The following is a 124,826-nucleotide window of genomic DNA, read 5'->3' on the forward strand; positions in this document are numbered from 1 at the left end:
GGTTTATGTCTAGGCTGGCAACGATGGTCCGCCCCCATTCCTCATCCTCGGCCGCCATGAGACTCTCCTGCCTCGATAGGCGCTCTGCGAATACGTTGTCACTATCCTGCCAGGCAGACAGCCCCCCAACGCCACGGGCCTGGACAATCCAGTACCGCGTATACCGCCCTCGGCACAGCGACTGCACCTGGACCGCCCCCCACCCTGGACTGTCAGCATGAGCCGCGGTAGGGGTAACGGCAGGCAAGCCGGCTTCGTGTACGTCCCGCTGCGCATGCAATTTGGCTAGCTTCCGGCTGCTCGTTCGGAATGGGCACTGCGTGCATCCGTACCCGTCCAACAAAGGCACCTGCTGAATAGGCGGCGTGCCGTCCGGCGGCAGCTCGCAGGTGTGCGGGTCTTCGAGCGCGCCGTCGGCGGCCGTTACCCAGGCCTTGTCGAGGACGCCCTGGAGCAATTCGCCCTTCAGCCGGTGGGCCCGGCGGAAATGGGCCTCGATGGCGCCGTCCGGTCGGAGTGCTTGCTTGCAGTGCGTACATACCGCAACACGGGGTCGCTCAACAAACACAAGATACGCGCTCGGGTCGATCTTGCCTACCAGGCCCTGGCTGCTGCTGCTGCTGCTGCTGCTACGCCTAACCATGATGAGATGGCGCTCGGGGATGCTAGTCACACTAGGGAAAGAGCTGCAAGCTGCTGCCTGTGACCTATTACCTGTTGCTGCTCTATATAGCACTGTAGGGACTGTATGCGCCTTGGTAGTGCTTAGGAGCTAGATATAGAGTATATCCTGGTATTCTTGTCGGTGGTTTGAATAGCATGCCTACAGCAATGTCGTTGGTTTAGACGTTCGGTGTCTAGGTTCTCTGTGTTAAATTGGGTGGATCTGACGTTGCTAAGGAAACGGCTGGCTATCAATACATAGACCCTAGTACGCATGGCAAAATCAATTGCTACTCCTATACTCCAGTAGAACTTAACTAATATGGAACAACAAGGACCTATAAGTACGTAGTATCTATACGGACTATAGGGTTTACTACTAGCTGTTAAAGTAGTTTATACCTGAAGTGTAATGTATTTAAGCTACATAAATACTTATTACAATAAACTAGAATTTAAAGTGGATAGTGTAAAGCTTAACAAGTTTTAAACTAACGTACATGCATAGTGAGCGGATCAACATAGTGAGCGGATCACCTTTCTCTACCTTCCTACTATTATTGTAAGTTAATTCAGCAGCATCGTACGAAATCAATTAAAACTACTTATCATCCTCTTCTTCAGAGGTCTCCCAAACTACCTGACATGTTCGTACGTTATGTCCAGTCTTTCCGCAATTGCCACATCGCCGACCGCGCAATTCACCCCCCTCTGTACGAGCTCCCTCCTGACGCACATTTTCGCCTCCAGCATCAACAATACCCTTCTCTACCCGGATTGCCTCTGCTTCAGCTGCATTAAGGGACCCTCCAAGACGTAGTTGGGTTTTTTTAGCCCTCCGACGCTTGCTTAGTATCTCATTTGCCGTACGAAGCCCACGGCACTCAGCTTCAACAAGAGCTAGTTTGTGTGCTAACTTGCTAATACCTTTAGCCTGCAAGTCAACTACTTCGTACAAATGGGTTGGTGAGCTATGTTGATGACTAGTAATCCTTTTCTTAAGTGATGCAGAGCTTCGTACGGCGTCATGTGCTGTAGTTGGTGTCTTTGGGTCCCAGGAGCCCTGGCTGCTTGGGCGTGAGTTGGATGGTGTTGGCGTCTTTGGCTTGAAATCCAGCCGGGAAATAACTACTTCTGGGTTAAAAGGGACAAGGCCAGCCTGTCTAAAGCCAGCTCGTACGTTTTCTTCACCCATTGAAGTAAAAAAGGCTGCCTTAAAGGCAGGAAAGAAATCGTCCTTAGTAATGTGCGTAATCTGCATCCGCATCATTTTCTCAATTTCCTTGCCGTACGACGCCTTTAGTGGACTAAAACAGCCAACATCAAGAGGCTGGAGCTCGTGCGATGAATGGGGAGGCATGCAAAGAGCAATAATGCTGTGTTCCTTGCAGTAATCGTCAAACTTGGTGGACTTGTGGCTGTTGTGGCCATCAAGGATTAGGAGCCGGAAAGCACCCTTCGTACGAGACTTTGTGCACTTTTCAAAATGCTGTAGCCAATCTAGGCCAATCTCATTTGTAGTCCATCCATTTTCGCTAGGGTGGACGCGCCATTGGGGTGGGAATTGGCCATTGGTATACCACGAGAGGAGGTGATATTTGCCCTTGACGATGACGTACGGAGGCAGCGCCCAGCCATCTGCACATACGCCCTGAATGACAGAAACCCATTCGCGATTGCCAGGCTGCTTCGTACGAGGCCTTCCCTTACGGTCGGAAGTTGTAACAACCTTTGCGTGCGACAGCATTCCCATCAAGAAGCCTGTCTCATCAAAATTGTAGATATCGTCATCGTGGATTCCGTACTTTGCGATTGTGTTTCGTACGAGGGCAAACCAGGCCTGCACAATTGCAGGATCCTCAGCTAATGCCCTCTGATAGTCGATTCTACGTCGAAAACGCGTCTTTAGTTGTGGTTGACGTCGTACGAAGTTCTCTGCCCATCGGGGTCCAACACGCGTCGCGTCGCGTTCGTCAAGGAGGCAATCAGCCATATCTCGTACGTCGTCAAGTCGCGGTGGAAATCCTCGATCGATTAGGTCAATAACTCGTTCAAGAATCACTGTTTCTTCTAGCTCAGTCATCTTCATTGATTTCGATCGCGTTTCTTGTCGTGGTAGTCGTCCGATGCGTCGGTAGTTAAGGGTTGAGAATGGGATCTTGTAGATAGAGGCTGCTTTTCGTACGGATAGTTTTGGGTCTTTTTGGATAGCTTTAAGTGCAAGAATAATGCGGCTTTCATTTGAGGAGGATTCCATAGTCGTGCGTAGAGGAAAGTTGTTGTAAGGAGGAAAGGTAAGAAAGAAGGGGAAAGTGATCCGCTCACTATGTTGATCCGCTCACTATGCATGTACATTAACTATAATTAGAATATTTAACTGTTAAGCTATATCCTAGTATAGTAATATAGAGTAGTGTCTTATTTATAGTAAACGCCTAACCTACCTCCACCTTAACTATTACAGTAACTTACATCTTTTCCCTTTTACTACATAGACGTTAGTAATTACTATTATAAGGAATTTACCTTTACCTTCTTTTATAGTAATAAATAAAATAATCTTCTTAACTAGAGTATAGAAATAGCTACATAGAGTAGCAGTAAGTTGTAGGTTAGCTATACTCTTTAGTATAGTAGAGTACTTTACTACAAAATGTGTTGAATAGATAATTAATCTCGTCTTAGATAGGTCTACATAAGGCTCCTATTAGTCTATCCTTTTAGAACAATTAAAGACTAAAGAGGACTCTATAGTAAGATGTACATTATTAAAATAAAACATTGTACTACTATTTCTCTATAATTACTTCCTTCTATAGTGCTGTAAATTATCTAATTGTAGACTATAATAGAGACTACTACTTCTTTAGCTACTACTACAACTACTAGGAATAGATGAGGCTGAATCTAAGCCCTTTTGCAAGTAACCCTAACCCTATCCTCCTCCTTCTCCTTTTCCTCCTCCTCCTCTTGCCTCTCTATCTTCTTCTTTAGTATACTTATCTGCGCATCTGCTTACTACACCTGCTGTAACCCTAACTGGTACACATCTACTTACCTCCAGCCCCCTAACCTACCTCCCTATGTTGCGAATTCCCTTCCCTACTGGCTTGCTTACGCTGCGCCTTCTCTAGACAGGCTGCATACGTGGAGGTGTGCATCTCTCTCTCTATCTCCAGGCAAGAACCTCTGTTTTGCTGCAGTATGCGGTGCACCTTACCGCCCTGCTGGGTGCGGTTGGCAGCGCTCGCTCCTGGCTTACGCTCCATCCTCCAATTGGCATAGGGTTACTATTTTGGCAGTTTTGGCGTGGGGTAAATGCGCCGACCCCAGGGTTGCCGTGCATGTGGGGCGCGTTATCCTTATTTATCCTTTGTTTTTTCACGCCGTAATCTGCGAGAATCAGCCTGCGACAATGCACGGACCATGCCCGCCCGTTTTTGCCCGCAACCCTCGACCCTAACCCTGGTATTCTGCCAGAACGCCGCCCGCAATGACGACTAGTCTTTATATACTAATTAAAGTACTATAGCTAACGTGGCTGATAAGCGAGTCGATCAGACAAGCGAGTCGATCACCCAACCACGACTACATTACAAACCCAAGAAGACATCAATATCAACACCACTAGATCAATTAACGCTACTAAGAATTCTCTTCCTCAGTCGTTTCTACATCAAACTGACACGTTCGCGCATTGTGTCCTGTGTTTCCGCACACGCCACACCGTCGTTGACCCGATTCAGTCCTTGGCTTACGACCACTCCTCCGACGCGTTTCCTCATAAACCTGTGCTGTTGCGTCCCTCTGCGACTGTATATCCTCTGCATCAGCTACAGTAAGACTTCCTCCTTGCTGGAGACGCATTTTCTTAGCTCTCCGACGTCGGCTTAGTGTGCTGTTTTCCTCTCGAAGAGTTTTGTTCTCCGCCCTCAGGAATGCATTCTCATGCATTATTCCTAGTGTTCCTTTAAGAATATAGTCAACGTCGTTATTGATAGGTGTTGGGGAGCTATTTTGATGACGGGCAATTCGATCCTTGATCAGTGTTGACTGAGAAGTTGCTTCTGTTGGGTTGTTTGGTGTCCTGGAAACCCAAGGGAGCGGTGTTGTTGGAAGTGATCCTGGAGGCGTTGGAGTGCGTAACTTGACGTCCAGCTTTGATAATACACTTTCTGCACTCAGAGGGACAAGCCCGGAGCCTCTGAAACCTCCCTGGATATTCTTTCCCGTAAGTGCTTGTGTAAAGGCCTCACGAAACGCTGGAAAGAAGTCTTCCTTCGTAATATGGGTTACACCTCGCCGCATCTTATCCTCAATTTGTCGACCGTACGCCGTTTTGAGAGGCCCAAAGCATCCTACATCTAAGGGCTGAAGTAGATGAGATGAATGAGCCGGCATACAGAGTGTGACGATGTTACTCTCCTGACAATATAGCTCAAAACCTGCGGAGTGGTGGCTTTCATGCCCATCGACGATGAGGAGGCGATGAGGACCTCTTGCACGTGGCTTTGAATGACAATCGAAGTGTTTGACCCAATTTAGGCCTATCTCGTTTGTTGTCCATCCGTTTTCAGATGTTGCGATAACCCAGTCGTGTGGGAGATCTGTTTCAGTGTACCAGGTTGAGAGGTGATAATGGCCTGCAACGATGATGTATGGCGGGACGCTGTAGCCTGACGAACTTATGGCTTGGATAACTGTAACCCATTCCCGATTACCAGGCTGCACCATTTTCGTGTTTGATCGCCTTTCAGCACTCGTTACAACCATGCCAGCTGCGATCTGGCCCATCATGAAACCAGTCTCATCAAAGTTGTAGATATCAGACTCTTGGATACCGTACTTTACGATTGTGTTCTTCACAAGGGCAAACCAGCTGCAAATAGCCTGTGGATCTTCGCATTGGGCTCTCTTGTAGTCATACTTGCGAAAAAAACGCGTCCGAAGCTGTGGTTGTCGTTTGATGAAGTTCGACGCCCAGCGCTTCCCAACCGGTCGCGCGCCACGGTCGGCAAGCAGGTGATTGGCCATTTCTTCAACACCACTGATCCGGGGAGGAAACGATCGGGCATCTAGGTCAAGAATGTACTTAACTAGCTTCTCTTCTTCAAGCAGCGTCAAATTCCGTAATTTCGGCATGATGTCGCGTCGCGAAGGTTTTCCATTAAGTCGGTCGCGTAATGTTGTGAAGGGTACTGAATAGATCCGTGCTGCAGCTCGAATACTAAGATTTGGAGTGTTTTTAATCGCTTGAACCGCTAGGATCAATTGCGCTTCTTTGTTTGATGACGACATTCTTTATGGTCGATGGACGTGTGTTGAAAGCGGGAAGATGGTATGATCGCGGTTGGGTGATCGACTCGCTTGTCTGATCGACTCGCTTATCAGCCACGTTAATTTAAATTAATATTATTTATTATTTATTTATTTTTACTTAAATAAATATACTATATAACTAACTAAGAATTAATTATTAGTATACTAAAAGAAGAAGTAATATTTTATCTTTATAATAATATATAGAGGTATTATTTAACTATTTATATATATACTCTAAATAATAGAAATTTATTCCTAATTATTAGACTACTTTATATAAGGCCTTTTTTTATAATTAAATATTAGAATAATTTATATATAATAGTATTTCTATTAGAAACTTAATTTTATTAAAATTATAAATATTATTATTAAGTATTCTATACTTTATAATTATATTTTATATAAGTGCAAATTAGCTTTATATAATTATAGAATTCTTAATTAAAGTTCTCTAATAGTTAATTTAATATTAAAATTGCATTTTTAATTAGAGAATATATTATATAAAGTTCTCTATTTATTAGAGTTTTATATATATTCTATTATATACATTTAGGAGTTGATTTATTATTTCTTATATATTTTCTTATTATAGAGAGAATTCTTATTATAGAGAGAATTCTTAATTAATTAAATTAATAACTTATTTAAGAATTACCTCCTCTTTAGTTATAATTACTTTTATTAATTTTAGTTGCATTTTAGCTTATAGGAGTATACTAGTGTATTGTATATAAAGAGTTAATTTAGGAACTTTAAAAGTAGAAGTAGCTCTTTATATAGATATTTTTAAGTCTTTTTAGATAGTTTAGAGAGTAAGAATAATACAGCTTTCTTTAGAAAAAGAAGTTATATTTATATATAGAGGAAAATAGGTATAAAAGTTTAAGAAGTAGAAAGGCAGTAGATATATACAACTTACTATAATATGCAGCTTACTATAATATGCAGCTTACTATATATATATATATTAATTATAATAAAAGTATTTTTAATAGGATTATTTTCTCTCTATACTAAGAATCTAGCCTTATAGAGAAATAAACTATTGCAGTTAATATAATAAGACTTATATATAATTATTACTATACTCTAAGCTTATACTAATAACCCTATAAAACTATTTTAGCTATAAATACAATATTAAACTAGGCTTATACTTAATAGTATTAGTAATTAAAATTTGTAATAAAGAGGCCTTAACTATAGAGGTTTTAAACTATAGAGGTCCTAAACTTTAAAGCTATTAATAATATAGATTTTAATAAATGTATATTTGAAAGAGACTATATATCTTACTATAAGCTAGTATGTATTTTCCCTATTATACTATTACTAACTACCTATAATATAGAATAGTAATTCCCTTTAGAAAAATAACTCTAATACTTAATATAATTAACTTATTCAGCCTTCTGCAAAATACTACTTTTAACTCTATTAAGGTTATTATATACTTATACTAGCTTAGGGCCTTAGGAAGCCCCTAGATCCTATTAGGTAAGCTAATTAGGAGTATTTTATCTAACTAATCCTTGCAGGCAGAATATAGCTTTATTTTCTATAAGGTATCTATATATATACATTCCTAGTATTTGTGTATTATTATATGTTTATTTATTATTTTACACTGTAGATTTCCTTAGTAATATTTAAAAGCGTCTGTGCTGGCTTGCTTGTAACTCTGCGCCTCTACATACAGTGTAATTACTCCTTATAATCCACTTTTTCAGAAGCCCTTGAGCAGTACAGGCGATGTTTTCTGCGGGGACCGGGGTGGAGCATCAGGTAATAAGCGTTTTGATACGATGTATTAACTTCCTACCTGCGTCAAATACTAGGAGGAGGCGGGCGGAGTGAAATGCGCTGTATTCCATTGACATGAATTGCAGCTGCTTTTTGTCTTTTAGCCTGACGACAGGCATATTGCTAACCCTACAGGGTACGCGTAGAATGAGGCTGTTGTAGGTTATGATTGAGGATCCCCCTTGCTAAGGTGGAATCTTTTACTGAGAGCACTTTATTGAGCGGTTGAGTAACCAGACAAGCTGACAATGTTGAGTACCTTTTTCAGACGAGAAGCCCCTGCACGTAGCGCAGGGGGAAGCGCATGCCCTATGGGCCGGTGTGACAGGCGGAGTGGATATGCCATTGCGCTATGTAACTCCGACTGCCAAGTCATCAGGTGGATTACATGGATGTGGATGTGGGCACTAGCGCGCTTATGTATGTTCTCTCGACCGCCAGCTCCATCAACGTCTGATTCTTACGGATCACACTGGCGCCGCCTTTTCACATTGTCGACTTGTTTCGGATTAGACAGAACCTCGAACTCTCGGAATCCGATTCTAGGCTCGTCAGACCTCGAATGCCCGCCATGAACCTCCCAGCTTTACTCTTAGCATGTGTGTACTCCTTGAGCGTAGCAAGAGGAGCGCCAACGTCGAGCGCAAGCTTTGATATCAACGCAGATTGGGTGTCTTGGGACGATGCCACGTGGACTTTGAAATCTACCAAGCCGCTGCCAGGGGTGTTTACTGCCTGGTTGCCGCAGTCGAACGGGTATGTACACTATGTTCTGTCAATGTCATGGTTGCCGGCGGCGCCTCGCACTCCTGTCGTGCCGTGTACGGGCGCTAATACGCACATGCCATGTTGTCAATAGCTATTTCGGCCTCGCCCAAGGTTCTTTGGGGCCCTTTTATGAGCGCAGCCGTCGAAACGACTCGGAAGGATGGCCGTCTTATAGCAACCCTCGAACAACATTCGCCACTGTCACGGGGTTCTGGGGCAGTGAGCCCAGCACGCTTGAGCCCGGGGAGCTGGGCGAGAGCTTCATCTCCGGCGTGCCGCACTTTACCGATTTGCTCGTTGAAGCATGTGGCAGTGTCCTCGATGGAGATGTAGACGTATCCGAGATCACCGAGTTCGAGTCAACGCTGTCTTTGTAAGTAAGCGTGTGCGCACCGGCTGTCCCACAAGGCAGAAGAGTATGGGCACTAATGCGGGACGTCCTGCTACCAGTAAGACGGGGATAATTACATGGTCGTATGTCTGGAGCCCTCGAACGTGCGTAGATGGCCGGAAGTTTCTGGTATCCTACGAATCCTTGGCCTCGCTGGCCGAACGACATCTGGCAGCTGTGAAACTGGTCGTCTCAAGCGACCAGGGCCTCGATGACGTGCACATCCTCGATCTACTAGACAGCCAGTCAGCTTTGCGCACGACAACCGTCAAGACAGGCGTGAATCAGGCCAACAGTCAGATCTTTTCTGCCGTCTCACCAAATAAAGTTGACCATGTCATGGCGTATGTGCTGTCATCGACGGTTGGGGATGACTTGTTGTGCCTTGAAGGCGAAGAAGAATACACCAGCGACTTCTTTTCCGGCCTCGTTGACCTAGCAATGTCGGGTTCGGCCAACTCGTCCAACGCCAAGTCCGAGCCCGTCTCCTCGACGCAGCGGTATCGGGTGCAATCCGGCTTACAATCCACAACGGTTTACAAATACGCAGCCATTGCCTCATCAGAGCATTATGGGTCGGACACAGAGACGGTGGTCTCGGACGTTGTGTCATCTGCCCTCAAGCGCGGGTATCATGCTCTACGCGAGGAGCACAGCGCCGAAGTGGGCAAGCTCATGGGTGCAGACTTCGTGGCTGATTTTGGAGATCCAGCGACAGGGTCGCTCCCAACAGACGGCAGCGGCGGCGACATAGTAAAAGCCTTTCAGATCACAGCCATTTCCTCCGCTTACTATCTCTACACGAGCCTCATCCCATGGAGCCCGACACGTGACGAGAGCCCAAGCACTTGCATTGCGTGCAACTCTCTTGCCGTTGGCGGCCTGGTTTCCCAAACATACGGAGGCAAGATCTTCTGGGACGCTGATCTCTTCGTGGCGCCCGCCATCCAAGGTGTGCATCCCAAGTTGGCGAGGCAGTTCTCGCTGTATCGTATCAACAGGGCGGAGCAGTCTCGCAAGAACACCAAAAGGCACGGTCTCAAAGCGGGGAGCATGCTCTATGCATGGACGAGCGGTCGACACGGGCAATGCTACAACATCTCCGCGCCCTGCATCATGTACCAGTATCACCTCAATGCCGATATCGCCTTGAGCATGGCCATGGGCCGGAACACGAGCGGCGACAGGAATTGGTTTGAAAGGCACGGGGCCGTGGACGTCATCGACGGCGTGGCCATAGGCCTGGGCGATATTCTGACACGACGAGAGAGCACTGGTCACTGGGGCATCGACGTGATGGCCGATGCTGACGAATACTACATGTGGATTACAGACGGCTCATTTACCAGTACTGCAGTCAGCACTCTTCTACAGCTCGCCTCGGAGGCTCGTCACGAACGAGGCATCCCGCTCGAGCCAGACTGGCTTGACCAGCTCGAGCACATGTCAATACCCACCTCGGACGACGACGTTGTGCTCGAGTTCCAGGGCATGACGAACGATGTGTTCCCCAAGCAGGCAGACGTCATCCTGTCCCACTATCCCTACGACTACAAGCGGAATTTCTCACTCGCCAAATACCGAGCTGCCATGGACTTTTACGCCGTCCGCACGGATCCGCACGGCCCAGCCATGACATGGAGCATGTATGCCATCACGGCCAACTCCCTGGCCACTTCGGGGTGCGCGTTCTGGACGTACCTAGTCAAGTCGTTCCAGCCTTATATTCGCGGCCCTTGGTACCAGTACTCCGAACAGCAAGACGACGAGCCCGGCATCCCGGACCCGCTGACGGGGAACGCCATCAACCCAGCGTTTCCGTTCCTCACCGGCCACGGTGGCCTCCTGCAGACTTTCACGGCGGGGTTCCTCGGCCTACGCGTCACGCACCGGAACCTGCTGATAAACCCATCCCTCCCCCCGCAGCTCCGCCACTTCAAGCCGCCCATCCAGTATTACAACGGCGCCGTCGTCAGCTTCCGCATGAACCGCACGCACACTTCGATCACGCGGCGCGATGCATCTCGTTTCGACGGTCTGGTGCCAGACCAGTACGGCAAGGAGGACATGCCCGTCACCGTCGGCCGAGACGTGGACGACCCCGACGCGCGGACGGTGCTCCTGCGCGTCAACGACACCGTGGTAGTGCAGAATCGGCTGTACGATGCCGAGGTTTCTGTGCCGGGCAACATCGTGCAATGCCGCCACGCGAGCTCGACGCATGGCGAGCTAGCGTTTGCAGCCACGGATGGATACGGAGGCACCGTTTGGCAGCCCGGCGCGAGTGATGTCACGGCCGCTCTTGTAGTGGAGCTGGGAGCTTCGCAGGCGCCGCGGCTTCTGGAGGCGATCCGGCTGGACTTTGCCATGCGACCGCCAAAGCATGTCAGGGTTTCGATCTCGAACAGCTCGGATTTCGAGCCCGGCACGGTGCTCGCGGACCAGGATATCCGCATCACGAAGCCGTGGGTCGCGGACTCGCCTGTGCTGAAATATGCGGGAAACATGACCACCATCCGGCTCAGCGACGCGGTATGGAGTGGTGCATTTGCGAAACTCGAGGTTACAGGCTGCTGGATAGATGATGGTGCTGGGGCAACGGTTGCCGAGTTTGGGCTCCTGGCCGCAGATGTCTCCAGAGAGCGATCAGGTACAGAGTCTTGAGATCAGGCGTGGGTAGATAGACTGCTTTGGGACAATCACAGAGTGGCATTGAATGGAAACTGGGTACGCTATAGCTACATTCATAGAAAGAAGCTGTGAAAGCTGCCGTGTCCGTTTTGGACTTTCTACAAGGCTCTATCCGCCAGCGCCATTATCGAACTGGCAATCGTCTTGTTCATATCCAGCCCTCGCGGGAAGTCGTGCCCAAACACATGCCCAATCAGCTCCGCTTGACCGGGTTCGGCAATATCAAACAGTTGCTGGCCGTACTCTGGGGCGTCGCCCAGGCCGGTAATGTGCAGCGAAGGCATGGAGAGTGGGTGGCCGTCCCAAGCCTTGTCGAAAAACGTCATGTAGTGCGTTTTGCTCACGAGAGCCTACAGAGGTCGGTTTCGGCATCGTCAGTCGGCAACCGTGCATTTCAAGCCAAGTCCAGTCTCTCTGTGCGTACCTGTCTACCGTTGGCAAGCTTCGCCGGCCGCACTTTGTCCAGGTGATCGGCGGGGTTCGCCTTGAAGACGTCGAATAGCATCTGCAGCTTTGGCGCCTCCTCAATCGGTAGGTCCGTGACTTCTTGCTCATCCAGCGGCATGATGAAAGGCGGTACGGCGCTGTTGATGAGCACCAGGAACTTGATTGGTAACTCCTGGGGTGTGGCGTATGGGTTCTCTATGAGGAGCCTGATGGCGATTTGAGCGGCCATCGATCCACCCTGGCTGGTTTAAGTTAGGTTTTGTTCCAGCGACGAAAACATCAAGTGTTCAGGGTATCATTATCCCCTTTGATGAGCAGAGAGCCTTCGTCGACTTACGAGTATCCTAACAAGCCATCGAATGGACCATGGTCCTCTATGACTTGACGCAGCTCGTTCTCGGTGGCCAGAATATCATCGATATCCAACATGTTGTAAAACCCATACAGCTGAAGCGCATATCATCACGGTAGCTGTTAGTAACCCCTTCTTTTCGAGGCCAGACTAAAGCAGGCACTTTGGCAGGCAAAGACTCCAGGAAGGGGTCTCGGCGGCCTCCTGACCCAGCTAACCAGAATAGAGCCCCTGAATACTTACATTTGACTTTGAAAAGTCGACTGTGTGTAGAGACCAGTTCCCCTCCAAATGGGGCCACCGGCCCTCCACAAATTCAAATTCGTACTCTGGCTCCAGTAAGCTGCGTATACCTGCCGTTTGCATCCGGAAAATCTTAAAGGGCGACGAAGTATCAGTTGGCTGGTTTCATTGTAGTGCTGGGTTATCTATACGCCGTTGAAACTAATAAAAATTACCTACCTCGGTGTTAGAACCCCTGCCGTGCAGACATAGAATTCGTATAGGCATATTTACAAAATGCCAAGCACAATATGAGTATAAAGACTTTGTTGCTGTTTGGGAGTGTATTTGCAAAGGTTTCCAAAGGTATTGAGGTTCTAAATTTGTGGTTTGTAGCCAGTAAGATTGATTCAATGATGTCTCGCTATGACGAAGAGCCCCAGAACAGCAAGTGAGAACACCGCACTTAAATAACCTTCTTTACTTGTACCGCCATGGCAAACCACACCTTGCTGCAGGTAATTAGGATCCTGCAGACGCGATAGCTACCCAGGCTGCATGTACAGATACACTCTCTCGCTTTGTATTTCGCCCATAAAAGCTCCCTGTCCATCCAGTCGACTCAAAGGGGGGGGGAAACAAACACACCGCCGTTTACAGTAATTACCTGGTTGGCCGTGTATGCCACGACTCGCGCTCATGGCGCACAGCTAGCGCCCGCGAGTCAATTCAATAGAACTAACAAGGATAACAAGGTCACGAGCACAGATCATCATTCCAGCGACTCCCCTCTTTGTTCAGTTGCAAAAATAAACGGCCAAAAAAAGCACATCATGGAGTGGAGTGCGGACAAAAAGTCCACATCGAGAGACCACTTATGACAACACAAATGCGGAGCGAAGAATCCATATGGATCAGGGTTGCAGTCCGGCGATTCAGGGCGTAGGGGAAGTCTTGACTCTACTCTGCATGAGAGCAGGGTAGATAGGTAAAATCGCTCAGTCTAGCTCTAGGGGAGTCCAGTAAACTTGTACGAAACTCCAACTCTACTGTAGACAAGTGCGGAGTAGGTAAATTAAATCTCTCAGTCAGTCTAGCTCTAAGGGAGTCCATTCTGGCTATGGGGGAATCAGTGAGTGTTATGAAGAGAAACTCTTGGCTCACACGGTCTGGTGTCGCGATGGCCTCACGAAAGTGGAGCCCGGCCGCTCCGCAGGCATAACCCATCGCGGGTGTGGCTGGACCCCATTTTTGCCAAGGGCGCGGGGTTTCCCATTAACAAGCTTTGCCAGTAATATATTTTGGCCCAATTAGAAACTCGCGAACCGCCCATTGTGGAATACAACTGGAGGATCTTGGGGACAGGGGGGGAAGCGGGGTCCAGCCGCACCCGACGGGATACCGACGAGACACATAGGGAGACCTCTACCCGCCCCCTCCATTTCATAGAATCAAATCACTTTCGACTGATGGTCCTGTTGCCTAGATGCCCCATGAACACAACCGCAATGGATGCATATCTTGACTTGAGGAGGGTGAAGTCTGATTAAGATGAATTTGTGGAACTGCGTGTAAGGTGTTGCCAAAGCGTCAAAGTATTAGGAGACGGAGGACAGGCGTTTGCAGTTGGAAAAGAAGTACAAAAAGCAAACTCGAGTGCGCACGCGTGAGATCCAAATGCGGGGATGCCCAGGCCGTATTTTCATAACTTGGTATTGTTGGACGCAAACGAAGAAAAGAAGCCTCTTTGGGGAAAAAACCTCTAGTAGTCTGTCTGCTCTGAGAACTCTCGCCGTCTCCTCCTGATTCTAATCTTTGCACTCATCGGCGGGATGTGGTTCGTCCCAAACCACAGATTCTCCGGCCTCTTCTCTTGGAACTCAAAGTCGTACCGCTGCAGGATGTTCGCCATCAGCACCTTCAACATCCCAGAAGCAAAAAACCGCCCGGGGCAGCTGTTCAGGCCGGCCCCGAAGGACAGGTAGTCGGCGGACGTGGTGGCCCACGCCTGCCTCGCCCCCTTCAAGTTGTCCCCGGTCCCCCGCGCGTCCTTCCTCCTGTAGTAGAAACGGAACGGCTTGAACTCCTCCGCGTCGGGTCCGTAGATGTCAGTGTCGAAGTGGATCGAGTACGTCGGGATACCGACCTGGTAGCCCCGCGGTATCCGGACGCCGGAAGGCGTCGTGAGGCCGTCCTTCCCGACGATGCGCAAGGGGCCCAGGCTCAGGATCGTGTTGATGCGCTGGCTTTCCCGGAAGCTGCTGTCTAGCCTCTCGAGCTGGGCCAGCGACCGCTTGTTCCAGCCTTGGTCTTCGCCGTGGGCGGCGCGGACCTCGTTGATCTCTTGACGAAGTTGGGCCACGATCTTCGGGCCCTGCTCGGCGCCGGAGCCGACGATGTCGAGGACCATGTGCATGATGGCAAAGACGTTGGTGTGCAGCGCGAAGGCATTGAGAAGCAAGATGCGCGCCGAAAGGACTTCTGGGTCCAAGAGGTACGGGTCGCCCTGCGACTCCCCGTACGCAATGAACCAGCTCAGCAAGTCATGCTTGTCTGCCTCTCCCTCATGTTGCCAATCGCCTGTCTCGGATCCCTTGCCGTGTTGCCGGTGGCCTCTGGCCTCCAGCCTTCTGCGGACCTCGTCGATGGTGAGCCTGAACCATTTTCTCTCGCACCAGCGGGACGGGAGGGTCACCAGAGGCGCCAGAAGACGCCGCAGCGGGGTCGGCAGCAGCCAGAGCAGATTGGCCTCGAGGGGGATGACTTTTGAATAGTAGAAGCCGGTGTCAAGCACCTCTTCATCCCGGCAGTGCGTCTCTCCGATGAAGATGCGATTGATTGCCTGGCTCACAATGGGCCGCAGTGTGTCGTAAACGCCCACCTCCTTCCACTCGTTGCCGCCGGAGGCGGCGTCGTCTTCGTCGCCCCAGTGCTTCGCCAGCGCAAGTTCCAGCTCCTCCGAGAGGGCCGGGATCAGGTTGCCCATCTCCCGAGTGAGCTTGGTAGCCACGATGTGGATGGTGACTTCGTTGTGATCTCGCGTGGGATAAATGGTGCCAAGATCCCATTGGAAATGGTTGATGGTCTGCTCGTGCATGCTCGCTACGGAGTCGGGCTGACTCACGAGCCATTTTCTTTCGGCCGAGGGCAGCAGGATCAAGTTGTTCTGGCCTGGGCCAAGGATGGGGACGCGGACCGTCTCATTTTTGTGCTGCGTGTGGTGCAGGTGAAGCGTCTTCTTCAGATCCAAGGTGTTCCGGTAGAGTGCCCGAAGATGGGGCGCCCATTCGCCGGGCTCGCCGTTGAGGAACCTTAATTTGGCGATTGAATGAGGGGTTGGGAAGATTAAATAATTGTACACTAGGTATACGATCAAGAGGGCCGTCGGCATGAGCACCTGCGGCGGTACGGGCCATTCTGCGCTCTGCATTGTGGCGTGAGTCCGACTGGAGTTGTTGAAAGCCTGGCGTGGAACTCGGATACCCGGCGAGAGTAAGAACAGAATATGAATGAATGCATTATATTGTTGATTTATAACCCTTCCCCCCCCCTCTGCTGAAGTGTAGCAACCCACATGCCATGCTCAAGTCTTTCCCCAAACTTTGATAATCCCTCCCCTGTACGGAGTACTTCGTATTGTGATAATGCATGGGGCGGAGAGCATTGCTGCCCGAGCCGTAGTGAGTGCCGGCCTCTTCGGAAGACTTGAGAATGAAAGCAGATCGTGTGGGATGGGTAGTACTTCTGGGAAACACTGCACTGTCAGGGAGGCGCATATGCGGCTTGCTAGAAGGCCCGCACACTTGAAATCACCATGACCACGATGGCACCTTATTTGTCCTAGGACTGCAGCATGGAGGTTGTGACATTTGATTCTGATGATAATTCCTGAAGTGCTTCCAGTATGGGTTTGGCTTCAAAACGTTGAGGTATTCCGTCTACTAACTTGCTTATAGTTGGGATAATTCTCGAAGTCCTTCTAGCATGATTCCGTCTTCAAAGCGCCGAGATAGCTTGTCTGCCAACCTGTTAACAACTAATTGTGTGGTGTGCGGGATTTTTGCCAAGTCGCGCGATTCGCTGAGGGGTTCTGCAGGTGGAACAGTTGCCAAGTTTTGGGATCGAAATTGCCAAGGTGCTATATAATTGTCAGGGTACTATATGCTAGCTGGGGGGGTTCAGCCTGCACGGTGAAACTTTAAGTGAGTAACTACTTATATCTCTATTGACTATATGTGCGCCGCTAGTATGTAATCCGTCCGTAAAGCTAATCCATGTAAGACACCGCACTCAATTCCAGGCCCAGGGACCACGACATAGCGGATAGTTAATTGTATTAGTTGTTGCATTTATTGACAGGCTGCCAACTAGTTTCATGGCAACAACCTATGTACTATTTATTCATGCATTGGACCGACGCTTGCTATTGATAATTTATACCCTTCGGTGCTCAGCCGACTTAACTACCTACCTGCCTACCTTCAGCTCCTCAGCTCCTCAGCTCCTCAACCCCTTGCATAAAAGATATTATTCTTTACTTCCACAAGACGCCCACTATGGGGTCCACCGTTCCCGGCCTCGACGAAGACATCGCCATCATCGGCATGGCCTGCCGTTTCCCCGGCGACGCTACGAGCCCCTCGAGGCTGTGGGAGCTGCTGATGGACGGCAGGTCGGCCTGGTCCGAGATCCCGGCGTCGAGATGGAACCGGGACGCGCACTACCACCCGTCGCAGGAGCGCGCGGGGAGCAACACCGTCAGGGGCGGGCACTTTTTGCGCGACGGCGAGCAGAACGGCAAGCAGTTCGACGCGGCCTTCTTCAACATCACCCGCAAAGAGACGGAAACGATGGATCTTCAGCAGCGGATAGTCCGTAGGTTTTTTTTTTCTTTTTCTTTTTCTGTGTGCAAAAGATTCGTTCGTATAAAAAGAAAACCCAGTCCAAAAAAGCTCATCACACAAAAACAAAACTACAGTGGAAAATGTCTACGAGGCAATGGAGAGCGCCGGCCTCCGGCTCGAGGACGTCAAGGGCAGCAACACCAGCGTGTTCGCGGGCGTCTTCACCGACGACGTCCGTTCCATCCTGCAAGAGGACCCGGACCTATCCGTCAAGTATAAGCCCATCGGCACTAGCGCCGCCATCCTCGCGGCCCGGGTAAGCTGGTTCTACGACCTGAGAGGCAGCAGCTTCACCTTGGACACGGCGTGCTCGAGCAGCATCGTGGCGTTGCACACGGGAGCCCAGGACCTGCGCGCCGGGCTCAGCGATATGGTATGTAATGATTATGTCCCCAGAATCCATCCACCACCCCTCGTTTACCCAGAGCACATTGATTCATCAAACTGATATTAATACACAAATAGTCTATCATCACCGGGGTCAATATAATCGAGTCCCCCGAGTTCATGTTCCGCGCCAGCGGCCTCGGCATGGTGTCGCCCGACGGCAAGTGCTTCTCGCTCGACGCGCGCGCCAACGGCTACGGCCGCGGCGAGGGGGTGGGCACGCTGATTCTCAAACCCGTGCGGGCGGCCATCCGCGACGGCAACGTGATCCGGGCCGTGGTGCGCGGCACGGGCGTCAACTCGGACGGCCGCGGCACGGGCGGCATCACGCTGCCTAACAAGGAGGCCCAGGTGCGCCTCATACGGGACGTGTACGCGCGCAACAACCTCGACCCGGACCACACCGGCTTCCTCGAGGGCCACTTCACAGGCACGCCGGCCGGTGACCCGATCGAGGCGAGCGCCATCGCGGCTGTGTTCCAGCGTGGCGGACCGCCGAGAGGGGCGGCGGCGGCCGCCGCCGCCGCCGACAGGCCGCCGCTGTACGTGGGCGCGGTCAAGGCCAACATTGGCCACGTCGAGGCGGCGTCCGGCATGGCCCAGGTGATCAAGACGGTCTTGGTGCTGGAAAACGGCATCATACCGCCCAACACCAACTTTGAAAAGATCAACCCCAGGATACCCATTGACAGATGGGGCCTCAAGCTGCCTCTGGTCCCGACACCGTTCGAGGCAGGGCCCTCGGGTGTCCGGCGCGCGAGCATCAACAGCTTCGGGTTTGGCGGCACCAACGCCCACGTCGTGCTGGATGACGCGAAAAGCTATCTGGACAGGTTGGGTCTGGGTGGTGAGAGGGGCAGCCTCTTGCACGCAACAAAGCCGGGCACAGGGGCACCACTCGCAAGCCCCCCCGGAGAGGACAAGAGCCCGCAGCAGCAGAAGCAGCAGGCCGTGGCAGGCCACAAGATCTTCTTCTTTTCGGCCAACGATCAAGACGGCATCTCGCGGGTCCTCACCAGCCTCGCAGAGTACCTGCAGAAGAAGCAACAGCAGCAGACTGGCGAGAACGAATCAACCTCCCCAACAGACATGGACGACGCATACCTCTCCAGCCTCGCCATGACGCTTTCGGAACGGCGCTCACGCCTAGCCTGGCGCCTCGCCGTCACCGCCGACTCGGCCACGTCTCTCGTTGCCGCGCTCGCCGATCCCACCACCATCACGACCTGCGCCGTCCGGCCCGGCAAGGCCTCGACGCCCGCTGCGGCCTTCATCTTCACTGGCCAAGGCGCGCAGTGGTTCGCCATGGGCCGCGAGCTGCTCGTCTTCGACGTTTTCCGCGCGAGCGTCGCCGAGGCCGACAGGTTCATCGCCGGCACGCTCGGCAGCGGGTTCAGCGTGCTGGAGGAGCTCGCGCAGCGCAGCGCCGAGACCAGCAGGATCGACGAGCCGCTGTACTCGCAGACGTTGTGCACCGTGCTGCAGGTCGCCCTCGTGGACCTGCTGGCCAGCTGGAACCTGGCGCCCAGGCGCGTGGTCGGGCATTCGAGCGGCGAGATCGGGGCGGCGTACGCGGCGGGCGCGCTGGATCGCGAGTCGGCGTGGAAGGTCGCGTACTACCGCGGCGTCGTCAGCGCGAAGCCCGCGGCCGACAACACGCGCGGCGCCATGATGGCCGTCGGATGCACCGCCGACGAGGCAGGCCCGCTCATCGCCCGGGTCCACGAGGAGCTCGGCGCCGACGGGGAGCTCGTCATCGCCTGCTACAACTCGCCCCGCAGCCTCACCATCTCAGGAGACGAGACCAAGGTGGACGCGCTGATGAAGGTGGCGAGCGGCAAGGGGCTCTTCGCGAGGAAGCTGCGCGTAGCCAAGGCGTACCACTCGCGCCACATGATTCCCGTATCCGACGAATACCGGTCGCTAATGGGCACGCTCCGAGCTGGTGCCGCCACTGCTGGTGCTGGTGCTGGTGCTGGTGCTGGTGCTAGTACTGCTACTATTCCTGCTGCAGTCTTAGGGTTAGGGTGTAACCCCAACCCTAACCCTACGCAGTCGCCGTCGTCCGACGATGTGCAGGTCATGTCCTCGGTCACGGGCGGTCTGATGGCCGCGAGCGACATGACTGACGCCGACTACTGGGTGCGGAACCTTGTATCGCCGGTGCGGTTCTCGCAGGCGCTTGTGGCCCTGTGCACCTCCAACGTCGCCAAGAGGCAGCTCAAGGTCGGCGGCGGCGCCGAGCTGCCCGTGTCGCACCTCGTCGAGATCGGCCCGCACGGCGCGCTGCAGGCGGCGGCGCGCGACGCCGTGCTCAGTGACCCGAACCACAAGGCCCTGCGCTACGTCTCCGTCCTAACTCGAGGGAAACACGCGTGTGTCACTACGCTGAACGCGGTCGGCGCGCTGGCTGCGGCGGGCCTGCCGGTCGACCTGGCCAAGGTCAACAGGTACAACAACAACAACAACAACAACAACAACAACAAGGCCATGCTGGTCGATCTGCCGCCGTACCCCTTCCATCACGCAAAGGAGACGTATTCCTGGCTGGAATCCCGCACCAGCCGCGCGTGGCGGTTCCGCAAACACGCCCGGCACGACGTCCTCGGCGCCCCCGTCCGCGACTGGGACCCGGACGCCCCGAGGTGGCGCAACCACCTCCGCGTGTCCGAGGTGCCGTGGCTCCGCGACCACAAGGTCACGGACAGCATCGTCGTCGCTGGCGTGACGTACCTCGTCATGGCCATCGAGGCCGTGCGCCAGCTGTACGGCGACAGGGGCGAGGCGCCGCTCGGCTTCAACCTGCGCGACGTGAGCATCTCGCGCGCGCTGCAGGTCAGCGAGGGCGAGCACACCGAGACCGTGTTCTCCATGAAGCGCGTCGCCGAGTCGCGCCAGTCGGACAGCAGCCTGTGGTGGGAGTGGAAGGTCACGTCCTTCAGCGCCCACGACGACACCTGGCTGGAGCACAGCCGCGGGCAGATCGCCGCCGAGACCGAGGCCTCGACAGCCACGGGCGTCGTGGACGACGGCCGCGAGGAGAGGGCGCAGCGACGCCACTACAGCGAGCTGCTGTCCACCGTGACGCGGGCCTGCGCCGCGCCGCAGACGGAGCTTCTCCCGAGCAAGTACGCCGAGCTCGAGCGCATCGGCCTCGGGTTCGGGCCCCTGTTCCGCAACATCGCCAGCATGTACGGATACTCCAACTCCAAGAGCGGCAGCGGCAGCGGCAGCGGCACCAGCAGCGACAACAAGACGGGCGGCGGCCAGTCGCTTGCCACGATCCGCATCCCAGACATGGCCACGGCCATGCCGGCGCACGCGCTCGCCCCCTCGGTGATCCACCCGCCCGTCTTCGACAGCATCCTGCAGTGCTTCATCTTCGCCCTGCAGGCCTCGGCCGAGCGACTGACGGAGCCCATGGTGCCTGTCGCCATGCGCAGCGTGTGGATCAGCGCCGCCATCGAGGCCCAGCCCGGTGCCGAGCTCACGGTGCACGCCGCCGCCGGCCGCGTCGGCCACAAGAGGGCCGAGGCAGACATCACGGCCTGGAGCACCGACCTGGGGGCTGAGAGACCCGTGAGAGTCGTCATGCGCGGCATCGAGGCCGTGCCTTTGCAGCATAACGCCGCGGCGGCGGCGGCGACCGGCAGCGGGCGCGAAATCTGCTTCACTCTGGACTGGAAGCCGGACGTGGACATCCTCGAGGCAAACGGCGAGGCCGAGGCCTGCATACGCCGCGCCCTGCAGCCGCTGGAGACGCCAGCGCTCGAGGAGAGCGCCGCCGAACAGCTCCGAGACGTCCAGTTGGCGTGCGCCATCTGCATCACCGAGGCTGTCAAGGAGCTCGAGGCGCGGCCGCTCGTAGACGAAGAGGCGTTGCCCGACCACCTCAAGAAATACCTCGGCTGGCTGCGCCTGATCGCCGACGAGTACGAAAACAACAACGTGCTCCGCCAGGACGCCTCGTGGCCGGCTATCGTGGAAGACGCCGTGTCACGCGACAGGTTCCTCGCCGAGTACGAGGCGTCGGGCCACCCCGAGGCCGTCATGATTTGTCGGATGGGGCGTAACATCGCGCCCATCCTCCGCGGCGACGTCGACGGACTGCACCTGCTATTCGGCATGGACGACATGCTCGAGCGCGTGTACCGCGTCGCCATCGGGACCCAGAAGATCCACGCTCTGATGGGCGAGTATGCCAGGACGTTGAGCCACAAGCGCGGCGCTGACCTCAGGGTGCTGGAAATCGGTGCCGGGACCGGTGGCACGACGACCAGCATCCTCGAGGCCGTCTGCCCGACGGGCACCCGCGTCATCGGAGACTCGCGGCTGCTCAAGTACACGTACACGGACATCAGCCCGAGCTTTTTCGACACGGCGGCAACCAAGTTGGGAAAGTGGAAGGCCGGCGGCGTCATCGAGTTCAAGACGTTGGATATCGACAGAGATGTCGAAGAGCAGGGCTTCGACCTGGCCTCGTACGACCTGGTCATCGCCGCCAACTGTCTCCATGCGACCTCGGACATCACCAAGACCATGGCCCGCGTCAACAGTCTGTTGAAACCCAGCGGCAAACTCTTCCTCCAGGAAACTACCGAGCAACGGTGCCTCGAGTCTCCTCTGGTGTTCGGCATGCTTGCAGGCTGGTGGGCTGCCAAGGAGGACTTCCGCCCCTGGGGTCCGCTGCTGGATGGCCAAGGGTGGCAGCGAGTGCTGCGCGATGCCGGCTTCTCCGACACTGTGCTGGAGCTCAAGGACTCGCCGAGAGAGGAGCTACACGTGCAGAGCATGGTTGTAGCGACGCGGCCAGCGGAGGGGGAAGAAGAAGAACAACGAGAAGAAGAAGCCACCAGCAACAAGCAGCAGCAGCAGAAGCAGAAACAGAAGCAGAAGCAGCTCGACGAGGACGATGTTATCCGCCGGGTGTTTGTCATTGCGCATACGACGCCCGAGGACGTCGCCCTGGCTACGTCTGTGGCTTCTGCCGTGTCCGAGGTGACCAAGCTCGGCGTGAGCGTCGTTCGGTTCGCCGACCTGGCCCAGCACAAACTGACAAACACATGCTGCATCGTGACGATGGAGACCACCGCGCCCTTCCTCTCGTCGTCCTTCAGCGAGGCCGAGTTCTCCCTGCTGCGCCACGTGCTGACCACGGCCGGAGGGCTGCTTTGGCTCACGCTCGATCCGCACGAGAACCCACACATGGCGTTGATACCAGGCCTGCTTCGTACCGTCCGCTGGGAGAGAGACCTCGACGGCTCGGACCTGTTGCTTCTGCACCTGCCCTCGTCTGCCGAGGCCTCGCTCGTTGCCTCCAGCGTCGTCAAGGTCTTCAAGCATCATTTCGCCGGACCCTTCCTGTCGCCGGATCGCCATGCCGACTACCTCGTCAGCCCGGACCATGGCGGGCTAGGCTTCATCCAGACGGCCCGAATCGTCGCCGCTCCCCCCGTCAACGACTTCATCGCACGGAGGACGACCGTGCTCCAGCCTCAGCTGCAGGCGTTCGGTGCCGACCCGGGCCGCAGCCTGAAGCTCCACACCTCCGGGCCGGGGAATCTGGACAAGCTGCACTTCGTCGACTGGCCGGGCGCGGAGCAGCCCCTCGGGGGCAACGAGGTCCAGGTAGACATCAAGGCGGCGGGCCTGAACTTCCGCGACGTCATGGTGGCCATGGGCGAGCTGGCCAACAACATTCTCGGCTACGAGGGCGCCGGTGTCGTCACGCACGTCGGCGCCGAGGTGACGGATGTCAAGGTCGGCGACCGCGTCATCGCCGTCTGGAATGGCGCCAACAACTGCCTCCAGACCCGTACGAGGGTGCCCCGGGACCTCCTGGCCAGGATCCCCGACACCATGTCGTTCGAGGAGGCCGCCAGCATCCCCGTCGTCTTCGTGACGGCCTACTTTTGTCTGTACGAGGTGGCGCGTCTCAGGGCCGGCGAGACCATCCTCGTCCACGCCGCGGCGGGCGGCACAGGCCAGGCCGTGATCCAGCTGGCCAAGCATCTGGGCGCCAAGGTCTACGCAACGGTTTCCTCGCGCGAGAAGAGGACGCTGCTGATGGACGAGTACGGCCTTGCCGAGGATCACATCTTCAGCAGTCGCGACTTGTCCTTTGCAGACGGCGTTATGCGAATGACCGATGGCAAGGGCGTCGATGTGATTGTCAACTCTCTCTCGGGCGAGGCACTGCGTGCCTCCTTCGGCTGCATCGCCATGTTCGGGCGGTTTGTCGAAATAGGGAAACGCGACATCATGGCCAACAGCAAAATCGGCCTGCTCCCCTTCAGCCGATGCGCCACCTTCACGGCCGTCGACCTCGCCCAGATAACGACCCTGGCGCGCCCGCTGGCCTCGCGCATCATGCGCTCCGTCGTCGACCTGCACGCCGCCGGCACGCTCCACGCCTGCAGGCCGCTCAACGTGCACACCTTTGGCGAGATGGAAGACGCCTTCCGCATCCTGCAGCAGGGCAAGCACACGGGCAAGGTCGTCCTCACAGCGCACCCAGAGGACCTCGTCAAGGTCGTTCCCAAGCCGCCTGCGCCGACGCGTCTGAGGCCCGACGCGACCTACCTGCTGCCCGGCGGCGCTGGCGGGCTCGGGCGGTCCATCGCCAAGTGGATGGCCGGGCCGGCGCAGGGCGCCAAGAACCTGGTGTTCCTCTCGCGCAGCGGTGCCGACGCCGCGACGACGCGCGAGCTGCTCGCCGAGCTGGCTGCCGCGGGCGTGCGGGCGACGGCGCTCAAGTGCAACGTCGCCGACGAGGCACAGCTGGTCGCGGCGCTGGCCGAGCTGGCTCGCCTGGGCTTCCCCCGCGTCGCGGGCGTCATCCAGGGGGCGATGCAGCTCCGCGACTCGGCCTTTGAGTTCATGTCACACGCGCAATGGGAAGAGTGTCTGGGCCCCAAGGTGCAGGGCACGTGGAACCTGCACAAGCACCTGCCCGCCGACATGGACTTCTTCGTGATGCTGGGCAGCGTCGCCGGGCTCGTCGGCAACCGGGGCCAGTCCAACTACGCGGCGGGCAACACGTTCCAGGATGCGCTCGCTATACACCGGCGCGCACGGGGGCTGGCGGCGACGTGCATTGATCTGTGCAACGTCATGAGCGTCGGCTTTGTCGCCGAGAACCAGGAGACGCTGAACAAGAACCCGCTGTTCTTCTACGCGCACGACGGGATCCGCGAGGAAGAGTTCCTCAGTTTGGTCGAGTTCCACCTCGACGCCGAGCGGGCGGGCTGCCGGGGCCGGCCCCAGATCGGCGTCGGCCTGGCGCCGCTGTCCGTGTTCAAGGAGCGCGGGCTGCCCGAGCCGACGTTCATCAAGTCGCCGCTGTTCCGGCAGCTACGGTCGACGAGCGGCGAGTCGGGCGCCGCAGCGGACGCTGTCGCGGGGGCGGATCAGAACGGCGCCGTCACGGTGAGGCATGCTCTCAAGTTTGCCGAAAGCCCGGAGGCGGCGGCAGACATCATTTGCGACGCGCTGGTGAAGAGGATCAGCCGCACGATGCGGATTCCGGAGCCGGACATTGACGTCGGCAAGCCGATTCACGTCTACGGCGTGGACTCGCTGGTGGCGATGGAGATCCGGAACTACCTCGCTAGTGAGTGCGGGTCTGCGATTGCCGTCCTGGAGATCATGGGCAACAAAAGCATTGAGGTTCTGAGTGGTGAGATTGCGAAGGGAAGCAAGTTAGTTAGTACCAAGTGCAAAGAAAGAAGCCTGAGTAGGTAGGCAGGAATTAGCCCCCCCCCCTAAAATAATAAAGTATAGGGTCTAGATAAGCATTAAAGTGTCAAAAAGATTAGTTGGCTATATTATATTCCGCCCCCTCCAGTTTAAGTTGTTGAAGTTATTCCTGGATTTCGTAACTCGGCTAATTATTACTTTAGTAGACTAGAATAATAGAATTAAGATAATCCCAGTAGGCTACATTCCTATTACTTTAGATAGAGTTTCTAATAATACTACTACTAGTATTAATTAGCAGTATCATTAGCTATAGTTAACTAGTTATTCTCCCTTTAATACTCTAGTATGCTAAAATATTATTTAGTACTCTTAAAAGTGTAAGTTAAACTCTATTAGGTTGCCTATATTAATAAGAGACTTTATTTACTTTAATTTAAATCTATATAAACTCTAAAAGTATTAAGCTTTTATAAGTAGTTGCATTTATTTATTTATAAGGGAAGTTTTATTAACTAGAGACTATATAATTATTATAGTTAGCTTTCTATAGTAGTATTCATTAGTAGAAGCTAAAGTAATAAAGCTAAGGAATAGTACTATAAGTTTTACTAGAAAGATTAAGTCTTTAGAGAATACAGTAATTAATTATATACTTAATAAGGGGCTTATAATTTTAGATACTAGTAAAGAGTACTAAGAGTATTTAAGAGGATAATTATAAAGTTAATTACTAAAGAGCTATAAAAGGTAATTTATCTATATAGAATTAATATTCTTATATTCTTAAGTCCTATTATTAGGACTAATATTTTAAAATTAATTCTTATTCTAGGACTAATAATTTAAGATTAGTCCCTAGTATAGACTACTTATTATCTATTAGTCCTTTTTATTTGCATATAACTTTCCCTAGTTCTTCTATTCTGAGGAGTTACCTGTGTAACTCTATCTCTTGTCTATACAAATGCTGTACTGCCTGCGCCCTGCCTGGCCTAGTGGGGCTGCGTCACCTGTAGTTTATTAGGTTGTAATAGTCCTTTATTACTACTAAGCAGCCCGTTATACTAGCTAATAAGTCCTATCTCTAACGCCCTCTATAGCGCCCTTCTTGTGCGTTACCCTCTAATTTAATAGAAGCAAACCCTAGTTTGTGAAATATTAGACTAGGAAGATGATCTTCACTAGGTCCCGGATGTATTACACGAGATCTAGGCGAACGCTGGGGCAACTTCCTGGGGAAATCCTCGGACTTAACATGGCCGCCAATGACCTGTCCCAAGGGTACGGCGCCATTCTTCTCTGCCTTCATCAATGTCAAGCTTCCCTGTTTGGCATTGTGATTGCGCAATAGGTGGACGAGAGACTGGTATTTCCGTGAGACTGCAGAAGCCAGTGCCGACTTGTCGTTGTTGTCGATATTGACAAACGCTCCCGATTCCCTGAGGGACTGTAAGATCTTACCGTAGACCTCAGTCACCTTGTCATTGTGGTTATCCATATCCTTGGCGGTACGGTACAATGATCCGCGGAAATGAAGCTGGGTCAAGGCAAGATATGCACCCTCAAATGCTGCCAACAGTGGTGTCGGGTCGCTTTTGATCTCAAAATTGCCATTTTTGAGCATTTTTTGAACCACCTCCACGAGACCGTAAAATGCCGCCTCGGCGAGGGCTTCCGTCCTGGCAGCGCAGGAGTTTTCGCGACGGTTTCCCATGGAATCAAACCTGGTTATTAAATCGTGCATTTTGATGCCGAGCGTGATATTATCGAGCTTTGGGGATGTGGTCAAGAACTGATCTCGATAATTTGCAAGTCCGTCACGATCTTGTATCCAGCAGCGCGCATGATGTGCCCACCACCGATTCGCGTAGAAGTAGAACGGGAATCGATCTGACCAGACAGAACGGTCCGCACCCGGTGAGCTCTCCAGACAGCGCTCCAGGTAGAGCACACAGACGCTGACCATGTATATGTCTGTGTTGGAAGGCAATTCATGGGAAGAGGGACTGCCCCCAGGGCTGTCACGAGTGATAGTATCGAAGAAATGATGCATTGAGTCGTCCCGGAGTCGCACGTGGTCTCCCTTCCCAACCGGATCCAGAAACTCCGGTACACTGGCTAGAACTTGGTCCACGTCGGGGATATTCTCCGGGTCGACTACATCATTGACATGATGGTTTGTTTCCACTGCCAAAGCATGCTGAAAAGCTGTCATCGACAGGCCACGGGGCGCATCAAATATCATAGCTGTCCAGCAGAGTGCCTGATAGGCAAGTTCGCGGGTTGCCTGATCTGAGTCGGCTATCCTGGCCATTGCATTTTCGTAAATGCCTATCAGTATCTCATTAGGTTTGGATTCTATTGCTCCAAGAACCGCGCGGATTCGTTTGGCAGCCGGCTGCTTTTTGACCCTGGCAAAGAGTGCTGGAGCCAATGAGAACCTGACAGCAACACGGTAAGTGGAAGATCATTCTCTCACGAAACAGCAGTGTACTTGCCTGCCGCATGATTTCTCCGTGATTGCAACAATGATATCCTCTCGCAGCTGAGCATTCTCGCGGAAGCCTTTTGGGAGCTCAACCAGACGTCTTTCAATGTACAAGTTGATGTCCCGTTTGATCGCCTCTTCACAGGAAAGGATGTCAATTTTGAGAGGCTTGATCAGGAACTCTGTGATATCCGGTTTCCTGGATCCCGGTATGTCTTTGAAAGTGAGCATCAGGTTTAAGCCCGGGATTTGTTTCAGCCAGCGGGCATACGTGCTCACTTCATTGATGAGATCCGCATCGTCAATGACCAGAAAGAATTGCTCGGAAGCTTCCATTGCTCGTTGGAGAAGGTTTTCGATTTGGTCCTTGGGTGGTCGTGGGTCGTCAGCATTACGACAAGTTTGGTACAACTTTTTCAGATCCTTTTCGATTAATTCGTAAGGCGGTTGACCGTGAGCGAATTGTTTGACAAGCCCGCAGACCAAGTCTTGGATGGATAGTTTCTCAGTGCTGCCAGTACTGCAGTATGCGTATGCCACACCAGTTGTCTTGGGCTCAAGCCTTCGTGTCTTGAGATCATTCACAACCATTGACATCAGGACCGACTTGCCTGATCCCGCTGGACCCGTGCAAATGAGAACTTGGCCTGGTTTGCTCAACCAGTTTTGATATTCTTGTGAGTTCAAGAACCAATGACCCGTTCCGGGCTGACGTTTGAGAGAATAATGGCGCTGCTGTCTGTTGAAACTGACTTCAGACAACCATGTCAGAATCTCGCTGCTATCCTGCTCTTCAAACCATGACTCGAGTCTTGAAACTACAGAATGAATTAGCTACACACGCTCTATGAAGATATGCATAGCCACAACTAACGCTGTTCTCTCAGCCTCTCAGAGTTCTCCGCTGTCGTGGGCGCGATCTCGAGCAGTAGATCTCTGGCGTACAAGGCAGCGGCCAAAGCTGCAAACCCTTGCCACTCGGAGTTCTTGTGGCTATCAGAATAATCGCAAATGCCCCGTACTACCAACGTAGGAAATTGATTCATCAACCCGGCTGCCTCCATTTCGAAGCAAAGGATGTCATGATTCTTCGCTAAAACGTCTCGTGTTTCAGCGTTCTTCATCAACTTGTTGCCAGAGGCGATGAGTCCGTAGTGGATGATGGGTTCTTCGCTGTGACGCGCAGGTCTTCGGACAAGAAGAGAGCTTTCGTCTTTCGGACTCTCGTCCAAGTTCTGGCAACAAGGAGTCTTGCGACTCTGATCATCGTGGATGACATTTGGCATGTACAGCCTGTCGTTTCTTGGGCGAGAATACTTCGAATGAACATCTGGCGACAGACGTTGAACTTTGGCGGCGATTTGCTCGACGAAACTCATGCCCTTGAACTCATATTCTGCTCTCAGTGCATTCGCGGCGACTAGAAGCTCCAGGGGAGGCTGATTCAAAGCTCCGGTAGGCTCAAAGGCCTTATTTTGTAGGGTCTTGCCATAATCATACTCGTAAACACCACCTCTGCCGTGATCCGGTGCACTAACAACAACATCACCCAGCCGGATATCGCGTTTGGTTGGAACCCCTCCGCCGATGCCAACCATAAGACAGAACCTGAGGTTGGTAAAGGTTCGAATCATGTGGTTGATAACGGAGGCAGCATTAGTCGTTCCATACTGCCAGAGAGCCATGTTTGCGATAACGACATTGTGTTTTCCAATTCGACCAAGAAGGTATTTGTTGGCATCGCGCGATGGTAGGGAGACAACAGAATCGTGCTCCTCGTCCAGGAAAGACCGAGCGGCGACGATCTCCGTCGTCACAGCGCATATCCAACCGACCGTGTAAATCGCTGGATTAGACATTGGTATCTGGATTATATGCGCCAGAATGTGCTCTAGAGCTAAGGAAAAGAGTGTGCCCAGATGATGGGCGCTGGATTTGAATAAGAAAGGGTCGACGGAAGAGATCCCAGAGACGCAGTCGAAGCCTCAGTAATATCAAGGGCTTGAGATACGGTTGCTGACCACCTACCTGGCAAATTAGGCATAGTAAATTGTAAAAACGTCAGGGGTATGCGCCTGTGCGATATACTGAGAGTGTTGCTGATTGGGAACTACCCACACCACGTGTCGACTGGGCGTCATATAATGTGCAGCTGACGGCCTGACCCACTGCATGCATCTAAATATAGAGAGATATCGCCTGCATAGTCTCGGCGCAGTGCAGTAATGGATGATTAATACACGTGGAAGGCTTCTCGCAAGGCACTCACTTCAACCTTATTTCCGGTTAGGCTCATCTGCTTGTTGAATAACATTGGCGAGGCTTCTCCTTGGTTTTTCTAGATGACCCAGCTTTCAAAGGGAATTATTAATAGGGACCCAAAGCTCTCTCGGACGTATGATTTTCTATCTAATTAATCAGTCTACATCCTAACATACCGTCCACACGATGAATTTGAGTTAAATTCATTAAAAACTCCTAGAGGAGACGGGAGCCGGGGCGCCCCGCCCCACCTCGGATCCCCGTCCAGTGAGTGCTCGCGCGCGCGCACCCCTTCATGGCTATAAATGCCTTGCCAGTGCGAGTGGGGCAAATTCATTTGATGCCCTGCCCCAGTGGCTTCGCGCTCGTCCTTTGACTCGGGCGGGAAGAAGCGGGGACTCTGAATGGAGTAAGCTAAAAATGCTACCGAGTTGAGTGGGACATTATTCTGAATCCGCCCTGCTAGCTTCCGTTTTCTGGCTGCGAAGTCCTCCTGCTCTAAACCAATGAGACGTACAGCCATCAGGAGTTCCGTGAAGCACACCTCGCCCGGCATTCGATTAGTGAGGCACAAGATGACATCTTCGCTTAGGCGCCGGAGAAGCAATATCCCGAACTCACCTGAGGTGTTGTCCGGCCTGAGCGGCGCCTCGATGCGGAGGTCCGGAAAGGACGACATGGCCACGCTACGAATGAGGAACCCCATCTTGGTAACCTCGGTGTCTTTCCGTTCAAGAAATCTTGCGGCGTGCGAAGAAACTCGTTGATGCGGCCCTTGAGCTGCCGCGTGATCTCCGCGTCTGCGTGCTGGAAGTGGGACGCCAGGCTCAACGCGCCGTCCACGGCGCATTCGACCCAGGGAGGGTCAACAAAGAATGTTCGGACACTATCTCGAGGAAAGCTTTCGGGGTCAGCCACCTAATCGAGCCGTTAGCATCAGCATTACCAAAGTCGCGCAAGAGCTTCTCGTGTTTGTGTGTAGCTTTCGGACCTAGTAATAGAGCGGCATTTTGTCCGTGTACAGCAGATCCATCATCCAACTTAGCATGTTGGCCCAGTCATGCGACAATGGACCGTTTCACTCGTTGTAACTAGAGGTTGTGTCCTTGCCGCGGGTCAAGCGACGAGTGACATCGTGCACCTTGTTGTAGTACTGAGGGTTATTGACGACATTGTCCATGTCGGCCGGCGCCTCTGCTTGATCCATGATCGGCCAAGGAATACACCACCGTTTTCTACTTTCGCTTTTTCCAACCCTAATGTTGTCCATGTTGCTTGCTTGAACCACGTAAGCTACGGCGGAGGGCAGCTGGGATGTGAATTCAGACATCTTGACGAAGTTGGCAACTGCATGCTGGCGGACCAGGGATCTGGCCTCGGCATGGATTTGACCGCGCAGTCGCAGCAAGCTAATGTTGAAGGAGGGGTCGCCTATCGCCAGGAGCCGTCCGGGTTGCCATGATGAGCGGTACGTGATGTCGACGAGTTCGGTCCTGGAGTCCCGGACCTCCAAGTCAACACCAGTTTTGGACCATGGTTTGACGGACGTCGCTGTTCTGACGGGAAGCGTGGCACTCAAATGCCGGAGAAATAGCACCGTGGAGGGGGCACCGGCGAGGGAAGCGTAAGGCTTCAGCAGGTAACCATCTCTGAATCGCCTCCGCAGCCATTCTGCGTTTCCGTCAATCTGGCCTTCTTGGGTCAGAGATGCCAAAATATCATCCCTGATACGCAGAGGCTGGATGGACCGACCGAGGTCCTCCATGACGGTGACGAAGTCAACATGGTCTGGGGGCAGCGCCATTCATGACTATGAATGGAGGCTTACCAGTCCGATGTATATAGGGTTCTTATTCGAAAGGTCGAGTTTATCAACGCCCTCGAGGGAGACGACGTGGGACATCATCATGATCGGCCGCTGCAAGCCGAACGGCGCAATTCTGTGGCCCAGCACAAGAGATAACTCTAGCTTTGTGTCTCCGGGCGATGTCGATGCCATCGCATGAGAATAGACGCCGCGGACATGGGCCAGGTAAGCAAAAGCCCGAAGGTCTGGCTTTCCATCAAAGGTCGGCTCCGCAGCGCCCGCTCGGTACGAGCCGAACAGCCTTTTGAACACGTCCGTCTTGACAACAAGACACTCAACTGTGTCGGAATCTTTGAAATCGGGTGCTATTTCTGGAACAGGCGACACCATCATGGCGGTTGCTTCTGCTCTCTGAGATCTCCGGCCCTCATGCTCACGGCTAGAGTGGGCCCCTGTCGAGGCTTGCCACCCTGCCATTTCGCGAGGTGCTCGGACGGTAATTGCAGCTTATCTTTAGTGAGTGTTAGAAGAGCCGTCCAGGGTATACGATTGAATGCGTCTTGTAAGCCTTTAGGACCGGAGAGCTCCCAGGGAAGTTCTGCCTCGTTGAAGACGACGTGCGGAAGAGTGTCGGAGTAGGAGCCGTGACCAGGGGCCGGAAAGACCGAATGGACGTCAAAATTGGGGTACAGTCACAGCTGCAGCACACCGAGGGCGAACAGCTGTTTCGATAACAGCATGTCCGCCTTCCCATCAGGGGCCGTGATAGACTGGACAAATCTCGCCGTGTAAGTCCCTGCGGCCAACGCCGGGACGCAGTAAGAAGACAGCACAACAGCATCAGGTTCGAGCTCTTGAGCTGCTGCATCACCGGCGTAGTTGCTTTCTCTCACTGGAAACGATCGAAATCGCGCACCAGTCCGCGCTCTAGTAGCCGCCATAATAGTCAGATCTTTGCGTGCGTGTGGACGAATGTAGTAATAACAGTACTAATTTCATACCCTTTGTATCCTCTATGAAAACATATATGAACCTAGCAGACCTTACCTTTCATTATCCTACACATGAATGAAAGAAAACAGGTAGGAGAATAGGGCACGAAGCAGCATTAGAACAAAAGAACCAGCATGCCATTATATTCCAAACTCCCGTCCGAGACACTGCAGGCTATTCAGGAGAACCTCTATAGCACCCGCCCTAAAAGAAAAAAGAAAAGAAAAAGACAAGGGGGAAACAGAAAAGAAAACTACACATTTCACATAGCGCCGTTGGGATGCAGAGGCATTTCAATGAGCGCCTATGCTAATAGTATGTATTGGTCTTAGGCTAGCCCTCAGGGTAAGTAAGTAGAACAGTAAAACAGGCCATTTATTTCTCTCCCTAGATTCAGTTTCCGACATGCTAAAAATGTGCCTTGAAACCCCTCAGACAAGTAGCTTACGTGGGACTGATGGGTTTAGGCCTCATGGCACGGAAAGCTGCTCGACGTAAGAGAATTGAATTCTCACTCGTCTGGCATAGCCCTGATAGCTGATATGCTACTCCATGTTCAAGGTTGAATGATCGTTGCCGCGGACTGCCTCAGTGCTACTAGTTATATCTCTAGCTTTAACATCTACATACGTAGTAATCTCTCTTTTAGTGTTTTTTCTATTGTTGGTCAACGTTACTGGGACTTAGGAGCCAACCATGACCACAAACGCTGTGTTTGTGCCCATGGGTGTGCAGGCTTTCGTCGTCACAGAAAATTTCTCTTAAAGCAAATACTGAGTCGCTCCTCTTGTTCAGCCAGACTATTCGAGCCTCCGTGCCAGCGGCCTACTCAACCGCGATGTCATTGAACAGCTTCAACTGTCCCATCACCGCCTTATGGCGAAGCATAACACCCGCTTCGTTGATGTAACTAACGGACTGGTCCGCGGGGAGCGCGTCGGCGTCTACCTCAGCTGGACCATTCCTAGAGCCTACCGTCAGGGGATTACGGCTACTGAGAAGGCGTCGGTAGATCACTCTGTTGCTAAGCTCAAGGCCGGATACACCCACGAGGTGGAAATCGGTGATAACTAACCTGAATATTCCGACGTTAAGGTTAGTCAGTTAGCAATGACGTGGCGAAATTACCGTCTCAAGCTTGACGCTGACTCGTTCAAGTTCCGATCAATTCCCACACGCTACCTCATCTTTAGGGTCACCTACTCTAGGACCTCGTCGACGCCATCGTCCCAGATCTTCGTGCTGGAGAGTGACCGGATCCGCAATATCAATGAGGCGGACCTCGGTGAAGTTAACGTCGAGAACCTGACTTCTGCATTTCTCAATCCCACACTATCCATCGAGCAGTAGGAAGAGACATTCGTTGGGCTGAGAACGTCATTGCGCGATTACAAGCCAAATCCCGATGCTTCCCGGACAATTCCTTTCACAATGGTCGAGTCCGGCAATGAGTTCTTTGCCGACTACGAGCCTCACAACACCTCGGTCCTATCAATCCTAAGCAACCTGGATTTCGGAATCGACGAAGATATTAAAGATGCGACCCTAACCTATTTTGTTGTCGGCTTCCACGATCACTTGGAGGATGACCCTCTCTCCGTGGCGAATACCGTTCAAAAGAAGATGTCCGGCCGGCCTACGGCAAGCTCCTCGATGCACGCGCCATGAATTTTCATACCGCCCAGACCGTGACGGGTCCAAGTGGATCAGACTGGCTTCTAAAAAAGGCTGACCACAACTCAGTTCGAGTCACATGCCACAGCATGCTGAGAGGCGTGCCCTTTTAGCAGTCGAATCTGGACATCAAGGACAAATCTCCGTCAGTCAGGCTTCGAAACTCGCCAAGGAGCACCAACCAGTTGCAGTCAGCACAAACACACTCAACGCCCTGCTTGCCTTTCTCCAAATGCAGTATGAAGGTGACGAGAGGGGCAGCACCCAGACTAAGCAGACGCTGACCAAGATAGTTCAGTTAGTTCTCTCCAACAATGAGATCGACGCACAACAAAAGGCCAGCTACCAAGTTTCCACAATGACTGGATAACTGAAGATTCAGGTAAGATCTAGTCAACCGCACAGGCCGAGAAGAACCCACAAGAATCGACCGCAAGGACAGCAGCCGCCCCCTCTGCCGCCAACTTAAAGCCCATCAGAGAACTCAACACCTTCGAGGCCGCCGTAGCTTCCATAGCTCAATAGAAGAGGCATCTCTATCAGAAGATTTTCTCCAAGTGGTGGAACGCAATGGAGGTTAGGGGCACCACTTTCGGAGCGAACCAGCAGAAACATAAAAATGCAATCGCCTCCATACTTAGCGAGCTGAAAAGGCTCAACGACGCAACCGAGACGGCCTCGAAGGGAAGGCAAGAGGCAAAGAGCAAACTGCCTAATACGCTTATTCTTGAAGAGGTTTCGGCCCCTCCGTTTGGAGTCCGCCAGAATTCCACCGTGCTGTTCGCCGGTGTATCACCAGGCTCGCCATCCGGCTATACCGACAACGTTCAGATCAGGCTGTCGTCTCAACTCACCCAGAAACCAGACCTCAGCCCATTCTCTCATCAGCTTAGGATCTCTGATTAGGAGGACTTGCTATCCAGGCGATTCCCTAACGAGGCACCGTTCATCCGACAGATTTTGCCCGAGTCTCTGGGCTCCACGTACAGCTCTACTTCCCCAAAGTCGGCATAATCGTCGGAGGAGGGATTCGCCGACGGCCAGGGGTAGTTTCCACTCTTCACAGAGTGGGATGTCGAGTATCATCATATCAGATTTGAGCATTGGCGATTCGAACAAGATAAGAAACAAAACTGGCACTACAGGCTGAGAAACGACAAGACGCTCACGGAGCTCCAAGGATTTACTGACTACCGGTCGTTTTGTGGACGATCTCCTATAGCGCCGCAGGCGTCCTCGGCCCTCAAGTCCAGAATACGACAGCTCTTTGCACGAGCGCAGCCCGCCGAGCAGAAGAAGGCTGACGTCGACGCCCTATTGGAGCAGGTATCGGAGGTTGAGTACTTCTCTGCCCCCCTTGCAGGCATCAAGGACCATCTCACGACGCTCATCCAAGGATATCATGCTAGACCGCATACAGAAGATGCTCTTCTGGCTCGCGAACTCGGCCTGTCCGAGACCGATATCAGGCACGTCGCCGCCTCTTCCAGCCAGGCGCCGTACGAAAAGCTCGCCCAGATCCGCGGCCACGATGTGACCCATAAGCCCTTAAAGCCTGTGACGCACGGCCAGTTTGTCTTTACAAAGTTGCACATTGTCGACAAGTTTGACTAAATTGTGTCTTACGTTGAGCCGGCAACCCTTGATTCTCCACAAATAGCACTGTGCCCCTGCCTCTCGAGGCACTTTTTCTGCGATGAGATCCCAAGAAGCGAGCTTATAGATCAGGCATCATTTCCTACTACAGCCTACGAAGCGGACTCGAAGCCGGGAGTCTGTCAGTTTGTTCAGGTCCCCCGCGGATCAACCAAACCGCCCGGCTGAATGCCACCTTTGTTGTCGAGGTCGAGAACAGCAGCAGATTTCATCCCATCGGCCCGCTTGAAAACCCTATCTGGGGCTGGATCACGGTCAATAATCTGGACAAACCACTGCTAATCTTCAATGCCGAGGGACTTTTCGTCCGCGAGTTTTGCCTGCTTCCTGACTCTCACTCAGTCGCAGCACCGTCACCGCCGCCCGAAGTCCACGGCGGGAAACCAACGACCAGAAGACTTACTATCCTGGTCGAGAACCTCCTCTCGTTTCCATATGCTCTGGGAATGCTCACTATGCTTGAGGCAGCCTACCAGGCCACCAGCTCGAGCACGGCTGAGCACGCAGACTTTCTCCCTGCGGGATTCGGTCGCGCTTTTTGTCTCGCCGAATTTGGCTGCTCCATCGAGCTGGCACATCCGCCCCTCGAGAATCGAAGTATACAATACCCCCAACCTCCCGATATGGCCCTCGAGTCGTACAAGTTTCCCGTCGGTCTCGGAAACGCCGACGCGGGCTTCGATGGGCTCGCGGGCTACTTCGACACGATTCGGGATCCGCAGATGAAGGATATATACAGTGCCTTCGGTGACGAGCGGAAGCCTGACTTGGAGGCGCCCGGTCCTCACGTCAACCCGTTACTCAGATCTCCGCCGTCACCTCTCGAGCTTACTCCGTATCACATCTCTGCTCTGGACACTGAGGTTGGTTTCTTCGCCGCCGCAAACCAGGCCAAGTTGCAGCTTCGTGGTGTGATACTTGAACCCATGCGATCCCTACACCTGTACACGGGCGGCCTCTTTCCAATGAAAGAGGTTGCCCTGCCTCGCTGGGCTGCCGGTTCTGCCATGAAAGAAATGCACGCTTTCTTCTTCGCCGGACCCTTATTGGTTCCGCACCTTCCACCGCCGAATGACATGCGGGCCAACACAACCGCCTCTTCTTCGGAAGCGGACCAGCTGCCATTGAACAAGAGCTCCATGGTCGAGATGCCCGTCTCCGGTCTTGAAGATTGGAAGTGGTGGCAAGCTCGCGCTACTGCTGTCCCCAGCAGCGGCGGTGGTCCGCCGGTCGATGAAGTCAGTTGGAGCAAGTATCCTGTCCAGGCTGAGGAAGGGATCCTGAATCTTTCAAAGGGGGGGCATGACAGCGAGTTTGTTGAGAGCTACTTCATGATGACCAGAAGCCTTAAGGAGGCAGCTACTGGTAAGAAATAGCTCAATCGGCAATTCAGAGCCCGTTGAAGGCTGGGAGCTTAAGTCAACATACCCACTTTCCGACCACCCCCCCATTCCGACCACCTAAAAATGCCTCACTGCTACATCCAACCTCCTACCTCCTCCTACTTCTAACTATTACAATATTTTTACTACTTATCCGAATAGCTTCATTTTTTGCATATACTTTCCTCTAAGCCTAATAGGCTAGTATACTGAGTTTGAGATTAGCTAGGCTATTGAGGCTGTTAGAAAGGGTATGAGTCTAAGGAAGGCATCTATTAAGTATAGTATCCTAAAGACTACCCTTTAAGACTGTCTTTATAGCACTTAATTAAGGGATGTTGCCTTTGTAGACTTTTAGAGGCTCTCTATTAATTAGGAGGCTAAGCTTACTGAATAGGTGCGAATCCAGTATACCCTTAAGTTTGCCCCTACTTATTAGCAGGTAAAGGTATTTGCAGAAAGGATCCTTTATACTATAGGGAATATAGATTCTCTAGGAAAGGGATGGATTTAAGCCTTTATAAGGAGAAACTTATTAATTAAGGTCTAGAGAAGTTGCCCTATAGACTCTAAATGTATTAATAGAGTATTTACTGAGGTTATTAGGGACTAGTTCAAACTCCTCACTATACTAGAGATTATTAGTATTAAACTAGCTAATAGATATAATATAAATGAGACTAGTATTCTTAAGGGCTAGGGATCTAATAGGCTAGTACTAGGCATATTTAAGATGAAGTCTATCTGCAAGAAATAGCCTAGGTTAAGGGTATAAGTATCTATTATTGAATGTATTTCTACTATAGGCTATACTCTTAATCCCCTTATTATATATAAGGGTAAAATAGTCTAGTAGTAGTAGTTTCCTCTAGACCTTAGCCCTTATAAAGAATAGCAATTTACTGTAATAGAGAATGGATGGACTATAGATAATACTGCAGTTGAATAGCTACAGAAGGTCTTCCTCCCTTAGACTATCCCTTAGACTGCCTCTTAGAGTAAGGAGGGTAAGGAGGAGGCTAGACTACTAGTTATTAATAGCTATAGGAGTTATACAATAATAGAATTTATATAGCTCTACTATATTAATAATATCTACCTATTATTCTTACTACTATATACCTCCTATGTCCTCTAGCTACTTAACTAGTTAGTCTTTAGCCCTATAAAAGTAGCCTATAGGAAGGAGCTTAAATACTTTAGTTAGTAGAATAACTCTACTATTGTAGGTAAGAGGAACTTTATAAGCTATTATTAGAAGGCTTATTTAGTAGGCCTAATAATGCAGAATATTAAGAGTAAATAGAAATAGACTAGCCTATAGTCTGTCTCTATAGTAAAGCCTCTAATAAACTCCCTTATACTCCTATTAACTCTAGTACTATTAAAAGAGGGCAGTTAAGGGTAGGTAAAGGGTAAGGAAGCTGAAGACTAGACATTTGCATTATCTGCAGTAGTATAGTTGACGCTAAGGAAGATGCAGGATCTAGCTAGCTAACTGAAGCTATTTACAGATCTAGATAATAATACTTCTACTTAATGCCTTCTATTTTAGAAGGTTAAAAAGGGCTTTAGTAAGTAAGTATATAAGCTAGTAATTACCTAGTACAAGCTGGACCTTCTATAAGCCTAAGTTAATAATACTGCAGTTAGGAAAAAGAGGGTAGTCCAGTTGGATCCAAATACTAAGTTCACTAATATTAAGGATATCCAGTAGGCGCAAATTTAGGCTAGCGAAAAAGAGGATAATGCAGCTGAATCTAGTGAGTCTAATTTACCTAGTAAAGCTAAAAGCTGTATTGTAGTAGCATTTAGGTGCAGTTAATAGTTAATTGAATATACTAGTATTAGTAGGAATGCCCTCTTTTTTAGGTGGTTGGAATAGGGGGGTGGTTGGAAAGTGGGTATGTTGACTTACTTGTTCAATTCGACTGTGAAGATGTAATTTTGGTTTTATTCTAGTTGACCTATGGATCCGGTTCTGAAAACTTGTTGCCAGTTCTCTCCTCCGCAGACGTTATTCTGAAATCTTGACTTTTACGATGAAGCGTTCAACACCCGGTTGTTGTTGTTGTTGTTGTTGTTGTTGTTGTTGTTGTTGTTGTTGTTGTTGTTGTTGTTGGTTGTTGTTGTTGTTGTTCAATGTCGCAGTGTATTGTGGAATGAGTGATGCCTTCCGCCCTGGTTCATGTTGAACTAAAATCAGACCACCCGCTGGGTAGTAAGTACATACTGCCGCGGCATAAAGCCAACTCAGAATCCATGAACTCTGTAACCAAGCATGACCTCGTACATGCAGGTCTCTAAAAGTGCGTGTTGAGAACTATAATAGCATCTCCTTAACAACCTCTCGCTCTATAACTAGCTTCGAGCGTTCTGTAGGGCGAATCAGTGCCGTTGGGAGTAAGTAGATGACGTTCCGAAGCTTCATTTGTGTTAAGCCCCCACAAGAATCAGACCTTGCATGCTTGGGTAGACTTTGGGTCTCGACCTTGCCTGTTTTGCTACAGGCCGCGTGGCTAGCTGAATGCAGGGGTAAAAGCATGCGGAGAGAAGCAGTTCTGTGAACTAGTTAAAAGGTGACTAGCCGAACAGGGTTTGAAGTAAGCCGAGTCAAATCTAGAATCAAAAATTGTCTTACCCAGCTCGGCCTCCATGCCACCTCCGGTTCAGTTGCGGCATAGTATAGAGAATGCAGATGTAGAGCCAGCCACGGAGTGCCATGTAGGGGAATGGGGTAGCCACTTAATGAGAGTCAACCATCTCCCGTTATCAAGTCTAGTCACATGCTGATTCACTTTGCGATAACTGTATTTGTCTCTTGAATAAACCGACCCAGGGCTACAAACGAGCCCAAGTTCGTTTCATCACCATTGCCTTGCCTACAAGTCATCATTTGGAGCAGGGAACGGAAGCAAAACTAGACCTCCGTCAGAAATGCCACCACCGCTACGAGAGGACAAGAGACTTGAGCGGTCGTTTGTAAGCCATCACGTCTAGTCTTGAAAGCCTCGTGGCAGTCTTCACAACAGTTGACAGTGCGTGAAACTCAGTACGCAACAAGCAATGTCTGGGCTCGTATTTCATCAATGTCGGGCTCGGAGATGGGGCCATTCATCTCCTTCTCGACGAGAACGAGATGGAGAAGCACGACCAAGTCGTCAGCGCGGTGCTGGTTGACGGCGGCATACCCGGCGACGATCACATCGTCAAGACCATCGAAGAAATCATGACCAGATAAGACTTCACAGGCAGCAGCGAGGAAAAGTTTTTGGTTCAGAGCGGTGGTGGTCACTCACTGGGACCGGGACCACTACGAGGCCGCAATGTCCATGTCTCAGAAGAGCTTCGCATCCACCGGCTACAAGACGTGTCGATGGATAAGAAAAGAGACTGTCTTCTACCTGCCTGCGACCTCCTTCCCCAAGAAGGCCAAGGATGGGCTACATAATGTATACGTGCTCCCGAAAGATGGAAAGGAGCTTCATGTCAAGACATTCAGCAAAACCAGCAAGACTTTCCATCTTTGCAGAGCCGTTTTCAGTACCAGCTGCCGGGGCCGAGACTTTTTCTCTGGAGAGGAGATCGGAAAAGGGGAATCGGGGAGTGATCTCACTCTGGATACGATTCTCGAACAAGCAGCGAAAGACAAGCCGGATTTGCTAAAACGCCCCTTGTTTCTCTGCGTCGGGGTCGACTTCGTCCTGATGAGCGACCAAAGTCTGCCCGACGTGGGAGCCACCTTGATAAATGGCTCATTAATCATGTGCCTGCTTGTCAAGTAGGATGGAACAGCAAAGAAAGTAGATACTCAGCTATATACTGATGGAGATGCAGAGGACAACCAGGAGGAGCACCTCCAAGCCTGGCTGGTGAGGAGCGGGATTGGAAAGCTAAATGTCATTTAATGTAGTAAGCATCTATATTAACGACCGACAACCTATAGACTCCCTTGGCTAACATGAGTCTTTTAAGGACACTACGGTAAGTAGTCCGCTAATACTAGAATTAGAACTAGTCCTACTAGAAGGCTCTAACGCCCTTGCGGTGGTAGGGTCTGCTGGGGCGACGCATTCAAAGTTGTTTGACCTCAACCCGGAGTATTTTATCATGTCCGTAGGAGAGGATCACGGAAATCCGAGTAAAGTATCCTAAGAAATGGAAGAGAGTCCCCTTGAGCCCCTGGCTGACAGCAGGTGAACACTTGCATTGCTCTTTTTTATTATTGCCTAGTACGGGAACAGAGAGACTTTCGGTAGTTCTAAGTGGATCCTTTCGACGCGTTACCCCCACTGGCTCCTGTATGACTCTGCTCCTGAAGATTGCATTGAAATGAAGCATCTTAACATTAGAAAAATTTTGAGCGAAGGTGAAGTTTTCTTTTATTCGGAGTTTAAGCGTGTCTGCGAGTCTTGAACCGACAAAAGTTGGTTCAATCGTCAAGAGTTACTTCAATAGCCTCCAAGAGGAGTTCAAAGGCATTGTCAGTAAGATGAGCATTGAAGATGATATAAAGCTCCACCAGTTCTTCAGGAAGGTTTCCGACTTGAAGAACCTCGAGGGTGATAGAAAGGCTGAAGAAGAAATGAAAATGTCGAAGGTGATCGAGATGCTGGACAAGGAAAAGCGGAAGAGGTGGTCGATCATTCAAAAATAAAGTCATCAGTCTCATGAGAGGTTATTGGCACGGTGTTTGGCAAGCCGACGTACCTAACTGTGACAAAGGGCAGTGTGGGTGATGTTTTTATCATCCTGAGATCCTGAAAGAAAAGCAGCCCCCGCTAACCTGTACGGTCTCTTAGGAGCGGGATCCTGAGGTTGCGTGGATTTACATCAAGTTCTTCGATACATGATTGCCCGAGCCAGGAAGCAGCGAGCCGCATGTTGTCCATCACGAGGCCACCTCCAGTCTCAAGCTGAACATGAAGTACTTTTAATTGAAGAGAAAATTAACAAAGGATTTAGCCGGTATCTCAAAAACGCTGAAGCTCTATTACGATTTAAATACTACCACAAAGCAGAAGAGGGGAGGCAAATAAAAACGCAAAACCACTGAGGCCCTCGAAACGGTTGAGGATGAACTGAAGAAGAAACTAAAGAAAAGCCAATTTGTAATTATTTATCGACCAAATTTCGCTCACAGGGACGAGCAAGTAGTAGTCGAGACTGACAAGATGGATGAGTTTATCTGGACGTTCCTCAGCTAATAACTAGCTAATAACTGGAACTCATATCCATCTCACCGGGGTCATATAAGCGATTCGAGACGGCGGAGGACTCAGTCGGAGGCCTAATGTGGCTGAGAGAAAGTCTACAAGCCACCGCAGTGGAAGTATCTATCAAACGGGATAGCAAGGCTGCATCGCCGCGAGATATTGATGCTTTTGTTGTTCAAACGCCACATCTCAAGCTCTGCACCTCCTTGGATGTCCTCAAGCGTCACTTTGGTGACTCCTCCCTCGACAACCGCAGGTACCACTCCGACTTCAAGTTTTAATGTTAGGGTTAGACATTGGAGAGCCTATCCACCTCAAACTCTCAGACTTCTGCAGTGCCATTTCAGTCAGGTTTGAAGGTGTCTCACAATGGGTTTTGGACGTTTTTCGCCACATTCCACTCGAAATTCGACCTCCTGAGCCCGTCACCCGCTCTGGTATGTCTAATGACCATAGCCTCCGGCGATGTGGAGTGTGGGTGCATCCGCAATTTGAGGGACGAACTATCCTTCGACTCGAGGGGATTGCGCCTGCAGGGAACGAAAGAGTCATGGGATTCACGGAATTCGTCCAGAACAACCTCCACGCTTCAGGCATGCCCGATATCCGGGTCGTGGGATCCGTCTGCTCAACTATGGCAGGGTTAACGGCCGAGGTCGCGGTTCGCGCGAGCGTTCCAGACCACTCCGTTGTCAGCCAGGAGTCTCGACTTTCTTTCGCAGGGTCGTTGTCATGGAACGCATCCAACACGCGTGTAGAATTTGCCGCTTCGATCTCGGACTCTCGTGGGTCCCTTTTCCTCCAGCCCCCCGAGACTATGACTGTCAAAGACGTTGCCAACTGGGCAGTGGGCCGGTTCAGCTCTTCAATGCGTGTAGAAGATCGTCAAGATGCTTCCATGATGGAGGGGAGCTTCATGGATGTTCTGGGCGACATAGCGAAGTCCATCGTCCCCCGACAGCTATCTCTGACTATTGGCGCAGGCTCTGCCTTGACTCCCTTTCAAATTGACGTCGAACTTAGGCTCAATCTTGGCGCGAAAGATAAGTATGTGCCTATTTACGGCTAGGTGAAATGGGAACTGGGCCATCTGGACTACTTGGCGAGATTTGGGACATTGACGACTAGAATCCCGTCCCTTTTAGTATTTATCCCTTCCGGGAGGCTTTCTTAGAGATCTCGCTAGATACTACTAATGCTGTCGACGCAATCTTCCTTCCACAGTTATTCGACAAGGAAGCTAATGTAGATGACTTTCTGAAGGGGATCCCCCTAACCTTACGAAATGCGTCCGTTAAAGTCAGTCTGGGAGACTGGAAGAAGTTAGTTATTAGGGGTCGGCTGCAGTGCTCAGCCCTAGGTGTGGAAAGTGATGTTATGCCGACCGTTTGGCTGGACGAATTGCAGCTGTTCTACATGAGAGACTTTTCGACAAAATCGACCGAATTCGAGCTCAGGGGTAACATCAACCTAAAGGCGCCCGATTATGTGTTTTCCATCCAGCGGTCGGCGATCGTCTGCGTCTACATTGACTACAATGAGGACAGCTGGACGCTATCTGCCGATGCTGTCGACGTGCAAACTGCCAACTTCTATTCGTTGCTCCCCATTGACGTCTCCAATCAAGCACTGATGAAACTCATGTCGGATGTCTGGGTTCCTGAGATTTCCGTCATAGTCAAGTTCGCTAATGGGAAGGCAAAGGCTACCAACATCGATGGCATTTTCGCCATTAGACCGCTACAGATGTTCCTTAACTACTACTACAGCTCGGAGGAGGGATAGCATTTTGCTGGGGTTTAGCTTCTAAGGACTCGGTATCAAGGCCTTTCAGATGCTCAACGTGCAGGCCGCTGTTTGTATAGACCTTTCTCCCAACCCCAAGATCAGTATTTTTGCCAAGGCAGTTGCGAGTCTTCCCAAGGGATCCAGTATGGATGATTTTTTCCTATACCTGGACTTTGGTATAAGCGCTTTATTCGACCCCAGCACGGGTATCATAAGCATCCGAGGAGACCTAACCACCCAGTCTTTCGTCCTGAGCAGGAGCTGCAGGTTGAACGGGGCTTTCGCGCTGGTCTACTTTCTACCTGCGTCTTCATCGTCGGGGGGTACCATCCGGCCTTTAGGGTCCCATCGCATTATCCCCAAGATGTGAGGCGACTTGGAATCACCTAGTCATTTGACAGCGATATCAGTATCACAGGCGAGGCTTACTTCGCCATCACACCCCAGGCCATTGTGGGCGGCGGTAGGCTTGATCTGCTGTACCAATCCGGGGACACGCGGGCCTCGTTCAGCGCCTAAGCCAACTTCCTCATGTTCTACGACCCTTTCCAATCCCAGGTCACCGTGGGTGTCAACGTTTTCGCCTCGACACGCATTGGCTGGGGCTGGTTCAGCAAGCAAATCAGTGCCGAGCTCTCCGCCGACGTCGATCTTCACGGCCTTCCCGTCGCTGGCACGGCGCACCTGCATTTTTGGGTCTTCACCATCAGCGTTCGCTTCGGTCCAGACCATAACGACCGCGCGCCTCTGGACTGGAACCAGTTCTACACTCTGGTCAAGTAATCCCAGAGCTACGGCGAGGCTCGGGATCAACCCGAGCACCTGGTCAGCCTGCTTCAGGGCCGCTGTACCACGGATTCGAAAGAGAAGCCGGTGCCTGCAGAAGTTTGGCTCATCCGTGCAGCCGCATTTGAGTTCGAAGTCATGGCCAGGTTTCCGCTTCGAGAGGTACGATACAATGGTAGAGCCGTCGACGAGGGCGTCAAGGCCTGTGCGAGGGACATTTACTCTATGCCAATGAAACGTGACAGCTCGTTTCGAAACTCCGACATGACTATCACGATAAAAGATGACAAACAAAGTCTTGATGCAGATTTTATTATTGAGCCTATTTTCAAACGTGTTCTAGGTGCACTGAGGAACAACTGTAGGTTTTCCACCTCCAGGGACACAAGGACCCTGGACATGCAGGTAAACAAACGCTGACAATAAATGAAAAACATAGACGACGCCAACTAATCGCTACTCGATTCTGACTCAACTGTAGAACATTTCATAGGCACGAAGCTCAGGCCCGTCCAGTCACACAACTCGCCGGATACTCTCCCGCAGATTAACATGACTGAATTTAACTCCGTTCCTGTGGGTGGAGGTAACGTAAAATTCCCGCCTACGGAATATTCACATGACATGGATATCGTGTCTGGCCAAAAGCAAGACAGTCTTTCGGCGAGCTGGAGGGAGAATCAGCAGTCTGTTATTGTCTCATACTCTAGGGCACGTCGCAAGAGCTCAAGGTGTGCCTGTCTGAACCTCTCATAGGTAGCCACTGGATAACCCAGAGTAAGGCACAACGTCGCCTCCTTAACCAGGAAACCTCATGACGCCGAACTCCGTCGAAATAATACACATGTGCCAGCACCGGTTGGAGACCTTTCCAAGCTGGCTCGGTATGCGGCGAAGTCGGCCAGCTCCCCGCCCATCGGCGAGTGCTGCGCGGCGTTGCGTCGTTTCCTAGCCGGGCGTTCAGATGCCACGTACGCTCGCTTGGGCTCGTTGTAAGAAACCTGCTGCGCAAGTACATGCGGACGAACGCATCGTCAAACGCGTCGGGTAGGCATGGGTCGGCTTCGCATGAAGTAGCATCGTTGCGGGCGATGATAGCGGTAGCAGCCAAGACGTAGACGCCGCAGTCAGTGGAATTTGGCTGGATGGGACCCTATCGTCATGTTAGAATGTCAACCGGTGTTACGGAATAAAAAAGAAAAAAGGAAAAAAAAAGAAAACCATTTCATGGAAAATAAATAGCAGGACAGCCTGGAGACACTCACCTTGATCGTGCTGATGCTTGGTGCAGCATCGAACTTATACAACCACTTCAGAAATGGCACGACATTGTGAACCGTAATATCAGACTTTGTACTTTCGTTTCCAAGCGAGTCGTACACATGCAGCAAGCGGGGGCCGGGGAGATATCGATACAAAACCCAATGACTTTGGTTCGCGTCGTGTACCGGCTGCAGCAAGGCTATGTTGCATTGAGTCAGTTTTGCTAGCCATGCGGGCGGTGACTCCTATGTCCTCCAACAGCTTGCCAGAACGCTTGTCTCGAGGATGCTAACCGTATCACTTTGCAAGGTGTAGGTAGTGGTGTTGATGATGGAATCATTGAACCACTTGCCAGGTAGAAATCGGCGCTGGCAGTCGAGCAGATCTGCGAGATTTCGACGCGGGAGTCGCTTGGTTTCGGGCGCCAACTTTGGAGGATGATTGTCGCCAGGACCAAGACGCGGGGAAGAAGGATCAGCAATGGCAGGAAAACTAGTTGCAGCTGGATGAGAGTTAACGATGATCGGAGGGGAGGCTGAATGCTTTTGGTCCGACTCTCGAGCCAGGGAAGAGAGGGCAAACTGGAACTGGAAAGACTCGTCTGCATGTGTGCTGGCACTTTCTAGCCTACACCGCTTCGTCGAAGTGTCGGCGTCTTCGACTGCGTCGGGTGAGCCAGACCAACGGCGGCGCCTGTTGGTGATAATGTGGTCTGGGAGTCGTTTGACGCACGGCGACGAACGGGTGTTGTCGGCTTTAAGCACGTCTGGTGAGAAAGGGAACATGAGAAGCCGGCTATTGAGCGACGGGTTGGTGTCTCCTCGGCCTTGCTCCGTGTCGGGGGCATCGTTTTCCATTTCGGTGATCTCTTCAATACTACTGAGACTTGGAGCCCGGCTCAGGGATCGTCTGTTGACCTTGGGGTGGTGAAACGGCGGCGATGTGATGACCTCGTCGTCCGACTCTCCAGAGAAAGACGATTGGTCGTAGGGCTCGCCGGTGTTGGGACCCAAGACATCGGCGTCTGATTCGAGCATGTTGGTTTCAACACCTTGATCTGCACTGACCTGATACTTGTTCGCATCGTTGGGCACCTCTTGCTGAATGGCGGGCTCATTCTCTCTGGGGTTGGGGTTGGGGTTGGGCCTGTCTGGAGTCTTGGGCACCTGATTGATGGATGCGCCGCGGTAGGCTGCGTCCCCGGCGTTTGGCGTCTTCGCGAGCTTTCTCTTTGGCCAAATGTTGGCGTCATCTAAAGGTTTTCACGTACTTGTTAGAATAGAAGATATCGAAAAAGTGGTTGAGGGATCGGGAGAATGGGAGAACGAAGTCACTTACAGGACTCAAGGGCCACCCGAAGACTTTGCCTAGCCACCGACTCGTACTTTCGCCCACCTTTATTCACAGGTGCCTTGTCGATATTTTCGCTTGGGAGAAGGTCGTCGTGTGATGTAGACTTGGCCACGTGAAAACGGGTCAACACTTGTTCCATTGAGACATGCGGGAAGGCTTTGCGGAGATTTCGTAATGCTTCGACGAACGTGAGGTTCAATACGACGTCAGTGCCGAACAAGAAGTACAGCACGGCCGGGTCGAGACTGAATGAACTTGCCACAGCCTTCAGCGTGGAGCGGATGCGGCGAGCAGCACTGGTGTGAGGGTCCCCTGTGTTTGCGTCGTCAAAAAGAAGCTTGCAGACCCTGGCCAAGACAGAGGGAGAAACGTAGAGGAAGGCCCAAAGCTGGAAGTGCGGTAACCGTCTTTGCTGCACCTGCTCTTGTTGTTGTTGTTGTTTTTGTTGCTGGGGAACATGGCCATCGTCATTATTGTCGTCGTTTTCGGCATTGGCATCGATGAACGATTTCTCGAGCTGTTCCCATTGACAGATCAGCTGATCGTCGAGGTCTTGCAGGAGATCGAGGTCATGTGTGAGTTTGTTGAGAGACTCGAGGGAGTGCTGCAGCGCTACAGCACTGGTGGATGTCATCGTTTGGTGGTCAATGGCGTTCTGAGCACAATAACAATAACAATCCCGAGAGGGGGAATTGAGCTGGCAGGATAGCGGTCGTGGTGTTGGTGTCGGCAGTGCTGAGGCAGAGATGGAGCTGGTCACGATGACGAATTGGATTGAATGGGTGGATAGACTGGACTGTGGGGAGGAGTTGCAGTTGCAGGTGCGGTTACGGTGCCATCCCGATTAAGGTGAGGTTAACAGCTCATTTGGCGCTGTTAACAACCTACATAAACCGGGTTGACAACCCACACTGGGGGGCTGACAGCTCCACTTATGTCAGCCACTCGGCTGTGGCTTAAGTGGCGCTGCTCAACGCTTAATTCAACTACCAAGTCTCGACTGCCTCGGTCGGTCTGCTCAGCAGATATGGATTGATCCGTTCCACTTTATCCCAAACATGCAGTCACCACTCAGGCAAGCAGATGCAATGTCAGATGCACTGTTGATTCCAAGCACGAAGCAACCTCACCCCGCCTCACGAACTGGTTCAGGCCCTTGCAGGTGAAGATGTGTGTCCACAACGGGTGTGCTGCACGAGATTCAACGATCAGTTCTTGTCCACACGCCCCATGCCCGCCCGCTACCTCACTGCATCTCCATCACCGATGACCCCATGTCTAGAGAATGAACCACAACCTCACTAATCTCAAGTGCATCCATGTGTGCACTCCATCTTACTTCCCAGGTGTACCAGCACGTTAGACCCGATCTTGCATACGTTCATCCTGCTATCATACAGCACTCGCAAATTGACAATGTTGTCGCCAACGTAAAACGAGGACAAGGCACACGTTTGCTCATTGGATAATGTGTGTGACGGACGCGCAGGCATTCATTCCATCAGCTCAGCGATGCAATTTGCTTGTACTCAACGCGTTCGGAATCACGGCGTGCTTTTATTACACGAGTGTGTGAGAGGGAGTCCGCTTGTGACAAGCTGACAAGCCGATTAGCCGGAGAGAAGCCATCGTCATCCGCATGCGGCCAATCACAACGCGCACATGACATTCGCCGTGCGCTTTGCTCCATCCATGCAATCAATCAATTGACGACAACGACAAAGCCAAGCACGCTCGCACTCATGACTGGCTCAATTGACGACAAGCACTTGGAGGTTGTGATGAGCACTATACGTCTCGGAATGAGAGAGTGAACAGTGGTTGATCTTTCTAAGATCTATTCTACACGATGGTTCGGGTTGAAATACCCGTGAGATCGGTCACGTGTCACCTTCGCGTGACCCGTGTCATTCAATGTGACCTACGAAGCAGTTCTGCTTCACGACAGAGGTTTTTTTTTTTTTTTTTTGACATGTTCATCATTCCAACATTTCCACTCCTATTGACAGACCGGCTCGTCTATAATCTCCACAAACGCGCACTCACGTCACCTGCTGCCACGCGGATCATTGTTGTACGCATTTAGAAACGTCCCATCGTTGAATGATATGGCAGTGTACATGCACGACCCGCCTGGCCAGGTCCATCTGGGCTGCTGACCTCAGGCAACAGGCCATTTTCACGCAAGGCCGCAGATAGCAACGGATGGCTGCGGAGGAGCACACACCCACAACACCCGAGTTAGCGCCGCCATTGGCACCATCACTATAGACACAAAAAATGCTATTAAATGCTTGCTTGGGACATTTCAGGAGCATTCGTATAGTGTTCAGCCCCTGTTATCTTTCTCCTCGGCGCAGCATCTTCTTCGACGGGAATACCAACTAGACCCTGTCTAACTATGCCGTACTGCCTGGCCGAGGCATCACGGAGCATGTATTCGGAACCACGCACTGTTATCGTCAAGATCTGCTACTGGCTACGGCGGCTTGGGGAACTGCAGTCTCCAGTATGGGCAGTAGATCTTGCGAATCTTAGGCTGGGCAGCCAATTAACAACAGTTGCGAGAGTTGTCTAGATTCAATAATCTTTACCATGTCATGACATCAATCCTGGGGAGGAAATCCAGGTTGCAAAATTGCAAAATTTTTGCCCTAAAGCAGCTATAACATGAACTCTGAATATGAGTGACACATTACAAAGCCGTTTCCCAACAGTGCAGGCCTTCCCCACTGACGTAGCTTTTCAGGACCGGCTTCTAATGGCCATGAGGTATGACGCCCCAATTTGCCCCAACTTATCCAACGTAACTTCAACCTCTTCCAACATATATGAATAAGTACCTCCACAACACGCAGCAGGAGTAGTACGCGGCTACACACTGCACCAAGGCTGGCCATGATGTGTTAACATGTGAATATTAACTCGGCTGGTCGCAATATGTCATACTGGCCCTGCTCAAGAAGCTAGCTTTGTCATTAGCAGGGTATCCAGCTGTGTGTCGACCGGCGAGACGAGCTGCTATTGAGTGGGCAACCGTCATAAAGGAGCCATAATTGCTCTGAAGAATAGTTAGTAATTTGTGCGTAAGTTGCAGTCGCTGGTGAACATAAAAAGAGGGCGCGGTAGGTCAGACTCAGAAATGGCATGCTGTTCGCCTTCTTGTTCATCCCCACCTGGTTAGGAAAGCGAGACCAACAAGTCCAAGTTCAAGTTTATTGTATTTCTCGTAGATGCATTACTTAGTATGTACCAAGCAGTCAACTCAGCGCAGCTGCTGGTTCGATGCAGCAGATAGACGGCGATCTCTTCGTTGCTGTGGTTGTGGGTCTCAGCTCGAATGTTGTTTCGGTTTTCTAAGGAGAAGTATGTTTGACGAAGGCTGCTCGGCACAGCCATGGCTAATGAATATAGGCGATTCAAGTCGAAGGGGGTAAGCATATGTAAAGACTCTGTTGTGTGTAAGTGCCGGAACTGAAGGAGCTTGTAGGAGTAAAGGAATGAGAGGGTTGGAGTAGGACAGCTATAATCTTGAAGTAGGTAAGCTATTTCTTTTGCTGCATTCCTGCACAGCTTTCCGAATTTTCGCATCGGTCTCATCGTCGGCATCAGCAGGGAGGTGCGCTTAGACCCAAACATGATATAATATTCGTCCATGTCGTTGTCAGTAGTAGCGACGGAGGCAAAGGTGTTGTCATCAGTACAATTATAAGAAGGCTGTCCCGAACCGGGACTTCAAGCATGTCGAGTTCAACCGAGGGCATGACTTTTGTCAGCTTGCGGGAAAATCAGATACCCTCAAAACCACCACCTGCTGCTACCTACCCTGCTGTCAAGGACGTAAGTGCCAATGATGGCGGTGTAGCTGACAGCTGCACCAAACCTAGCACGAAGGGATACTTGACACAGCTCTCGGCCCGCCTAATCCCATGCGCGGCACGACCATCATTATCGTTCATGGGATGCCCAATACCAGCTCTATAGTACAACCTCAATATCCATTCCTGCACATGTCATGTCTCGCAAAGCCGACTCCATTGGTGATATGGCGTGAGTAACTTTGATCAAACCCTGCAACCCAACGTTTCCAACCGTTGCCGTTTCCGCAAATATGCCTAAGAGATTAGAAAAAAAAGAGACAGAATCGTCTGCTTGAACTTTGGGTCCCTAAATCCGGGGTTGGACCCCGAGAGTTCGTCGCTCGGCTTGCGCGAAACAGACAATACTTCATTCAGCATGCCAAACAGCAAGCGTGTGGTATGACCACGTCGCTGACGACGAGACATGGCGGGTCGTGAATTTCGTCAATCGGCTGTTTCGCTTCTGTGTGTGATGTTGGTGACATCGCCAAGCTCAACTCAGTCTTCCTTAGGCAGCCAACAATCTTAGCCAGCAGCGTTGTTACTAGTGTTAACCATGTCGAAATCATCATCTGCCGTAGGCATTTCCCAACGAAGTCCTTCCGACCTGGCTCGCCTTGAAAACGACGAGGGCTACCCAATCTATGTATTCTAGTCACATTAACTAGAAGTATTTTGGCCAGTGTCGCGAGCACCATGTCGATTGCGAGATGCTATCAGTTAAGCAAACGGACCTGGCCAACATGTGCCAGCAAGTACCGACTTTAGTAGCTTAGGCCAGCCGGAAAACGCACACATTCTGGCAACGCAGGAAAAGAAACGTCTCCATTGAGGGGTATCAGGTACACATTACATGCTCCAGCGACTCAATGCCTCTAGCTGGGGGTATCATAAAACCACGAAATCTTCAACCGCAGGCTCCCTGAGTTTGTATGCCCACTCCACTTCCCATGCCCCCCATGCTTGGATTTGCTTCCAGTGATCGTTATCAGCATCGGTACCCGTTCGCCGTGCTCTTAGGCTGTCTTGTTCAGTAGTTCGAAGTGGATTCGGCGCGCCTCGAGACACGCGATACGAAACTCCTCCAAGGGAATCTCGGCCTGACCTGGTCTTTGCGATGGCATTCCAATTAGCTCCAGCCTAGGGGAAGACGAGCGAATGCATGGAATCACTCACCTGTCTGCATCGGGGCCCACGGAACTGGGACGGCTTAACTCCTGCGGGAGCTCCTGGGGGTCGATGGAAAGGAAGTCGGACGCGAAGAGGCGGAGGGTGCCGTCAACTGGAGCGTTGGAGTCGCCATCGACATCGGCGTCGAACAAGGTCGATTTTTGGACCTCGACGGGGTCGATAACTTTGGCATCCGAATGAGCAGTCCACAGACCGAGACGAACGGAAGACGCTTTGGGGTACTGGAAGTCGAGGATGAGCACGGCACGGATTCGGCCGTCGGTTTGCGCCAGATACTGTTTAGCCTTGGCGGCTGCACTCTGTCGCGTCTGGCCAAAGGCAATCTCGACAACGAAGGGGGGCAATTTTGAGACGCCGGGAAGGTCGATCAGCTGCATGTCGGGCTGCCTGAGCAGGCCTCCGGGCAGTTCGACCTTTGCGGCACCGTTGTCCAAAAGGTTCTCGAGGCGAATGGCGAGGTGGGCAGCATCGGCAGCCGGCTGGGCGTCTTGCAGGCCGTTTGCGTAGGCGGAAACAGCAGTCACCATGTCGTCCCTGGCTCGAATTACTAGCTCCGAGGCACGTCTGATGGCCTGCGCGTGCAACGTGGACTCGACCATGACAACCCGGGCATAGCTGGAGGGGAAATCGTACGAGAAGCGAGCGATGCGCAATTGGCGGAGGAGCGACTGGAAGCGGTTGAGATGCTCGGGCGCGAGACGAAATTCTGCGGTTGGCGAGGGCGAGGATCCAGGTGGAAGAAGGAGCAGGCCTGACTGCCACAAGCAAAGGGCATCGAGGTCGGCCTCGAGGTTTTCGGGGGTATCGAGGCGGAGAGAGGTTGGAGGACAGCCGGGAGTCGGGCAAGGTCCGGTGCCTTCAGCAGAAAACAGACCTATGTTAACCGTGTTGTCCTCATCGAGGGCAAGACCCATCTGGGTGTTCCCAGACCCATCGTGAAACGTGGACAGAGACGAAGACGGGGATCGGGAAGGAGACAGAGATGGTGCTGGTGAGGCGGTGGGTGTAGGCGTCGACATGGTGAGGATAGCGCGGTCAGAAGTCGTGTCTGCCAACAAGTTCGCATGAGCAGTGTCGGCAAACAAAGACATGGTATGGTGATTGTTCACACTGCTAGAATGGGAGGCTTTGCTGCTTTTTTGTTGATTGTTTGTTGCTGTTGATGCTGTTGTGCGTTGTCTTGCGTGAAGTGGATTTTGGAGATTGGGACTTGGAAAAGGTGAGTAAAGGAATAAAGCGGAAGTCGCGAAAAATGGGCAAGGTCGGTAGGTGGTGAGTGTAGGTAGTGAGAGATGAATGTGAATCAATCGATACCCCCCCTAGGACATGCACCACCACAGCCCCACCCCCCCCCCCCGCTATCCGGGGATTAGTGGAGCTGGACCCCTAGCCAGGGAAATTTACAATTGGCTGAAGGTGCAATCTTTTCCCTACAAAGATCTCATCCTCCAAGATTTTATCTTATCTTATCCCAGCACATCATCTCATCAAAGCTTATGGCTCTCAGTGACGCACTGCGTGGTCACATTGCACTGGCAACCAACTACAACACAACGTCCTCGGCCTGGTCCCAGCAGTGTTTAAGTTTGTAATATAAAACCAATCTAATGTGGATGTCGAAGTTCAAGCGAGGAGGTCAAGCTTTGCACGTATGTCAAGATCATGTTTGCGGCAAACGCAACTATGAGTATCTTCAGCTCGAGCGGCATACGGGTACCCTGTGACACCAACACAAGCCTAGTCCCATCATCCGCTGCCGCACCACCTACCTCCGTTTCCCTTGTGGATCAAGAAGGCCGTCCTCGACCGCCGACTCGTCCACCATTCCCTGCAAGCCACCCACGGCGAACATTGGTCCACCAAAGTGACAACAAACCGAGCAGAGGCCGGGTATCAGAAACGCGCAGCAATACATCTCAGACTTGACAACCACTTCAAGCTGTACTTGTAGTTCAGAGAAAAGACAGTCAAGACGCGCAGCTGCTAGGAGAACCTCCCCGGACACATCACCAAGCACAACCTTTTCGATCGCCTGGAGACGCAGGGAGCAACGATCCACGACCAACGCTCACTCATACCTCAAACACCCATACACCGTTGGGGAATTCGCTGGACGAAGGTTCGGGCCTCGACACGGACTCGGGCGTTGCGACGAGAGGACGGGCGGCAAGGACCCGGACGCGACCTCGACGGAAATGCCGCTACTACCCGAGATGAAGAAAGAACCAGCATCAAAATCCGTGGAATCGGAAGAAACGGTTCTCCGCGGTGCTGTTGACTGCATTAGAGCTATTGCGCCGCACCTCCAACATCAGGCCGACTACAGGGCTGAAGCCGAGGATCAACAGGAAGAGTCGGAGCAGAATCTGGCTGAACTGGAAGCACAGTATGATTAGCAGGTGCAACCTTCGCAAGTAGGCCCTCAGGGAACAAGACGGAGATCTAGATGCTGGGGAGTCGGAATGGACGAAGGAGGGGTTGGGAGCAGCGGGCGCCGCCGCGGACATGGCTACGACCGAGGCCAACAGGGCGCAGTGCATCAGGAAAAAGAGGTTAGCCGCCAGAGACTTGGAGGCGCACGCGTCAAAGAGGGCGAGACAGAGCAGGGCGCTTGAAAAGTTGGCTAGTGCTTTGAAGAGTACGAGGAGATCATCACTGTGTGTGTGCGTGAGCCCAGGACATTCAGAATGCGTTTGGGATGCAGGGAGAGAGCATGCGGCAGGGCGGGTAAGCTTCGGGCGGATAATCCCCGGGTTGCATTTGCAACGCGAACTTGCATAAAGTGCACCCGAGCTGTACGAATATGGATAAATCGGGGGTAAGGCACAGGTGTGGCGACGCCGCTCGCTCACACCTTGGGGGAATTGACTCTCTCCTCTTATCCTTCCACCCCGCAGAAGCGACTACCCATGCTTCATCGCCAAGACCAATCCAGCCGACCTCGTTTTGAGGTCCAAACCATGCCCGCCTTAGCTCAGAAAGGCCGAGCAAGAACGGGGGCATTTCCTAAATAAGTCAACATACCCACATCTGGCCCCCCCCCACATCTGGCCCCCCCAAAAATGAAGCCATCTCCAACATCACCACCATTTTCACTTAATTACTGCCCTCTTCTAGATGCCACTACAATACAGTCTTCAGCTTCACTAGGTAAATCAGACTCGCTGGATTCACCTGCAGTATCCTCTTTTTCACCAGCCTCAACCTGCACCTTCTGCACGTCTGAGATAGTGGCAAACTTAGTGTTAGGATCCAGCTGGACTGCCTTCCTTTTCCTCACTGCAGTATTGGCCACTTGGGCCTGCAGAAGCTCCAGCTTGTGCTGGGCAGTTGCCAGCTCATATGCCTTTTCACTGAACCCTTTTTTCACCTTCATGAAAAGGAGGCGTTGAGTACTGGCGTCATTATCCAGCTCTGTGAATAGCTTCAGTTGGCCAGCCAGATCCTTCATCTTCCTTGGCGTCGACCACACCACTGCAGATGACGCAGATGCCCATCCCTCAGCTTCCTTGCCTCCAGACTGCCCTTTGCAGGCCTGATCTAATGGCCCTGGTGTTGATGGGAGCAGTAATGAGCTCATAAGAGGCTTCGCCATAGAGACAGGCCATAGTCCAGTCCATTTCCATCCACTCTTGATGTTCTGCATTGTCAGGCCTGCCAGACGAGCCTTCTGATAACAGCCTATAAAGTTCCTCTTGCCTACAATAGTAGAGTCATTCCACTGACTGAGGTATCCAAGCTCCTTCCTATAGGCTGCCTTTACAGGGCTGAAGACTGACTGGTCAAGTGGCTGGAGGACATGGGAGGTGTGTGGTGGCAAGAACAATAGGTGGATGTTATTAATATAGCAGAGCCACATAAATTCCGTCGTTGTGTGACTCCCATGGCCATCAACAACAAGCAGTCTGGCCTCCTCCTTGCCCTCCTTGCCCTGGGAGACAGTCTGAGGGATGAAGACCTTCTGCAGCCATTCAACTGCAGTGTCGTCTGTAGTCCATCCATTCTCTGTTGCAGTGAACTGCCATCCTTTATAAGGGCCAAGGTCTAGAGGAAACCACTGCTGCTGGACTGTCTTGCCCTTATATATGATGAGGGGATCAAGGGCATGGCCCAGGGCAGAGATGCATTCGATGATGGATACCCATGCCCTTGATCCAGGCTGTTTCTTGCGGACAGACTTCGTCTCAGACATGCCTAGCACTAGCCCATTAGATCCTTGGCCCTCAAGGATACCAGTCTCATCCATGTTGTATCTATTGGCTGGTTTAATGCCCTTGATCTCTGGTATGGCGAGGAGTTTGAACCAGTCCCTGATGACCTCAGTAGATGCCCCATTAATACGTCTTGAATCTATAGGGCGACTTCTCTGCACCTTGACTGATGGATTTCTCTTCAAGAAGGCTTGGATCCATCCCTTTCCTATAGGCTCTGTGTCCCCTATAGCATGAAGGATCCTTCCTGCGAATACCCTCACTTGTTGATGAGTTGGGGCAAGGCCAAGGGCATGCTGGATTCGCACCCATTCAGCCAGCTTAGCCTCCTGATCTGGGGATAACCTCTGGAGGTCACAGAAGGCAGCTGTCCTTGCTTGGACACCTTGGAGTCGATGACGAAGTGTTGACCTTGGGATCCCCCATTCAGATGATGCCTTGTGAATAGACTGGCCATTGGCGACGGCATCTAAGGCCTGTTTGACCTCATACTCGGTGTATTTGCCCATAAGGACTATAAAAGGTTATGTAGAAAAAATGAAGTCATTTGGTTAAAAACTGTAAATGTTGTGATGTGGTGAAGTTGGTGAAAATAGGAGGCTGGTGATGGTGATGAGGCATTTTTGGGGGGGCCAGATGTGGGGGGGGGCCAGATGTGGGTATGTTGACTTATGTGAGTGTCTCTCTGCTTGACGCCTGGTGACAGGGCCGCTACTTTTCTGACGCCCTGGTCCAATTTTCTGGTTGCTGCACTGCTCTGGACGATGGAAGGAGATGACTTCAGTCTCCTGCGCCAAAATCTTCTCGTCATGGTCCCGTGCCAGGACAGCCAAGTATGGAGCAGGAGAGAAATCTTGACGATACCGTCCAGTGGAAGAGACAGGCTAGGTCGAAGAGCGAGGTTGGCCTGAGGACAGTGGAGACAGAGACTGACAATATCTTCTGCAACCGCCTGATTGATGAGGTGAACAGTATCTACTTAGTAGTTGCCGCGCGGATCAAACAGGACGCGCATAACAACTTTATTCTTTTTGGGCTTGTATTGCGGATCGAGGCAACATGACATGCAAGTCGCAACAGAGAAACAGCCAGGCAGAGATTCCATGATAGGTAGGGAAAAGGAGAGACAGAGAGTTAGATAATACATGATAGATATCCAAGACAAAGCAAATGGAAGCATCGTTACGATCGAGTTGACATGATTTATTGTCCAAACCTTTATTGCCTAAGTGAGTTGATTGACTAAGGTATTAGGAGCAACGAGGTAGTTTGCTTCTTCATACAATTTCTCACTCGCTGCTTCCCATACGAGACGACGTAACTCATAAGTCTCTAAGCCGACCGTTATCTACACTTATGATGCCGCAGCTAGCATGGAGACCGCTGATGTCTTAAAGACACCAATCAGCTGATAGAACACTCACGTACAGGTGTACGGAAACTGGTGCGCAGCTAGAGCAATCCTCGGCTAGTGTTCTGAGGAGTTCTCTCATGAAGTGCTTTTCTCTTTACTTACTCACAGGGACTTCCTCGAGGAGCTGAAGTGGTCAAGACCTGGCCGCCTTCATTGTGTCATTGAGAAGAGTTGACATACCCTTGCCGAATTAATGATTCGTTCCGGCAATTTTCCGTGCTGTGAATGGGACAGCAAAGGCCATGTACCACTTTACTAGGCTGCAATTGTATACATGTGCATAGAAGAGAAAGTTGGTAGGTTGGCAGCAGCAGCAGCAGTGAAGATAGAGCTGTTAGCAGCCCGGAGGTTGCATCTCCGGGGTCCGCTGCTGCGGACGTTGCCGCGGCCGGCTGCTGCTGGCCGGCTCATTGTATTTTTTGGATAAGTAATCCAACAGTGTCTATCCAGAGAAGATGAGGAATCTAGTTATAGTCTATATTATTAGGCGTTGCAAGGGTAGTTATAGTTCTTCTCTTCAGACCCCCGGCCCCTAGTAAGGTTTGTTGTTGCTTCCTCAAGACTGCAAATATGAATATGGATAAAACTATCTCTCCGTTGATCTAGAGGGTCTCCTAGGACCTCTGTAGCCACATCAACTTTTGTTAGGTCTGTAACCCCCTTCGCTAAGTCCATAATGTTCTTGCTGCCGTTTCCCTTGTATGTATTAACAGCTCTGCAACGCACAGTTAGACAGCTTTCTACTTTAAGACGGGTTTAGTTTATTGTATACCCAATGATGAGATCATCGACCGTAAATCCAGTCCAGTCTGAGTCGGTGTCCTGGATGGCGTCCAGCCCCTTCAGGATATCGTAGGTCCACATGACTGGGCACACCCACACTGGTGGGAGAGTAGTCTGTTCCATGCCGCAGCCTTCCGACGGGCCATCTCAAGCCGTAGCGAGAATGTAAGAGTGCCCGTTGGTGCATCTCCAGCCCTTGTTGTAGTTCTCGGGCTTAGTGGGGAAGTGACCTCTTGCGTCGATCTCGCAAGTCTGGCCAAAGTCGGCAATCACCGGTGCCTGGTTATTGGCCGTCCAGGCGGCCGGGATGGCTGAGGCGTAGAAGGCTCTCTCAGGAGACATCCCTCTGTTCCAGTTGTCGGTGTGACCATCATTGGAGTCATCATCGGGATTTCCATCGTTTAGGCCCGTAATCATCTTCCCGTCCTTGAACATGGCGGTGAGGGCGTTGATGCTTTCGGTACTCCCGTCGAATATCTTGTACGGAAATTTGTCGACTTGATCCTGCCACTTGCCGACAATGCTTTCGTAGATGTCTTCGAAGGCAATCTCTTCTCTATTATCAGCAGCGGACCTGGACGCAGGATCATTAGCGCCCGGATCAGGAATGCAGGGTTCATATTCTCAGGAGAGTGTAGCATACTTTAGGGCCTCCTTGACGACATTGAAACCCACGCCAATGAGTCCCATAACACTGTCTTCGAGCGCGTCTTTTTCGTTCCCATCCAGATTTTTAGCGAAGACGGGCATCTCAAAGAAGGCTGTGAGTCGTTAGCCAGAGGTCCGGGTCAGACCCGCCGTGCATTTCATTCTTGGAGCTACTCACTTCTTGCGAAGAACCACGCACCAGCGATGCTGATGGGGATCTGGAGAATGGATAGAAGGAGAGTGAGCACCTTGCCATCGTCGTCGGCCTTCGGAGCGAATGTTCCAATGAATGTTTCTTTCGACCGTTCGACTTCGGTCCCCGCTTCTTTCACGGACGCGTAGTAGTTGTTCAGTGTCTTTCAAAAGAAGGGGTGTTAGTCACAAACTGAGTTAAACTCGACGATGCATCTTGGTTGTGGAAATGCCCGTGTGTTGCTGGATGGATGGGGAAGATGAAGAAGCACCCTATGAAGCCTTGCGATTGACTTCCAAATCTCGTTCCCGCAGGCCCCCACATATACTTTGGGCTTATCGTAGGTTGCACGACACCATTCGCTATTCCTACAGTTTGTCTGTTTGGACAGACTACGACATTGTTGTGTACCCATGGTAGTTAGTCACGGTCTTGCTCAAAGCCGAAGGTCGGAAACATACGGTGTTGGGTTGCAAGCGAAGGAACTTTGCCACGACTTGAGGAAAGTCGAGACTAGATCCAGTCCTGGCACAGGTGTACCAGTACTGGATCACGTCGTCCCAGGCGGCTTGGCATTCGAGCGCCTTCCATCGGTCTTTGGGGGTGAATTCGTCAAAGTCGACAACCTCGTCTTCCCTGCAGGACTTGTTGATCCAGTCACCGGTTCGCGATGTCTCGTCGCAGGTGGCTGTCCCTCTTGAATTGGTATTGGCTTTAACCTGTAACCAGCTGAGATTCAGGTCGATGCCTTCTACATCGTACGAGGGCGGGCCCTGGTACTTCGCAAGATCGACTGCCCAGTCGATGGTGCCACCCATACTGTAGTGCTTTTAAACGTCGGTACGCGACTGTTTAAGACTATTAGACATATAGGCCACCCAAAGAATACCGTCAGTCATAATGTCCAAGTTACTTCCTGTATCCATGCATGTCTGCTCGCCAATCTCATTGATTTCGGTATTGCTTATGTACCCGGCAGTTTCAGTGCATCTTCCTTTTCTAGCATAAGAGGTAAGTTTGTCGCCCTCAAAGAGACAGTTTGGACTAGTGCAAGAGGGGTCTACTATGGCGAAGCTATGGCTGTAGTACTATCAACCGGACCCCTTCAACTCCTGGAATGTACCGCAAGGCTGCAACAAGCAGTAGACAAAGGGCCTACAAGAGTATCCGTTGTATCCCTCCCTTCCAATACTGGTATTAGCAACTTATACCGCAGTGTTTCTTGACTAGGTAATTGGCTGGCTTAGATGACAACGGCGCGGACCTGCATCCCGTGCCTGCAGCCTTGTCAGCTTGTGGAGTGGTCTCGCATACTTATCTGGAATCGCTTGCATGTAATCGGAGTACAGCCCGAAGCGGCGCATCGGCCGGTTCAAGAAAAGAAAAAAGGTTAAAAAGGGGATTTGACTAGGTAGAAGTGGATATCACGGAGCAGAGTAAATCGGTCCCGCTCCTAGGGCTAAGCCGGCTTCACGGATATGAATGAGTCTTGGAAGGCTTGGAGATTTCTCTTAGTTTGCCGGATGACCCGATTGACTAATTGTTTGCGATTCGGTTATGAAATTGCATACCCAACATTAGTTAAGTCTCGGTTTCCCCTCCACAAGAACAGGAGGTCGAAGGCGCCGCTCCCTCTCCCGACTCTCTCTAAAGCCGACCTTAACCGACTGCATCAATAACTCATCCACCTAGTTGTTGTTAACCTAAACTTCAGTCGTAACAGCGGCATTACCACCATTATGCGGTTGTTACTGGTTTTCCTCGCCTTGTTTCTCTCCATTTCCGTTAGAGTGTCAGGTCAGGACCAAAACAGAAAGTTGCCCGCTGACCTCCAGGTCAACCTCCTCTTTCCACGCGCAAACGAGACATACGCGCCTACACAATGGTTTCCCATCATATTCGATATCACGAACCTCGATGCCGTCTGGCCGCTCGACGTGTACGTGGATATTGAAATCTACAGCATGTCCTGGAGAATTAACAACACCGGGTCCTCCTCCTGGCAGGACGTGGCCCCGCGAATCAACAAAGCCCTCCTGGCGGAAGCCTTCAATTCAACCACACCGGGCCAGCAATTCTTCCACACTCCTCTTGTCAACATGACAAATGGCACGACAGATCAGTATGCCATCAGATGGGCACTCAGTCTCGAGCCCCGATGTTTTCACGATGGATCTGTTGAAGAGAAGGGCTGGTCAAACCGGCCTGAAAACGGCGGCAGCCGCGTTGTCATGTTTAGTTCGGCGCCTGGTGCCCAGGTGCCCGACATTGAGTCTGCCGTAGACGCCTGCCCAGAGTCTGACCAAGAGAACTCGGTGGCCGTGCGTATTACCGACGTGAAGTATCCAAACGGTCTGCTGGACGAAGACGGGCAGAAACAGACATGTCCAGTTTTTGATACAAGTATCGAGCCGGAGCAATGTGCCTACAAGTCGTTAGCCAGCGAGCTTGCTACAAACATCTCGACCAAGATACTGGAACAAATGGGATGCGAAGAAGGTACATGGCAGAACATCACGGCGCCCTGTCAGAAAAAAAGAAGCGCAGGTTCGCCTCGAAACCCGAATTCTGGGATGAGCTGGGCTCCGCTGGCCCTCATTTTAGTCATGGTGAAGATTTTAAATTAGAAAAAGAATGGATGACATGAATTGTGGCTGTAATAGACGAAAATACGACGATCTTTTTGGGATCTTGCGCTCTTATCTTAATACTTTCAATATCTAATGCTATTTTATCTCAAGCCGCACCTCGTAGGCAGATATGAGTCTCTAGATTTATTTGTTAGTTTGCAATAAGCTACTGGCAAGACTCTAGTAAAAATGACACCTCCTACACACGGCGCATCTGCCTGATATTTTATCGAGGCTCGCGTTGTCGGCTTTGGACAGTACAGCTGACGGCGCGTCAGTATACGATTCGCCGAAACAGCACCCTGAAATCTACGAGGTATTAACAAAAGTTCTTTTGAAGTTGTACCACCGCCTGGGAACACTTCATATCTCTTGAACCTTGGCGTAAGGAGTAGAACTTTTTGCAAATGGAGGGGACGGACACACGATCAACACAGGTTGACATGTATCGATGGATGAGAGAAAAGTGGTCCTATCACGGGTTTGACTTCCAGTTACCATGACGAGTTAATGTCTTGTTGAGTCTAAGTGGAAATGAAACACAACGAGATTTCTAGCACGGGTAAGTCAAGACGTAATCCATCGGACACTTCTAGGTTTATAGAAGGCAGCCATTGTCATTTCGGCGTGGCCACATGTATTAGGCAAGACTGCGGCGCATTATTGAATCCAGTGGTTTCAAGAGCCAGGGTTAAGTGTTAGACCAAGCTAATGCCTTTAAATCGACTTAATAAATGACTTGAAAGTTGTACGTATATAGTAAGCACATGTCAACTCCTAGTTCCAGCCCCCCTGGCAAGGCGGGTTGAGGATGTACGTGAGCCTGCATCAGCAAATTGCGATCCAGGTCTCCATCATCCACCAACACCAACAGCACTCCCTAAGTATCATTTGTCGAGAGCCTCCTCTCAGTCTCTATTGCTCCGAGCAAGGGTGATGTCTAATCTTGAGTAACTTTGTGTATGCATCTTGGCTACAGGCACCTATAGAGCTGGAAACCGTAGTGGGCGCCAGGTGCTGTAGGGCAGCTGTAAATGTCATTACAGTGAAGATTAACGTAGTTAAAAGGTCATTGAGGCTGATTTTATTGACATCCTGATGTTGGAACATGCTGGTGCAGAGTTTACGATGCCCTGGTGCTAGGATTAAGCGTCCTACCCCTTCATCCTTGACAGCAAAAGCATCTGGTGAGAATCCTCTAGGATTAAAGCAGAGTCCATCTTAAGTGAAGCATAAGTTTTTTTGTTCACTCTCACTTAGCATCTATTTTCTTATTGATAACCCTGGTGCCATTACTTAAACTCGTTTCTCTTTCGTTATGTCTTGTTTATCTTAGCCTCCATCGGCTTGCTCGCTGCCGTGAGCGCGTACGGCGCTGTGACGCGCCGTTTCGACAGCCTAGAGCCTTTATATGACCATGACGCCAACGTACCAGCCCACTGTTCCCTGTGGTGGAACTCGGATGATAGCCTCGGTTGTGACACCGTGCTCAATATTGCCGACATGGCGGAGGTTCTCCTGCCGCGGCTCGAGCTCTTGAGCATCTTCTTAACCCAGTGAAAGACGATCTGAATGCTTCCGATGTGGTACAGAGTGCAGAACCTGGTTCGCAATGGCGTCCTCATCGAGCGCAGTTTAGAATCAATGTGCTTTCCACACCAAGTGGGTGTGTGCGTAAGCGATATTCGGTTGACGCAGCGGACGATCCGACTGGGCGGATATGGACTCAATAGAGGCCTGTCCAGTTACCGACATGACTAAGAAGAATTGTCTCGATATGACGAAGGGGGACAGCAATGCACTGCACCTGTGTCCGGTCGAGTGTTGGACTCTCTTCAAAGTTTCAGGCGCATGCCGATGACATCTTTGGACCGTCGGTGCTAAACCGTGTCTTGCGGGCCACGGCAGTGGAAAGGGAGGCATGGCGATGGTTGACACTGTGCTGGTTGTTTATGCTCTATCACGTTGCCTCGCGTGCCCACCAGTACCTTGGATGAACACCATCAAGTTGACGAATAGAGGGCAGCCGCCTCGATGATAAGGAGCCTACCCAGCCGATCAATAAGCGTGACCTTACGGCAAGCCGGATGCAATATCAATATTAATACCTCTTGTTGTATTTTATTAAGGCAAACGAACAAAGAACTAGCCATCAAATGATCTACAGGACCGCTGTTGCTTTATTTTCAGGGCTAAGAATATCATCTATATCCTCTGCAGCAACTAGCACTAAGTTACCTGGGCTGCCTCCAGCAACCTCCTACGCCCTCGCCTACGCCCTCTCATGCGACACCGAAGTTCTCTTCTAGAACAACTTGGGTATCGCGGATTCCCATATCCCCTAAATTGGCTTTCTTCGTCTTCTGCATCAGCCGCGGTCCACCAGCTTCTGTCGTTACCAAACATCCAGCTTCCATCTCTTCCGGGAGATAGCTTTATTAATCACTGAAAATATGCAACCGCCATTCAACCACACGCAATACGCTCTAAACGCCCGCAGCCTCGAATGGAGACCCTTGGTTCGGCAGTGCGGGCGTTGAAAGACATCATTCAGACCAGACAAGGTCAGTGGAATATGCCTGAAGCCAGCGCCGGTGCCTCGTAAGTTCTTCCCGGTTACATAGACTCTCTGCAAAAGCCAGTAAGCCATTGCCAAGCCGGGCCACCACAATCTACACAGTAGCAAGGACCAGCAAGCGTAGGATAATGTTTCATTTCATCATCTTCTGTAGAAGCAGCAAGGAACAGAAGGCCTGCCCGACGTTGAAACCAGGTTAGAGAGACCTTTTACTAAGCGCAGTGCCCCCTCATGCTTAATGAGATGCTAACCACTGCGCGGCGCCGGAGCAGACACCAGAACACTTTGCACCAAAGCCGAATTTGACAGAAGGTGTCAGTGTGCCATACAAGGAAGTATAACGGCATTAGCAACAAGGGATTCGGAAATCCGGCTGCATAGGAGCCTGATAGACAGCTACAGCCGCAGTTGTATTCTGTGCACACACAAGAGTCAGGCCAAAGAATGCTGCAGTGAGATCAAGGCATACGTAGCATACGCAGTAATACCACACAGACAGCCGATCTAATCCCTTGTCTGTTCGGGCGCTACTTTAAGATGTCGATAGAATAGGGGCAGGAAAAGAAGAAGTATCCATTGTCCAGGCGTGGCTGCAAGTAAGTCCCTTTGGTCTTAAGGTCAAGACAGTAGCGGTTCGGGCTTCGACACGTTCTTCCTTCTACATAGGGCTGGATGCGATCAGCAGCTGCAAAATGAGACGTTGATGTCTGTAGGAGAGAGCAAGCAGCAAAGCCTAGATTGGACTTGGACAAATGTGTTAAGACCGGAGGAGTCGGAGGTAAACAGGGCGATAGCCCAAGATCGGGGAGGGGCAAGTGTCTTGCCCTGCTTAGAAGCAGTGTCGTTCATCGAGAGAGGTGGAAGACCAGACATGACAAGAAACCGGCTATTCACTTATTAAGAGAAATGAATCGTAGTAATAGCTAAGAAGAAACGCCAAGGCGGTGACTTAGTAATCCTCGCGTAGTCGGACGGAGGAGGCTGATTGCCATAGGGAGTAGACGTGAACGGGGGGCAGCGTGTTCGCTCTAGGTAGTAACAAAACGGGATCAAGCACCTTTGAACGCACACAAGGGAGGTGAAGCCTGCAACGTCTCCCCAGGTTTCACAGATCCGCCAACTCGCAGACACATTGCTAAGTGCGCAGCGCACTCTTTGATCCTTTGGTCTAGTTTCTTGAAGCTCTTGACGATGGCCTGCATTCGACAGCAGGTTGCTTCTACTGTCGATAGGCTTACTAAGCCCCATAATTCAGTGCCGTTCTCTTCCCTTCACCCTCGACAACTCGGTTTACATGTCGCACGTGGTCTAACTCGTTGGTCAAGTGTGTTGCGTGGGCTCGCGCGTTTTGGACCAAGGTTATTAGAAACGTCTTTGGCGCCTGAACCCTGAAACGTTTTCTTGCAAGACGTCGGCGCCTGCCAAATTATCTTCAACACGTTGAACAACCTGATATTTCCGTTGCCCGAGCCGCTCTTGATGATCTGCCGTACGTCTTATCAGTGTTGGCTCGTCTGAAGTCTCTGAAATTGAGTGTCGATATCGGGAAGAGAGGGACAGATGGCCGGTTATCTCAAGTTAAATGCATCTCCTATCCATTTGCTGTTCCGCCGACAAATGCTTCCCTCCGAAAGAACCCTCTGCCTTACACCGTCGCTAGGAAGCTGGCGGCGTAGCCATGACTGTTTCCCACAGCTTCGAGGGCTCCAGGATTGTGGAGGGGTGTTCTTGGCCGAGGGTATGTGGCTAGAAATCGTTATGTCCACCTCCCCAGGTATCCAAGTTCGTCGTTGTCGGAGTGGAAGTCCTCGTCGCCGACTCCAAGGTCTATTTCAACCCTTTGAGGTGGTTTCTCGTCGGAGGCTCCAGGCCAGATATCGCAGTCCCAACCAATGAAAAACTCGGGCTCGTCGTTGTCGAACCTAGACTCCTTGCCGCCGTTTCCAAAGAGTCGGGGTGGGCTTTCTGGCCTGGAGTACAAAGAATGACTGTCATCGACTACGCCGCGTAGTAAGGTGTTTCTCCTGTGTCGTTTTTGTAGTCACGTAGGCTCGGAGAGTTTGCTGCGTCGATGCTCAGTACATCTGGCTCTTGCGCGGTTGCACAATGCTTTCCAGGACAAAATGGTCACTCGGGGCTGAGCTTGCAGAGATCTACATGTTCCCTAGAGAAGGATTAGCCTTGTGGTCCGACATTGAACGCAATCGAAAAGACAGGTTCTCTTTTCGGGATGCCCCAATTGTAGGCAGACTTGCGTATGCATCTTGGGGGAATTCTATTCTTCCGCCCGCACTAGACAAGAGGCCAAGAGGAACAGTTGGGATGATGATGCGCCGGGTCAGCGGGCGGGGTGGTTGTCATCCGAGGGCCCTTACCAATCCTGTATCGGCCAGCTGTTTCGCACGGGGATGTAAGTGAGGACCAATAGGGACTAACTTGAATGTCTTGGTGTCTGAAGTGAGTTGGATACAACTGGAGGCACTACGATACGATACATATAAGCGCGGCCTTGAGAGTAGGAGACGTACTGGACGCACTTGTCCTCAAGTGCCTGAAGGGTTGGCGGACTTATGTAGGCGATCTCGGAAACGACACGCGGGCTGTAAGTGCCGTCTGTCATCTCTGCGTACTAGGCGACATCAGGGCAGCGCCTTAGGCTGCCTTGTGAACGACCTCATTCAAAGTAACGCTGTCACATCCTTCCTAGTCGCTTGCTATGTTCAGCTGTCGCACTACCAACCTCCCCTGCCGTATACGCATCAATATCACGAAGCCCGCCGCTTGACATTTGTACTCAATGCTACTATATAACCTCCTTCCCTAAATTTTTTCTTGTCTTTGACCTCATTTCCGTGGAAAAGAGTGGCTAGAGATGGGTCTACGTTTTCAACGTGATTTTTGCCAGGGCCAGACGAACTTTCACCGCCGGCAACAGCAACATTCAGCAGCATCCTCCGAGCATGGCCGTTCCCTATTCTCCGAGAGGCCATCGATCTTGTCACACGTGCGTTCCGAGGTTGTCACATAACGAAAAGGAAGCCTCCAAGCAGTTGTCGCCACATTAGCCCTCATCGTCTTCGCCGCCGGCCTCCTCGTTGTGATGAGATTAGTCTTCCCCTAAAAGCCGCAGCCGCCCACCTAGACTCCTTCGGAAGTGAGAATGCAAGCTGTCATGTCGCAAGGTATTCTAGAGGCAGCCAACTACCTCTAGCCGCAGACCCCATGTTACTCACTCTGAGGGCTGGATCCATACAAGACGCCGTTTCCACCCAGCTTTGAAGGGCAACGTGCGTGCAGCAAGAAACTCAGCTGCCAATGTCAGTCGTAAAGAGTTTGTTAATAGGGTGACGCCGGCTCAACAGCAAGAGATTACCAGCTGTATCGGCGCAGCGGTAAAAGAAGGAGGTCGAGAGATTGCTGCAGGATTAGCTTTTAGCTAGGGCTGTCAGGAACCTTACTGAGGGAGGACATGGAAGTAGGCGATATCTTTATAAATACAACTGGCGCGCATCAACGTGGCCCGTAGACGCCGCCGCCAAGGATATCGTGTAGCAGGATCAGAGGAGTGGCCTTGCCGTTGGGTGCGTCGTCCTGTAGCCAGGCGATGGCACCGCAATGTCGGGTGAGGGGATAAACGACAGGCCTGAAGGAGTGAATATCATGTGTGGGCCATGGCTGTTGCTTGATCCGACCTTTTTGGCCTTTTGTTATTGCTTTGTTTTCATTTCTTTGGTACCCCAATCTCCGCTCTTTTCGTAATACATATCATTGATCTAGTAAAGACAGCTCTCTATTTGTTTCCTCCTATCTCTCTGTAGCCTGCGCCGGCAAGCAAATAATAACAATAATTTCAACGCGACCCCCTTATTGTTGTTGCGGACTGAGCCAAAAATATGTCCTTGTCTTTGTCCTTTGTTACCACATCCTGTAGCCCTTCCTCATTTTCACCCAAGGGTACCAAACCTTGCAACAGGACATGTTCAACGCCGTCTCAAATCATTCTTGTCGATTTTTTCCTAGGTTTCTATTCTTTAACATCGGAGACGAGCTGTCGCCACTGACTGCAGCGGACTTTTGCTGTATTACTTCCGCCCTGAGCCATCCTTCACCGTCGCAGTCTAACCGATGCCAGATGAGAAATATCGCTCCGGTTTACCTGTGCCCATCTCCTCTCACACTGCCGACTACAACTGCCACCGGGACCTTGCTCCTCATGTCAACCTCCACGCAGCTTCGCACGTTAGTAAAAACCGCACTCTGCCTGAACAACGCGTCCGCCATTCTCAGCATCACTCTAATACTCAGTAGCAGACGCAATCAGGCCATGGCGGACCCGACAATGGAGATGAAGCACTGGCCGCGTTAACGAGTAGAGCCGCCCCAGCCCCCGTTCTGCTTCCCTGCTGGTTATGCCGAGCCCCAGCTCCCGGCGGCGAGAGACGCGGTTCGGAAAAGAACATGAACGCTTGTGTTCGTCGGGCCGGTGCCAACAGTCGCCGACATCCGGTCCGGGGTCTCTCAGATGCGGATAAGTAGGAAGCTCGGGACAAGGAGGTGCTTGGTTCACCAGGCAAGCACAAGCCCGCCATGTTGGATGTTTTCGAAATTAATATGCACAATTAAAAGAAACACATTGCTGCTTTACTATAATGATAATGCTACTTGTCTATAATAGCTAGGGAACCTAGAATGCTAGACAGTTCTGTGTGAGTGGACTTGATACGCTTTTGGATGTCTTGAAAGGATACCTTCAACCTATTCGAACGGATGACAGAGTCAATAACATCGACGCCAATCTGTCCAATTTCGTGTTCGCACAGAGATTTAGCTTGGCTCTCCAAGGTAATGACAACTTTCAGCGCAGACGACACCGAAGACGAAAATAACTCCACCCTCTCATAAGCAGCAAGTGATTCAAAATATAGGTAATCAAGCAGTTTCGGGACCTCTTTAGGTTCAAGGGATACAGGTAGGTCGCCAACATCAATGCTGTTGCCTGGCATCGCCACCTTCTCGGGACAGCTTTCCAGGACCAGCAGTTGACCGAGCACGTAGGTACAGACGATCTAGGCATCGTGCTCCGACCAGGGCATCAGTAGAATGCGCAAAAGTTCACGCCAGAAACCTTGATCCACCTCCTGCGGTAGTTCTATCTTAAGAGATATAGAGAGTGCAGATGCAAGAAGATAGAGTAGCCCCAAATCCTCTTCAGCCTCTTGCAGAAGCGGTGCGGTGGATTTGACCTCGGGCGGTGTAGTCGAAAAAAAGCAGTCAGCCTTGCTTTGATCGCTTGATGTTTATTTGGGTAGGGCAGGGGGGTATAAACCTGAAGGATGTCTTGATTGGCGCCTAAGACACTGAGAACCTAATGACCCTCGTGGCATGCATAGAAGGAATAACCGCTGCATTCTAGACTCCCCAGCAAACCTTCTAAACGCTTGGACCGTATCAGGTTGAATTATCTCAAGTCCGGCCCTAAGTGCCTATTGAATAATACGTAATGCAGCATAGATGGTCTCTGTTGAGAGGTCGTCACCTGACGTGTGAGCTTCAATGGTGACTTCGTCTGAGATATCTTGTGGGCTAGTATCTGAATAATGAAGATCACGGAGCTTGGGATTCGGGTGGTCTGCGGTCGTTTCTAAGCCTTGGCTTTGCTTCTCCCCTCCTGCTTGAACGATGGGCGACGCATGAGTTACGAGGGGTCCCGATGAGACGATGATCATATCGACTGTGTCGGCATCTACACCTGCGCCTCGCGGAGGGCGGCTTATGCTCCTATCCTGCGTAACACCGATTCTCCCAGCCTCCCCAACGCTGTTTGCGTCTGAGGCCGCCTCAGTGTTGGCTTCAGCGTGGCCGTCCTGCTCATTTTCATCAGTTGGCATCTTAGAGTCCGTTCTCGTTGATGACTTTTTGAGTCAGCATACTGCTACCAATGAAGGAACGTCTGCGCTCATCTTGGAGATACCTACGGCCGTCTTCATATCATATGGTGCCCAGCTTTTGGTGACGCAGACACGCTTGTTGGTTGACTTGCTGTTCCATCTCTTCTCCCGCGCAGCAATTAGGGCTACCCTGGTCCGATGCCATTCTGGCGCCTTCTTCGCAAAAGATCCTATTTCTCTCCAGGTGTTGCCGGCAACGTCCGTTTTAAAAAAGGAAGATCAACTCATCTTCGGCCACAGCCCATACCTTTGAAGCCGTCCTACGCGCAGATGTGGTGTTCTAGTCTGGTGTTAAAATTGCGCAGCAAAGCCAATCACGCTTTCGACAATGGCATATGGCTATCCTGAATCGTTCCGAGTCGAATACTCCATTTGGGAAGAGCCAATAATACATTGTGTTGATGTCCTGGAGTTTGCTGTTGTCGTTGCTTTAGACGGCTCTAATGTAGTCGAACCTGTCCCTGATGAGCTGATTGGTATTTGTATGAGACGACATTTTGCGACACGCGGTGGGCTCACGCTCCTCCGCAGTAACGCACAGGACCTGGCAAATATTGCCAGGAGCTTGCTCCCTATAAGACATACTTCAACGACAAGATGTAGAAAAAGCTGTTAATGAAAGATAGCGAAACGTGAGCGCGTAAATAGGCGGTTACAACGGCATGATTAGGCTAGCTATAATCTTGTTATTAAGTGACTAATAACTAATAAGTGGTCCGCTACCTATATTAGTGCAAGAATCCTGCGTTGAGTTGGGTGGTACAGGTTTAGCTCGATTCTTTTGACTCTAATGCAGGAATGCAATAGAGAAGTTCATTGCCTAGCTTATATTGGCAAGGTTACTACATTATGGAACAACTTTGTGACTCAATTTCGAATCTTACCGCCGCAGTCAAACCTATAGAATCCCGCCCGAGACTTATACACGATTTCCTGCAGGAATCAGAATCGTTTAACTAAGCCATACAGGATCCAGCACTATATCAGAACACATTAGAACGCGAATAGGCTGCTTGTATTGCTTTATTCGACAGGCTTGCCTCCAGCCTCACAAACTAATTCACTCCATATCCCTAACGGTACTAGGGTTGAGGCATAAAGTTGCCCTTAATACAGGTCTGCAGATAGGAAAGTCTACAGAGCTTATAAAGACTAAGCAACTAGGGCTAAGGATTAAGAACTCGGTAATGACGTATGGTAGGGTCCCGCGAGATTCAATAAGCCGAACAAGGCAGTGCTTCAACATTGCCATTCAGCTTTTGACCTTGCGAAGCTAAAGTAGTTAGTGACTCTGCAGCGACTTCAATTGATTACTAGGAAGAGCTCTACAAGTCCTATCATTCAATTATCAGCTCGTCATCCGAGGTGAGTTTTAGTCAGCGTGTTTCTAAGAAATATTATCTTACGGACCATCTTGGAGAAGTTGGCTATTTTACATCCTTCTTGCTTAACCTATTTAAGGAGAGGCTAGTGAGAACCTGGGTTGATTAGCACCCCTATGTTGGCGATGTAACTACTTCGCAGGTTGAGGACATCCATGCCCTACTTAAATGGCATTTGAAAAGATCCACGTTAGATCTAATTGAAGCTTGGCGAGCAACAAAGTACGCGTTACTTAATCAGCTGTTATATCTAAGATTATGTTAAGTCAAATAGCAAATATGGAAATTGATTGTACTTTTGGGGTCCATCTATGGTGCAGTACTTGGCTGTGTAATGCATAAAGCCAAGTGAGTTTGAAATCGTTGAAGCCGCGTCACGGACACCAAGCAAACGCAGTCAGTGTCATGTGTAGTTGGCTATACGATGACTTTGAAGGCGTGCCCTCAGAGATACTTGCAATTATTGCCTGAATCAATACTTACACTACATCCGGTCTCAACATTGAGTGCAAGTTTTAACCCTACACTGAGAGACACTGAGGCCCTTCTGTTGAACGTCGTAATGTACAGTGCGGATTTTATACCCTAGTCTCCTTAAAGCCCATAAGTCCTATTTCCATTTCCTATTTGCACCCCTGAATATGACTTTCGCTGCGCATCCCCGTGGTGTAGTAACATTGTTGGCCTGCTATCTTGAACCTATTCTCCAAGTGTCCAACGTCCTATTTACATACAGCAGCTGAATCACAACTGCATTGTAAAAGAGGGGGCTCGCCTTGCCTGCAGTTTAACTTGGCCGAGCGCCTAATGCGCCAGGAAAGCCGACCTGAGCTTTTCATAGTTACTTATCCTTTGCGTTCCATTTTGCACCAGTCTCTTCACAGAAGCAGGAAGATTGCGAGTCACAGTGTCTAACTTGAATAGCCGAGGTACACTTTCTTGATGGTTTCTGCTTACGGTTGATCTCAATTCACGAACACCATACAGTTCTGATGGTTGAATATCAGGCGAAATGACGGTGGCTAGCAGATATGGGCAAATAGGTATTTTGCCTACGAAGAGAGCGAATCTGATGACGGAACTCCTGATCTAGAACATAACAAGACAATAGGGGTTTTGTAGCCAGAATACAGATTTGTTGCAGCAGGAACTAGAGCATGCCTGAAATTCAGAATCCACAGTCACACGATCTATAGTCGGTACAGTCCATCCGCTAGAGGTGTGTTAATGTTAAAACGAAATCATCTTTTCCGACGCTGCTGTTGTATCAAACTAAAGGGAATCTTCTTTTCATTCACATTGGGGGTAAGTTGATCTGTCGAGGAGTTAACGCCTGCGAAGAGAGTTCGGTTTAGCTGAACCGACTGACCCGCTTCTATAGATGTATTGATTTTTACCTCCTGAAGCAGGCTGTGGTATTGCGGGATAGAGAGGAAGTCCAGATAAGTCGAGCATTTTGAGGCATCGGCGCGTCTCCCAGCGAGGGCTCGGAACAAGCCTACGTGCTCTGGTCGAGCGTAATGGAGGTTGTTAAGACCGACGGATAAATATGGTGTCAGCAGACTTGTTAGCTAAGCTTCGGGCACAGGAAAAGCAGCCGGACCAATCCCGAGAACACATTAACGCACCGTAATTGAACATTAGACAGCAGACATAAGTTGGGTTAGTGGACAGAGTGCGAGTAGTCTTACTGGCGTGATAGCTGCTCTGCACCTCTAATCTGCAAGATCTAGTCGGCTGCAAGTCAGAGTTAAGTCGCAATATAATAGGAAGCTAGATCTCGGGTTGCGCCTGGGGATTCCAATAGGCTGTAGCACTGTAGTTGTGACCGGAAGACATCGTAGGAGCTGCATTCCCAGCTCGTATCTAGGCCGTTGCTTGGACGCAGTATTGTTGATACATTTAATGCACTCCTAGTTCGTACCTGGGGCATCTAGGAAGATGTAGTGTTGCTGGTTTAGTAGCCTCTGCACTTAAGATTTGCTTAGATGATACTGGGCTCGATGGGGCGGAGGCGCATGTCGGTCGGCTCCGAGACGAGATGGCCATTGCGGCTGGCTCAAGGTGCAAACTCGGACATCGCAACCGTATAGCCCGTGCCGGATACGGAACAGGCATCGGTTCGGCTTTGCCTTGGGCCGAGACACTCCTGTGGGAAGGTCTCCATGGGGAGCAAATGGCTAACGGGGTCTGTAAGGCACAGCCAAGTTCGGCTGAGTGGCTTCCCGGAAGGACTGGGTTGTTTGGGGCTGCAAAGGCGATCACCAGCACGTTTCTGCCGCTCGCGACAAGCGTGGCGGAAGCTGAGGCTCACATACCCACGGCAAAGCAGCGCTTCTGGAGGACAGCGATCAAGATGTGGACGGACATCTACACACTATCGGAGATGAATCCACTGCATAGGACAACGGCCAAGACGGGACGGGTCCGGAAGCCTACCGGTCGCCTCTTTTCCAAGTGGCCAAGACTCTGATAGCTGTGCTGATGGAAAGAATCGAGACCATCAATCAACCCACTTACGCTGTTGTCGTGGGAAGAGAGACTCAAAGTTGAAGTCGGTGAGGAGGAGATATTGACCGGACTGCCGAGTTCATCCCGCCGCCGCGTCTGGAAGCTGCTGTTCCGACCGAACCAGTGACAGTTGGCACATTCCTTAGCGTTTCTTTCTCCTCAATCAACCCAATTTTTGCTTTGAATCGCCGTGAATCCAGCAGGATTTTGGGGGATGCTGCATATTGATAGTGATAGGTTCCTGGTTTCAGCATATGGATCACCTTGTTAGCGATCCCTTATTTCGACCAAACAGACCCGTATCGCTTTGCATTACGGCAGCGGTCGTGGTTGCGTCGCCTCTACCGCAAAAATAGGGCCGTTGGTTGTGGATGTGATGTAACCCCAGTCCTGGCCTCAGCCATCGAGAGCAATCCAAATTTCCCTGGGTGAATAAGATAGCCCCGTGTTATTGAGCGGTGTTCTCAGATCTGGGAGCCGGTGCTACCTCTCTGTCTTCCGCGGCGGAAACCCTCCTGCTCCATGGAACACACGACTTGCATCGCAGCCACTTGACCGCTTGCGCCGCTTGAGGCCTTTCCAAGAGTCAATTTGTGCCAGAGGAACCATGTCAAGAACAACGAGCTTCTCCACAGGGACCATGTCTGCCTCATTGGTGCGAGAACGAACAAACGTGGCGTGGCGCCCTACACAACACGCGGAACAGCTTGTCCTCATGGTAGTGTGGTGGACAGGTTGCTGGCACACCCTGACAGTCGCACCCTGACAGTCACCCATGGAACCCATTTGTATCGCCGGACGCTACTTTCCGATGGTTTATCGCGGACTGGACAACACGGGGCGCATCCCGCGTCATGGGACCGATGCGGCTGGCTCTCTTCAAGCATGGCATGGTATGCCAAGATCCGTCGATCGAACATATACTATGGTGTCAACCCGTTTCTTTGTCGTCGTCGTGGACATCGTGGCCATGAGCCACCCCTGAATCAATCAGGCCCACCACGGAGTCGACAATGCCGACAACCCGATTACGTCAGATCGTCGAACCACGACGTTGAATTGTGGATCTCGGATTGGTTACCTAAGGTAGCTGCAAGACTCGAAATGGCTGGCTGGCTGGCTGGCTGTGGGGTCTGTGCTTTTCAAGACCGTCTCTGCGCTGCACACATCCCTTCGACATGGCTGACCAGAAACAGGACAAGAAGCTGGCGCAGTTTCTTGAAAACACGCAGTCTTCTATCGATAAGGAAGGCAGCGACAGGTTGTCTAGCAAAACGATACAATACATATGCAGGACACAATGTCCGCGATGTCCGCGAAGCGCAAGCGAGACGACCTGGGGGCTCGGGCACTTGTGGAGCCAAATGTCGGCGAGCGCCTTCAGGGGGGGTGGGGGGGGGTCAGGACGCGAGGTCTACAAAGCACAATCAACAGTCATCTCGTGGCTATGTTCTGGGTCATGGCAAGAGCAAGAGAAGAGGCTCAAGGCGGAGGAGGCGTGGAAGGAACATGTTGCCAATTTTCCGTTGCTCGGCGGGGTGGAGCCCAAGGCGCTTGCGGACTGGCGGGAAGCCATCGTCGGACGCGGACGCGGTGCCGGTGGGCCCGTTAATCTGATTCTTAAAGGGCCCGCGCGCGAGGTGTGGGAAGACGGAGTGGGCGTTGGGGTTTGGGAAACCATATGAGATGACGCACGAGTTCCGTTTTGATGATTTGGTGGATAAATGCACCCTATCTTGTCTTGAATGACATTGTTCGCTTTGGTCGGACCGCAAGGTTCCTAGCGGCTAGGGACCGCGTCAAGCGATTTGTGCAGTGGGGGAAGCCCACAATCCGGACTTGCAATGAGGATATTGATCCGCGCAAGCGTCTGGCTGTAGAGAAGTTCCTTGCGGAATTCCTGGTTTTAGAAGTTAAAGTAGATAGGCTGCTTTATTGTGAGCAGTAGTAGTAGTCTGTAGTACAGTAGATTGAATCGAGTGTGTTTCTTGGATTGACATTGGTTGTAATCTGCCCCGATTATTGTGGAATACGTGCATGAGCGGAGTACGAGTTTAGACTGAGGAACAGAAAAGCGTGATGATGCGTCGCGATGTGTCGCGTCGCGTCGTGTCTCTCGGTTGAATCCGTCGAGTTATGTAGTTTTCGCGTCTTATGGGGCTGTCGAAATCCTGTCCCACTCACTCGTTGGTGAGATGGGTTAAAATGCTGCAGCTTCCACGTGCTATACCCACAGGGGAATAGTAGTGAGCTCCGACTCCACTTTAACAGCCTTCAGTGGACCTGTCAATGAGCGCACAAGGTGTGACTCCACTGCGGAGCACCGGTTGTCCCGCCAACATAAGGGACCTCCCCTCCCCTCTATTCCAACGTCAGCCTCTCAGTTCCTTTCAGATCAACCTTTCGTCCTTCACCCCACCGTCATGCTTCCTCCACCCGACTTGCCACAATAATCGACGGAGGCCATGTGTAGCAATATTGACTGTCGAGAACGTATCAAAGAATGGCTGTTGGCTCTGCCAAGCGACACACTCGACCTTGCAATACCAACCGACGGCCTTGCTCTTCTGGCCGCCCTCAAAACATCAAAGAAGCGATCCCTTGAGGAGGCCCTCACCCCTCCGCCTTCCCTTCACGAGCCGTGCACCGCTCCTCCCTCCGTCTTCCGAATGGCCGATCCAACCGAGACGACAACTCCCAAGAAGCGTCGCCTCGTCGACTTGGACGCCACCCCCCGCGGCCCTGCCGACATGCTCGCACCGGCCGACTCGGCATCACAGACCGGCAGCATCGCCACCACGTCCACAAGGACATCCGCCTCCCGCAAATCCTCCCCTACCAAGCAGCTCATGTCGCTCGAGCTGGCCAACGACCCGCTTCACTTCGCCTCGCTCGACATCTTGGAAATCGACCCGTCCGCCGCTCCCGGCCTGAGGGACGTGTACCTCGACATCACCGCTTTCGCATCAGGGATCAATGTCATCCCCAAGGACCACCGTGTAACATAACCCACCCACCTACCCCTCTCCGTCGCAGTGCTCTGGAGAAAGACATCTTGGACTTTTTACTGACGCGTATCCGGGCCAACCGAACCGCAGCCCGACCTCCCCTTGTCTCTCCCCAGAGTTTCCGACCACACCTTCTTCCAAGTCGATTGCGAGCAAAGGCGGCGAGGCCCCGCAACCAGCTACCCTATGGTGGAGCGTATTGTCAAGGCGTCTCATTTCTGTGTGCAGGAACAGGTCGACGAAGCCGGCTGGGGGACCGAAGTGCATCATCGCCTTCTGGAGGCGGCTCTGCGGCGGCCGGGTGCAGCCATCAGAGACGATATGGTGAACTTTTTCCACATGTACGCGTCACTCAAGCTCAGCTCCGCTCCGCTCCGCTCCGCGCTGCTCTTTTTTCATGTCGGGAATATCGGGCTAACAAAAGTGCGTCTCTGCCGTACAAATGAAATAGACCGACTGCCGCCGTTCATGGTGCCAGAGCAGGCTCACGAATGGTCGATTACTGTATGCTTGTCGACTGCCCAGTCCTCATTCCAGACGAACCCTCCCTAGACGATGCCATCAGGAGGACGCGAAACCTGTCGGGGCGCGACACGCTCAACCACACACCCTCCTTTGTCCTCCGTGACAAGCCCATATCCCTCAGCATTGAGTGTAAGAAACGCGATGGGGGGCTCGACAATGCCGATTTGCAAATCAGCTCGTGGCATGCCGCGCAGTGGAGATACCTTTTGATGCTGTGCAGGAAGACAGGGGCCGCCGATGTCTCTGGTCTTCCGTTCCTGCCCGGGCTCGTAGTCTCGGGTGCGGAATGGTACTTTGTGGCGACCACTCGCGCTGGCAATAAGACGGTAAGTCGATGAGGTCGAACAATACATACTTGGGACTTTTGCTCATCATGTGGGGACACAGACTCTGTGGACCAGGCGGTGCATCGGCGCAACCACCAATGTCGTTGGCACGTACCAGATCATTAGGACCATCCAGTACTTTTCGTGGTGGACGCAGACGGTGTACTGGCCGTGGTTTCAGGAAAAGGTGCTGGGTCTTGTGGAAGCTGATGACGAGGGTTGATTGTATATGCAGGCCTACGTGCTCGGCTTCTGTTCAGCTCTTCCAGGTCCTCCGGAAGCAACAGGTCGGAGCGTCCGGCACTTGCCGGAGGGACAGCGGGATAGATGAGATCCTAGTTGCTGAGAAGGAGGCTGGAAGGCCGGGGTATCCCTTGGGGTAAGAAACATATGCATTATGCCCTCTAATTTAACAGCTCTTGTCTACGCCCTGCATATCTCCTGCAGCAGCTTGCACTTGAAGCACACTAACAAGTTCTTTAGCCGCCTCTTCCGAAGATCTCCTGCTCGAGCACCTCGTCCACGTCCTCCGCCCACCTCCGCTGCTGGCATCTGTCGCATCGTGCCTCCGCCGCCTCGCACTCGAACCGGTCCGTCCGCTCGTCCATGACCCGGTCTAGTATACGACAGACCTGCTCGGCGTCCTGTCCCGGCCCGCTCGCCCGCTTTCTTGGACGAAGCGCGGGAGCTGCCGCGGCATGTCGGCGTGGATCACGAGACGTACATCCGGTACATCGATACCGAGCCCCAGCGCGTTCGTGGCGACGACCAGCGCCCCCGCGGCACTTACGAAGATGACGGGTGCTGCCTGGTTGTTTTTGTGGCTCAGCCATACGTGGGACGCAATACAGAACTTCTTATACTGTGCGTCCAAGTCTGTCGGCAGTGCAGTAGGTAGTGTAATAACTACTGTAACGCCGTCTGGCGAGCAGAACACTAGCCGCATGGACGACAATCTCTTGCTGCCACCTGTGCCGATGATCTGGACGATGGGGCTGTAGCTGATGACGATGGCTCTGACTACCTCCTCCTGGTTTCTGCGGAACATTGCCTTGCTGTTGCCCGTTGTCTGCTGCAGCTGGCCTGCTATGTCGGCCTGCCGGAGCCTGGTGAACCGGCGTAGCCGGGCCTCTAGGCGGACGCCGTCGTACAGCTCAATCTTCCGCTTCAGGCTGCTACTGCCGCCCCAGCTGCTCGCCCAGTCCTCCGCCCCAAATCCCGAGAACCAGTGCCACTAGGCGCTGACCTTGCGGAACTGCTGCTGCTTGGCCGCCACACTGCTGCCGAGCTGGACGAGCAGCCGCGCATAGATCATGCCGGCGATTCACGTGCCGTGCCCGGTCTGCAAGTCCCACGGGTTGTCGCCGAGCTCGTCGTTCTCGTCCCCCCCCCTTCCGCCTGGGATCCCAACGCCCGAGCGCCTCGTTCAAGAACCGGTTAGCGATGGCGATGGCGAAGCGCCGCCAAATGCTTACGTTCAGCTTGTTCCCGGGCAGTTAGCTGCTATACCATTGTATAATACGCCTAGCTTAGTCTGTCGTCCATATTCAGTCCTCCGTCCAAGTCCACGCTGCCTTATTACCGTCCATATCCGCATCAGCAGTCGTTTCTCCGTCTGTATAAGCTAGAAAGCTACTTGTATTGTAACAAATGTCCGCACCAGCTTATTCTGTATTACTTTTAATGCCTAGTCCCCTAGCCTTCTTCATCTGCACAATCTCGTCGGCCTACAAGAAAGCACTATCTATAGTAGTGGGCCTGTTTGGAGATGCCGTCCGCCTCCGCCCGGAGCCCGCCGCGGCCGGTCGTCCGTCCCTCTACGCCCCACCCTAGCCGCCTCTCCCGGCGCGCAGCGATGCGCCGAAACACCCAGTCGTCTCCTTGCCTTAGCCAAGCGTTACGGTTATCGCGCAGAAACGAGTACTCCTTGGGCGCCTCCCTGCAGTCGTCCTCGATCGACGCCCAGTGGATATGGGGCAGCGATACGTGCTGACGCTCCCCTGCCTGGCTACTGTCCGTGTATGGAGTGCTATGTTCGCCTCCGCCCGTCGTGCGGTCTGTAATCATCGTTAGCTGCGCTAGTAGTAGCCTGGCCTCGTGTACGTCCGCGTGTCGAGAATCCAGTCCATCGGCGTCGGCTCAGCCTTGAGGGGCCCCGGACGTACAGGTCATGAACCTCTGTACCGTGCTTCGTACATAGGCCAAGATACTATGTACGCTGTCGTCGGCCGCTTCCTCGCTCATCGTGGTGACTAGACGTAAAACTTCATCTTGCCCCCCTGTCCATGCCTTATAAACAACCAACATACGTGCGACTTTGATAATGGCCGAGTACTTTGTCGTATAGTCCGTAATGTCGACCCAGCCACCGTCGGCCCGGAAACCCATGACGGCGAGCGCGCTCACCAACGCATTATCGTAATGCCCTTTCTTGAGCTGGTGGTCGAGCATGCTGACGAGCATGTCGAATGCTGCCTGCTGGAGTGCGTCTGACGGCGTCTCGCCACCCCTGCCCCCGGCAGCCTCAGCCAACTGCTCAAACTCGTCCTACATATAGCACTGCCTCTCCGTGAGCCGATACGGCGGCCTCTTGTCGTCCGGAGGCTCTTGCGCCTGGAACTATACATACAGCAAGACCCTCTAGACGTCTTGATACCGTGCCCAAGTGCCCTCCTCCATACGGTTGTCGAACGGCCTGGTGGGCTTGATGTGCACATCCTTCCGCTGGACCTCGAATAGCACCGCATGTCCGACCTTGCTCGGCGTCGACGTGGCCCTGGCCCGCTCCAAGACCTCATGAACCGAAGTCCACATCACCTGCAGCACTTCCTCCTCGGCCTCTCAGATTGGGGCCATGGTTCCGTAGTGCTGGCTGATACGTAACCCACACAGATGCTATGCCCAACCCACCTGTTGGAGCCATGGATTCGGTTCCAGCTTGTCGTTGGCCGTACGAATGAGATCATTGCGACTTGCCCTGACCTGCTCTGCGTGGTCCTGCCGCAGTCGACGAAGAGTCTCCGTGGCCTGCTGCGACGCCGCCTCCTCGTCAACCACAACCGGCACTAGGCCTGGCTGCTGGCCGCGACTGACCTCGAACCATTGGCTTCCGGTCCGGGACGGGAAGAACCGCTGGCACCGCACGCCCGTCGTCCACGGCATACTGCATGCCTGTTTCGCTCTCGCGCTGACGTTGCCGCCTTTCTTCCAGTCGTTCACCTAGCCGTGATGTCTCCGGCAATGGTCCGGAATCCGTTGGATCTGCCGACTGACATAGTGGCATTGGTGACATCGGATGCCGTCCGTTCGCGGCTCGGCAAGATAGTCAATGGGGTTAGTTGTTGGTTCGGGATGGCGTAGCTGCTCAAGACTTGCTTGGTTCATATGGATACCTAGTATATTAGAGATGGCAGTCATGAAACTGCTCCAGCTGAACGTTGGGATATTACGGTGCCGTGTCCGTAAGTGTGTTATTATCTCTTTTCATACTACGGCAAATTGACATATTTTACAAATTACAACTAAGTACTCCTTGTTGAATACAAATAGTCCTATAGTGTGCAATAATTATATAGAAGTATATAGTCTATAGTAGTTGTAAGATACTATTATAATAGGTGGTGAAAGTTTGTGAGAGTGGTGAGCTGTATTAATTGTAGTTAGAATTAGGTGCTATTGAATATACAACTGTCTTAGCTACAGCGTTGCACTAGATATAGAAAATATCTAGTCTAACTCTAAGAATCTTAACTAGTAGAGGCTTATAAATGCTTTACTACCAATCCTGCAATTAATAAATACCTAGGCACTAAATTTTTCTTTAAATTTTAAGTTTTCTTCCTACCTTCTTATTTACCTTCTTGGCGTCTTTTTGTAGTGCCCTTAGAGAGACAAATAGCGCAAAAGCAGTTTAGGTAAAACTCCCTTGTTTGTTAAACAGTCTTTTGGCATCACTGCTTTTCCTAACTACTGCTATTAACTTGTAGATTCTTGTAAATAGTCTTAAAGGTTCTGCATGTAGACTGTCGTTAGTGAATAACTTACACAGTCTGAGCTACATAAACACCTACTGGATGTAGAATCTGCTGCAAGATAGATCCGTAACTTAGATCTGAAAATATTGCTGAGCAGCTTGTCGACCCCTGATCGTCCTACTACGAAAAGTAGGGCCTGTAAGGACTAACTATCGTTAGGAATTCTCTCCGGGTCGATAAAACCGCCTCTAAAGATAGTGGCGTGGCAAAGAGAGAGTCCTAAGGTGGGCTGTGTGACATCAGTCAGAAGTCAGGATCATGAAAGTCGCCTTAACATACATCGTTGAACTTACCGGGATGAGAGGTCCGCCTAACCTAAAGCAGCAGCAGCAAGACATTTAGGAGAGTTCGTCAAGGCCGCCCCGTGTCTCATAGTCCTCTAAATAATCAAGGGTTTAAATAGAGTATAAGGGGGAACATAGATTGGAGAAGGTGGATATGGCTGGTCCGTTCACAATTAGAGTATCATTTTCCATCATCTCGCTTGTCGTCTGAACTGAAGAGGGGCTTAGCGGAAAGGAGGGCGGCTGGGCTCTACTAGTGCATGCTTGGTTTAGTACAAGCTCAAGTAGTGATCAGTCTTCTGGCCAGAAATAATCATAGATTATGTATGCGAGTCGAGTAGTCAGTTCAGGTGCCATTCAATCAGTTCGACATGCTACAGAAGGCTATTTTCCGTTCTCTTGACCTTAATGGCCCCCAACAAGACTGCTAATGCCTTCTAGTTAAGAAAACATTAGACTAAGTTGTATGCATTAGGGGTACAAACCGAGAACAGGGGAAAGACTCAAAAGGCAGAATATGGTTCAGATCGGACGCAGAGATTGCCACTAGACTACATTTTCTGCTATCCTGATACAGCTTTATTGTATGCAGAGGTCCGTCTTCAAGCATAGCCATTGCTTCTAAAGCCACTCACTTCTGCTAGGCTTTTGCTTCCTTAGTGCACTTAGACAGCAGTACCAACGTAGTTGATTGCATTTGATACAGCAAGATGCATATTCTCAAATTCGTTTCTGTCCGGCTTACTTCAGGTATGAGATATCCGATGGCAGAAAGCGCAGCTCATCTGAGAGAGTTTGTTTGCGGCAACGAAGTGACCCTGCCAGCAGGCATTCCTAGTGGACTTCCAACTATCGTCAGCAGGAAGACGCTGAATGAAGCACTGACTTCGCTGTGTATCCCACTGGACCACGTGCATCTTGCGCGTCTGCTTCCAGAGCAGGCGGACGGTAGTCTGGACACTCTTATCGGCTGTAACATCACTGAAGGCAGAAAAAGCTTCAGAACTAGGACCGAAAGCAACTATAGAGGACAATGGCCAGATAACCGCACCATAAAGCTCAGAAAATGGACAAGACAATATCAATTTAATTACAGAGATGCCTAAACAAAACTCTCGGGCATTGAACTTAGCGTGAGTCGTTCGACAAGAGTTGGAGGCTCCAGGGATCCCTAAGAACGGAACTGTTGATAAGCTAGCCATAGATAACTCAGTGGAAAGGATTGAATCAGAGGCCGCGCTGTTTGGATTCAAAGAGACAGACACGCTATTACTTACTCTAAACTGCTATCACTTACTCCAAACTAAGTCAGCAAGGCCAGGACTAGACATCAGTAGTAAGATTTAGTATTACGACGACATAAGAGGTCATACATTTTAGCAACCCATTCGTACTTTATTGTAAAGGGGTGCACATAGGTATAAAGATTATAAGTTGAAATTAAGTTGTAGTAAGGTAAAACAATATGCCTTACTGCCTCTATCTAAGTAGCGTGCGGAGCAGCGTTTGCGTGGCGCGGAGCGGGGCCGGTGCGGAGCGGGGCCTGTTCGGAGCGGGACTGTTCGGAGCTAGACCAGATTATCCAATGTTCTGGTTCCGACCACTAGGCCGGGCGCCGGGGTAGACCCCACTTACGTGATACTATCACGACATACTTTTGTTCAGAAAAAACGACGAATCGTAATGTCGACTTCATGGTGGCTGGTACATGAGTGGAAGATGTCATATAATCACTGATGAGGAGGTCCCGAAGTCCATCACTGCTACTCAAACCCAAATGTAAGGGCCTCGTCTCACCTTGCGGGTCCCCATGTTAGAGTCAGAGTATAGTGTTCCATGAAGTCCATTTAGAGTTTCTTGACGATGCTATCGTATCTACCCGTGACGTGTGTCCTGTCTTATTTCCAACAACCAAGCGCAGAAACCGCTTGTAGTCGGCACTGTGAAAAGCCCTCTACTATGTCAAGGTGTACGGCTGAGGATCCCATGTTTGCAGATACCACACCATTCCAAGAGCCGAGTGGAGCGCGTAATGGGGCCCGTCTTGTTATAGTAGACTATGCCACAAAACGGGACCTGAGAACGATTGCTGACGTACTTGAGCCGTCTAGTTCACACAATGCAGACCAACTAATTAGTGAATAGAGGCGTTCTGGATGAAAGTGTGTTGACTCTTGTTAAAACGCAGAATCCTCTACTGGATGGAGCTTTACACTTTCCTATATTTATCTTCTCTTTAAGGGAAAGTCTCTTCAGTCGAATCAACTATCACGCCTTAAACCCCCGTCGTAGCTGTTTAAGAAAACGCAAAGACAATGCGGTTTTATTTATCTGGCTAGAAATTCAGCTCTCTAATCTCTACTTTCTTTTCTATATACTCCCGAATGGCTTCTCGCTGACCAGAGGCTACGAACATAGGAGCTTAGGGGTCGAATGGAAAGTCAGCTGCCAGGTCACGTAACCGGTCTCTGATACTGGCGCCGGCGGAGACTGTACCATTGGTCAAGATGGTATTCATGTTGAAGCCAGGCAACTCACCTAACAATAGCATGTCGGCCCGTTCGATAAATGCTTCGACTTTCGACCGACTTAGAATACGAGAAGCTTCGTTCTACAAGCTCTCCGCTACATCGGGAGTGCCTGTGATGAGGCGTGCCCTATCGCTGAAATTCTTGACCCTTGTCGGACTATCTCTGGCTCGCCTGTCGGTTGGGGAATAGTAAGTACTTGACCAAGAGCTTTGCAACTGTCGACGCGGTCACTTTATACATTGGTGGCTTCTCCATGAGAGATTCGCCCCCGGCGCAGACAGGAGCGACGGTACCGAGGTCCTCAACTATCATATCTCTTTTCTACATGTCGTAATAAATCGGAAGGCCTAGTATTTGTAGAATGTTTAGTCATGCGCTAAACTGCGCTGGAGAAGCTGGACCCCAGGTACACATACGTAGCCCTAGTTCAAGGTGTCATCGTCAAGTATCGGATTCAGAAACGATTAAGCCGCATGCAAAATACCTACTGCAGTCAGTCTTCTGCCTAAGAACAGGAGGTTGTTCTTGCCTAGGCTGGAGACCTGCCATACAAGGCGAATCAGACGCGTGCGCCCCTTGCAGTTGTTATAGCCATAAACCAGTGTCCTGAGGTACGACACCAGGGCGGCGATGCCGTGGTCGGTCGCCATCATGAAAACGGCCTCACAATCCCACACTGGAACGCTGACACCGTGTGGACCGCTGAAAAAGGCAAGATGGGGGATCGCTCTGTGGACAGAATATCGCATCAACCGAGAGATGAAGCCTCTTCAGGGTTTGATGAACAGCTCGAGAGTATTCTAGGCTGTCTCACCATATAAATTCATGACAAACGGATGTGATTCAAGAGAGCTAATGCGTGAGATCCATAAGATAACGTGTGCTATCCGGCCTCAACGCTGAATAGCCTAGAAAGTTCGATGGAGATAAGGAGTGTGCTGGAAGTATGCCTGATAAATGCTTGAGAGAGAGTCCTGCTAAGCATCTTGTTGCAATATTCCGTAAGGTAGGATTAGGCTAGTAGCGAATAGTTACAACAACTAAACAAACGCACAGCCAAAGCTATAATCATCGGGTTACTGTAAACGGAGGTAGATACACTCCTGCAGCTACAAGACACGCAAGCGCTTAGTGTATTCGTTGGCAGAGCTTATAGACGTGATGACGGAGAAACGGTAAGAAGCAGAAAACGGCGGAGATAGCGGACAGTGATCCCTGAGATTTTGTTATCAGACAAAGTGTCGCCGACTTCAGGATCCCATTATTACAAAGACGACAACGTCTTTTGCTTGATTGGGGCCGATAGGTCCTCTGGTCGGCCATCGCGCTGAAAATTTGAACTACAAGCATGGCAGATGCCACTCGCCCCTGCCAGAGGTGCCAGAAAATGAATTGTGAGAGCGCAATGCCTAGGATGTCGGCAACGAACCTAAAGGAGGGTCCAATGAATAGAGGCGCTAGATCCAGGACTAAGCAACCCTAAGACAACGACTTCGTTGACAAGATTTCGGCCGACGGCCTTGTTCTACTTGTGATTAGCATCGGCCTTCACTATGTCGATGAGGTCTTAGCTGAGAAGGGCGATGAGGAAATCCAGATTGTGCTTGTTCTCAGCTATAAAGATAAGAAGATGTTAGAAGTTTTCCCTACTGGAGCTTTACTTAGAGCTGAATTGAAATGCTCACTTCTTTATTCTCTATAAGATAGGTATACTTTAAATAAGAAGCAGTTTCTTATTACTGTAGCTATATCTAAGACAATTATTTACCTACGTGTAGACAACCTTCTTAAGTTTACTGCATTGAATAGAAAAGTCAGCAACTCTCTAGAAACCTTTGTAGAAATAAAAGATGAAATTCTATTCTTAACCTTCTAGTCTAAGGGAAATAATCCTATCCGGAATAATAATTTCTCTTAGTCATCTGCAGGATATAGCAAGGATAGGCAGAAAGAGAGCAAGCTACTTATTATCAAGCTTCCTAATAGCATATACACTAATATGCAGTAGGCCTAGATTTCTATAACCTAGGGCGAAGATGCACAATAGCTTAGGCGTTAGATAATTAGAAAGTAGGCACTAGTATGGTTTTTAATAAGTATAGATATTACTTTACGTTTTTGTAAGTTACGCAGTTTAGGCGTTCCTACGTAGCAAGTGTTTTTTTAAGAAATAAGGGCCACAGGAAGATAGAAGTTTCCGAAGAGAAATAAAAAAACCTAATCTCATGTTTCTTTGATTTGCACTCTAAGCTCCAAGTTTGGGTACGACGTCGTCCTCATGAGACCTGCCCGGGCTCAATCACCCTCAGAATTCTTAAGTTACTAGAGGAACTTTCCATCGGAGGGCCTCAGAATAAACTGAAAGTCGTCAGCTGGTCGCAGTGGCTTAAAGCATGTCAGAAAGCCCCAACAAGTCCACGTTGTCACAATGCATAATCGCATCGCGATCTACCTGAATACGGACAGAAATTATGTGCACGAGGGTAGTGAATCGCTTTAGCCATTTCACTATCGACGGTCCAAGGCCGGGAAACACGTCGTATTACAGGTCTCTTTAATTGCTGACCGATCACCGTCTACCTTGCAACTTCGCAAGTTGCATTCACTAGGTCGGTTAGACAAATGAGTCTTTACTACTACATAAATACATCCAAGCCAGCCGGGATAGATACAAATGCATTAACATGCAATTCAAAGCCAATTCACCTGTGCAGAAGCCCTATCCAGAAGAAATACAAGCTCCACTTGGAAGCCGCCTCCTATATAGTCTTTATAATTCCTCCTCGGCGCCTATTGCTGCATCCGGGGCGGGGCCGGCATCTGGAGTGGGATTTCGGCCTATATCCCTGGCCGCTTCCCATCTTCCCATCCTTAGTGCCGGGGTCCCACGACTGAATGACTCCTGCGTAGATCCACATATCTGCTTGCTTTATGACAGTTCCCTTCTCGATCGGATACGATTCCCATGCTTAAAGTCCTGAGGAGCGGCGGCATGCCTTTGACCGATCAAAGATCGAAGCGTGCTTCTAGTTTCGAACGTTTTGTTCTTCAAAAACTTCGTTCTCCCAGATGCGTTTCCGTTATCTTCGGCATTATCGTCATCATTGTCAATGCACACTTTCTTTACTTCGAATCGTGAGTTCGTCCTAGAACATCAGGTCACTAGGATTACCTGTATCTTTCTTATTCACAATAACGATAGAACTCCTAAGTAGCTAGCTTACGAAGAAGCCGACGTCCTTCGTCTTCTCCTTGACGTTGATGTTTGCAACAGTTTCCTCTGCGTAATGTGCAGCGTTTGGGAGTGGGAGGCCGCTGTCAACATCCATAGAGTCTACTGGCTCAATATCTTCGTTCGAATTCGCTGAATTGAGTTCTGAATTTTCGTCTAGTTACATTTAGACTGCCTGCTGCAGTTCTAGCGAGCTGTCCTCGAGCTGCTCGTTTAGGCTCATCTTCTTAGCAACAGCGGACGCTTTTTCCGCATATCTTCTAACTGACAGGGTAGTTAGAGAATGCAAGACGAAACAATATAGTTGCGGTTCTCCAATTCTAATTAAAAAGCTATTAAGCAATGTAACATCTATATACTATTAATAAGCTCTACTGCAGTTACCTAAAAGACAGACTTTTCAAAACTAGTGTTGATGCTGCTCTACTAAATGTTTGTAGCGATTTAAGAGGACAAAGTGGAGGTACAGTAAGGCTGACTTAGCTTAGATGCTGTAGTTAATAGCAAATAGTTTCCTTAGGTGATAGAATACGAATAGCGACTACACCTAATGTCCTAAGTCCTATTTTTAGCTAATAAGTTGCACTTGCCTCCTGCATAACTACCTGTCGACAATAATTAGGTGTAAGCTGTGTAGACAAAATGGTCTGTATGCTTACAGTGACTCTAAGCTGTATTTTAGTATGTCTCAGTGCAGCTTCTGGAATATGAGCTAGTGATAAAGGAGTCTTGCGGCGTCTAATGAAGCTGCACTTTGTAGTCTTTGTAGGTGCTTGTCGTGACTGGTGGATTGCGGTCTTGGATTCGCAATAGTTTAATGCCATCGATGTCTACCTTCCAACTAAGAGAATTTGCCTCGTCTTAGAGTTGTTGTTTGCAGAACTTGGACACAAGATTGAACCTCGGACTGTAAAACACATCCTTTTAGAGGCCACCTGGATATTCTATAGCGAATTTCAGTTGACTAAGTATACTAGGAACTGTCAAGAGAGTTTTTAGTAGCCATTAAGTTGTAAAAGGATTCCAAGAGGCTGCTATAATCGCTAAGGATACACTTATCCAGGTAAGAGTCACAATATAGATGGATAGGTTTGCACTTCACTTCAGTGCTAATTTAGGAATGACCATCCAAAATTGACTCTCACCAACCTATGGCCGAGATTGAAATTTGCCATTGCTCAATCGAAAGCGTCAGTGGATTTCAAAATGTGCTTCCTAATAAGCTAAAATGCTTGGGAGCCTTCCCCCCCTAGCGCTAAGGGCCTCAGATGATATTGTTGCTCGAGTCTCAATAATATCTCCATTAATAGACTCCTCTCTATACTAAGCTGAACGAAGTCAGTTCTTGCTAAAGATGCATCCTGCAGAGCATGCAAGTATATTAGCGCCTTGCTTTCTGACTAGAAGCGCAGTGGTTCTGTACTCTGAATCTACACAGCTAGCAAACTAGAGACTCATTTAAAGCCTTATTTTAGCTCCATCACCAATTCGGCCCCCACACAGCAGAATAATAGTCAATAATTAGCTAGGCGGGCAACAACACTTTAAGGGGCTTACAGAAAGATAGTTTTACTTTTGTATTGTAATAGTTAAGTAATACTTCTTACTATAGTTACTAGCACTATAATACGTAGACTAGTAAGTAATTAGAAACTTAGAAATATACACCTTCCAACTTAATCTAACTATTAAACTCTATATCTATTAGCAATCCCTTACTCGCTAACAATGCAACAAAGCTAAGAGTATATCCTTAGGTAATAGAGTCCCTAAGAATTTTGTCTAATTAATTAAGCAGCGTCCCTATTACTAGTATTAATAGGTATATTTATTGTAATCTACTGCCTAAGATGCGTAAGATTAATAGAGGTTATATTAATAGATAATATAATATTACTTAGTATAATACAAATAGAATACAATTTGTACTATTATTCTACCTGCACTAAAGTAATAGAGTACATTACTAAAGTAGTAAAGTAGAGTAGTTCTACTGCTTCTACTGCTTGCATTATGCATATATATCTCTATTATCCCCTCTTCATCTCTTGCAATAGTCTACTGTACTAAAGAGCTTATTAAGCCTCTACTAATAAACCAGCTACTATAAATTAAAAGGCAAGCCACTAATATTGCAACCTTTAGCAGTACTCTCCTATACAGTGATTGCAATAGGCTCTCATCCCAACTAGCTACTTAAAACCTTACCTCCTTGCAGAAGTTGCCGCTAACATCTAGCAACGAAGGTCACTAATACGGAAGGAAGCATGAGTTGCATCAAGTTGCAATATGAATGCGCCGAAGGCGTCGGAGTCTACTTGCAGCCAGCACACTATATATACCCGAGGCATTTAAACCAACCATCAACGAAGCGGAACAGTTGCAACAGATCCAACTCGAATACAAATAGCTCCACTCTTATACACTCTAGCAAAACATCGCAGATACCTCTGCCGTCGTCTACACTAGGGGAATCCGACAAATTATCCTCCAGTAGCGGCTCTGCGCCCTCGAACTCGACGTCAAAGCGGAAGAACTCACCAGTGTAACCTATCTATTTGTTTGTAATCACTTACTGCCAAGTTATTTCTATACTCCCAAGGTTTCCGCAAAGCTCAGACAAGCTGTAATAGGAAGTAGTCTCTCTCTACAGCCTACTCGACTGCAACAAATGCAAATCGTCAGTCTAAGTGGACCCCATCCACACAGAGACGAAGATACTTAGGTCTAGGATTATAAGGTATAAAGAATCAGTCTCCTGCAGGGCAATATAGGATAAGTTATTAGCAACAAGGCCGCCGTCTCAGTATATTCCAAGTCTATCAATACGTCACGGTGTAAAATAACTTCGCAGTATTTTAGTAAATAAAACTCCCCCATTCCTGAACTTATAGTAGCCTAAAGCTTAGTATGGAGCTACTTTTGCGCTTCGAATGCTAAGGAGCTTCAATATATCATTAGAAAAGCTGAAGGTAAAAACACTTACATCTCCTACAGAAATACCTTTCTTTATCTTCTCTCCGGCGCAAGAATAAGGTAATTTGAACGGACTTATTCGAGCACTACAAACAACACGTACTGCACGCAATCTACAATAGGGAAGCAGGACGCAATCCATAACCTAGATACCTAATACATAACGACTGTCTCCACCTATAGCCTAGCTATTAGAAGCGAGTTGTTTATTTTGTACTTAATAAGCTAGTACATACTAGACTGCACAGACGTGTCTAGTATCTGCATCTTCTCTCCTATGTTGTAGGCAGCCGCTATGTAGCTTAGACTTAGAGCAGAGTACTTTCATTGCAGGAACTTATCTCGGTATGAATATAAGTCTATGTTATTGACTCCTGGAATGTCTAAGTAGAAAGAGTAGCTAGGCGCCGACTTTCTGCCACTGTTTATAGGTCTTAAGTACGAGCTGAATGCGCGTGGTGAGTGGTAGGAGAGGACGCAAGTATCGAACTAGTAGCAGTTGTATCCTACAAGCTAATGCAGCATGTAATCTTAAACTGCTACAAGCGAACTGTAAACTAGGTGAGTAGAGTTGATGCAGTAGTGAAGATTGGGCACTGGAGCATGCTTTATTGTAGTCTACATTTGATAGTAACTGCACGTATACTACAGAGCTATGGAGGTTATTCTTGAACTTACAGAAGGGAATAAGCTGTTCCTAGTAAGGTGCTGGCTTATCTCTATATTGTAGCCTATGATGCATAATTTGTTAAGCTTGAATGGCTCGCCTTTAAGTCCAGGCGTGCACCTGGATGCCAGGTTGATTCCGTATATGGATACAAGTCGTAAGCACTTCAGCCACCCAGACCGTTGCCACGTAGGACCTACACACTCTTTTTCTACTAGAAGTCGCTTCTTTGTGTTCTATAATGAACGCTCTCTTGTCTACAGGCAGGAGCTTGGTGTATACTATGTTAAACTGATATGTGGCTCTTCTACTGCTTGTTAGTCTTACTATTATGTGCCTGTCGTATGCGGTGTCTGTCTACATTATTTTGTCTCCGTTGGCTACTTTTACACGCAACTGCGTAAGTATTAATACAGGCATCGCTTGCAGTAGTATAAGTGTCTGCACAGTAATTTTCATTGCCTAATGCACTATCCTAGTTACAATGTCTTAAGACGCTAATAACGATGACGGTTGGAATGTCTAGCTTGTGAAGGGAACTAGGCCTAGAGCTTACCAGCAGATGGATTTAGTACTATTAGAGAATGGGCTAGTTGCACAGTTATGTATTTCTTATTGCCTCTTATTCGTAGGCTACACTAGCATCCCCAGAAGCCCAACGTTAGGTTTGCGACATAGCAGGCGCTGACAACATAAGCGTAAGATATTTAGGCGCAGCTACTTCTTGTGTGCCATATCTTACACGTATGTCTACAATAATTAGGTCTCTTCCTGTCTCAGTATGGATAGGCACAAGGCGACTCAGTGTGTCTGTTACAGATGATGACATAGTTTTCTCTAAGTGCACCGACATAATACCGATACGCTTGCTACTACAGGCAGTATATGTTAGCATAGTCGATGAACGACAACTGCAGACTTTTGAGGTGCGTCCTGCCACTCTTCAGCGATCCGGAAGAACTCAAGACTATCATGTGGATGGTGGGGCTGTCAATGGTCGATCCAGGATCATTCAGTGAGTTCCTTCTTCTGTATAGTCCTTGTGGCACCGGAAAGAGGATAATAATAGGTTTACTGCAGGACATAGCTCATGGATGCTTTGAGCGTTGTCAACTTGACTAGTATACGGCAACTACCTTCAAGCTCACTATCAAGACAGCAGAAATTATAGCGTCCAACCGAATAGTTATCTCAGGAGAATTGGACCTACAAGAGGGGAAGCTCAACCTTCACGTTCTAAAAGAGGATAACATTTCACGAATACCTATATGTGTCTCCAACAAAGATAGCTACCAAATGTAGTGTTGCCACACTTGCCAATTCTCTCCCCAGCTGTAAGGCGCAGTCTGAATGGCTTAGTCCAGCTATGTCTAGACGAGCAGTAGTGGTTCCAATAAACATGAATGCATTCAGCTTACCTCAGCACGAGAGGCCTAATTCAGAGGCAGACTGCTGAAATATGCTTAGGATGTGTATCAACACGTACCTGATGTTGCCATGCATGGCGGTCTCTGCACGTTCTACTATGTATACTCTCATGGTACATGAGGTTGAGGCAGTGCAAAATTTCCACGTCATGATAGACACTAGTGCTACTATTCAGGACGTGATAGATGCTAACATCTGGCTGGAAAACTATCTAGGGCTGTCTATCGGCATTTTAGGTAGCACGGCAACTTTGATATCCAGTAGCTGTGTGCTGGTCGTCCCCGGGGACACGTTCGTTAATTGTCTCAAGCTATGTAAGTGAAGTTGTCAGGCGTAGCGTACCTGTCGCTCTACCTGCTGTATGCAAGAGGCGTTTTAAAACTAGACTGGTCATATTCTATGCATGCAGAGGCAACTAGAACGTTGCGCCTCAGCACCATACTCTGTAGCCAGATTCTGCTCCGTACAGCGTTGCCTCAAACGACCTTGACTTGCTTCAGCACATACTATCAGTGAACCACGTCTCACGATGCATGACGCAAACCAGTACTGCACCGTAACCAAGAACGACGAAGGCGAGGTTTTCAAGGTAGAGGTAGAGGAGGGCGGCTGCATCAGGCGAGATACTATCAAGAAGCTCAAGTACGTCTTTTCTCCACCCAGTGATACTACAGACTCTCTCGACAAGAATGAAGGCGGATTACAGCGAGACAGCACAGTGCCCAAGGGTAGAGTCTCCTACTCATCGTCTGTAGTCTACTACCCTGACGGATCTACTTCATCCACTGCGGTCCTTACAGGCTGCGTCCTGCAGTATAGAGGTGGTCTGAGAGAGAGGACTCGAGGTACGCTAAAGACTTCGTAACAGCAGGACTGTCTATGGAATATGGCTCCGAGTTCTTAAATCATGCCAGAAGCAGCGCCTGTATTAATGCCGGATTCAAGAACCCCGCAATCAAAGGCTACTTTTAGGTGGACCTAAAAATTGAGAAGATGACGCCTGACGATATTAACATTATCATTACAGGATTACAGGAAATAACGGAGACCCAGCTAAGGTAAACCTCTCCCTCAAAGACGCTCTTAAGTCTATGGAGTCCAGTAATACTATAGACCTTTTATATAATGTGAACGCATCACCTACTACTAAGAGCATATCAGACACTGTCAATAGCAAGACCGCTCGTTACCTTATCAAGCCTAAGCCGCTGACCATCTACATAAAGGACAAGACTACTGTCAAGGGCCCTCAGCTAGCTCTTAGACGTGCAAAAGGCGTGGAGAAGGTAGAGACTACAGAGTTCTTCATGGCAGGCGGCGCCTTAGCCGAGCTTGCTATATTAAGACTTAGTCTGGAAAGTAATTAATCTTCAATTTGACTGCCACTTTTGTATTGTCTGTACTGCTGATGCTTAATGCAAGGTTTGTTACTAAGCTGTCTTAACACTGTTGTTACGGACAGGCACACGCACTATAGACGAGTTCTACATTAAGCTATCATCAATGCTAGATTCTTCGAACAGGCCTTTTTCCTACACATCGCTTACAGGAAAGCATGTCAGTGATAGCACGGCAGTACTCTGGAGTAACGAGTCACTGGCTGGCGCAGGCGGCGTATACTACTCATTCTCCAACTACATTAAGCGCTTTAGCGTAAAATTCTACAGCTAGTCCAGCACTATGCAGTATACAGAGTTTTTCTTCTGCCTCCTGTGCTGCAAAGGCTACTCACTAAGTCATAACTCTGTTCCATCAATGGAAGCTAGAACGTTTGCAGCTGCATAGAGATCTATAGATACAGTCAGTCAAATAGCAGAAGATCAAATCAAAACATGAGATTCAAGCACATAAGAGGTAGAATGTCTGCTGGATGCAGTGCCGCTCATAGTATATACTAACGGAGGAAACCACTAAGTACTAGCATATGCACAGGCGTACTTCCAGTTGCACAAAGTGTGACAACGACGCCGACACTTTGTCCTTTGCTTTGTCAAACTATGCTGCGGTACTTGTATCCGGTCACCACGACCGGCGCCGCGTCAACATCGACATGATGCCAGCAGTGTTCAGCACCCCTCAAGCTCACCTTCACATGCTACAGGCTGTGCTTACTAGCCTTAGAGAGAAGGACCATCACTCACGCAGACAGAAGTAGCATGCTTGTTAGTCATTCAGTAGCTTGCGTCCAAACCTTTTAAAAGCAACTAATGTTGCCGGCATGTACCGCGTACACAATTCAGTTATAGACTCCAAAAATGTCAAACTTACAGGTCAGCAGCAGGCACTGTTTGAAAAGGTAACTAAGGACAGGGTAAGCGTCTTCTTTACATACTGCGGAGGCGCAGGGAAAGGTTTTGTCATAGAGCAGATGGTTGGCAAACTAAAATCTGAGCTAGGCTATGACGCAGTGGCAGTGACAGCCTGCACAGGCAGAGCCGCATTCAACATTTCAGGCGCCACGCTTCATAGCTTCGGTGGTGTGGGGCTAGCAGTAGAGGACTCAGAGTTGCTTGCAAAGATAGTGAAGTTCAATGCTAAAGCTGCAGACCAGTAGAAGCGTACTAAGGTTCTTATAATATACGAAGTGTCTTTAACATTAGGATCTCTCTTCAATAAGTCCGAGTACGCAGCCAGAGTAGTCAGAGCAAACCTGCACCGTTCGGAGGCCTACAGCTAGTCCTCGTAGGCGACTTTCTGCAACTTCCTCCTGCAAGCGGAGATGAAGGAGCACTAAGAGTGTTTCTAGCATCGTCATAGTACAGGTGCATACAAAATGATGTAAGACTGGACAGATTATTCAGGCAGACAGAAGACGAGTTTATTAAGGCGCTTACGTGTATCAGAGTGGAAGCGCAGAACGAGATGAACGACGCGTTCATGCAGAAGGTTTGCAGAAAGGTAGATCATCCTAATAACGCTGCTCCTGTGAACCTGTATGCCACCAGGTCTGCAGCAGATCTGTTAAATCAAGAATGACTTGCAGAACTCTCTAGAGAGACGTACAGGTATACAGCTACAGATATACAACCCAAAAGCTCCAGTAAGTCATCCGGGCTTCTTGAAAACTGTCCAACACCTAGAGAGCTTCATCTTAAGAAGGGCTCTCATGTCATGCTCGTACGCAATAATACGCCATCGCTTGTCAACAGAACAACTAGGGTAGTAGTAAGTTTTGCATCGCCGTCGAAAAATCAGGACACTGCTAGAGCACTTAGTGTCGTAAAGCCTCCTGTGCCCATTGTCAGATTTTCCATCGATAACGGAAGGCTGCACACTATTCTAGTTCAGGCTGAGACTTAGGAGAGTCTTCTTCCTGGCGGCGAGATAATATGCAGTCATACCTAGATCCCTCTTATACCACCCTAGGCAATAACAATACATAAAGCTTAGGGCCAGACCATCCAGCACCTCAAAGTTGACATGAGTGGCATATTCAAGTCATGTCAGGCTTACCGCGCCGGCGGGCCTCGCCGCATCATCTTTGCCGGCATTTAGTTCAGGCTGACGATACTGACTCCTTGGAAATTTCTGAGGCGTTGATGCTCGTCTTTTCGCGGAGTATTTCCATAAATGCCTGCCGGACGGCAGTCTCCTCTCCATCGTTAATCACAATCACAAGCCACAGACTCGCTGTCACATTCAACAATCTACCCTTGTCCAGCCACGCCATCACGCAGCAGGCGAAGCTGTCTAGACCTCCTAAGTCATTATCAGAATAGCATACTACATCTGTAAATAGGACAAGCAGGCGGCTATAGGTGCAGTCGGCTGCGTGCTCCACCTTGGAGGGGGCGGCGTCTGCCGGCGGCTGTAGGGAATCGGTCTAGCCGTGATTTTACGACAAAGTGGAGACTTTTTAGGCCGGCCCAGCCGGTTTTGCAGCGGAACATCGCTATAAGAAATCAAGAGGGGCCTCTCATCTATCTGTGTAGCTAGGTAAATAGAGAGATGCACCTCGCCATAGCTCTTTACTAGTATTAGGCCGGGTGATCTTTATGCCCAACTGTTGCATAGCAAGACGTTTCGTCCCATTACCAACCAAGGTAATCATGCTAAGTAACTGGCTCTTAGGGTTCAGTATGCTGGCCAGCAGGGTCTAGGCGCAATCCTCTAGTATATAGCCTTACTCTTTAGTCTACAGACGAAGCCGCCTAGTATTTACAGAGGTCCATTCTGTTGACATTCAGTCAACATATTACAACTTTCCTACTAGTAGAATGACCCTTTTATAGCCTCTGTAAGCTTTACAGCTGTTACTGTATGTACCATCTTCTTCCTAGGGCCCTTAGGCTCCGACAGTAATCTAATCCAGGAGATTATTACTACAGTACTGCACACACATACTATAGTCGACGAAGTTGCCGACTTCAGGAGAGCAGTTTGCTGCTCTCTGTACATTAAGCTGTTTGCTACTTCTGCTACACATCCTTCTATTAAAATATGTACATTTCAGTAGATACAAGGGCACAAAGAGATCTTACAGTACGCACAAGCTTATAGGGAAAACTATCAAGATCAATTGCACACTCGGCAGCTATGCTGTACAGTAGGGGTTCCAAACACTGCTCGTCACTATTTGTAGGGCCGTGACGTTAACAGCATGAACGGGCTTCTGTATCCACATTGGAGCTTGCAGGTTGACGAGAAGCACTGGGGAACGGTTTCGTGTAGCGTCTCCCTAAGGAACCAGAACAAGATGTATGTGAGAGTGTGTGTGTAGAACACGTATATTGCCCTCGAAGCAGAGGTCTAGGATCGGGCTGTTGTTAGTAGTTGTTTATTTGTTTGCTAACTAGAGACAGTTTTATTGAATAGAGCCAACCTTCAAGGACTCTAGATTCATGCCAGAGTTGGTTAGCTGGCTTTCACAGCCATTTATAGCTCTTCCCTAAACAAAAACACGGAGCAAGAGAAAAGTAAAAGAGAGGGAGGCAGCGCTGCGCTTCATACGCAAAAGTTTTCTTAGTTCAGGGGCCACTCGCCCTCCGTTACTAACACCTAGTTTCTCCTGCCAGCAATGAACTAAGACTATCATGCCCATTTCAGGCTGTTATGCCGGGATGGATGGGGGCATACTAAGCCTTGAGGTCTGCTTTAGGTGCAAATATAGGTTGGCGCCATTAAGGATAAGACTTTAATAGGCTCTCCTCTGGATGACTGCCACAAGTGCTAGCTTTGCAGATCGCTTTTGCAAATCCAGTCTAGTAGGAATGTTTTCAGCTTATCGAATTTTCTAATTTTGTAAAGGGAGAATAAATTACGAATTTTAAAAAGAGATAGAAATTGATGCTGAGTCTATTGTGCTTGAATTCCTCTCATTTAATCGCCACATAGACGAACGCTGAGAAAGAAATGTCCGTCGTGTCGCCTAACATCGCGTCGCATCAAGTATCAACACAAGAGACTACTCCACGCAAGGCTTCAACGCCGTCTGCAGACCCTGTGTAAGCGATATTCCATTTAAGAAGAGCTAGCCTGCAGTTGAAGGGTGCGACAGGTCCTTACAAAGCGTTACGTGCTATAGGGCGGGAAAATGCCAACTCTCTGACCCGCGCCAGTTGCACGCGCAACGCATAGGAACCAGTTCACGTCCGCAAGTTTTCAGGTGCACACTCTCCACATCAGCATTACTTAATACTATACCAGCATTACGTTTTTGTTATTTGATTACTAGGGAGGGTTAATCCTGATTCATTTCTCCTGTCTCTTCTATAAATATACCTATTAACTGGGTTGGCGATATGCGCCTGAGTATGCTGACGGCACAGGTGTCGTGATGGCTACACGTAAGTGGGGCTTTTATATCCCGGCGCCCGGCCCGGCGCCCGGCCCGGCAGTCGTAACCGGAACATTAGATAATCCGGTTCAGCTCCGAACGGGCCCTGCTCCGCACCGGCCCCGCTCCGCACCACGCGAACGCCGCTCCGCGCGCTATTTAGAAAGAGGCAGCAAGGCCTATTCACTTTACCTTAATACAAGCCACTTTCAGCTTAAGATCTTTGTACCTATGCGCACCCCCTTACCGCAGCAGGATAATGACTGCCCCCTATCCTTCTGGTCCTGTGTTAGTCTGTATCTGTCCTACAGACCTAGCTTGAGCAGCAGGGCAAGAGCCTGAAAAAAGCAAACCTGTTGCTCTATCGGAGCGCTACTGGCTGATTCACCTTTTCTAAGTGACTCTGTGCTGTTTGACGAGGCATTGATGATGTGCCACCTTGCGTTTCTGCTGCAGGATGGCATCTTTGCTTGCGACTATCCCTGATAGTCACATCAGACATTGCCTGCTCGTTCTCCGTCATACTAGGCAGCTCTAGCTCGGACCATTCAATGTCGCCGTCCATGCTTGTTTGACAGCCGATCTCCACGTCGCTCGTCCCTGGCTCAGTGAGACCCCGTCTGTAGCCGAAAATTCCCAATCTGCCCCACAGTCTGCCCGTTCTTCCACACCTTCTCCCTCCCTAACGCCTCAAGGGTCACGGCAACGGCTTCAGGGGAGCTGAAAGCGTCGGCGTCGGCGTCGGCGTCGGCGTTGTCTTCTACGCATTTCGTCATGTTCTGAAAATTTTGTCCTGCGCTTTCTGGCACGTCTCCTGCAGCTGTTTCTGCCTCCCCTTCAAGTTGGTGCGAGTCGTATTGATGTCCTGTTGAGTCTGGTTGGTTGGGGATCTGCGTCGACGTCTTCCCCTGTGACACCTCTATTCCCTGCATCAGTCGACAAATCCTGGCTCTTGCTGTTGCTTATCTTGACAGTAATTTCGTCCAGCACCGCCATGCTCTCCCGCCGCAGGTGACGGGCGGTGGACTAGGTGAGTTGCCTGCAACGTCAGCTGTTAATGTACTGTCGGCTATAGTATAAGTCCAGTAGCTAACCTACGTATTAGTCTAGGCTGCACCTAGTACATACAAAACGCTCTTTCACTTTCAGCTTACTAATTGGTTGATGTCCGGGATGCTCTGACCCTCAGGGACGACGGCTCCGTCCAGCTGTCCGTAGGTCGGATTAAAATCGATTGTCGCAGAGAAGACAGCCTCGCCTCCTCTTCGAGCTTGACTGCCTTGCGCTTTGCGCTGCTGCCACATTTGCAGACCTTCTCTTTAGCCCTCCCTCTTATCATGCTCATACACAATACTGCGTAAAGGGGTCACTGCTATAGTCTTTACTTTAGCAAGGCACAGTAGAAAAGAGACCTTCAGCACTTAACAGCAGAGTAACAATCATTGAATAATTGGCAGCTTTCCGAGTCATGCTTACATCCGCTGGCTCGCAGTGTCAGTTACCTCTATACAGCTTTGAAGCCGATTTCGACTCTGCAATCCATTACGAGGTGTGCCATCGTGAACAGTGGGTCGACGTGCATTGAGCGCCCATGTCCAGAAGGCAAAATGGACCTTGGGTTTCGATAATGGATGAGGCGTGAGACTGCAAAACTTGGGAGCGGACAGAGGCCGGAATGAGGACCAGATGTGGCCCAGATACAAAGCTACAAGTTCAGGGGCGTCCTTTTAATAAACAAAACTCACATTTCAGCTTAGGTGTCGGTGTGATATAATGAGTGGGCGACTGAGAACAACTGGAAAGCTCCAACCTCAATTGCAATCCTTTCTCATAAAGAAAAATAAAATAGTCTTGCTGCAGAGGAAAAATAATAAGGAGAGAGCTGAATAGCGAGAGAGGTTCAGGGAAAAACTAGCAGATCACTTGAGTTGGTATTTCTATTCGCACCTGTGGCGTCCTATGCTGAAATTCCGCTAAATTCAACACTGGGTCTACTCATTGAACCGTTAGAAGTCCGCCTTAAGCCTGATGGTGACGACCCTTATTGATAGAAGATTTTATTTAGTTAGGAACATGTTTTTGGGTACCTCTTCTAAAAGCAAACATGTAAGCAATCGAAAGGTGTATACATGGAGCTATGAAGGGAAGTCGGTCGGTCTTTTGAAGCAGTGGGTCATGGCGATGGTGATGACGACAATAACGACAGTTGGATTGGATTGTTTTCTGAGCAGATTGAAGTGCTCTATCTCGAAAACGCTAGCATAGAGTATGAATTCAGCTGGTGGAGGAGCAAGGCGGAGGTAGCTGAAAGGGAGCATAGTCAGTTGGTTCACAACTATTAGAACCTGCCGTTACAATATGCGATGATGGTCGACGTAATTAGCAGGTACAAGTGTATCACCCTGAAGACCTTGACGGAGGCGTACTGTGTCTTTGGAGATTGGATGCAGGAGAGATTGATGCACAGTCAGAAACTCAAATTCCGGAATAAAACAATTAGTATTTCATACACAAAGCATCTTTGCTAGATCTAGTAGTGCTTCTATGTCCTTATTTTCTTACGCGGCCTCTGAGGTTCAGTCTCCTATTTGTTGAAATCTGAAATAAGACCCTCCTCAATCTTGTGTTCCTACAGCCACGAATCTTCCTTTGATGGACGGTGGTTCTATCTCATGAAATATCGTGTTTTGCCCTTCCGAATTCTCTTCTAGAGTAAAGTTCCAAATTTATTCTTCTTCCTACTTTGACTGTATTGTCGTACTAATTTATAGTCTCTATCCTGAGCTTGTAGCTAAGGATTGCATTCATGGCTCCAGTTATTCCACCTGACGAGATACTATTGCTTCGACTTAGCTAGTAATGCATTGACGAGATAGACATTATTAGCCAGCTTGATGTTGTATAAGGGCTCAGCACCGCTGGGAGCACTTTTGAACTAGGATACTTGTCGACAATTGTATATATACCTGCAGGCCTCTCTTCTGCAAACTTACGGCGGGAGCTTACTTCAAAGGATTGGGCCTTCACTTGGGTGTGGCTTAAATGAGGCGCTGAGCAACAATTATCTGACGGGGCTTGCGCTTCTGAAGTATGGTACTGGAGTTTCTCAAGTGTTCCGAATGAGTCTTCTTCCTTCTCCAGTCTCAGCTACAGGCCTAGAACGTCAAGGCTGAAGTCGGGAGACGGATGAGGTGTTGAAGTAACTGGCTTAGAGTCCAGCAAGCTCGGCCGCACTGAATCGGTGACTAGGTGACCCCAGGCGCTTCTGAAACTTGCGTTTTCTTTGACGTTTATGCATGTAGAAGCTGCTTCTTCTGCCATTTCATTTGCGACGCGACACTGGGTAGGAGACGTTTCTAGCGAGTGATGATTATTTCCGGTCCCGTTGCTCATTCGTTTCCGTCTCCACACTCCAGCATACGACTGCAATTGGGCAAGGTAGTGCGAGGTATTGGACATCTTTCAGGTGGCACTCTAGCGCTTGTGGGCTTGCGACTTGTTTCGTACATCTGGAGTAAATATACTGGGCTGTCCATGACTGAATTGTGTTGATGTATTCTTGCAAGTGATCCAGTTGCAGCTTCGTGGTTTCAGTCTGCCGTGAATATCGTCGCAGTGCTTTTTCCACTCTCCCTCGCCTAGTGTAAACCATTGAAAAAAGTTGTAGCAGTAACGCAGGCTTCTGTAGTTGTAGCCTCTGGTTTTGGCGACTTCCATTCGCCGACAACCGTGAATATGATCAAGCCTGGATCTCTTCTGAATATTGCAAAGCGTAAGGACTTGTACCAGTCAATAGTGACATAGTTGAATATACGTTTGCATGATTTTATCGCACACAAGGCATTTCCTATCAACCGGCTGTTCGCCAGGACGGTATAGTGTAGTCAAATCTTTAGTGTACAGGGTGTAAAGGGCGCTTTCTGCTTCCCTTAGTGGACTTTCTATCAAGCCTTCTTTCAACCTAGCCAACTCAGCGGTCTTTTTCCTTTCCGGTAATATGTAAATCAAGACGCGAGGCCCGTAAGAACCAGAAATAGAGTTCATGTGTCCTCTCTTGGAGATTATTTCGCTCTGTCGATTCCGCATCCACTGCTTCTGATACTCTTTCAGATCTTCACGCTTCAATCTCCCTAATAGATTAGTCATTTGGCGCTTGATTTCCACCGTTTGCGTGGTTGCGTCGCAACTATCGAGCTCTAATTGGATTTCATGATCTCAGAGACTGATGAATTGCTTCCTCGCGCCCAGAAATTAGTCTTATTAGCAATTAAGATCCTATGTTGTTTAAGTTTCGTCCGAACCGAGAATAGTAATAGCAAGTAAGTAGCTAAACCTAGAGGGGAAAAGAAACAGCATCTCTAGGTAAGAAGATACAGCTCTACTTTTATCAAGATTATATTCTTGTTAGCGATGTAGCCAGCTGGTAGTGCAGAAGAGAATATTAACTCCTGGGATGATATGCATCAGATTAGGATTACAGATAGCAAAGATTATACTTCCTTAAAATAGAAAGATGAGACACTCAAGCTACTAGTCCTTCAGCACATTACAAAGGATAAAATTGTTACTGATAAGATGATGAAACAGCAAGAATACGAAGACATCTGGAGAGCCTTACTCTTAGGCAAAGGTTTTCTCTACTAAGGTGGTATGCATATAGTCCGGCGAGGCCTGGGGAAAATATTGAACAATAAATACGTTCGATTAAATAGCAAAAATAGATTGACTATAATGCTTACACTAAGAAACATAGGGATATATACGGAAGCAGTGCGATTGCAATACATCACGCAATCCGACACTTGTGTATAAGGCTGCAATTACATGGACAATATGTCTTCAGCCAACAGAAAAACAGCTTTTATTAATCTCCCAGCAAATGATGAGAAGATGGAACATTTCCAGGGTTTGGAGCGATGCAGAGAAGAGAGTGTTGATTAAGCCGGTAGACCAGCTTAACCTCTCCGTTTTCAAATTGATTTATATCAACATAGGTGTCTTGTGCATAGCGGTAGGTGATGCAACTAGTTTGAATCGACTTGAGGCGTATGTGTGTCCTAGTGTGTGATCTCTGAGCGGTTTAGGGCGGTTAATGAACCTGATGTCCTAGTTGTAGATCTGTCTGTACTAGGGTCTTTAGGTCCTGAAATGGTAGAGGAGAATGCTGATTGTTTCTAAGCTGGGATAGGTCTAAGAGTAGTTTGAGATGCTAGAGGGACTAACGGAAGAAGTCGTACTAGTGCTGAGCTGACAACTGTTGGACTCTGAGATTTAGGAGTTAGGGTTGTCTCCTGGGAAAATGCAGAGTTTAATGGCTTTAGAATACATTAGGCTAGTGTGTTGTCCTATTCCCTTAAAGTATAATTATTTAGGTTAATTTCACATTGCAAAACTGTCGATAGAAGTAATGAAGCTATGTAGGGATGCGTGCAATCTTAGAGTAAATTAGATGTTTTTATAGGCGAGTGTAACTAGAACATCTCGGGCGAGATAAGGCTCTCTTTAAGACTATTAAGCCTTCTAGTCTAACTATGAATAGGAGTATTAATACCTGAATGGGATTGAGACTAGTATTAAGTTACTTGCCTTATATTAAAGTTATAGTCTAAGATTAGCGAGCTAGGATGAATTAAATGCACTTTACTTAATATACTTAACTCTAACTATTTGTACACTAGCCCTTAGTAATTAAGGGAATAAATTACTACTAATAAGATTATAACTAAAGGCGAATAATTTGTATCTACTTTGCATTGTAATTCTAGAGTCTGCACTTAGATATTAATAGGTGTCCTAGCCTCTATAGAGATACAAAAGTCTTACTGCAGGGTTTTAAGCTAATAAGTAATATTTACCTCTTTAGTGCATTGTACCTCTATGTCTTAATTTATTGCAGTCCAATTCATAGGAACAATTCTAATAATAATAGTTTTAGAGCTTATATAATCTCTTCCTTATTTTCCTTATCTTCATCTTTATTTCCCTCTTTATTATTGTACTCTAGTAAGTCTGCAGTATACGCATTAAAGTCATCCCTATTGTGTGCCTAGTACTATAGTATTTGACCTTTTGTCCAGGTTTCCTGGATTAGGATACATAAAATAATAATATCTTTTTTTTTAAAACTGCTTGTTTAAAGTGCTTTTAATAGGTACATCCCCTTTGGAGATGAATACACTAGATCTGCCGTAACCCAGGCCAATACACCCAGTCACAACGCCACGGCTCCTGCACAAGAAACATCCCATTGACCCAACGTTCGTTCTTTTTTAACAGATGAGTTACACAGATATAAACATAACAGTGATAAAACCGTACTATCTATACGGGGAAATAGTAACTAGTGCATGCTGGTATTGCTCTATGGCACCAATGCCGTCTGCCCACAATTCATCGTATCCCTATCAAACTGCGCCATTCCTTCCACACGATTCTATATGCTGCGGAAGTCATTGTATGCCTATGAAAGGGTTCAATCCTCACGCTGTCGAGTCGTTTCAGGCCTTCCTAGTCCATCTAAATATCCACTTTCCAGCTGTACGCTAGCACCATGCCGCTACTCTGCAGAGAGAATACAAGCATGGATACTGACGAGACCAACAGTTTAGTTTTAGATGGTGGCTTTACCCTTCAGAATACTGTTGATCTTGGGCCCTAGATTGAGCACATGAATACCTAAAACGATAACCTGCACCCTGACGCTATCGATCAATCGGCCAATGTGTCTTATAGATCACGCGGTGGACTCTCATTGTCACAATTCTCCACTAGGATCCTGGTATGCAATAACCTGTGTCGGCCTACTCTCACAAGCTTCAACGTTTTGCGGACATCAACAAAGGTTTCAGAGTACAGTTCAAGGAGTTACAATAACTTGCAGGGCGTCCAAGGGGAGGCGCAACTAGGCATACTAGACGAGACTACTGGACACGAGGGCTACTCAGGATAAACCCACTGTTTGCTGGGAGAGTTCCTCAAGAAATGGAAGATGCAATCGCCAAATGGACGATGTCACTGAGGGATCTCGGTTTCGCGCCAGCTCATGATGACTTAGTAGCTCACACCAAGAAAGCACTTGTTAAAATAGAGGACAGTGCCACCTTAGGGGTGAACTGAATCACTAATTTCCTGGAGAGGCACCCTACTGTAGAGCTAAGCAAGGCTTAGTCTGAGTCTGAGCTGAAGACTGTTTGAAGTTAGTATCACGTAGAGTAGACCAGTTTCCCTCCTTTTTCTTAAGCACCGCTATTCTTCTTCTGCATGTGCATTGATTTAATGTTGCTTAACTTGCTCAACTTTGTAAAATATGTCTGTAAGTCCAAGCAAGCTGATTACAAATGTATACCTAGAAGGCTAAACTACGTCTGCATTTATCAAGAATTCCTGTACTTAATTGAACAATCAATTACGCCTGATCTCTATTATTGACGATTAATGGAAGGCAGCCCGCAGGGCTAGGTGGGGAAGGTTACTATATTAGTTGTGGTAGTGTAAAACATTAAGCTCTGTTGTGTGTTTCGCGCTGTGAGGTTGGAATGCATGTTTTATGATTTGCTCAATAGTGTAGTTAACTAAGTAAACAATGAAGCACTAGAGTATTATCCTATTCACAGTCGATATATGTTTTATAACTACTTGGACGGCCTGAATGTGAGGCATCTGGAGTAGAAGCAAGTATGCTCGTAAGTTAACAATTAATGGAAGACATAAGAGAATGTGGACACGAAGAACAATGGAACGATAGAGCAATCGATCAGTGGATCAATGGGTCAATGGGTCAATAGATCAATAGGTCAATGGATCAATGGGTCAATGGACGATGGAACGATGGAACGATGGATCAATGGATCCATGGATCGATAAGTCAATAGAATTATGGAATCATTGAATCACGGAATCATAGAGTCAGTGGATCAATGGATCAATGGAAAAAATGTTCTGTACAGATTAGGTCTACATTTATCTGCCATCTTTGCCCCTCAGGTGTAACTGAAGCGACTTGGACATCAATAACAGGGTAGGACGCTTATGTTTCTCCTAAACTACGTGTTCTACAACAAAGAGCGGGTGTTATGTGATAATCGCTTGGAAGGTAAGCCTACTGAGAGAGCACTAAAATTTGAATCATTTCTAACCTCTTCTTCTAGCAAAAGCTTTTCCCCTTCTAACTAAAACGCCGCCTGAACACACAAGACTGCGTGCGATTATTAAGAGATCAGTAATAAGCCTAAGAAACCCTTCGGACGTTGAATAGAATAAAAAAGATCCGGCCGACAAGTTCATTGCCTGAAAACTACAAAGGAAGTGCAAGAAAGACATAGGTAGCTCCATAAAGAAAAAAAACAGCCGCTAGCTAACCCATCCATCTACAGGCCGGCTCAGCCATGTTCCAGCTTTGAATTACTCCCACTCAAGGACCTACAGGACTACACACAGGAATTAAGAACAGCGTGTTTACTTGTAGACTTTTACGGCTCTAGTGCTGCAATTGTCTAAGTTTATGACGTTAATGCCTCTGAATATGTGGAGTTAGACATGTTCATTCACTAGCGGTTTGAGGGCTGATGTACTCCTCATTAACATCATTGTCTTCATTAGTTGCTGCGTTGTGATAAGCCTTAATTGTGCTAGCACTTCTTGTATTCAGATTAGGAGGAACATTCTAGGGAACAGCAGCTGCACCGGCTTCAGGCTGTACCAATTGATAGTAAGGTCCCAGGGCCATTTCACCAGCCACGTTACTATGTGCGTTCGTGAAGCAATTCTGGTAGTTGTTCGGCTCTTCTTTCACAGTGTATTGTGAAGATGCTGGCACATTATGATGACTCGTAGTAGTCTCATAGCCGGCATGTGCGACCATTCCATCTGTGTGAGACACAAAGTCTTCGTTCGCATGTTGGTTGAGTTCCACAATCTTCCCCACTGATATAACATCTCAACCGACTCTTGGCCTTTTTTGGTGTATTCCTATCATTTTCATTAGATCCATGCTCATCGCTCTCAGTTATCGCTCGGTATTGCTTAAGATTGGCTTGGGAAAAGCTGTAGAATCGGATGCAGGACTTGGAGAGACTTGTTAGCTAGAAGTTCCTTGACTGCGGATCGCGCTTTTTCCATTGAAAGATGATGGGAAATACGTTTTCTTAGCTTATCTCATTCTTTTGGGACATATTCGAAGCTGCTGAGATGACAACTGCTAAGTGGTGTCACTGAAGACGCAAGGACACAAAGGGTAATGATACGATAAATTTCTAAGCTTGATTTTTATGTCTTGTAGGTGTTCTTTTGCTTGTGTGTGTCGGCTTGAAGATGCCTTTAACTTTGACTTTAGCTTATCGCTAAGTAAGTTGTTAGTCTTGATCTTGCACTTGATTTCGTCATTAGTGAGCTTATAATTTTAGCATTGTCAGAAGATTTGCAAGTGGTTTGATGTCCTCATGCATCAACGACCTATTCACCCTGCTCATCCTTCTCCTTCTCATCCTCCTCACTCTACTCGCGCGACGACCTTAGGGCGGCGGGCGATCTGGCTACACCTGGGACTCATAGTGGTGTTGCATCTTAGATTCATCAATCTCATCTTACGTTCTCGCATAGTTTGTTAGATCCATCCAGAATGCCCGACATTCTCCATCACCCCATCCAACGCCAACAGTCACCAAGACACCGCACCTTACTGGAGCCATACATGGTCGTTCCCTGCTGAGCCAATGTAGCAATGCCGAGCATCCTGGATGGATTCTAACGGCAGTATATCCAGTGCGGCTTGAGACGGACGTTGTGGTCTGCTTCAATGCATGGCTATCACGCGAGCAGTCAAGGTGGGTTGGGAAGATGCGGCAACGGCATGGTTACACTGACGATGTTCCTCGGCTTGAGCTGTGCCTTGAATCGACCGACTTCTGTCCTCTTTCCCCTCTCTATTCTGTCTCCAGCTCCTGTTGCCAGCCTCTACTCTGGTGAGTGTTGAAAATAGCGGCGGCGACGTTCCGTATGATGTGATGCGGTTGAGGTGGTAGCCACTAATCTCTGTGCATAAAGAGACAAGGAATTCAAAAATGATTGCAATGGATGGGACAGCATGGCGGCAGAAATCCAATTGATACATATGGACGTGACAAAACGGACTACTACATGTTGTGGCTTAGACGTTGTCAGACGAAAGAATCACTGGTCACCAGTGAGACATAGTAGTGAAAAGCCTTGGATGGAATTGCAGGAACAAACCGAAACGCTGCAACATGACTTTTCCCACAAAACATGTACTGGGCGCCTGCAGTTCGTCCGTTTGATGCTTGAGCACAATTACGGACTCATGGCGGCACAGTGTTGAAAGTCAAGGATTCTAAGAAGAGAAAAAGTAGCAGGTTGCTCGGTATATTGGCGAAGGCAAGGAGGCTCTTTTGAGTACAGCATGACAAGGTATTCAATGATTCCCCATTCACCTGAGAGACAGACTCCTCCGTCAAGTGTTACACGGTGATCTTGACGTCCATCCCCACGTGGCCAATCCTAAACCGCTTTCCGGAGCTCTTCTCATCTTGGTCCAGCCAGGGTGGTCATCCATCGTTGCGAGGGAGCGTCAGAAAAAAGGTACATTGTTGTCGGCGTTGTTGCAGGGCGGTGACGCTACTTTGTCGCTCTCGTTGTCGATGTAATCGAGATATGCCTCGACGCAGGTGATCAAGGTCTCTCGGAGGAGATGGCCAGTTGAGCCCCTTGGTGGAGGAAGCATGCCGATGTAGGATGCGTCGATTCTAGGTATGGCGATGGCCAAGGAGGCGAGATGGCGACATGCAGCGACAAAGTCTTGACTGCTTGGGGTCTGGTGGCAGGCCTCCAAGACTGGGGCGGTCGCAGTAGTTGTGCGAGTGGTGTCTGCAGTCGTCACGGACGTCGTCATGTTTGTGGTATGACTCGGAGGGCTTGCGACGGCGGCTTTCTCGTGAACTGGATCTGAAGAAGCTTGGTTTCCGTCTCGGGGATGTTTGGAGTGGTCGGCAACGCAACGGTTGTCGAGCGGACGGTGCGTGGGGAGAGGGACGCTTGTTGTGGACTGGTCGCAGACTCGACGCACTGATTCCGAGTCCTGCATGATGCCACGCTGGGGAGAAAGAGTTGTTGCACTGTGGTTTGCTGTTCTGTATGAGAATGACGGCGAGTGCTGGATGGTCTCGGATATAGGGGTGGGTGGATGTAGAGAACGTGGGGCAAGGAAGGAAAAAGTAAGAGGGAAATGAAAGGGTCTCTGGATTTCGTCAAAGAGCAAGAGTTGGTGGTCGTGGTTGTTGATGAGGCGATGGATGATGGCAAAGGCTTGAAATTTGGGGAATAAGACAGTTGAGTTGTGAGGGGTGGAAGATGCTCTGAGGTAGGTAGGTACGTGCCTAGGTATCTACCTACCTACCTACCTACCTACCCACCGACCTAGGGTACCTGGCAGCCTGTAGGTAACGTCAAGAACAGCCGGTCCGTTCTTTCTTTTTGGTGAAGGTGGTCGGGCTCGACGCATTCCTATTCCGGTAATGCATGCAGAACGCAGCAGCAACCACGTGGAGCTGCCTGCATTGCAGGACGATCAATGTACGTATACGTAGTGTGGCACGTGCAAAAGTACGTACAGCACCTTACTACCCTCACTTAGAAGTTGGTTCAGTGCCGAATTCCCAATTCCGTAGGTACTTGGCGCAAAACAAAATCCGCTGACAATAGCAACATCCACATCCACATCCACATCAACAAGGCAAGAAGAGCGCAGCATCACGTTCAAAGGGCGCGTAAAAGCCTTTGCTTCGCGCACGCGGCAGTCTGACGCCATTTAACATACCCCAAATTGAGTGTCACTTACACTGACAATATGCCCTGAAGGCGCCATCAAGCGTAGAACATGATGGATCGATCCATGAACTGCGCGACTAATTCATCTTTCACGGCGCACACATGACGGACACACATGACTCAACGTCATCACCATGCAATTCACATGTTTTACGATCACGACTTGACTTACCTTTTGACGCAATGGCGCCTCTGGCGCTTTATTATTTGAAGAAACGAAAAAAGAGAAGAAGGGGGGCGGGGGGGGGGGGGGGGGGGGGAACAATGCTCTAGCCAGCCGCGCCATACCACACGGTCCTTTCAGCCTGCTGTTGCTGTTGCTCCTGCTGCTGCTGCTGTTGCTGTTGCTGTTGCTTCTGCTGCTCCTGCTGCTGCTGTTCCTGCTGCTGCTGCTGCTGTTGCTGTTGCTGTTGCTGCTGTTCCTGTTCCTGCTGCTGCTGTTGCTGTTGCTGTTGCTGCTCCTACTGCTGCTCCAGCTACTGCTCCTGCCAACCCCTCAAATCCGGGGCTCGGATTCCTGCTGCTCCAAAATATCGACGCCGGCCAGGTCCCCGATCCAGGCGCACCCGGCGTTGGCGGCGGTCCGGAGGGGCAGCGAGTACGCGGCCAAGCGGCCGCGGCTGAACCGGGACGGCACCCGTCGGCCCGCCAGCTCTGCCACCAGGGCAACCCACTCGGCCTCTTCCTCGTTCAGGCCCTCCGAGTCGACACGGCCAATGAACTCGACGCCGTCCTCCTCCCCTCTCGCCCACGTCAAGGCCACGTAGGGCCGCCCCACCACACCATGCGTCTGCTGCTGCTGACGCTGCTGATGCTGCTGCTGACGCTGCTGATGCTGCTGATGCTGCTGCTGCTGCTGCTGATGCTGCTGCTGCTGCTGCTGGGATGGGGGGGGCTCGGGGGAGACGCATTCGAGACCCAAAGGCACATGTTCCAGGGTCCGGGAGCACAGACCAGGGGACTCCAAGGGGATGGGCGCCATGTCGTCGAGGGTGACCTCGGAGATGCGCCTTCCCAGCTCCATCTCATCTTCATCCTCGTCCTCGTCCACTGGTGCGGATGCGGGCGCGGGTGCCGGTGCCGGTGCTGGTGTGGGAGTCGGGGCGCGAGGTCTCGAACGAAGATCTGAATTGGCGCAACCAAGTTAGAACATGTGTTGCGTATTACGACCCTCATACGTGCAGTGTACGGGGTACATTATGTATATATATATATATGCTATGCTACTACTTACTCTTGGCCGCCTTGGTGACATCCTGGGTGGTGGGCTCGGGGGCGTCGACGCCGGAGCCGTGGCGGTCGTACATGGCGGCCCGGATGGCCCCGAGGACCTCCTCCCCGGTGAACTTGGCGCCGCGGGTGGCGTTGACGAGGCTGGCGATGGTCTTGGCCGAGGCCGTCTTGAGGGGCACCGCCCGGCCCAGGTTGAAGAACATGGCGCCCTGGTTCTCGAATCCGAGGGCCGCAGCCGCCGTCTTGAACCGCTGCGCGACGTCGCGCTCGGTGCCGCGGGAGAGGGAGCCGGGGGGACGGAGGCGGGGACCAGGTGCCCGAAGGCCAGGGCGATGGTGCGGTAGAGGGTGTCGGGGCCGAGTTCACTAGCCAGCCAGGCCGGCCAGTCGGGCGTCGGCGTCGCGTCCACGTCGTCGGCGTCGGCGTCGGCGTTGAAGGGGATGGCGGCGGCAGCAGTAGCGGCGGCGGCAGCAACCGTGCGCTCGACGGCCCACCAGTGGTGATGGAGTGTGAGGAGGACAGGGAGCGTCTCCTCGACGCGGACGGGATCGTCCAAAGAAAGCTGGTCAAAAGACCGAAGGCGCGCCAACGTGGCGGCAGCGCGGGAGCGAGCACCCTCGGCGGCAGACATGGCGGCGGCGGCGTACGAGAGAGATAGAGAGAGAGAGAGCGAGACACACAAAGCAAAAAAAGACAAACAAACAAACAAGCAGAGAGAGTGTGTGTGTGTGCGTGCGTGTGTGTGTGTGTGCGATTGGGGGAGGGATCTTGAATCATCACATCACACAACGAAAGGAAGAATCAAAAAGTTACAACTAGCAGACGCAGCATCGTCAAACATTATCTAGAGACAGGGCATGCTTCAGGAGCAGGTTCCAGGAGACAACTACTTCATCCTCCAAAAGCAGCTGCTTGTTAGGCTGTTGTGTCCGCAACAGCAAGTGTCATCAGGGCCGGACAGACACACAGACTGCAAGCTGCACATATCGTGTGTTTACAGCAGTCACTATTGCCGCAGCTTTCTTTCTCAACTCAAGAGAGTAGCAGGACTCCACACAAGTGTACAAACACAGGTCTTATAAGACCACGATTCAAAACCCCTCGGTCAGAAACCCGGGGTCAGAATGGCTTGGGGCAGAAAACCCAAGGACAGAAAACCTAGAGTCAGAAAACCTAGGGCTAGACAGCTCGACCCAGAGTGTCCAGGGCCCAGAAACGAAAGGCTAGGGACAGAAAACCAAGGGACAGAAAACCCAGGTCTAGAAAACCCAGGTCTAGAAAACCAAGAGCCAGAAAGGCCAAGGCCCAGAAACACAGGGTGAGAAAGGCTCGGGACAGAAGAATCAGGGACAGAAGACACAGGGGCAGAGGACCCAGGGCTAGAAAGCCAGAGCCAGAAAGCCCAGGACCTAAAAATCCAGGGGCAGAAGGCCAAGTCCAAGAAAGCCAGGGTCAAAAGGCCCAGGGCAAGAAAGTCCATGGCCTAAAAAGCCGGAGTCAAAAGACCCAGTGCCAGAAAGCCAGAGTCACAAGGCCCGGGGCAAGTAAGCCCAGGGCAGGAAAGTCTAGGGCAGGAAAGCCCAGGACCTAGAAGGCCAGGGTCAGGCCAGGGTCAAAATGCCCCGGTCAAGAAAGTCCCGGACATGAAAGTCTGGGGCAGGAAAGCCAGTGTCGGAAAGCCCAGGGCAAGGAAGCCGGAGTCAAAAGACCCGGGGACAGAGAAGCCAGGGTCTAGAATAGAAACCTAGGGCCACAAAGCCAGATTCAACAGGCCCAGGGCAAGAAGTTCCAGGACAGGGAAGTCTAGAGCAGGAAAGCCGGGGCTTGGATGTGTCCTTGAAGCTACACAGACATGCAGCCACACAGTAATCGCGCCCTGCTACTCACTCGCCTCACTTGGCAACAAGCAGTGGAAAAGGAAACTAAAACAGCTTTAAGGCAGACAGACAACAGACAATCAGAGAGACTGGCAGCTACAGTAACATTACCCTGCGATAGTAGGGCCGGCTTGAGCACAGGTTGCAAATGCCTGTAGCAGCTATTGTTGTTGCTCTTGCTGCTGCTGCAGATGATCGAGCCCGGTCGACCCAAAAGCGGTTGCCATGATATGAACGTTACGGGGGGTGCAGTACCTGCGGAGCCAACCTATGAAGAAAGCAGTGAGGGGCGGGACTGGGTCCACATGCCAAAAGTGTGGGGTGATGAATGCCGGCATTCATGGCTTTCGGCATTCACAGTACCTGGTGCGCCAACCTTGGCAGTAAGCAGTGGGGTAGGAGGGTCCACATGCTAAAACTGTGCGGGTGGTGAATGCCAGTTTTCGTAGCTTTCAGCATTCAAGCCTACTAATATTCCTATTAGATTAGCAAGGGTACTATAATAGGGTAACTGTGCGTATATTAAGTGCAATGTATGCAACTATTCTTATATACTGCAGCTGCACTTTACTACTTAATTAAGCCTTTAGTAGCCCTCTTTCTAAGTGCCTTAAGCTACTATAAAGTCTACTACTACTTAATATAAAGTCTATAGTAGACTCTTTATTATTATAAAGTACTTAGCTATACTAGCTTATAAGATTTATCTCTAATACTCTCTATAATACTATTTATATATTATACTCTCTAATTTAATAATTTCTTTAATAGTCTTCTTGTCCGAATGTTATTCTGCACTCTATTCGTACGCATAAGTCAGCAGCTGGAAAGCCTATTTAAGGCATGCATTCTAGCTACCTAAACTTAGATAAATTGAGCCTTTTATAATATACATACGTACGTATAAGTCTTTATATACAGCCTTCTAATATTCATAAATGCTAGAGGGCATATATAGATAAGGAAGAAGAGGTATTTATATAAGCCTAATTTATACAAATGTACTAAGAATAAGCTGAATAGAGACTCTGCAGCTATAGTATTACTATTAATAAGCATCTTCTAATAGCTTCTAGAAAGAGATCTTTTATTCTTATAATATTATTAAACTTAAATTTATTTTCTATTTTCTAAGTATTAATTATATACTTACTTAAGGGACCTATACATATTTACAATATTATTATTCAACTATTATCCTTTAAATATACATTATACTAATATATATAAGATCTTAAATTAGCTTACAATATTATTATTAGCTGCCTCCTATATAAGATAATATAGATTGCTAACTCTTCAACTTTTAATTCTAAATACTACATTTACTTATATATAAAACCCTCTAAATTACTAAATATTTAGAAAATGTACTCTAATTAGACTTTAAGCCTTTTAGAGATGTATACTAAGACTAATTATTAGATTTTATAGGCTAGCTAATAGAATATTTTGCACAAATTAATTTAAAAATAATTTAATAGATTTAATAATTCCTCTACAATAAAGGTATTATACAAAAGGGCTATATACTAATAGTTACCCTCTTTACTAGTCTTACAAAAGGGGAATATATAGTAGGAAGGATAAAATAAGGGAAGAAAAGTATAATTAGCTCCTACTAACTTATACGTACAATAAAGTAAAAAGCGTAAGTATCCAAATGTTATTCTGCACTCTATTCGTACGCATAAGTTAGCAGCTAGAAAGCCTATTTAAGGTATGCATTCTAGCTACTTAGACTTAAATAAATTAAGCCTTTTATAATATACATACGTACATATACATCTTTATATACAGCCTTCTAATACTTCTACTTTTATATTTTACTTCTACTTCTATTAACTATTACTAAATAATATTACAAATTATAGTTACTTATTTTATTAGTATTATAGTTAGCTTTCTATAGTAGTATCTATTAGTAGAAGCTAAAGTAATAAAGCTAGGGAATAATACTATAAATTGTACTAAAAGAATTAAGTCTTTAGAGAATACAGTAATTAGTTGTATACTTAATAAGGGGCTTATAATATTAATTATTAGTAAAGAGTACTAAGAGTATTTAAGGGATAATTATAAAGTTAATTACTAAAGAGCTATAGAAGTCTATTCTTAAGTCTATTTAAGTTTATTCTATATATAAGTTTTATATATTTATTACTAAAATTCTAGCTTATACTTAATTACTAGTAATTTAAGTATTATATAGAGTAATTACTTAAAGTAGAGTATATAAGTACTTATATTATAATTAATTATACTTATATATAATTAGTTACTTACTTTCTTATCTCTATATAATTTTATACTATAGTTCTTCTGCACTAGAGGAGTATACTCTAGTTTCCTATATTTATAGTATATAACTTATTTATAACTACTAAGTACCTTATAGGGGCGTCCTCTAGTCCTATTATATTTAATAGGTTATAATATTAAGTCTCTCCTCTAAAAGTTTAATTCCTAAATTATATAAGTAGGTTAAGTCCCCTACTATTTAAGTTAGAATAGTATTAAGTATTCTTCTTTTATACTAATAAAATATTGTATAGTAATTCCTATACTAAGGGCTCTTCTATATAATATTACTTAAAGCTTATACTTAAAATTAAGGAGTTTAATTTTAAAATTATACTTTATTTATATTATTAGTTAGCTAGTTATTACTATAAAATACTAACTAGTAAATTAAAATATTCTAAGTGCATTTATTACAATTATTCTTATAATACATTAGTAAATACAATTTGCAAATATAAGTATTCTTCTTATTTTTTATTTCTTTAGAGGTATTAATCTATTTGTAATAGTAAATTGTCTTTTAAATAAATTTAATTATCTTAAGTATAAGGAGGAGTTAGAAGAATTAATTCTTTAATAAAGAGTAGATATACTGCATTAAGCTTAAGCTAAAATAAAGAAATTACTTATAAAGCTAGAGTATATTTATAAAGTAAAGTAAATAGTATTTAAGAAGGGTTAGGAGATTCTAAATAGTAAATTTATAAATTCTATTACATTTTCTTTTAAATTAATTATAGCTAAGGAAGTATAAGCTAGTAGTACTTTTAGGATTATTAACTAAGAGGTAGTATTTAAGGATCTAGAGCTAGCTAACTTTAATTTTAGTACTCCCTTAGTAGTACTTAGGAGTATTAGAAATTCTTAATTAATTCCTATAAGTTATTTTTATATTTATAGTTTTTCTATTAAATAAAATATTTATTATAACTATTTTTATTTTTATAGTTAATAATTTATTTAACTTTATATTCTAATTTATTAGATTCTATAATAATGCAGTCTTTAGTGTATAATTTGTATAGTACTAATTTAAGAAGTATAATATAAAAGACTAAGTAGATTTTTATTATATTAAGTAGTTTTAATTTATAGTTAACTAGTAAAACCTTCTTTAGAATTTCAAAAAGTTTAAGTTTTTTATAGTCTAATTTATTACTTAATTACTTAGTTTTAATATTTTATTATATAAGGTAGGTACTATCTCCCTCCTCTAAGAATAGTCCTCTAGTTCTTAAAGTATTAGTATATTTTTTATTTATTTTCTAATAAATTCTAAATTTTAGGAGATACTTATTTAAATTTTATATATGTTATTAATTTTAGCTATAGCCTTTAGGGCCTATAGTCCTTTGTGTAGTTCTCTATATACTATAAGTTTGAATCTATAGTTTAAGTAGAATAGGGAATAGAGAGTACTTTCTCTAACTATACTATTATAAGTAAACTAAGTAGTTAGTAATAGTAGTACTTAATTATCTTAATTATAATTAATATAGTATTATAAGTACTATTTAAGTATTTAATTAATTTATTTAGTTTAACTATTAGTCTATAAGTAGAAAGAGGTAGATAATTTGTAGTTTATACTAAATTGCAAAATTACAGATTTCTAAAACTTTAAGGTAAATAGCTTATCTCTATTTAATATAATTTTATTAAGTAGTTTATATTTACTAATAATATATTTTAAAAATATATATGCAAGGTCTTCTACTATACTTACTTCTAAGTATAGAATAAAGTAAGTATATTTAGTAAGTTAGTTTATAATAACTAAAATACTATTATAATAGACCTTTATAAGTAATTCTCTTAATTTTAGTAGTTTAATAATAAAGTCTAAAGAAATTAAATACTATACTACTAGTAGTACTAGTAGTAGCTAAATAAGTCTATAGGGCTTATATAAATTATTCTTACTTTTCTTATAGAGTTTGTAATTCTAAATTGTATTTATAATATTTTATCTTATTATTTACTAGTTGTAGTATTATTAAATTTATTTTTAAGTTTTAGTAACTCCTTAGTATTTATATATTTAAGTACTATAAATTTCTCTAATTATCTTATGCATTATCTTATTAATTATACTAATTATAACTTATTTAGTAATTATAAGTAGCTTCTATACTAGAATAAGGTCTCTATTCTTATTTATTTTAAGAATAACTTATATTTCTTCTAAAATAGGACCTTTATAATCTATCCTTCTACTAAGAGTATTAGCTCTACTATTATTAGTTCCTTTTCTATAGATAATTTAGAAGTTGTATTCTAAAAGGAATTCTAACTATTTAACTTATTATTTATTTAGATTCTTAGAGATTATAAAATGTGCAAGATTCTTATAGTTTATATATATAAGGACTTTATATTCTGTACTAAATAATTATAGTCTCTATTTATAGAATACTTTAATAATTACTATAAGTTCTTTATTATATATTTAGTAATTTAACTCTAGTCTATAAAATACTTTAGAGAAGAAGGCATAAGAGTATAACCTTCCTTCTTTATTATATTATTTAAGTTATCTACTTATAGTAAAGTTAGAAGTATTAACTTTAATTTTATAAGGTTTTTCTAAATTAGGGATTTAAGTAATAAATTCTAAGCTAATTTATTATTTAATTTTCTTAAATATATTATTATAATTAAGATTAAGGTAGGAATATAAGATAGAATATCTTAAATAAGGATAAGATAAAAAGTAGGCAGAAAGGTTGTTTATTACTTGCATGCATAAGGTCTAAAGTCTAAGGTAAATAGAGGGGGAAATTCCCTCTATTTATAATTCTGCCTAAGGGATAAAATCCTAGATTATTAATACATATTATTATATTTAAAAATACACTTATAGTATAGTGTATTTATCTAGTATATAGGGCTAAAGTCCTTAGTATAAAGGGCTAGCCTAGAATACTTCTACTAGTCTGTATGTAGACTAGTATGTCTGTAAATCCTTATATACAAGATATGCAAGTAAATTATACACTATTCTATAGCTAAAATTATAAGGATTCTAAATATAAAACCTATTTACTTATATCTCTTTTAGTTATAGAGATATATGCAATTAAGCATATAAGTATTTTTATAGATAAGCTTCTTTATTCTTAGTTACCCCCTTAAGGTTACTATAGTTTATAGAAAGCTTACATTATATTATATAGGTTATAAGAGATAAAGTAGGTTATAGGATAAAAACTCTTTTATAGTAGAGAAAAGTCCTATTATAATAAAAAACTCTTTATAAAAGAAAGATAGTTATATAGTAATATTTATAGTTATATAGTAATAATTTATAATTTAAAAAACTCTATATTTTAGAGAAAAAGTATATAAGGGGAAACCTAATAGAACTTAATAGTATATATAGTATATATAGTAGTATTTCTAGAATTCTTTTCTAGGGTACTTAGGAATTTCTTTCTAGAGTACTTAAGAATTTCTAAGTAGGTTATTTTCCTTTATATAACTTATAACTATATATACTAGGTTTTCTAGTTCTTTTAATTTATTTATTTTTATATTTTTATTATCTTTAGGTAAAAACCCCTTATTATTAAGGTTTATAGTCTCCTTAAAGTATCTTATTACTTCTATATTTACAGGCTTAGTAAATATATCCGCTATATTATTTCTAGTATGTACGTAAAATAAAGAGACATTATTATTATATATATTAAATTTAGAAAAATAGTATTTTATGTCTATATGCTTAGCCTTTTTATATAGCTCTAGATTTTCTCCAACTCTTTGTACTGCTTTATTATCTATTAATATAATAGGTTTATTAAGAGTAAAAGAAAGCTTTAATTCTTTATAAATATAGTTATAAGAATTATATAAATATAAGGCTTCTTTTACTGCTTCTATTAAAGCTATATATTTAGCTTTACAGGTAGATAATACTATAGTTTTTTGTTTTATAGAGTTCCAGCTTATAGGGTTATAGTAACTAAAGTTAAATATATAACTAGAAGTAGACATTCTATTGTCTAAATCTCCAGCCTAATTAGAATCTATAAAACCTATTATCTGTAGGTCTATATTATAGTTAATAACTAATCTAAGGCTAGGATATTTATTTAAATATCCCTATATATAATCTAGGGCTAAAAAGTACTCCTGTAAAGGGTTACTTATATATTTAGCACATAGATTAATAGGATAGGTTATATTTGGCCTAGTTTTTAAGCTAGCATATAATAAGGATCCTATCTATTGTTAATAGGTTTTTATTTCCTCTATAGATGCCTAGTTATTATTTTTCCTTAATTTTAAATTAGGATTTATAGGGCTATCTCTATAAGGTATATCCTTTTTATTATATTTTTCTAATAGCTTTAATATATAGTTATTTTAATGTATATTTAAGATTTTATTTTTATAATCTATTATAATTTCGTTCCCTAAAAACGTTTTAGGTATACCTAAGTCTTTTATTATTAAGTCTTTATTAATAGACTTATAGAAGTATTCTACTTCTTTATCTGTAGGTATTACTAGTATTATATTATTTACGTAGTATATTAATACTGCTTTTATATTATTATTATTAGCTATAAAAATCCCTTTATTATAAGGAGATTCTTTAAAGCCTATTTTACTTATAATAGATCTTAAGAATTTATACTAGAGTCTAGAGCTCTATTTTAATCTATATAAAGCCTTTTTAAGCTTACAGTATAGTATTTTATTAGGATTAATATTATTATAATTATATTCTAGGGTATTTATTTTATTATTATATATAAAACTAGTAGGTAATTGAACCTATAACTCCTTATTTACGTCAGTATAGTAGAAGGCATTAAATATATTAAATTGTCTACTTTTCCAGCCTAATTTTATAGTTATTATTAATATAGCTTTATAGTTTTTAGGCTTACAGGTAGTAGAAAAGGTTTCTAGGTAATCTATACCTATATATTAATTAAAACCTTGTACTACCTACCTAGCTTTATAGATAAGATTATTATTTATATCTTCTTTATTATTATATACTTATTTACCCCCTAAGGGTTTTATTCCTTCTGGAAGGGTAGTTATTATCCAAGTTTTTAGATTATCTAGGTTATATATCTCTTTTACTATAGCTTAAATCCAACTATTAGTATTATTAGATACTATAGCTTATTTATAAGTAGAAGGGACATTTAAAACACTTATAGATAGTATAAAGGTTGCCTTTTTAAATCTATTATTTTTATTATCCTTATTATTTATAGTAGTAAGTATAGATTTAATATGCAGGAAGTCTTTTATAGTTATAAGAGCTCTTTCTTAGTCTGCTACCTATTTATAGTCTTGAAGGTCCTTTTTATTTAGCTTAGGAATTTCTATAATTATTTTGGATTTATTATTATTATTTATACTAGTACTAGTTTTACTAGTATTATTATTATTATTATTATTTTCTTCTTCTAAAGTAGAATTCAAGTCTTTTAATCTACTTATCTTATTTCTATATAGTATATTATTATTACTATTAATATTATTATTATTATTATTATTATTATTAATAGTATTATTATCTTTAGAAGGTAGGAATTAATTTTCTAATATTATTATATCCTAAGTCTAGTAGGTTCTTTTCTTCTGAAAATTATAGACCTTATATATATTAGCCTTATTATTTAAGACTATAGCTTTAATAGCCTTATTATCTAGTTTCTTTATTTTAGAATCTTAATTTTTATAATAGCATATAGATCCAAAAGTTACTATATTATCTATATTAGGCTTTTCCTTATTAACTATTTTATAAGGAGTTTTATAATTTATAGCCTTATGCAGAGTTATATTATAAAGGTCTACTGCAGTTAAAGCTGCTTTACCCTATAGGTATAAAGGAAGGTTAGCTTTTAATAATAAAGCTCTTATTTTATTAGTTATTATCCTTATAACTCTTTCTATTATACTATTAAGTTTATATGTATAAGGGACCTTTATATTATATTCTATACTTTTAATTATATAGGTATAGTTAATAAGGTTATTATTAAACTTAAATTTACTATCTGTATTAAAGTTTATTATATTATTATTATTAATATATTTTTTATTTATATATTTTAATACAGCAGTATTAACCTCTTCTTTTTCTTTAGTTTTAAGAAGAGTTATAGAGGCTTCTCTAGAAGATCTTTCTAAGAATATAATAAACTATTTATATTTATTATAAATAGGAGGAGTTATAGGACTACATAGATTAGAAGCTACTTTTTTAAGGTATTTATAATCCTTATTATAGTTATCTAATTTTTTATTAACCTTAGTAGTAAAATTAGCCTTAAGGCAAATTTCACAGTTATATTCTAAAGGTATAGGTATTTTGTCTTTTAGATTAGTATTATTTTCTAAGGCTTTTATAACTGTAGGATTTATATATCTAAGTCTATTATGCTATTTAATATAGGTATTAATATCTGTATTTTTAACTTTATTAAAGGTGTATTTCTTCCTATTTATATTACTAGTTCTAATAGTATTAATATAGTTATTATTTTTAACCTCTAGAGAATTAATCTCTTTATAAGTAAGGGTTTTTATATTAAGGTAATATAAGTTATCCTTAAGTACCCCCTTACAAAGGGTTTTATTATTCTTTATATTTATTAAGGTAACTATTTTATTCTAAAATAGAGAAGCAATAAATAGCTTTCTTATACTATTTTAACTTAGAAGATTAATTCTAAGTTTAGGTATATAGAAATAGTCCTTTAATATATAAATATTATTATTATTAGGAAATTGTATAGCAATATCTCCTATAAGGTTTATTTTCTATTATTTTACTTTACTCTAGTTAATAGTTTTATTAACTACTCTTGTCTTTATAAAAAGAGATTTATTATATATAATATTAACTATTACTGCAGTATTTAAATAAAAAATATTATTATTATCTACTATAGGCTTATTTATATTACCTATAGTATATATATTATTAGAAGAAGTATTATTAAGCGTTTTATAGGAGGATTTACTTACAATGTCTTCAAAATCTATAAGATCTTCTTCTTTGTCTTCTAGGGTACTTATTTCCCCTTTATCTAGATCTATAGTATCTATAGTTATATTTACTATAGGATCTTCTTTATT

General features: G+C 48.2%; 29 protein-coding genes across 29 annotated transcripts; 16 read left to right on the forward strand and 13 right to left on the reverse strand.

The window, feature by feature from the left end:
• Positions 1-8,365: 8,365 nt before the first annotated feature.
• On the forward strand, positions 8,366-11,617 carry CH63R_14519 (Acid trehalase; the record flags this gene model as incomplete). Its single annotated transcript, XM_018309493.1, has 4 exons — positions 8,366-8,550; positions 8,654-8,935; positions 8,980-9,011; positions 9,066-11,617. 4 exons carry the CDS (start codon positions 8,366-8,368, stop codon positions 11,615-11,617), a joined length of 3,051 nt encoding a protein of 1,016 aa, XP_018150465.1.
• A 125-nt stretch (positions 11,618-11,742) lies between these two features.
• CH63R_14520 (Duf341 family) lies at positions 11,743-12,520 on the reverse strand (the record flags this gene model as incomplete). Its single annotated transcript, XM_018309494.1, has 3 exons — positions 11,743-11,994; positions 12,069-12,333; positions 12,429-12,520. 3 exons carry the CDS (start codon positions 12,518-12,520, stop codon positions 11,743-11,745), a joined length of 609 nt encoding a protein of 202 aa, XP_018150466.1.
• A 1,907-nt stretch (positions 12,521-14,427) lies between these two features.
• Positions 14,428-16,095, reverse strand: CH63R_14521 (cytochrome P450; the record flags this gene model as incomplete). Its single annotated transcript, XM_018309495.1, has 1 exon — positions 14,428-16,095. One exon carries the CDS (start codon positions 16,093-16,095, stop codon positions 14,428-14,430), a length of 1,668 nt encoding a protein of 555 aa, XP_018150467.1.
• Positions 16,096-17,221: 1,126 nt separating this feature from the next.
• On the forward strand, positions 17,222-25,699 carry CH63R_14522 (Beta-ketoacyl synthase domain-containing protein; the record flags this gene model as incomplete). The annotated part of the gene is made up of 3 exons (XM_018309496.1): positions 17,222-17,540; positions 17,644-17,942; positions 18,035-25,699. The coding sequence occupies 3 exons, from the start codon at positions 17,222-17,224 to the stop codon at positions 25,697-25,699; spliced, it is 8,283 nt and encodes a 2,760-aa protein (XP_018150468.1).
• A 3,315-nt stretch (positions 25,700-29,014) lies between these two features.
• CH63R_14523 (Nacht and ankyrin domain protein) lies at positions 29,015-29,830 on the reverse strand (the record flags this gene model as incomplete). Its single annotated transcript, XM_018309497.1, has 1 exon — positions 29,015-29,830. One exon carries the CDS (start codon positions 29,828-29,830, stop codon positions 29,015-29,017), a length of 816 nt encoding a protein of 271 aa, XP_018150469.1.
• A 1,655-nt stretch (positions 29,831-31,485) lies between these two features.
• CH63R_14524 (uncharacterized protein) lies at positions 31,486-32,604 on the reverse strand (the record flags this gene model as incomplete). The annotated part of the gene is made up of 2 exons (XM_018309498.1): positions 31,486-32,145; positions 32,236-32,604. The coding sequence occupies 2 exons, from the start codon at positions 32,602-32,604 to the stop codon at positions 31,486-31,488; spliced, it is 1,029 nt and encodes a 342-aa protein (XP_018150470.1).
• Positions 32,605-33,903: 1,299 nt separating this feature from the next.
• Positions 33,904-34,557, forward strand: CH63R_14525 (uncharacterized protein; the record flags this gene model as incomplete). Its single annotated transcript, XM_018309499.1, has 3 exons — positions 33,904-33,951; positions 34,003-34,260; positions 34,312-34,557. The coding sequence occupies 3 exons, from the start codon at positions 33,904-33,906 to the stop codon at positions 34,555-34,557; spliced, it is 552 nt and encodes a 183-aa protein (XP_018150471.1).
• An 81-nt stretch (positions 34,558-34,638) lies between these two features.
• CH63R_14526 (uncharacterized protein) lies at positions 34,639-35,251 on the forward strand (the record flags this gene model as incomplete). The annotated part of the gene is made up of 2 exons (XM_018309500.1): positions 34,639-34,832; positions 34,951-35,251. The coding sequence occupies 2 exons, from the start codon at positions 34,639-34,641 to the stop codon at positions 35,249-35,251; spliced, it is 495 nt and encodes a 164-aa protein (XP_018150472.1).
• A 200-nt stretch (positions 35,252-35,451) lies between these two features.
• On the forward strand, positions 35,452-37,888 carry CH63R_14527 (uncharacterized protein; the record flags this gene model as incomplete). Its single annotated transcript, XM_018309501.1, has 4 exons — positions 35,452-35,720; positions 36,027-36,485; positions 36,605-37,775; positions 37,880-37,888. The coding sequence occupies 4 exons, from the start codon at positions 35,452-35,454 to the stop codon at positions 37,886-37,888; spliced, it is 1,908 nt and encodes a 635-aa protein (XP_018150473.1).
• A 2,968-nt stretch (positions 37,889-40,856) lies between these two features.
• On the forward strand, positions 40,857-41,160 carry CH63R_14528 (uncharacterized protein; the record flags this gene model as incomplete). The annotated part of the gene is made up of 2 exons (XM_018309502.1): positions 40,857-40,901; positions 40,984-41,160. The coding sequence occupies 2 exons, from the start codon at positions 40,857-40,859 to the stop codon at positions 41,158-41,160; spliced, it is 222 nt and encodes a 73-aa protein (XP_018150474.1).
• An 85-nt stretch (positions 41,161-41,245) lies between these two features.
• On the forward strand, positions 41,246-41,704 carry CH63R_14529 (uncharacterized protein; the record flags this gene model as incomplete). The annotated part of the gene is made up of 1 exon (XM_018309503.1): positions 41,246-41,704. The coding sequence occupies one exon, from the start codon at positions 41,246-41,248 to the stop codon at positions 41,702-41,704; it is 459 nt and encodes a 152-aa protein (XP_018150475.1).
• A 1,508-nt stretch (positions 41,705-43,212) lies between these two features.
• CH63R_14530 (uncharacterized protein) lies at positions 43,213-44,920 on the forward strand (the record flags this gene model as incomplete). The annotated part of the gene is made up of 3 exons (XM_018309504.1): positions 43,213-43,391; positions 43,472-44,182; positions 44,281-44,920. 3 exons carry the CDS (start codon positions 43,213-43,215, stop codon positions 44,918-44,920), a joined length of 1,530 nt encoding a protein of 509 aa, XP_018150476.1.
• Positions 44,921-45,313: 393 nt separating this feature from the next.
• Positions 45,314-48,959, reverse strand: CH63R_14531 (Ulp1 protease family protein; the record flags this gene model as incomplete). Its single annotated transcript, XM_018309505.1, has 6 exons — positions 45,314-46,031; positions 46,566-46,635; positions 46,685-46,862; positions 46,975-47,171; positions 47,232-48,224; positions 48,311-48,959. The coding sequence occupies 6 exons, from the start codon at positions 48,957-48,959 to the stop codon at positions 45,314-45,316; spliced, it is 2,805 nt and encodes a 934-aa protein (XP_018150477.1).
• Positions 48,960-53,073: 4,114 nt separating this feature from the next.
• CH63R_14532 (uncharacterized protein) lies at positions 53,074-54,467 on the reverse strand (the record flags this gene model as incomplete). The annotated part of the gene is made up of 2 exons (XM_018309506.1): positions 53,074-53,206; positions 53,362-54,467. 2 exons carry the CDS (start codon positions 54,465-54,467, stop codon positions 53,074-53,076), a joined length of 1,239 nt encoding a protein of 412 aa, XP_018150478.1.
• Positions 54,468-55,589: 1,122 nt separating this feature from the next.
• Positions 55,590-55,991, forward strand: CH63R_14533 (uncharacterized protein; the record flags this gene model as incomplete). Its single annotated transcript, XM_018309507.1, has 2 exons — positions 55,590-55,762; positions 55,823-55,991. The coding sequence occupies 2 exons, from the start codon at positions 55,590-55,592 to the stop codon at positions 55,989-55,991; spliced, it is 342 nt and encodes a 113-aa protein (XP_018150479.1).
• A 3,940-nt stretch (positions 55,992-59,931) lies between these two features.
• Positions 59,932-61,443, reverse strand: CH63R_14534 (Chitinase; the record flags this gene model as incomplete). The annotated part of the gene is made up of 4 exons (XM_018309508.1): positions 59,932-60,358; positions 60,428-60,545; positions 60,611-60,788; positions 61,087-61,443. 4 exons carry the CDS (start codon positions 61,441-61,443, stop codon positions 59,932-59,934), a joined length of 1,080 nt encoding a protein of 359 aa, XP_018150480.1.
• A 921-nt stretch (positions 61,444-62,364) lies between these two features.
• Positions 62,365-63,252, forward strand: CH63R_14535 (LysM domain-containing protein; the record flags this gene model as incomplete). The annotated part of the gene is made up of 1 exon (XM_018309509.1): positions 62,365-63,252. One exon carries the CDS (start codon positions 62,365-62,367, stop codon positions 63,250-63,252), a length of 888 nt encoding a protein of 295 aa, XP_018150481.1.
• A 4,337-nt stretch (positions 63,253-67,589) lies between these two features.
• Positions 67,590-68,453, reverse strand: CH63R_14536 (uncharacterized protein; the record flags this gene model as incomplete). Its single annotated transcript, XM_018309510.1, has 2 exons — positions 67,590-67,857; positions 68,362-68,453. The coding sequence occupies 2 exons, from the start codon at positions 68,451-68,453 to the stop codon at positions 67,590-67,592; spliced, it is 360 nt and encodes a 119-aa protein (XP_018150482.1).
• A 1,505-nt stretch (positions 68,454-69,958) lies between these two features.
• CH63R_14537 (uncharacterized protein) lies at positions 69,959-70,369 on the forward strand (the record flags this gene model as incomplete). The annotated part of the gene is made up of 2 exons (XM_018309511.1): positions 69,959-70,072; positions 70,145-70,369. The coding sequence occupies 2 exons, from the start codon at positions 69,959-69,961 to the stop codon at positions 70,367-70,369; spliced, it is 339 nt and encodes a 112-aa protein (XP_018150483.1).
• A 947-nt stretch (positions 70,370-71,316) lies between these two features.
• On the reverse strand, positions 71,317-71,793 carry CH63R_14538 (uncharacterized protein; the record flags this gene model as incomplete). Its single annotated transcript, XM_018309512.1, has 2 exons — positions 71,317-71,697; positions 71,764-71,793. 2 exons carry the CDS (start codon positions 71,791-71,793, stop codon positions 71,317-71,319), a joined length of 411 nt encoding a protein of 136 aa, XP_018150484.1.
• A 3,411-nt stretch (positions 71,794-75,204) lies between these two features.
• Positions 75,205-75,636, forward strand: CH63R_14539 (zinc knuckle; the record flags this gene model as incomplete). The annotated part of the gene is made up of 1 exon (XM_018309513.1): positions 75,205-75,636. The coding sequence occupies one exon, from the start codon at positions 75,205-75,207 to the stop codon at positions 75,634-75,636; it is 432 nt and encodes a 143-aa protein (XP_018150485.1).
• Positions 75,637-78,139: 2,503 nt separating this feature from the next.
• CH63R_14540 (uncharacterized protein) lies at positions 78,140-78,682 on the forward strand (the record flags this gene model as incomplete). The annotated part of the gene is made up of 1 exon (XM_018309514.1): positions 78,140-78,682. One exon carries the CDS (start codon positions 78,140-78,142, stop codon positions 78,680-78,682), a length of 543 nt encoding a protein of 180 aa, XP_018150486.1.
• A 186-nt stretch (positions 78,683-78,868) lies between these two features.
• Positions 78,869-79,756, forward strand: CH63R_14541 (uncharacterized protein; the record flags this gene model as incomplete). The annotated part of the gene is made up of 3 exons (XM_018309515.1): positions 78,869-79,023; positions 79,134-79,533; positions 79,595-79,756. The coding sequence occupies 3 exons, from the start codon at positions 78,869-78,871 to the stop codon at positions 79,754-79,756; spliced, it is 717 nt and encodes a 238-aa protein (XP_018150487.1).
• Positions 79,757-81,273: 1,517 nt separating this feature from the next.
• CH63R_14542 (uncharacterized protein) lies at positions 81,274-82,917 on the reverse strand (the record flags this gene model as incomplete). Its single annotated transcript, XM_018309516.1, has 6 exons — positions 81,274-81,590; positions 81,699-81,785; positions 81,843-82,080; positions 82,163-82,309; positions 82,444-82,752; positions 82,807-82,917. The coding sequence occupies 6 exons, from the start codon at positions 82,915-82,917 to the stop codon at positions 81,274-81,276; spliced, it is 1,209 nt and encodes a 402-aa protein (XP_018150488.1).
• Positions 82,918-95,214: 12,297 nt separating this feature from the next.
• Positions 95,215-96,356, forward strand: CH63R_14543 (uncharacterized protein; the record flags this gene model as incomplete). The annotated part of the gene is made up of 4 exons (XM_018309517.1): positions 95,215-95,530; positions 95,721-95,786; positions 95,847-96,044; positions 96,235-96,356. The coding sequence occupies 4 exons, from the start codon at positions 95,215-95,217 to the stop codon at positions 96,354-96,356; spliced, it is 702 nt and encodes a 233-aa protein (XP_018150489.1).
• Positions 96,357-97,458: 1,102 nt separating this feature from the next.
• Positions 97,459-97,985, forward strand: CH63R_14544 (uncharacterized protein; the record flags this gene model as incomplete). The annotated part of the gene is given in 3 exon segments (XM_018309518.1): positions 97,459-97,463; positions 97,478-97,630; positions 97,691-97,985. The coding sequence occupies 3 exon segments, from the start codon at positions 97,459-97,461 to the stop codon at positions 97,983-97,985; spliced, it is 453 nt and encodes a 150-aa protein (XP_018150490.1).
• Positions 97,986-101,066: 3,081 nt separating this feature from the next.
• On the reverse strand, positions 101,067-101,765 carry CH63R_14545 (uncharacterized protein; the record flags this gene model as incomplete). The annotated part of the gene is made up of 2 exons (XM_018309519.1): positions 101,067-101,369; positions 101,616-101,765. The coding sequence occupies 2 exons, from the start codon at positions 101,763-101,765 to the stop codon at positions 101,067-101,069; spliced, it is 453 nt and encodes a 150-aa protein (XP_018150491.1).
• Positions 101,766-111,043: 9,278 nt separating this feature from the next.
• Positions 111,044-111,556, reverse strand: CH63R_14546 (uncharacterized protein; the record flags this gene model as incomplete). Its single annotated transcript, XM_018309520.1, has 1 exon — positions 111,044-111,556. One exon carries the CDS (start codon positions 111,554-111,556, stop codon positions 111,044-111,046), a length of 513 nt encoding a protein of 170 aa, XP_018150492.1.
• Positions 111,557-112,568: 1,012 nt separating this feature from the next.
• On the reverse strand, positions 112,569-114,163 carry CH63R_14547 (uncharacterized protein; the record flags this gene model as incomplete). Its single annotated transcript, XM_018309521.1, has 4 exons — positions 112,569-112,760; positions 112,838-113,424; positions 113,534-113,783; positions 113,831-114,163. The coding sequence occupies 4 exons, from the start codon at positions 114,161-114,163 to the stop codon at positions 112,569-112,571; spliced, it is 1,362 nt and encodes a 453-aa protein (XP_018150493.1).
• Positions 114,164-124,826: the final 10,663 nt, after the last annotated feature.

The sequence above is a fragment of the Colletotrichum higginsianum genome, chromosome 12, assembly GCF_001672515.1.
Source record: "Colletotrichum higginsianum IMI 349063 chromosome 12, whole genome shotgun sequence".
NCBI lineage: Eukaryota > Fungi > Ascomycota > Sordariomycetes > Glomerellales > Glomerellaceae > Colletotrichum > Colletotrichum higginsianum.